This window comes from Numida meleagris, chromosome 21 (genome assembly GCF_002078875.1).
Source record: "Numida meleagris isolate 19003 breed g44 Domestic line chromosome 21, NumMel1.0, whole genome shotgun sequence".
In the NCBI taxonomy this organism is placed as follows: domain Eukaryota; kingdom Metazoa; phylum Chordata; class Aves; order Galliformes; family Numididae; genus Numida; species Numida meleagris.
The window spans coordinates 2,962-130,190 of NC_034429.1; the positions used below are offsets into that span (position 1 = coordinate 2,962).

The 127,229-nt window shown below is 46.4% G+C and overlaps 4 protein-coding genes and 1 long non-coding RNA gene across 24 annotated transcripts in view; 3 read left to right on the plus strand and 2 right to left on the minus strand.

Moving 5' to 3' along the window:
- On the minus strand, positions 2,047-5,715 carry LOC110387190. The gene is made up of 2 exons (XR_002432428.1): positions 5,282-5,715; positions 2,047-2,956 (listed from the first exon to the last, which is right to left on the minus strand). It is a non-coding gene; the product is annotated as an uncharacterized LOC110387190 (long non-coding RNA).
- Positions 5,850-73,266, plus strand: AAK1 (AP2 associated kinase 1). 15 transcript variants are annotated; one of them, XM_021374730.1, is made up of 22 exons: positions 5,851-6,158; positions 6,249-6,540; positions 26,075-26,193; positions 27,550-27,658; positions 29,797-29,939; positions 32,040-32,161; positions 33,594-33,675; positions 35,435-35,567; positions 36,420-36,523; positions 37,354-37,433; positions 38,893-39,047; positions 39,136-39,404; positions 40,201-40,431; positions 42,904-43,133; positions 43,694-43,851; positions 44,231-44,350; positions 45,759-45,854; positions 55,132-55,233; positions 56,708-56,809; positions 57,331-57,441; positions 60,498-60,602; positions 68,661-73,266. In XM_021374730.1, the coding sequence occupies exons 2-22, from the start codon at positions 6,378-6,380 to the stop codon at positions 69,767-69,769; spliced, it is 3,843 nt and encodes a 1,280-aa protein (XP_021230405.1). In that variant the 5' UTR covers positions 5,851-6,158; positions 6,249-6,377; the 3' UTR covers positions 69,770-73,266. The 15 variants fall into 15 exon arrangements, with proteins under 15 accessions (XP_021230406.1, XP_021230405.1, XP_021230404.1 ...); XM_021374731.1 differs by having other exon boundaries at positions 5,850-6,540; positions 42,910-43,133; XM_021374729.1 differs by having other exon boundaries at positions 5,851-6,540.
- On the plus strand, positions 74,137-85,521 carry NFU1 (NFU1 iron-sulfur cluster scaffold). Of its 3 annotated transcripts, XM_021374813.1 has the most exons (8): positions 74,137-74,243; positions 75,969-76,075; positions 78,148-78,283; positions 80,303-80,369; positions 81,477-81,591; positions 82,595-82,658; positions 84,605-84,779; positions 85,291-85,521. In XM_021374813.1, exons 1-8 carry the CDS (start codon positions 74,197-74,199, stop codon positions 85,336-85,338), a joined length of 759 nt encoding a protein of 252 aa, XP_021230488.1. In that variant the 5' UTR covers positions 74,137-74,196; the 3' UTR covers positions 85,339-85,521. The 3 variants fall into 3 exon arrangements, with proteins under 3 accessions (XP_021230488.1, XP_021230490.1, XP_021230489.1); XM_021374815.1 differs by lacking the exons at positions 74,137-74,243; positions 75,969-76,075 and adding an exon at positions 77,649-77,783; XM_021374814.1 differs by lacking the exons at positions 74,137-74,243; positions 75,969-76,075 and adding an exon at positions 77,716-77,837.
- GFPT1 (glutamine--fructose-6-phosphate transaminase 1) lies at positions 87,785-117,350 on the plus strand. Of its 4 annotated transcripts, none has more exons than XM_021374810.1 (20): positions 87,785-87,977; positions 96,598-96,705; positions 97,165-97,272; positions 98,008-98,133; positions 98,830-98,888; positions 99,554-99,688; positions 100,307-100,368; positions 101,056-101,135; positions 101,601-101,654; positions 103,464-103,569; positions 104,570-104,733; positions 105,392-105,487; positions 105,611-105,708; positions 106,297-106,417; positions 107,777-107,934; positions 109,688-109,802; positions 110,087-110,214; positions 110,758-110,925; positions 111,652-111,813; positions 117,091-117,350. In XM_021374810.1, exons 1-20 carry the CDS (start codon positions 87,800-87,802, stop codon positions 117,118-117,120), a joined length of 2,256 nt encoding a protein of 751 aa, XP_021230485.1. In that variant the 5' UTR covers positions 87,785-87,799; the 3' UTR covers positions 117,121-117,350. The 4 variants fall into 4 exon arrangements, with proteins under 4 accessions (XP_021230485.1, XP_021230484.1, XP_021230486.1 ...); XM_021374809.1 differs by lacking the exon at positions 117,091-117,350 and adding an exon at positions 112,435-116,251; XM_021374812.1 differs by lacking the exons at positions 87,785-87,977; positions 117,091-117,350 and adding exons at positions 88,929-89,066; positions 112,435-116,251.
- ANTXR1 (anthrax toxin receptor 1) overlaps positions 123,598-127,229 on the minus strand; it is a 97,077-nt gene continuing 93,445 nt past the window's right edge. The window contains exon 19 of the mRNA XM_021375010.1: positions 123,598-127,229. This exon is cut by the window's right edge and continues 110 nt beyond it. Within this exon, the coding sequence (XP_021230685.1) occupies positions 127,148-127,229 (82 nt within the window). The 3' untranslated portion in view covers positions 123,598-127,147.

Genomic DNA, 127,229 nt, shown 5'->3' on the forward strand with positions numbered 1-127,229 from the left:
TCCCCTTCTTCGGCGCCATTTTGTTTCCCCGCCTCCCCCCGCTTTGGCGCCCTTTTGTTCCCCCATCCTCTCTCCCCGGCGCCATTTTGCCTCCCCCACTCCCACTCGATACCCTTCGCCATTTTACCCCTCCCAACGTCTCCCCGGCGCAGCATTCCCACCTCCCACCTCCCACCCCCCCCTCCTATCTCCCCAGCGCCGTTTCTTTCAGCCCCCGCCTCCCGCTTCCTCTCCGGCGCCACAGCGTCTCCCCAGTCCCCGCACTTACCAGCACCACCTCCGGTGCCACACGGGCCGGGGATTCCTCACAGAGCGCGGCGGGGCCGGGCACACCCAGAGCCGCGGGGCCGAGCGGCGATGCCATGACGAAGGCAGCGAGGATGAGGCCGCTCCCCCCCGCTCGGTCCCGACGAGCAGAGAGAGCCGCGAGCACCGCGCGCTGACGCGTCCCGCTCCACGGCACCGCAGCAGCGCAGAACACGCGCGGGAAAAGCGACCGCTCCTGGCCCGGCTGCCGCGGCGCTCGGAGGCGGCTCCGCCCCGACTCGGGCCGCGCCGCTGCGATTCGCAGCCGCGTCCGCAGGCGGTGTGGCCGCGTCAGAGGCGGGATGGCCGGGAACCGCAGCGGAACGCCTTCCTCGCTCTCCCTCCTTCGCTGCTGCGTCGAAGCGCGGGCCCCTCCTCTCTGCGTTTACCGACCGCCAAGGGGTCGAGCAGAAACCTCTCTCAGATCGGCCCGGCGCCTTCCAGAGCAGCGTCCCTTATTTTCGGCGCCGGTGCGCGGGGGATGAGCTCCTCCTGTCGCGCATACCCGGTACCAAAGAGCTTCAGCTCCCATCCCTTTCTTGCCCGACACACGCAGAGGTTTCCCAGTCGGTACACACACATTCAATGCTTCCCCTTATACAGGCTGGATTAGTACTACGGATCAATGATGGAAAAATGAGGAAATAAGTGGTCTATGACCAACGGAGGCCCTTACCATACATGCCCAGGGGGACATTAGCATATATTAATGAGGTCTTGGAAAAGAACAAGTATATATGTTTAGGACTGGGACAGACACTCAGTGGAACCTGTAAATCCAGAGCAGGATTTTCTAGTCCATATCTCGTTCCCAAGATGTGCTCTATCATGCACTTCTAGGAAATGCACATCTGGCGTTGCACAATGCCCCTGAAAATAAAGGCATCTGGTAGGCTCAGACTGTTCTTGCTGTTCCCAGCACTGTCTCTGGAACGTCACATAATGCAGACTCTCTCACACTCCGACTACCGCTGGATTGCAGAGACAGCATGCCATGCCCTGCTTTATATTGTGTAAGAGGATATACCTGAGCAGGGCATGAAGGGGACAACTGCGTGGGAGTGCAAAAACAGGTTGCAGCAGCCTAGAGCAAAAAGTGCCATTCTGCCCCTCCACGTTGTATGTGAGCAGTTCTTATCTGCATCGCAGCTTGTTTGTTCCCACAGCACCTGCCGAGGGTCTTCAGCATCCCCTCGACTCAGAACTGTGCATCGCTGCTAAGACAGCCAGGACTTCTGAAGGAAGGATTACTTTCATAAGGATGATTACTTCTGCCCCTTATAAACCAGCCTAAAACCGAGGAAGGGCTGGGGATTTAGGGCAATGGTTGCCTGCGCTCTATTGCACCTTGCTACAGGAGCTGCTTCCTTCAGGAAGGAGGAGGAGCCACAGGAGCTGTTCTTGCTCTCGGAGAAATTTCCTAGAGAATGTGCAAGAAATTGAAAGAAATCTTTGTCTCTCCTTTGCGCTTCAAGAGCCTCCACCCAGGGCCTGCTCAGCTAGGAAAGGCTGCAGCTACCCCTAAATATTGCAAGCCCATAGCACTGTCTAGCACAGCTTCACTCTCCTGACCGCCCTGAATGAAACTTCTATTGCTGGCACACCTGAAGAGGGTCAAGAATGCACAGCTCCCCCCCGCCCATCACAGTGTTGGAAGCAACACTCACAGTACGCTGTTTTTCTCTTGACAGATATTGTCTGTTTGTCCCATCCATTAATTTAAATCCCCACATTACCAAGGTCTCAAAATATCCAGAGTTTACTCTCACAAATCCTTAAGGCTGCTCTTGGCCATGATCACAGCCTACTGCGACTATTAAAACTGATTACCTTCTGTAAACTGCTAATTGTTGGCTTTTTGCCATATGCTACTGCTGTAAAGTCAAATAACAAAGATTTCAGCGAGGTTTACAACTGCACTGAGGGCTGCTGTATGCAACCAACCATAAAAGGCTGAGCATGCTCTCCTGCCTTTTCTAGAATCACCCAGAAGAGGTCAGTGTTCCCTAACTTTCAGCTCATTCCCATGAAACACTCCCAACCGTGTGTTTTCAGTCAGAAAATGCTGAGCTGTCCGGAAAGTTTGATCAAGAAGGATGCGGCAGTATTAATGTGCTTCTTCCTGGGGATTTGAATGCATTTTGTTAGCAGTAAAGGGAAACTGGGGATCAGAGAGACAGTATGCAGACAAACAGCGCTGCTGACCACATCAGCACAGCTCAAATATTTTTAAACAAACATAATGGGGTTTTAGGAACTAAATTTGGATTTTAGGATTGACAGTATTAGTCAGACTGTTTTTTTTTTTTGTTTGTTTGTTCAGTAGAGCAAATCTACAAGCACACTGGAGTTGCTCCAAGCTTACACAAGGAAAAGTGCTAGACCACGTCTCTGCTGGCAATCAGCGATCAGCTTTTTTACTTAAAGCTTTCAAGCACAGTTCTCTCTGTAGAGAGATGAAGGTCGCTGGGATTGCAGCAGTGCAGCTGAGCCTCGTGATGTCTGGAGTTAAGAATGTCACCAGCTTCTGAGGATTGTCTTCTGCTGTGCTTCTGCTTCCAAAATGGTCACAAAGAGTTTGCGTGCCAGTGGGGAGAACATCAGGGCCCCACAGCTGCATGTGGCTCTGACTCCATTATACCTCAGTGTTCTCAGGTGCATTTAAAAAAAAAAAAAAAAAAAGAAGAAAAAAGTTGTTCTTAGTACCTAGTTAAGGTGTGCAGCACTGCATCTGCAGGCTTTCTGCGTGGCAGGAGGTTTTATCTTGGAATGACTCATTTCCCACTGCTGTACAGAAATGCCCTGTTTTTGGGGGGGAGGGGAATTGTTCCCAGAATTCCCAGAAATCACGGATCATAGCACTCCTTTTGCATTGGGTTTTTTACCTCAATCTTTATAGGTGTCTTGGGATGTTTCACAGATAAGAGTAACTAAAAGGAGAAGAGAAGAGAAGAGAAGAGAAGAGAAGAGAAGAGAAGAGAAGAGAAGAGAGAAAAGAGGAAAGAGAAAAATCCCTACCCAGTAATATTTCAACTGAAGGGCAAGTGACTGTTTTGCAACTAGAAACATATCTGCCTCAGTTTCAGCTGAGATGGAATTGTTTTCATCAGAGTGTCTGGTATGACGCTAAGTTTTTGGTTTCAGGAGAAAAACAACATTGATAATGCACCAATGTTTATAGCTGCTGCCAAGCAGTGCTGTACAAACCCAAGGCCATTTGCAGCGAAGGGCCCAAGGAGATGGGAGGGAGCAGAATTAGGACAGCTGAGTGGAACTGGCCAAAGGGATATCCCATACCACATGACATCATGCAGAAGGAGTTTCGAAGTGGGTGGGAGTTCATCTTTCTCTCTTTTGCTGCTCAGGGGACTAGCAGGGCATTGCTTAGGGGGCAGTGAGCAATTGCTTGTGCATCACTTGTTAAATACATTCATATATATATGTAGTCATAAGTATTCTCCTTTTCCTTTTCTCTATCTTAATAAATAGTTCTATCTCAAACCATGAGTTCTATTTTGTTGGGTTTTTTTTATCCTCCTCTCCATCCCACTGGGAAAGGGGGGAGGGGGCAAGCGAGCAAATGATTGTGGGGTGCTCCGTCAAGCGCGAGGTGAAACCACAACTATATCATATAGACCCAAACCCCAGCTGAACAAGGTTTAATAAAGATTAAAGGCTGTTAAATAAAAAAGGACCACTTTCATATTTCTCTCATGCTTGTGGTAGCTGAATGCAATTCCAATCAGATGAACTTATTAGCATTTTGCAAATGACACTTGAGAATCAGGTACAGCTAGGAGGCACTTCACAGCACCCTACAAACTCTGGGTTAATGACAGCAGTCAGGGAGGCCCTTGGGGCCTGCAGGATCAGGATGCAGAGCATTACATAGAAGAACAGCCGAGATTAAAGATGATGGAAGGGGCATAGATCTAACCATAATAAAGAAGCACAGCTGCTCAGCAGGAAAGCAGCTGTATAGTGATGCACTCTTGCATCACGCCTGCATATTGTATTCTCCCAGTGTATTCTTCAAGGTCTTTCAGTTCAACTGTTTTCATTAAAGTTCTCTTTTTTAAAGCAAAGTCCAGGGTAAACCTTTTTGCAATCCTACAGGGGATGTGTGGCCTATCCCCTTGGGACAGGAGCATGTCAGCAGGATGGCTGTGGTTATTACCTTAATACAGGAAATAAGAGTCATCAGGAAATGCAACTGTAAATGAAAACTGTAAATGAAACTGTAAATGCATTCTGCTTTCCTCTTCTGTCCCACACCTGCCACAGTCAGAAGACAGAATGGCTTGGGTTGGAGGGACCTTAAAGATCATCTAGTTCCAACCCCTGCCATGGTCAGGGTTGCCAACCACTAGATCGGACTGGCCAGGATCCCATCCAACCTGGCCTTGAACGCCTCCAGGGATGGGGCATCCACAACCTCGCTAGGCAACCAGTTCCAGCACCTCAGCACCCTCTAAGTAAAACATTTCTTCCTAACACCTAACCTAAATCTCCCTTCTTTTAGCTTAAAGCCATTTCCCCTTGTCTTATCACTATTAGATTGTGTCCCTTTCCTGCTTGTAAACTCCCTTCAAGTACTGGAAGGCCACAATGAGGGTTCCCTGGGGTGTTCTCTTCTCCAGGCTGAACAAGCCCAACTCCTTCAACCTTTCTTCACAGGAGAGGTGCTCCTGTCTCTGAGCATCTTTGTGGTCCTCCTCTGGACCCCCTAAGGAATGAGAGCCTTGTTTCCGCAGACATTCTTCTTGCAGCCCCAGGTTTTTGTATTCCAGGCTGTAGGATGGGAAAACCAGTTCTTGTCATTTTAATATGTCCCTTGGCTGTTTGAACTCCCAGCTCTGGCCTTTCTGGTTAACACGTGGAAATGCTTTGGCTGGAAAACCTTTATTTCTCTTCATCTCTGAGAAAAGGAACCCAAAGAACACTGCAAGTTTTACAAGATTGAAGCTGAACTCACCGTTCTCTGAAGGTTTGGGGGTCTTTGGATGAGGTGCAGTGCTTCTTATGGACACCCAGCTGCAGGCCTGCACATGGGGGGGAGGAGAAAGGTGGAATTCTGTCCAATAGCCGCCGCTGGGCTGCCAAGCTTAGAGATTTTTGGGTAGAGATGCAGCCCCTCCTCACCCTTTTTTCCCCCCCATTTTAATGGAATATTTTTTTCCCAGACTGGTTGAGGCCTGTCGCTTATCTCTCATGCTGTACTTGGGCTTCTCCAGGGAGGTGCCAGCAGGACCAGCGCACAGACCAACCCTGCGCTTCAGGAGCAGCGCGAGATGTGGAGCTGTTGCTATTATGACATTAAGAAACCAAACTTAAGCGCAGCATTTCGAAAATAAATGTCACCAGCCGCCGGCAGGCTCCAGCGCTGGCACGGCCCCTCGCTGACAGGATCCCGGCCACCTCCGACGGTGCCGCGCTGCCTGCTGGGAGTTGTAGTCCGCGCTGCTGCGGGGAGAGGCGCGGCTGCGGCGGCGGGAACTACAACTCCCAGGATGCAGCGCGGCGCTGTCAGCCCTGCGGGCCGCCATTACTGCCCGCCCTCCTCACTCACAGGGCCGCTCTGCCGCGCTGCGGGGGTGAAGCTGCGGTCTCGGCGGGCCGTGCGTGGACGTCGTAGGGCCGGGGGAGCAGCCGGGCCTTCCTGTGACGGCCATTTCTTGCTCGCCCCGGGGCTGGCGGGGGGCGGTGGCGGGCTCGTTCCCTGACGGGCTCGGTGGGCAGCGATGCGGGCCCCGGGCCCTGGCGGCAGGCGGCCCCCGCCGTGAAGAGCCGGGGGGCTGCGGCAGGCCGGGCCCTGGGCGGGGCGCATGGAGGCGCCCCCCGCCCGCAGAGAGGTACCGCCCGGGGGGGGCAAACCCTGAGGGGGCTGCGGGGCCGCGGGGATAACCGGCTGTCCCCCCCCTCCCCCCTCCGCGGTTTTGCAGGTGTGACCCCCGCTCCTCGCGCGGCCCTCGGAGCCCCCCACCCCCACCCCCCCGGCCTGAAGAAGAATTGGGGCGCGGGGCCTTCGGCAGAGCATCGCCCCCGGAGCTTTCTCAGCTGACTGCTGAGAGATGAAGAAGTTCTTCGACTCGCGCCGGGAGCAGGGCGGCTCTGGGCCCGGGTCGGGCACCAGCGGCGGCGGCGGAGGCAGCGGAGGGCCCGGCAGCGGGTACATCGGCAGAGTGTTCGGCATCGGCCGCCGCCAGGTGACGGTGGACGAGGTGCTGGCGGAAGGTGAGAGTCCGCGGAGCTCCATCGCTCCCCCTTGGCAGGGCTGGGAGGCTTTGGCCTTGACCCCGTGCTCCCGTCTGTCCCTGCTCCCCGTGCATCTCGTTGTCCTTGGCGGTGGCATCTGCAGCTGGTGGCATTTCTGCTTTTCCCGAGCGTGGATTCGGTTTAGGTCTTGTTTTTTAAATGCTTTAGGATCTGCAGGGCTTTCAGGAGCTTCTTACCTTTCCCTTCAGTCATCTGTTCGTTTGGAGGAGATGGTCCTTTATTTAAAGACAGTGGTGGTCTTTCCTTGAACTTTCTTCAGCCCAAGTCCTGTGGAATTTACTTAGGAGTAAATTTCTTGTATGCATTTGTCAGGCACAAAGGTTGGGTAGAGCTGGCTGCAGTCTGGAGTGGGGGTTTGCTGTTTGTGTGCTTTTTCAGAGGGGAGATGGAGATCCCAACTGCATTTTCTTCAAAATAAAACAATGACAGAGCCGAGAATGAGCAGTAGGGATTATAAAACTCTCAGTGTGTGCAGTCCTTGCAGTGCAGCAAGCTGCTGCTGGTGGTTTTGTTTGTTTGTGACCGATGCTGCAGATTTTACTGTCGTTTTACATTCTGCTTGTTTGGACCATAGGGGATCTCATTAATGTCTTTGACTGCCGACCTTAGCCCCGACCTTCAGAAAGATGTTGGCCTCCTTAGACCTGCTCAGCATCCTTTGCAATTTCAATCCAAAGCAGTGTTTTGTTTTGATCTTGTAACTGTGGAGGTGAGGTGGCTGCTCGATGGGAACCGAGTGGGAGGACCTGCGTTGGCTTGTACAAAAAGAGCCCTAAAATGGAAAAGGAACTCTGTGTGCGCTGTAGGTGTTCATGTTTGTGTAGAAGAAAATAGATTTGTGACCATCTTTCAGGTAGGTTCTGGTGCGTGCTGAGCTGAGAGGAGCACCAAACCCAATCCTTAAACTACAACGAGTTCTTTTCCTAACTTGAAATTTGCAATATGGGTTTGCCTTGGCTGATACTTCTAAGGCATCGTTGGCCCTGGAAGCTTTGGAGCTAAATGGGTTAAATCTGAGACGCTGTCATAATGTTGGTGGTTGTGGTGTTGTGGTTTTTCTTTTTTTTTTTTTTTAATGCAGATTGGCCTCATCCTGGTTACGTGGGGAAGCAGAGGCTTTTTTTGCTGATGAATAATCTGTTGGCAGGTTCTTCCCCGGTGCTGGCAGCACGGGGAAGTGAGACTGCTTGTCCCTGGGCTCTCTGCTGCTTGGCATGCCCAAGCTGCAGCCACCAGAGGCGTAGGGTGGTAGCAGAGATTGTGTGGGCGAAGACAATCGTGGAGACATCCTGAAGGAACTGCTGCTTGTGGGGGATTTCCCTGTGACTCCTGGGTCCTTGCTTGGCCTTTGGGGCTGCAAAATCTGCTTGCACAGGTCAAGCAAGGTGTGGCAGGCCTGGGAAATAGGTGCTGTATTCTCCTTTCCTGACCATGCTCAAAGTCAAAGCACTCTTTAGGGGGCTGCTGAAATAAAAATTAAAAGAAAATGCGCTAAGCAGTTATTTTCTACGCAGTGTGGCTGTAGAAAGGTAGGTCATCTCAGGAGACGACATGGGTCATAAGTGCTGCAGCTTTGCATACCTCTGGCCTTTTGGATAGCTGTTTGTGCTCCCTAAGTGCTTGTAAAATACATTTTTTCACTGACTCAGCTGGGGAGTCAAGCCCTGGACTACTGAGGTCTGAGTCCTTGGCTGAAAAACTTATTTTGTGCATACAGTGGATTTTGGCAGTTCAGCAGTACTGAAAAGGCAACTTGTAAAGTCTTGGTTATTGCTGCTAAAAGGAAATTTCCCCTGGGAAGCACTTCTGAGGATGAGCAGAAATATTCTTTCTGGGAAGGGCAGCCTGGTCTAGTGTTAGATATAGAGGTTGGCAGCCCTGCCTGCGGCAGGAGGGTTAGAACTTAATGATCCTTGAGGTACCTTCCAACCCAAGCCATTCTCCCATCTCCATTGCTTTAGAAGGGAGAGGAGGGGCCCGTGTTTTGGTGCAGCAGTGAAGCACAGAGAGCAAATGAGCTGTAAAAGCAGCTGAAAAGAGGGAGTCTCTGAAATAAGGATGGATGATGTAGGGGAGAGTAAGTCGCGAGCCTGAGGAACTGGTTGAACTAGAACTTTTAGCATTAAGGTGTTGGGGTTTACCCCTGTCAAAGATGTGACTGGTGTCACATTCAAGTGTGCTGAGCAATTGTGCTGGAAAGTAATGCTCTGGGCCAGGCTGGGGGTCCTTAATGTGGCACTGAGGCATGCTGGAAGGCAAACGTCTGCATGTGTGCTTCGTCTCTTGGCACAGATCCCCAAAATATCCAGTGCAGTTAGGGGCACCCCACCCCCTAAAAAATGACTGTCTGGATCCTTGCTTTCCTGGGTAGCAAGGAACAAGTCAAGAGCCTTCTTTCTGGAAGGAACCAGATAGAAATAATAGACACTGAGCAGTTGTTTGTCTGTGGTGGGGTAGCGCACATGAATAGTTGTTTTTTTCAATTTTTTTTCTTTTTACATTGTATTCCAGTAGATGATTCTTGGTTAAGTCTTTGTAGCCACTTCCCTCTATTCCACATAAAAAGAAAGATTCCTCTCCAAGTTTTCCAGAGGATTAATAACTGTGGGAGGTCGGTGCTGGTGGCCTTGGAGTTCTGCAAGGCCATGCAGCATCACTGGGGCTCCAGGAGGGCTGAAGGGGTTGTTACTGATATCAGTGTGATTTGTTTCACCCAGCTGTGAGGTGAACGGCCAGGAGGCATCTGAATTGGGGGGGGGGGGGAAGTCAGGCTTCTATCTAGCTGTATCCCTTCTGGAAGGAAACCTGGATGCTGCCTCTTAGTATTTTTTAGGAAAAATCCACCAAAAAATCATCAAACCAGAGCTTGGAGGTGGATGCCTGTGTTGAGCAAGGACCAGGGCAGTGGGAGCATTGAGAAGGTTGTTTTCAGAAATTCGAAATTCATGAAGGAATTGGTGGGGTGTGTGTATGGTGGAAGTAATATAAGCCACCTGTACAGCTCTGAGCTACAGCAAACCAGGTGGGCACTGACAGAGCACCCTGTTCTGGGGGCTGTGTTTTGCATTACTCTACATAACAGCAGGATAGTGGCAGAGTGCTGAGTTGATCCAGGGTATGTAAGTACTGATGGGTGCACGTTCCAGCTGGGCTTGTGTTTGTCTGGTCCTTCTTGAAGCAGAATGTACAGGCTGTATTTCTGGAGGTCTGTGAGAAGTCTCTTCTCCAATTAGTATTATTTTCTGAAGGTGCTACTTGTAGTCTCTTCCCTTTAGGATGGGGGATTGAGGTTTAATAATTACCAGATATTTCTCTGAATTGTTTTCAGGTACTGCTGCTGGCTAGTGTATGTTTCAAAGCATTCAGTGGCAGGTATTAGAAACTAGTGTAAAATAAACTTAAATTTGTCAGCTGTGTCATTACACAGGTTTTAAAGAGATGGCAAAGGCTCCATCGTGGCTTTCTTTAGCAGATCTTAGTGCTCGTGAAGAGCTTGTTGAGTCTGAATGCACAAATTATGTCTGATGGGGAAGGTGACCCCCTGAGCTGCCTGTACGTGTGCTTGGGCTGATTGCAGAGGACTTGTGCTGGCTGCTGCCTGCCTTACCCCCAGTGCTCCCTGTCCCTGGACTTCCTGTGATATGCAGCATCACAATGTGAAGTCACTATCATTCTTCTTCTGCAATAACTTTGACTTTCAGCAAACTCCATCCTAGATAAGTCTTGCAGATTTGCATGATCCTCAACCAATTCCAGAGAGTGGCTGGATTCAAGGCGTCACTTGTGATGTTTGCTTTGTCAGTTATTGCCTTCTGTTTTCTGTCATGGGCCAGCTACCAGTCAGCTGACCACTGACACCTGGATTAGGAATTAACTGTTTCTCCTCTTGGAATGGGACACGTGGTTTTCCTTTTTATACTTTTGCCCTTGCTCTTTTTGTGTACCATGTGCAGCAGGGCTGAGCTCTGCATTGGTGGGTAGGGTGCTGGCTCCTCTGTCTCTTAGCAGTCTGTGGTTTTTTGAGCGTACAAGCCAGGCAAACTGATGAAGAATCCCAAGTGAGTTACTGAGTAAATGTCGAGGCATCCCAAGTGCTTCAGGGCTTTTATCAGCGCAGGTTTTGCTGGAGCAGGGTGTGTGCCATGTCCTTAGCTCTAATCAGAAGAGTGTGAGCGGATTTCAGTGTGTAAGAAGTTGTACAGCCGTGCATTATCTGTGCTCACTTGTGGGTTTCCTGCCATACGTCTGTGAAAGGGTCTGGGGTTGCATATGGGGCAGAGTGGTGTCTTAGGTAGCAGCTCTGTTAGCTAAAAGCACAGAAATTGTCTGTGTTAGCCCAGCAGAGCTATGGGAGAGCAAGTTTCCTGCTGTTGCCTTCCCAGCAGAGTCTTGTGTAGAAAGATGCAAGGTTTGTGATTGAAAGAGTCCTGCCACATCCTTACGAGGTTGTGTACTAAACATTTATGTGGGGTCTTATCAGCGGCAAATACAGGCTTAAAGCATCCAACTCAGATCTTCCAAAAGAGTTCCAGTAGCTGAATATGAACAGGCTGCTAACCTCTGGTTGCAGCCCCGGCAGCGATATTTTGGATCTCAGAACACCAGGTATTCCCACAGTGTTTTTGTTGTGCTGTGGGCCTTATCTCCTTTGCTTAGGAGCTGCCAGCAGTTGAAGAGAGCAGGTGCTGGGTTATAAATGTGCTGAAGACAAGCTGGAATCCGCTGTGGGGTTAGCACTTGCTGCCTTCCAAGCTCCCACACCTGCATTAATCATGGCTAACAGGGGTCAGAACTGATTAGGTGCTGTACATTTGCATTGAGACTGGAAGCTGCTTCCTTTGAAGTTGATTTTTTTTTTTTTTTTTTCAGTGAAAGTGGGGATTTGGACAAACTGTACCCACTGGGATAGCAGCTTGCCAACTGCAGGACTTGCTGCTGCTCTGGAAAATCACACATGATTTGATTTGGTTTGTACTAAGCAAGTGTTTATTCATGTTTCCCGTGTGGAAGGAGACGGGAAGTCTCTGAGCAGAAACATGCTGTAAGCAAGCTGAGCTTCTCATTTGATAACAAGAGGTGACTGAATAGATAACCTTCCCAGGAAAGTATGCCTTCGTTCTTGGGTGAGGATAAGAGCGAGATATCCTTGTGAGAATAACAAGTTAAATCAGATCCCACTGCTGTGCTTCTTTGACAATAGGAATAACACTGCCAGCTGTTTACAAGCATGAGGAAAAGGCTCTGAAAGGCTTAAGTGAAACACAGCTATAAGGTAATTCTCTCTTTGGTGAATTTTTCTCATTGTGGCAACTTTCCCTTTTCTCCTCTTGTGGGAGATACAGGAGTTGCTGTGAAGTGAAGGTTATCATTAGCTGTCTATAGCATGATGCAGTAGAATGGAAGCAGAGGAGAGCTGCAGCAGCTCCTCTAATGTTAGGATCTCTTGGTGAACTGTAGCCAGAGTATCTGAGCCCTGGAACGGTCTCCAGAATTGTCCTTCCGTTCCTTTCGAGGCTGCTGGGAGGTATACCAAGATACGATGGTGAAACAACACAGAATATGTGTGGTCAGGTCCAGAATTATCTCTGGCCTCCCAGCTTGAGTGCCTTAATTGCAGTCTATGTTTTCTTTCAGATGCTCTGTCTGTGTGCATTAAATGGTGTGTTCCTGGCACACGTGTGTGATTTGGGCATGAATTTATGCTTGCTCTGTGGCAGAACCCATGCTGACATCAGGACCCCAGGCCACGTGTCACAGGATTGGATTAAAAGTGAAATGCGTGGTCTTGGGAAGCTATGTAAATGCACAGCTGTCATTCAGACCCTGACCTTTTAGCTTGTCTCCTTCTGTAAGGTAAACAATGCTTGCAAGGTTGACGTGTGCTTTTGCTGCACAGCTCAAATGATGGCAGTGAAATAATCCCAGAGCTTCACTATTGAAGTGCAGTGTGTTCCATGAGAGGGATAATGTGGTGTGGTTCATGCAAGCTTTCCCTGGATGCCAGCTGCTGTTCACTCAGTGTCATGGTAAGCATGATGATATATACCTGTTGTCACAAAAACAGGTGATCTTGTTATTTTCCTGATGCTTTGGCTTGCATGTGGAAGCTGTTCCAACATGGGAATGAGAGCGATATAAAGCTCAGGCTCGAAAGAGCTTTGAAATACTTAAAAATGAACAGAAATAATGAGCGCTCTTGAGAAAAACATTGATGCACAAACCTATTGGTCTCTGTGGCTTCTCCGTGTGGCCTGCCTGAAAAATCAGCGATGCTTTGGTTACCTGCCCTGAGCCTCTGAAGGATTCATTCCTCCTGGCTTCTCAAGTGCTTCAGAAATGAAGAGCTGATCCAGTGCTCAGTCGCTGCTTTGGGGGTGCAGGGTGGGTCCATAGGAAATCCCAGCCTTCTGCCTGCACTGTGTTCGTGTGGAGGTGTTTCTGGCTGCTGCTGTCCCTTGGGCTGTGATCTGCAGAGTCTTTGTGACCTTTCAGAGCATATGTAATTCATCGCATCTTTCACACAGCCAACTTCTTAAACAGGAAAGATCCTTTTAAGTAAAGGAGTGAGAAAAAGCCTCGCGGAGCACTGGTGGGTGGACAGAGTGTGGCCTAGCATAGGGTGCGGCAGAGAGAAAGGGAAGGGATTCTACAAGCTTGGGTCAGGCTTGGTAGCACTGGGTGTGTTCTGCTGGAAGTTAGAGCCTCTCTTTTGGCCTTTACCTGCTGCTTTTAGTGTAGGAGGTGTCCTTACAGGTGGGTAACAAATAAATGAGTTCCCCTTTCTGTTTCTCCACCTGATGACCAATTGTAGTTTGAGCTGTTGCGCTGTCTTTCCTCTTCAGAGAAGTGAAGGCCTCGTGCAACTTGTGGTTCTGTGCATGGTGGTCGTCCTCCTCCTGTGCAAAGCAGGCAGGTGGCTGCTGGAAGGAAAGGTGCAGGAAACAGTTTTACAAATGAGAAACTGAAGCCCATGAAGACTCATTGACTTGATAAGGGCTACGCAGGCAATCAGTGATGAAGCTTTCTACTAAATGTAAATGGAACTCCTTGTCTGGTGCTTTAATCACCGCGTCGTTAATATTCTTGTCACTGAGGAGCTTTCATCGTGGGCTGGGGCCTGGTGTAACGTACAGCAAACCCAGAACAAAGTCTGCCCGTGCTCTGGGAGGTGCCTGGCTGCCCTTTGCCTGTGCTCAGCATCTGCGTGTAGTGCTGAAAGGCAGTCAGTGCCTTGTTTTAGGAGTCAGACATGATAATGAATGCGTGGTGTCTTCTGATGATCTGCTGTTACTCAGAGACCACATGAAATGCACAAGCTCAACCTTGCTCACATAGCGTTCAACAGAACATGTGACAGGATTAAACATGCATTGGATTTCTTTAAAATTAAAAGTGTGCTATTTTTGGAGCGGGCAGATGGTGGGTTTGTACCTTTTGCTTTTGTTTTTAAACTTAACAATGTGTGAAGGGCTTGCTTTGTACCTTTTGTCACCGAGCAGGCTGGAAATGTATACAGCAACGTATTACAGGCGAGTTGGGTTTCTCATGCAGTTACATAATTTCATTTGAGCTGGTGAATTAAATCCCTCATATTATGAGATTTATGAGTAACAGTCACAAGACTGCAATTTTGGACCCCTGCAACCCCTTCCTGTGCTGGGCATCTGACGCACAAACCTATTCACATCTTCCCCTCCTCACCAACGTGTATGTGGAAAAACTCTCAGCTGTGTAGGGCTGATTTTTTAATTCTTTTTTTCCCTTCTGCTGCTGCTGAATGATGACTGCTGCGTGCTCCTGAGTGTAACTGGTGGTTTGAAGTCCCTGAGAGCTCCTGGTGTGTAAATACCACTCCCCATCCTTGGCATGTGCTGAGGAGTTGAGAAGTTCACTGCTGTCTTGAGGGCTTGATCAGCATAACCTACAGGAATATTATGTAATCCTCAACTGGTGTTCTGGGGTTGTTCATTGAGATGGCACTGCTGTGGCTTGAGAGCATACCTGTGGTCAGACTGGAGACGTCGAAGTCTGGCTTCCCAGAAGAAACTTGTTTAAAGCAAACCTGTGTATGCTGTTGTGGAGCCCTTACAGTATGACATAGGTTGTAAGCTAGAGTACGTGTTAGTTTCCTCTTGTCCTCCATGCTGCTTTGCTTAGTAGAGATGTCTGGGTGCTACCATAGTAATCAAAATTCCAAAGTGCCTCGTCTGTTGCCATGAGCCCTTTGTGGATCCTTGCAAAATTCCTTCTCACTTGCAGTTTGCTGTTACCGTGGCACATAAGGGCTCCAGAAAGTCCAGTGTGGCTGGCCCTGACAAACAAGTCCAGTTAAACAGTCCTTGCTTTCTCCTTCCTCTCCAGCTCCATACAGTGTCTGCTCAGCCAAGCCTGTTGCTCTTTCCCATCCTGTCAGTGGGATTCTCCACTTCCTTGCCTCTCTGGTGAAGCTTTTCAACTGCATGCAATTGCAGCAGCCCCGTACTGGCTATGCAGTTCTGGTCACATTCACCCAAAAGTCATGCTCTGCAGCATGTTTATGCCATTGCTAATTTCTCATGGAGGTGAACAAGGTCTCAGATGCTATTAGCAGCTGCTTGCAATAATAGCAGCTGAAATGTGCTTTTTGAGGGCTGACTGATAACAAGTGATTTTTTTTTTAAGCTGTGAGTTATTCATGACCCATTAATTTTTATTTATTCTAAGTCTTGCAGTGGAGGTTCACCCACTAAAATTGTCACAGCAGAGAGGAACTGAATCTGCTTTGCCAAGTAATCTACTTCAGGCACTGTGTCTTGCTGCGCAGTAATACAACACTGCTCCACCAGTTTTGAGTTTCCAAGTCTGCCTGTCAAAGGAGGAATCAAGTGGATGCACAAGGCTGCCTAGCAAACCTACCCCCATGAATCCCCAAACATGCTTTCTGCTTTGCAGCCTAGTGCAGTTCTGTAGCCTTTGAGAACTATTTCTCGTGGAACTGCTACTGCAAATACCTAAATAAAAGATGTAATAACCCCAAGTGTAAGCTGCCCAGGCTGTGAACTGACAGCGTTCTGGGTGGGTGCGTAGTGTGAGAAACTATTGCTGCCCTTGGATTAGAGCTTTGCAATAGGGAATGCTGTTAATGCACAGGAAGAATCTTGCCATTTGATTACTTCAGCCATGGTGGCAGGGATGAATTTACTTTTGTTTTTCTTTCTTATTATTCCCCCTCTTTCTCTGTTCCCTTGTGACTTACAGGTTCCTTTTTTGACCTTCTGCAGGGAGTTGGCTGGAGATGAGGGATTATCACCTTGGGGAGAGCGATGGACCTTGACGGCCTGTTGTGTGATAACGGTGCTGGGAAAAAAAATTGTGGAGAAACGAAGTTAAACGGTTTTAAATCTGGACTATCAAAACACAGGGAAGTGAGGGAGAGGCAGCTCAGCTTTTCCCAGTGCTGTCAGTGCAGTGAAAATGCTTCTGATACGTTTTGAGGCTGTCTTCATTTGTGAGTGTTGTAGCTAATAAATGTGCATCCCCCAAATCCCAAAGAGCCCTAGTGAACTAGTCTTACTGAAAATGAGGGGAGGTAATGACCACGTTTCTATTCTGCATTGGGTGACTCTTCTGGTTGCATTGTGCTGCACAGTTCATTGTAGGCACTCCTGGCCACGACTGCCACGCTGACATTAACTATGACACTCTGTGTATTTAAAAAGCATGCAGGAGAGGGTGGAGCCTGTACATCTAAATCTGGCTTGTCATGGCCTAGTTATTGCAGCACTGACACTGAGAGCCCTGTCATGGTGCTGTAATATTGGATAATCACGTTAAGATTCTCAGCTATGATAAGTGTGTGTAAGACTAACCAAGTCCCTGCTTTACTCTTGCTGAGAATCTGGCCCATCAGCTCGGTGAGTTTAAGCCTTTGTTTTACCTTGGGAGAAGTCCTATGTTAAATATGTTAGATGCTCTATTAAGGGTTGTCTGGTGGTATTTAAAGACCAGAGCTGAAGTAATGCTGTGGCTGGAGCTGTGAGAGCTGCTGCTTTCCTGAGTTGGCAGTGAGAGGAGTCCCTGGAAAGTGGGGCTTGTGCTGTGCACCTTGTGTTCTTTGCTTTGGTGGAGAGCGTTGTCTAATGGATGTGTGACACTGGAGATACTGCTGCAGCTTTTTTCTTCCCCCTCACCCCCCACCTCTCACTGAACCAGTTGTGCAGTGGTTAGGGTTTGCACCCTGCACGAAGCTCCATCTTATTTTCAAGCCAATAAAAGATGCAGACCGCACTGCTCAATTATGGAGTCCAAATTGTTTCTAGTTGGGACGTGAACTGTATGGAGTATTTTTTGCTGCTTAAAATGCTTATCAGTGATGGAAGAGCGTGGAGCCTGAGCCTTGAGACCTGGAGCTCAGGGCTGCCTGTGCCGTTCCCATCTCTGCCACTCACTGCCCCTGGGAAGAACAAGGGTGAACGTCGCTTTAAAATCTGCACTGCTCAGAACTGGAGTTGATATCAGTATGAACCCAGTGAACTCAGAAGCTACATTGCTTTCCCAACACTGATTTCCTCTGAGTAGAAGCAAACCTTGAAGGCCTGGCCTTCTCCAGGAGGAAAAGGGTTGTGCACAATCCTTGTGCTCTGCAAGGAGAGAAGGGAGACTGGTGTCTCTAGGGGCTGAGTTTAACTCAGAGCTGTCTTGACTTCTTACAGTTTGCATCACTGTTAAAACCTTCAAGCATGGTCACTATTAAATTCCCAACCTTGTTGCAAGTGTACCCGCTTAGCTAATTTTCTATCTGCTTAAAATCTTGTCTGGGGAGATGTAGGGTTCAGCTCATTCTCCTGCTATCTGTTCCTGCTTTAGGTTTCCTGCCTTGAAGTACTTTATGCTTCATCTAGGTGCTATTTTCTTTGCATTCCTAAAGCTCTGACTTGCTCCTGCAGTCGCTTAAATGGCCAGAACTTGGATGGAATTTGAATGACTGTGACCACCCCTGCTAACAGGGATGGAGCTACTGCAGCTGGAGTTAGTGTGGCTTTTTTTATCCTTTGCCCTCCAGATAACACTTCAATGTACAGACTGTTTAATTGGCAGTTGTTTCAAGATCTGATGTGATAACTTTCCCAGAGCAGTTCTGTCGTCAGGCTCGAGCCTTTTAAAGTGTTGTTCAGGGCCAATGGAAGCAACTCAAAAGCGGCAAGCTAATCTACGGCTTAAAGTTCAGTAAACCGACCACATTCTTCTGTAATAATAATTATTATTATTTTATGATGGTCAATCTCTTGCGTGGATGAATATCCTAAGGTAAGACATTAAGAGCTGTATCTTTCCTTTTGGAGATGAGCATGGGGACCTTCACAGGGTCGCCTCTGTGTGTGAAAGGAACCGCATTACTTTGTTTTCCACCCTTTATTCACTTCCCAGCTGTCAGACAGGCACAGACTGTGGGACTTGAGCTCTCTGCATTTCGGAGACCTTGAGATTTAGGAGAACCTGTGCAGCATTGTGCAGAGACCAGTGGTTCATATTCCCAGTGCACGGAAATAATAGCTCATTCCAAATGCTGTTCTCAGCAGCCTGAAGCAACTAGGAGATGCAGGGACAGGCCTTTAAGTTGAAGTTGTCCCATAAACTTGGCACTGTTACGCTTTCACCCAAGTCAGGTGACTTTAAAGAAGTGTGAGGCTTGTTATTTCCTTTGGGGTAGAAAACTTCTACTGAAAGTAGAGCTGTTTAGTTTAGCATTATCTGCTTTTCTCAGCTGGGGACTGCTGGCGGTGGATTAGGGGGTTTCCTTTGTTTTTGTTCAGAACTGGACTCTGGTGTTTAAAACACGGCCACACGATTCCTGCCCAGAGCTAAGGGAGCCTGGGTGTTGCTGGATCAGGAGATGTCTTCTGGCCTTCCTGGCTGCAGAGGCTGCTGCTTGCTCTGCTGTCTGTGCAGCGTGTTCTGTGTCACCGCCCTGTTCTCGCTGCCACCTTAAGAAAACCAAGGCACACCTAGAGATGAGGGTTTTGCTGTTTGGTTTCAGCTGGTGGCTGAGCACACCCTGTCACTGCCCTGTGCTTGCAATCGGTTGACGCAGAGAATCTGAATTCTGTAGCCTGGATTGTGGGACAAACAGCAGTTATTTATTTCCCTGTACTCCTGGGACATGAAGCAAGCCTGTGTCTCTAGGACAGTCTGTGTGTTTTCCACGCGTGCACCTTGAGGATGCAATATCCAGACATCCTGGAGGAAAGACTGGCAATGGATTGTTGCTGTCTGTGGCACGTCGGGTAAGAAGCTGGGGTTGAAACCAAGTCAGGGGTGAGATTTCCTAATGAGAAGGTAACTGCAGCCCTGGGGAAATGGCTCAAGAGCACGTGGAGAATGTTAGAAACAGGTTAGCTGGACAAGATGGGAGTGGCTGTGGGTATGGGCAGTCCTGCCTCTGAGCAAGGTGCTGGGGCAAATGCAATCCCATGCCCGAGTGTGATGTGGAGACTTTGAGCTGTGCTGTTCTACTGTGTTGCCTGGCAGTGTCCTATTGCAACGTGGAGAGGGTGAAATGAAGCTGGTGAAAGCCTACCACGTCCAGTAATCTTGTCATCCTCAACCTACCTGCATTTGACTTCTTTAGTTCTCACTGATGCAGGAATGAAATCTTCCTTTTTCAGTGCATTTTTTTTTTTTTTTTTGCATAGAGCTGTGAAACTTCTAGAAAGAAGCTTGAAGGCTTCAGGTTTTGGTTTTTTTTTTTTTTTGGATACTGCTTAGGTGGAGATGACCATAAGAAAGGAAGAGAATACTTGGGGCCATGCTGGTGATCCTGCTTTACTGCAGTGAGACCAGGGAAGACTGAAGTGCCCATTGCCTGCAGACTTCATAGCAGCAAACTAACTCCTCCTGTCTCCTGAAAAAGCAGAGGGCATAGGAAATGCTCTCTAAATGGATCCTTAATTAATCCTTCACCAGACTGAAGAGAGCTTGGGAGTAGCAGACCTAATGTTCTCTTTCAAATCTGAATTCTTGGCTACGGTCGGGGCCCTTTATGCAATGCGGCAGTACCAGGAAACCTCTGCAAATGTTTCTTCCTTTTGATAATACATTGTGCCGTACCCAGAATGTTTTGTGAGGGCTTTCTGGGTGAAATCAGTTCCCGGATGACTGTTATAAACCCCCTGGTGTTATTCTAGGACCTGTCACATCCAAATGACTCGAGCTCTGTGTGTGGGGGAGGCTGTTCTTTCTTGTAGCTGGTGTGACACTACAACACAAAAGTTTTTATATTGACCCACGTGCGTTTTTGCTCAGGTTGTAAACTTTTTTTGCCCTTTTGTTCATCCTAGGGACTGTGACTTAAAGAAGACTTCTTTGCCAATTGCTTGTGCTTCTGATGCTCCGAGGAAAGTGGGAGCAGAGGGAACGTTCGAAGTTGAACTCAGTAAATCAGGGGTTGTGTGAGTGTCGTCTTGACTTTGCCCCGTGATAGAACTGTGAGCATGAACGTTACAGCCCTGCCACAAAGCCTGTCTAACTACCATGGCTTCTTAACTAAACCTTGAACCACTTCAAAGGAAAAACAAAAAAAAAACTGACCCCATGAGGACTTGTTTTTGGCATCTCTGTATCTCTAAGGGCATTGGAGATGGTTGATAAAGCAGAAGGACAATGTGGCATGAATCCTGACTGTTCCAGTTCCTTGTTCTGTATCAAGGGCAGAACACTTCACAATATTGATCCCGGTTTGTGGGCGGGCTTGGTAATAAAAAGGGATAATGCTGTAAAAGGAAACTTATTTTAAGATGAAATATCCTGCCCTGGAAACAAAGGGCTTGAAAATGATAGAGAGCTTGCCTTGCAAGGGCAGCAGTGGGACTTGAGATCGCCCACGTTTCAGCAGGTGTGCTGCGTGAACATACCCTCCTTAGGCGATGAGAGAGCGGAATAAAAGACAGCAGAAGAATATTAGTGCAGATTAATACCGACAGAAATAGCACTACAATCCTAATGCCTCTCACGGTTGAGTAGTGGAACGACAATTAAAATAAAAAGCCTGTGTAACAACAAACCAGCAGATAACACATGATCATCGTGCAAGACGTGGTCAGCAAGGGGCTGTTGCCCTTGGCCCCGTTATTGCAGTGTTCTTTGCCTTCTGTAGGTGCTGCCTCTTGGTGTGACAGCCAGACTCCTGGTGTCGTGTCCATCTGACGCTCCCTGGAAGTCATGGGAAGTTTCTCTTGAGGTCTCTGCAGCTCAGCAGCCCTAGCGTGGCCTGAGAAGAGCATCCCAGAGGAACTTGCTTTTCCTTTTCTCCCATCCTACAGCTGAATCACTTGTCCATCTTCATCTGTAGTTTGTGGGCGGGGAGGACTGAGCCCGGTTATTCCTTCACCTTTGGAAAGTAGCACTGAGAGCTGTAGGAGAGCCATGCTGGTATGTTGGAGTGCTTTTCCCTGATGTGCTTGCAGAGCTTGATGCTAACTTTGGCTGAACTTGGCTGTTGTCTAAAACAATTACAGATGTTTGGACAAAGTTAAGCAATACTGTCTTTTTTTTTTTTCCCCTTGGCCTTTTTGTTTGTAGTGAAGGGTAAGTGATTCCTAAGTAGAGATTTGCTGAAGCCATCTTTGTCCATGGAAAAGATGCCCCTGATGCCCAGTGATGGGTGATGTGCTGCGTGTTTGCTGCTTGTGGCCGCAGCCGTGGAAAATAGAACTGTTTTAGTAATGCTTTGGGAATGGTGAGGCTGGAAACACCCTGAGCAAAGGGACTTGCTATGGTTTTCCTGTAACTGGATCACAGCATCCTGACTTGGGGGTGGGGGGGAAACACGAGCCTGCCCCCCTTGTACTTAGGAAAGCTAAGGAAGTTCCTCTGGCTTGCTAGATAAGGCAAGATATGACATAATTCTTGGTGGGTAGGAGTCGATAAGTATTTAGATTGTGCAAATAAAGAGTGGCTTTGTGCCTGGTTCAGCAAAGCACTTAAAATGAAGTGTCTGTGAGCGTAACCCGGGCTTTAAGTGCCTTGCTGCCTGTCCCTGGAGGCTGTCTTCCTGAGGTGGTTGCTGGGGACCTCTGCAAAGCTCTTGGTTGTCCTTTTATCTTCTGTGCTAAAGCACTGTGTGCTGTCCTGCATGCACAGCTTCGAGGTGGATGAGACAGAGCTAGAACACAGGAAGCTGGAAGCAATTCGATGCAAAACCACATGCGTTTTTCCTGCTCAGAAAAGAATTTCACCCCTGAAAAATAAAGTTTTGAGTGGCATCCAGTGCATTTATCAGGAACTGTGGTAATGCCAGATACCCTTAATTTGTTGATAGAAGGGCGATGGAGAAAATTCAAACTGAAGCAGTGCGTGGGTTTGGGTTTGCTTGTGTTTTTTTTTTTTTTTTTTAGAGCAGGAATTTATGATTTGGCAGTTGACTCCTTCAAGCCCAATGTTTTGCTTCTACTTAACTGGAAAGAGGGGTGACTTCTCCTCAGACCTCACTGCTTTGGGGCTCTCCAGTGTAGCACTGGGAAGAAGCGAAGGGTGTGATCTAAGGCAGCTGGACAGTGTTTGCAGAGGGAAGATCTGTGCCCTGGAGATGCTTTGTGGCTATTATTGCAGAGCTCAACCATGCAGCTGGGAGATCCTGCTGCATGTAATGTCTTCGGGAGGCTCCCTCGACGTGGATTTTAAAAGGAGGTGTTCTGAAAAGTGTATTTGGATGAAGCTGTTCCTGTTTTGTCAGCTCCTCCGCTGTCTCTTGGCGGATCAGCACAGCAGGGTAACGCGGCAAGTGCACCATAGCATTAATTTTGCAGCTTGCTTGGGAGTAACATCATGTGCCTGTTTTCAGCTGGACGTTGCTGGCTGCCTATGACTTGCTGCTTGCAGGAGTATTTCAGGCTTCAATCACTTAAATGCACCAGGGCTGTCTTCTTACTTCTTAGCTCTTGCGAGGAGCTAAGAGAGGGATCACATACAGCCTCGTGCAGCTGGTTTTACCTAGGATAGAAGTGGCTACGAAGGGCTGTGCATCCTGCTGAAATTACAGAAGGGCTGAAAATACAACTGCCAGTGCTGGAAACTGGCCAGTAGACTGACACAAGCTGCATGGAAACATGCTCTGTGTAGCCAGGAGATCACTGGAACTTCGCATTTTTTCCAGCTTATCCTAAAACCAGCGTGCTGGAAACGAAGGCTCTGCCTGCCAAGACGCGAGGACGTTCCCAGTGTCTGCATTGCTTTGCCTCTGTGCTGTAGCCCACCCTCTCTGGCCACGTGTGCACAGCTCTCTGCCTTCACTTGGGGCAGCCGAGGCTCTTGGGCTGACCTTGGCTGCTGTGGAGTTGCACCATTCCTGACGTGGCTGCGGGTTGTATCGGAGCTGCCGTATCGCATTAGGGCTGGCAATTTCTGCCCATTGTCTTGGTTGCTGAGAATAGAAGTAAATGGTCCTCCTGTAATGCGTATCTGGTGCTTCATGATCATGGCTTGTCCATTTGCCCAGGACCTATTTCCTTTTAACTCTGTCCAGATTTAGGAAGACTCGGGGTTGGACTGGAATAACCAGGAGGAAGTTGGCTGTGGTCAGAGGCTCTGGGAGCTGAAAGTCCTTGGGGCAGTGGGGCTGTAGATGTGCAGCATGCAAGGAGGAAGGGATAAAGGCAATCAATGGCTAAAGCATACTGATTTTAATGGGATGCTGTTGTTTGAACTTTCTCCCTTTCTGCTTCCCTCATCCCCCTTCTGCTTCACAGTGCGGTGTGGTCCTGTTCTCTGCATGCAAAGCTGGGAGCACTGAAGCCAATTAGCAGAGGAAGGTGTAATTAGTGCAGAGAAATTCAAATTGAAGTGGCATTTATGGCACCTCTTCTGATTTTAAACGTGCAGTGACTGAGGGAAGTTTGTTCATGATTTTTGTCGTGCCTTTCTGGACCACATCCTGGGGACAGCCAAAAACTGGGCTCACTTAGCAGCTATTGGTGAGGAATATTATTATGACCTGTCCTGAGGCCATCTGAGCAGAGGATGCAGTAATTCCTTAGAACCTATGCATCTTCTATTGAATGTGTATGGATCACATCCTGCTTCTTGAATGGCACAGTATAAAAAAAAAAAATGCAATATCGTATAAAAATTACAATATGTACCCTGGTTAAATCCATACTTCTTTTCTCTGGAGAGGAGCACGCTGCTTTGACTAGGTGCAAAACCGTCACGCTTTCATCAGCCTTCAGTGGGAGCTTAACAATAAGGCAACCAGATTGGTAGCAGTGTTTGCAGGCAGTGGAAGCAGAATGATTTTGCACAGCTTCCGTTTGCGATGCTGTCAGCTGAAGTTTGCAAGAGTTGAAGATAAGAGAGAGAAGGATGCAGGATGTAACCCTCCCATGGCTGTAAGTACTGTTGCGTCAGATGCAGGGCAGCTCCTCAGCAAACTTTGCCATCCTCTTCCTTGGTGCAGTTCCACCCGGGGTGGGTGGCTCTCTGCTCTGTTGGGAGGGTGCTGCAGGCTGTGCTTGTCAGCTCCAGTGTGTTCATGTTGCAGACGTGCATTGGAAAACTCTTGTTTCCAAATTTCTGTTTGCTTGGAGCGCTTGGGATGGTTTCTCCACGTTCTGTAGTTTATTTGCCAGTTGGCCCTGGTTGCTGGTAAGGAAACCAGCACTGGGTCTGGGCTAGAGGAAAGGTACCTTGCACAACACTTTGCTAACGAGATATTAGCAGGCAGTGCGAGGACGTACCAACTCCACTTCAGCCAAAGCAGAGATTGAGAAGAAGGTAGTTCTTGAATTTAGTGGATATTCTTATTTTTCTTTTAAAATGAAGGTTAATTGCTCTGTATTTGCTGCTCGGCTCGTGTTTCTGCTGAGCGTGGACTGTAAACAGAGATAGGATATCCTGGTGCCCTCCGGGCTGTGAGAAATGAACTCCTGCTGGAGCTTCTCATTTAAAAAAAAACAGAAACATTGTGATGATGGCAGACTGGAGTAAAAAATAATAGTTGTTGTCGTTGTTTTTTCAGTGTAGTGTTTTCTCTTGCATTTCTGTGGTTCATAGAAGCACTGTAGGGAAATTAAGAAGTCCAAACCTGGTCACTCCAATGACTTGAAGTGGAATATTTTCGGAAGGAATTGGGAAAGTAGTGCTGATTATGGGTCCCTTATTTCTTATAGCTCCGCTGCAGGTGATAAGAGGGGAACTCAGAGCTGTCTTGCTTTCAGTACAGATGACTGGTGGGGTATGGGCAGCACAGAGTGATGGTGCACGTCTCTTACCCAGTAATGAGACAAATGTGGCCAGGGTTTAGGAGTTCTTAAAAATGACGTGTAATTTGAGGTGCTCAACTTGAAGCGGCGTAAGGGGGGAAGTCGGGTTATTTTTGCATCTGGATTTGAGTACTGTGAACAAATGAGGCTCTCCCGAGCTACAGGACTTTTAAAACTCTAGCAGGAGTGAGCAGCATCTCTGTGGCTCTCTTTATCCCAGGGCCATGCTTGATTTTTATTTTTATTTCTATTTTTTTTCAGAATTTGAGACTGGTGCATTTGGCAGCCTGGTTGCAGCTTTTTGAATGAAATCTTCCCATCCCTTGCATCCTTTCATAGTTTCTCTGGGGCAGCTCTGCATTAGCTCTGCTCCTGAAGTCATGGGGCTTCCTTGGAGAACCCAGCAGGCTGGGTTCCTAGGATAAGTTGTGATGATAAAATGAAGTGTTCTGCATGCCGAGAGATTTTTGTTTCACAGCCCTGGTGCTGACACCAACGTTCATCTGCGTGTGGAACTCCTCTGTTTTGGAAGACGGGCTGCAGGGCATGCAAGACAAGCAGTGTGACAGCAAACAGGGAGGGCTGTACTTTTTAGCAGCGTTGTCTGGTCACTTGCTCTATTTCAGTCTTTTCATAGCAAAGAAAAAACTGATTTCAGTAAAAGTTTCAGTGGGCCTTCTGGCTGCGCTTGGTTTGTGAACAGCTTGCAAGCACCAGTTGTTGCAAGACTGGTGTTGTCAAATGCAATCTATTTTAACACAGAGTCTTACCCGAGTGTGGCTGTTTTGCTTGTTGAATTTTACACGATAGGAAGGAACTCACTGAAATGCCAACTAACCATTAGTGGTAATGATGGATTTCTTCTGCTTCTTACATTACAGAGCAACTTAGATGCTTGGAAAGTTGGGAAACCTTTTCAAGTTGAGGCCCCTGAAAGTTCATTGATGCTCCAGAGCTCTGATTTCTGTCCAAGGCATCGTTGCTGTTTATACTTCAGCATTGCTCATTGTTATGGAAATTAATGGGGCAATGAAGAACTGTCTGGCAGGGCAAGCAGCGGGTTTAATAGCTTGTTATCACTGAGATACTGCACGTCTAAGACAGCTTGAAGCTCAGGAGATGAGGAGATGTGAGGGGCCCCCATCATGGCGCTGCTGAGTGCCCTCTGTCCTCTGGTTGTATCTGGAGGCTGGGATGAGGGTCAGGAGCAAGGGCAGAGTTTTGTGTCTTACTAAACGGGATGACTGTGTTTTCTGCAGGTGGATTTGCCATAGTGTTTCTTGTGAGGACAAACAATGGGATGAAATGTGCCCTGAAGCGGATGTACGTCAATAACGAGTACGACTTGCAAGTGTGCAAAAGAGAAATCCAGATCATGGTAAGTCACCGCTTCCTACTGGGGACCATGACTGAGAGCCTCATCACCTTCTGCATGTGAGCTGTGCAGAGTCACGTCACAAACTGTGGGTTTCCTTAGCAAAATGAGCATTCTTCTGGAAGGTCCAGGCTCCTGGAGTTACACAGCAGTATGAAAAACCTTGGGTTGAATTATTTATTTGTAACTGAAATTGTTTTAGTAGTCAAGAAAACACGGCAACTGAAACAGCAGAGGGAATGTCAGGAGAAAGAGAGGGGACAAAAGAAACTCCTCAGTCGACCCCAGGCTTGATGGGAAAGGGAAGAGCTGAAGAGGTGTGTGTGTTTGAGGGGTGTTTATCTTGTAGATTTCACCCAGATGCAAGGCACCGCGTGGTAGGATAGCTATTTTTAGTAGTGGTTTTAAACTTAGCATCTCTAAACAAAGAAACGGAGGTGATGTAACTGGATTTGGTTAGTTTTGCTTGGAGCCTAGCAAGTGTGGGAAGTGACACTTGGAATTGTATTCCCAAGGTACTGATGAACAGTTAAAGTTACTGTGAGGTGAGGAATGAAAGGGAACATCCTTATTGTACTAATTTATAACGTGAGGTGTTGGTTTGGGATAGATGATCGTATCAGAAACTTTGACCTGTAATGTTTTTTCAACTAGCTTTTAATTAGGTTAATACCTTCAAAGGTAATTCTGGATTTTGTGTGGTAGTGCAGTGCAGCTTTTGGGCATGCTTTGTCATTGCCACAGCTAATGCTACACGGGAAAAGTTAAGATTAGATCTTATATCAAAGGCTTTAACTGCACTCACAAAGCTTGCTTCCTTGGATTTTACTTGCCAGTGCTTTCCATTGTCTCTGTCTCTTTGGAACCCCTTTGAAAAGTCTGGCTAACCTGGAAAGCAAGAGCAGGAAATGTCTTTCTGACATTTTGCTGCTGAATCTTTATCATAAAGATTGGAGCTGCTGTGTGCTAGTGGAAGATAGAGAGGAAGAAAGGAAGCACGGTGCACACCGTGCATAGCCACTGCAAACCATCTGCTTGCTCCTCCCCTACACAAGGAAGGAGCAACTCCAGCAAGCTTAACCTGGGCCATTGAAGGGAACATCCAAACATCTGGACTGACCCCAAGGGAGTTAGTTCTGTAGGCTGTTTGTTTCACTGCTGCTTGTCTCAAATCATTCTGGAAGGAAAGCAGGTGGAGACAGACCTCAGATTTGATCAGGTTGTGCGTGATGGTTAAGCCAAAGTGACAGAAGCTTGTGCTTAGGCAGGGGAAGAGCTAAGAAAGCTGAGTGTTGTAGAGGAACCAGATTTGCTCGTTCTATGCAGCTGTATAATGCTGTGAATGTGTTTATTTTGCAGCGAGATCTATCTGGCCACAAGAACATTGTAGGATACATTGATTCCAGTATAAACTCAGTGAGCAGCGGTGATGTGTGGGAAGTGCTGATATTAATGGACTTCTGCCGAGGTGAGTGTGGGCTCAACGTGTTGCTCATCTGTAGATTTGCCCCTTTTCAGTGCTTAAAGGAAACTTGCACAACATTTTCCTTTCATTTCAAAGGGGAAAAAAACACAAACCGCAGACTATTCCTAAGCCTGGCCCTTCCTCAAATACTAAGGAACTGTTGTGAACGAAACAAAGCAGAAACTGAATGTAGAGAAACAGCTGATGAGTGAGGTTATGCTGGCTCTGTTGATAGGGCTCTTACTGCCTTTGGGATGGTCCTGGATTCTTTTTGTTGTGAAGGGGAACCCTGGAGTACGTGTATATATATTTATAGCTGTTTTCCATAGGCTGGTCCACACTAGAAGTGCTCTTGTACAGGTGCAAGGCTGTGGAATGAAGTTATTCTGCACTGCATGTCATGCAGCAGGCTTTCTCTCTTTCAGCCTGACTTAGGATTATTCTGGAAGAAGCTTGAATTGGACAATGTGAAGCCAAAAAGGATTCCTTTTACCTCTGACCTTTTTCGTTGTCCGTCTCTAGCCAGACAGGCTCTCCCACTTCTTTCCAGCTCTCCCAGAGCTTTGATCTTCTGTGGCTAGGATGTGGTGTTTGGAAAATGACGCATGCGCTGTGCTCAAGTGCCTCTTGCAGGAAAAGAGTGAGCAAAAAGACTATTTTGGCCAGGTGACTTCAGAAGTCTGGCAGCTCTGGGTGGTGGCAGCTGATGGAAGCAGGTATTCTTGGGACTGTTCAGCTTTTAACCTAAGTCAGGTGTGCTATAGCAAGAACAGTTAGATTCTTAAATGCCTTTAAACATGCATGGTACGTGTTCCTGGCCTGCCATGCCATCTTTGTTTCTTTTTGATGCAGGAATTTTTACTAACCTGTATTGTTTGCTTATAAAAGGAAGAACATTGTGTAGTTTTGTTTTTTTTTACAAAGAGCTTCTGTAGTGATTCCTTTGTAACTTTAATCCTAAGTATCACAAGGAGTGTTTCAAGAAGGAGACCTGGCAATGCTGGTAAGTTTGTATTCGGTTCTACACTGCAGATCCCACTTTGAATAGCAGTGTAAATGCTGACAATTCAGAATCCTCTCTTGCCAGCTTCATCAGCCTCCCCTCTGTGCTGGATACTGGGCTCATGAAGTATGTTCTGTCTTTCTAAGGTGTCTCCCATGTGAAAGAAGGGCTGCAAAGTGTATTTCTCTTGTGGCTTGCAGATACCCTCCTTGGCACGTGCTTCTCCTGGTCTTCAACATTGAGGCTGAAGCACAGGAATTGCTATTATGCACTGAATTTCTCTTTGGTACTCTCCATTTGTGACAAACAGCTGTTTAAACTCAATTAGTGCATCTTTGTGCTGAACTGCACTCACTGAGTGCAAAATACAGCTGTACTACTTACTGAGCTCAGCTTTTCTTTAGAGCTTTAGTGCTGTGGATATGAAGTTTGAAGCAGCTTTACCAAAGGTTCAAATACTTTTTTTTTTTTCCTCTGTGTGCCTCAGATGTTTTAGGGGGAAGGAGTTGTGTGTGGATTTTCTGTGAAGGCCTTGACAGCAAAGAGTAGAGGAAAATTTAGGACTCATTGAAAGTATGAAAACTGCTGGAGGTTCTCTTTGTACAGATGGATTTTGCCAGCCTGTGATTTTGGCCAAGCCATTTAATATATGGTTTTTTTTTCTGAGTCTTTCTCTCTTCCCTTGCTTCCATGTGTCAGACTGCTTTGTGGTCTGTGGGTGCCTCAAATTTAGCCTTCGATTCCTCTAGTCTGACAAACATTGTATTCTGAGGAGGAAAAACATGGCTTAGAATTGCATCTGAGTGTTAACACGGTGAGGTGAATGAGAAGCAAGCTTGCTGCTGTTGAAGCATTGTCCAAAGACAAGGTCAGATGTAGTGCCTGCTGGCAGATATGAAAAATCCTTTGGGCTGTAGGCAAGGAGAAGAGGAAACGAGATGACTGAGCTGGTTGCAAAGAGCCTCTGAGGGAAGCTGTGTGCCAACTTTGAATTTCATCTCATGAACTTGTGTGCTGGTGTCCAGCCTCACTCTAGGGAATGGTCTAAGGCAGGGTATGTCTGGTAGGAAGGGGCTTGGACTGGGGCAGGTCTAACTTGGCACTCTTGCTCTCATTCTTGGTGGTTTTTTTTCCCCAGGAGGACAGGTGGTGAACCTCATGAACCAGCGCCTTCAGACGGGGTTCACAGAGAATGAGGTCCTGCAGATCTTCTGTGACACCTGTGAAGCTGTAGCGAGGCTGCATCAGTGTAAAACACCAATCATCCACAGGGATCTGAAGGTGAGCTGTGGACTCCAGTGAAGCAGGAGGGGGATGTGTGTGATCCTGAGCGTGTGTGTTGTCTGCCTACACTGTGGCAGACGGGCTCTGAAAGCTGGTGCTGTGTTTTTTGTCGTTAGTACTAAGGAAAAGTGGGTATAAATACCTCTCTTTATTGAAAGATTAAAAAAAAAAAAAGCCTCTCATAGCTGCTTACCATATGTTTATTGTCTGTAGATCTACTTTAAAAACACACGTTTCAAAAACTCTGTTTTTCACAGGAGATATGCCAGAATGCATCTGATGAATTATTCACAGTGACTTTCTACCACCTGAAACACTATTGATATTATAGCAGTTCAGAGAAAGCGTGCTGCATGTTTGTCTCCTGGACCCACATGAAAAGGATCGCTCCAGAGACGTTGGCTTTGTGGCAGGAGTTGTTAGAAGCTTTTGAAATTGGCCTCTAATTGTTGACCATGAAACCATGTGGATTGTGAGGCTCTGTGTGCCTAGATGGGAACAGAGCGAGGCCAGCAGGGAAAGCTTTTGAAAAATCCCACGCCTGCAATCAAACAAACTCAGAAAGACGTTTCCTTTTTCTTTCAGCTAGCTCATAAGATGACTGAAAAATAACTCCTGTCCAGAAGGAGGCTTGTGTGTACATTTGAAATTCAGATGTGTTTCGTGGGTCAGGCTCTGTTCTCCCAGCCCTCAGCAGCTGTTTGTTTTGTGCTGCTGGCCCTTGTTTTCTGGGAGCATGAGAACCAGGTAGCACAGGGGAGAAAAGCATGCAGGGTTTGGTATGCTGTTGTGTTTCAAGGGATTGTGACCCTGCTGCTCAGTCAGTTGTCAGACTCGTGTTTAGTTTAGCGAGTGGAAGGAGGGAATACATTTATCTGGTGCTGATAACGATGACTTACACAAGCACCCTATATTTGTGATGGGGTTTGTTTCTGGAGTTGCTGATGAAGCCTGCCCGCTGGATTGAATAAAACTTCCAGGTTGTTTCAGTGAGAAGTCCCATCCAACTTCTCAGCCAGATAAAGTGGAAGGGTACTTCTGGAAACGTTTAGAGAGCACTGGAAGGGAGCAGGGGATAGCACTATCAGTGCTGGTCTCTTAGGGAGAAGCTCTGTGTGCGAGGCTTTATTCAAAGCAGATGAATGGCAGAGGTGGGGAAGAGGGGTCGTTCCAGCCTTGCTTTCATGCCAGCATTTCCCTCTCAGCTGCTTTAATTTGGTGGGATTTTTCAATGCTCAAAATGCTGACTCCTTTACTTTCTTCCCTTTTTTGTAAAGATTATCCTTGATGGGGGGTCTATTTCCAAAATATTTTTGTCAGTGACTACATGTGTGCTGTGTTTTGGTTTTTTTTGTTTGCTTGTTTTTGAAATCTACAAGCAGGGTGTTTTCTTATGGTTGTATCTGAGCGCTTTGAAGGTAAATAAATGAAAAGCATGTCTGTATTCCCTTGAGAGAACGTGCTGTTAATGCTACCATCCAGATGAGGAACTGGAATGCATGGATGGATCCTCTGCCAAGGCAAAGCACCGAACACAATTTTTCCATGCCTTGTGTCTGATCGTTCCATTTAGACAGCTTTCCTAAGGTGGATACATGGTAGATTTTTGTTAATGCATGGATTTTAAGTGTGAATATTTAGGAGAGAGCTGATTTTTTTTTCAGCTACCACAGATGCCTGCTTTGGTGTACAGTCATCTGATTCAAGCTAACAAATAGTACCTGAAAGCAGGGGGTAATCCCAAGTTCAGATTACAGAGTATGGCTGAGGGAACTTGAGCACTGAAGACACTGAAGCTCTGAATTTTTGTCCTGAAGCACACAGTCTTAATAGAGGCAGAGGGACGTGCTTGCAGAGAAGGAAGGCAAGGGAAAGAGAAAGGACACTTGGTGGAGTGGAAGGCAGTTTTACAGCTGTGTCTCTATGATCTGACTTCTGTTTTAGGAGGTGTGACAGTTTTAATGCGTATTTTCTTTCGCTGCCATGTCTGATATGTCTTCAGGCATTAAAACCCTGAATCACCTGAAGAAAACAAGTTCTTTTAATCTGTTTGTCTAATAGAATGATTTCTTTTTGTTTCGGCTGCGACGTTCATAGGTTGAAAATATCCTGCTACACGATCGTGGCCACTACGTCCTCTGTGACTTTGGAAGCGCTACCAACAAATTCCAGAACCCTCAAACAGAAGGGGTGAACGCGGTGGAGGAGGAGATCAAGAAGTAAGTGTGCTTTTTCCTTCTGCCTCGGACACAGCTTGGATTCGAGGGGTAACTTTCCTTGTACTGCAGCTAGACTTTTTTTTTACTCATGTCTATGGCAGCAAGTTGATGTTGCTATGTAGAAGTACCTGCTAGAGGTAGATAAGGGCCTGGGGGAAGGTGAAACAATCAAAAGCTGAGCTTGATGTAATTACTTTGGACCTGAAAGACTGAGTGTGCTAATGCAGAGAGGTTGCCTGCCTTGACGAGGCAGTGGCATGCTTTGGTTTGGAATCAGTCTGTCTCTTCTTTGGCTTGTTTGAACTGCAAATATAGCGAATGATAAAATCCCTTTCTTCCGTGAGCCTCTCATCTTCAATCCTAGCAGTGAGTAAGGAAATACATGGCTCATCTCCCCGTGAAAACCGAAGGACCTCAAGGTGTTTCATTTGGTTCCTTTTGCCCCATGTGTGACCAGTGCTGGGCACCCTGATACGCTTTTAGAAAGGGAAATCAACTGACAGCCCAGGAGGGCATGGATCAGGGATGGAGCAATTGCCAGGTCCCGCTCTTGCTTTAGTTTTCACATCAACGCTGCACAAACCTTCCTGCTCCATTAATGCAGTACTTTGGCTGGAAAACGGTGTGTTAGAAATGTGTGTGAATGTTCCCTTTCTGTGAGGACTCCTCATAGCTGCATGGACTTCCTAGACTTGCTTCACTGAAGTTCTCTGAGCTCTCCCAGTCTTTCTGTGCAATCCCTTTGGAATGCTTTATTTGTACACTTATTAACGAGCCTACACAAACCTTGCCCTTAGCAACCTCTTCTTGTGATCAAGCCAAATGGCACGGAAGGTGATACAGCAAAAATTATAAATGTACTGGTAGAAAACCTTAAGGATCTCAAACTGTGGCTCAATTTCCATCTTTTTTATTTACTTTCTAAAATGAGGCAGATTCTAGTTTGAGTTGGAGCTGCAAAATAATCTTTCCTTTGTCTACAATGGCTCTGAGCAGGAATCCCAGCATGGAAGCCTGTTTATTAGGAGCCATGTATCCAGTTACAATCTTTGTAGGTTGGCCAAAGGCTCAGCAGTAAGGACACTGCAGAGGACGCTTGACTTCTGACCTTGTTAATATTCTGAATTCTTGAATGTTTGTGTTCTGGCTCTTAAAAATACGATCCTGTTTTGTGAGTAAACTTCTTGTTGTAGAAGAAACCTTTGCTTTTGCTTTGGCTTCCCAGGGTGGTTTGCAGTGTCAGTATTTTCTTGTTAGAGGCATGCCCCAGATACTGTTGTTGATAATCTATTGAGAAATATCTGATTTTTTTCTTTAGTGTTTGCCCCAAAACAAGTAGGAAAAGTATTAATTTTGAACTGTATTAAATGTGGCGTAGTGAAAATGCATCTGATATCCACGTTGAACTCACCAATAGGTCTTTTTGCTACAGGTACACTACGCTGTCATACAGAGCACCGGAAATGGTCAACCTGTATAGTGGCAAACTTATTACTACAAAAGCAGACATATGGGTATGTATAAAGCCTACGTAACATCACACAACCAGACTGCAGTTTGCTTGTGTTGCCCTAATGACAGGGTAACTTTCTGGCTGGGGCCAGCCTGGTTTCCATAAGGCTGGATAGTCTCTGAGTAGAGGGTTCCTCTGCTTGACGTTTCTGAGTTACTGCTAAGCAGGCTGCCTTGTGGGCAAGACATGATTGGTGCTTTGCAGGCTGCTTTCCACGTGGTTTTAATGTAGAGATGTATGAAATTTGAGCATTGAACAGAACAAACATGGTTTTGTATCATAAAACAATTAAAGAAAGAAAATTCACGGTGTTGTGACTTGTGCTTCTGTTGAGCGAGGGTGTGAAATCAAAGTTACTGGGCAGAGGAAGATGGAAAATAGAGAAAATAGACCTTCCCCCAGGAATAATAGTATGCTTCTGGGCAATGTCATGCAGCTCAGAGTCATCAAACCCGGCCAAGGACCAAGCTTTTGTACTGCTGTTTCTAATGAGGAGTGAATCTTGCTATGTTTTCTCTGTTGAAAGCAAAATGCAGCTGTGGTGTAATCCATTACTCGATAACCTAACAACGAAAGGATGATAGGCTTCCTGTGAATTGGGAGGAAAAGCCTTTGTTGATTGTGGAGAAGTGGCAATTCAGCAAATGAGATGTGTTTAAAATGCTAATTTGGGGTGTGTTTGTAGGAAGCCCTGCACTAGGAAGCAACAAGGAGGCAGAAGTGTAAGGAGAGTGTTTATGGATCCTTGGTAGTTATGTTTGCATATACAAGAGGGAGAACTGCTGGCATGGCATCAGCTGGGAAGAGTCCTCTCTCTTATCTGTGAGCTCAGCCAAGGGTCAGGAACGCAGCAGCTCCTATGGGGCTCTTGCAGTGCTGAGTTCAGTGGGAGGTTTGTAAACCCGGGCCCCAGAGCAGCATTGGGTCGCTTGCCTTGCTGAGCCCCAGAGAAGCAAGAGCACAGCTGTAACAGCGTGAAAAGATGGGCAGGGCCTCAAAGGCAGCTAGAGGAGAGCCCTGGGTTTGTACCCTTTCTGACCACGTGGAGAGGTGGAAACAGGCTCAGCCTGCCCTCTTGTTCCTGGCCTTGAAGGAGTTCTGTTCTGGTCATCTGCTGTGTTCCCAAACAAATGCGCAGTGTTGTGCAGAACACAGCCTCAGCTTAAGGCCTCTTGCAGTGACTGTCCTGCTTGGCACCTTCCTTTCTCCAAAACTCACTGAGGTTCTTTTGAACCAGAGTACAATTTAATTATCAAATCCTGTGACAAAAGCCACAAGCTGATGGTGAGTTGCTCTGCATTAGGAAATGTGTTCCCCTGTTCCCTCTGGGACGGCAGCAGTGTTTCATAATTAGCCCTTTGTGCAAAACTTATATTTTGTTTTGAAAGAGGTGGTTCTCCTTGCTGTCAAAGGCAGCACAGAAAAAGATGAGCCCGTGATACAACCTAGCAGCCTGCTGCCGAATCTGTATATATAATCACAGATAAGTAATGTAAGGGTTGGAAGGTTGTGCAAACTGGTACAGTTTAAGCTTGGTAACTAGTGGGTATTTTTTTTTGTCAGAATAAATGTATTCAGGATGATGGCTGCCATTTGCTTTTCCTTTGTTAACTTTGCTTTCCCAGTATGCGAGGAGCAGGAAAAGGTTTTGTGCACCTACATGCGGTAGCACATACTGACGTAAGGTCTGTGTAGGTCTGGGGATCTTGTTGCATCTTTGCTTCAGTGAGTTAACTCACTGCTCTGTTCCCTCCCTTCAGGCCCTCGGCTGTTTGCTGTACAAGCTGTGTTACTTCACTTTGCCATTCGGGGAGAGTCAGGTGGCGATCTGTGATGGCAACTTCACCATTCCAGATAATTCTCGGCATTCACAGGACATGCACTGCCTCATCCGTGAGTGTCTCTGCCAGTGCCCTGAGCAACTTCCACTGAACTTAAGGGGGGAAAAAAGTCTTTACATTCTATGCTCCTGCAGCAGAACAGTTGGCGTTACCTATTGTGAGAGGCTCGCTTTGCACACAGGGATGGATGAAATGATTTTTCTCCTTGCTTGGGAGCTCGTTCTTCAAAACACAATTGCAACAGGGATTTCTGTTGCACTGGGCTCTGTGGAAAGGCAGGAAAAGAGACAACCACTTGGTTTAAGTGTCCTACGTGAACCTGCACAATGAGCCTATTTATGCAGAAACGTATTTCTCCAGTGACAAATCTATTTGGATAAGGAGCTGAAAAGAACCACAGTGACTTAGACTAGTGATAAGAACTTGTCTTTTGTGAATTGAGAAACAGAAATGAAATGATTTATAAATAACCTACTGCCTAGAGTGAGTGCGTAATTAAGAGTACAGTGCGTTACTCTTGGCAGAGCTGGGGAAGCTTTCTTTTCAGTACAGCGTATTTTTAAAATCTTTTCCTAGCCATAGCCCTGAGTAACAGAGTTGGATTTATTTTTGAAGCAGCCTGGTATGTTCTTTGCTTATGCAAAGGCAGCGGTCTGCGTGTCTTCCTGCCCTACAGACTCACTAGGGCTGGGTCAAGCTCTTTTTCCTGTGGGTTCACTTGGAAATGCAGAAGTCAAACCCTGCACCATTCCCTGACCAAGCAGTCTGTGTTTCCCCTCCTTGCTCTAGAGCCTGCAACAGCTGCTGTGAATTACTCATAGGAGTGTTTAAAAAAAATACGTATTTCCTAGTCCATCCTTGTATTGAATCTTTATCTTGATGTTGGTATCTTTATCTTTTAAAGGGTATATGCTTGAGCCAGACCCTGATAAGAGGCCTGATATTTATCAAGTCTCCTACTTTGCATTCAAATTGGCAAAGAAGGAATGCCCAGTCCAGAATGTCCAGGTGAGTGGCGAAGGAGTGGGCTTCATGTAGGGCTTTGTGTGAGGAACTGGGGGTGGCAGTTGCTAAATATTGAGGATGCTGCTGCGCTACATTGATGACTTCTACAGCTCTCTAATCAGGAGGGTCTATTTCATTTCTTGTCATTAGCAGCGCTGTATTTTTTTCTTTAAGGCAGTGTGGAAATCAGGGTTTTGTTTCATATGTTGATTATTTCTGTTTCTGACTTGCATCCTTGCCCAGTTCCCAGCATGAGGCCAACCAGGAGACCTTCTGCATGTGAACATGAAAAATTAGGCCATGCTTGTGAAACCCATTTGATTTCCAGGCAAACTCATCATAGCGTGTGTAATTTGCACTGCAGTTGGTTTTAAATGCAGTGGTTTTGTCTGCTGTCTGGCTGAGAGCAGCCAACTTGTGTTTGAACTGCATCAGACCTTACACAACCACCTGCCCCTCCTTAGTGTCCTTATAGAATTTGTCTGAAAAATGGCTGACAAGTATTTTTTTTTAACAGTATTATGGATATCTGTGACGTGAGATCTTATGCTGTTGTTTCCAGATTAAAAAAAAAACATAATTTCTTTCCATGTTTAGGTAGCTATTTATGATCTTTACGAGCAAGACATTACAGTTATGCTTGTAATTTTTTATAGACTCGCTCAAACTCCTCGTATGCCATTAACAATGAAGGGTTTGTCCTTTGCCCAGCATGAGGAATAATTACTTCGGGGATCCTGCAACCTCCACATTTCATTGGTGTGCTTTTGCAAATAATTTCTGACTATTTTCTGCCTTCCAAGTACTAAACTCGGTGTTCTTGGGACCTGCAGAACTCTCCAATCCCTGCTAAACTCCCAGACCCAGTCAAAGCAAGTGAAGCTGCAGCAAAGAAGAGTCAACCGAAGGCCAGGTAACCACACCTTCATTACAACCAGTGTTGTAATGAACCAACAATGTTGGCTGTTCATTACAGCCCTCTCTTTGACTGTGTATTGTCTCTGCTTTCTATTAGAAAAGATACTTGGCGTATTTAGCTGCTTCTTTGTGGGCTTACATTTATACATCAAGACAAACACTGCAGTCCTGAGGCTTTCCTTCAATGACATAAATATCCATTGATCTGAAAGAAGATGCAGATGCTGGAAATTTTTGTTTGAGAGGAGGGAGGGATTTGGGCGATACTCAGCATGACTCAACAGCTAGGCTTTGTCCTGGAGACATTGCTTGACAGCAGCGCTTGAAGTTCGTGCACTTAAATGAATCTACTGTGTCATCCATCCTAAGGCAGTACCCAGAGTACCTAAGATAAGAGAAGGACTGCAGTGGGCCTGGAATTGGCCCAGAGAACACAAGGCGGCTGAAAAATTGCATCAGGAGCTATTGCTGTTTGAGTTTGGCCCTCAGCAGTTGATAACCTGACCCAGTAATTGCTGTGTGCAACTGCTGCGATTTCTGCAAGAGCTGTGTAATTTTTTTGGCCCACGCCATCTCCATCCAAATAGCCTAATGAGTGGGGTAACTGCTGTACTGTTGTGGTTCTTCTCCTCTCCTGCTGCTGCTGGCTCCTGTTTATAATACTGTAATAAAATGTATAAATTCTGCTGGACAAAACTTCTGCCTTATTTTACTGCAACGTGAGTGTTATAGCAGTGGGCAGTCCAGAAACACCAGTTTTCTTACTCTGATATAGGGCATCTCTGCTCCTGCCTCAGTCCCAGGAGTCTGCTTTGTTTGTTTTCAGAATTGAGCACAGCTACTCTCACGTTAGCAGAACAACTTTGTCTCACAAGGAGACGCATCCGCAGAAGGACAGGGTGATACCTGGCTGCTTGGCTCTGCTGCTGTGCCTTGGTGGAGGATGAGTAACACTGAACAAGGATCAGAGGATGTGCAGTGATCTTAGTCTGGGGTAGATGTACTAAAGTTAAGGTGTTTCTAAAGACACCAATTCAGACAACTCTGCCCAAAGGCACCAGCTGCTCTTAAGCTTGCTTATCCTTCATCTGCTCATCTGCAAATCTAAGTGGCCTTAAGCAGTATGTTGTAGCAAATATTTGAATTTGACAAGTTCCAGCTGTCTGATAGGAAAAGATACCACAACTGGCAGTCATCAAAATAATGTTGGACTGACTGTTGTGAAGGCATCTACTAAGCTCTACTGTGCTTGCAGCTTTCGGGAAGAGGTTGTCCTGTGTTATCTGGAAGCATCTAAATGTTTCACCTTTATCAGTTGATCACCTTTAAGGCTGATTTATGGAAGTGTGTTTAAGCCTATGCTGTGTGCTGCTTGTAACAACTCTCAGGCTAACGAGCTGTTCTTACTGCTTCTGCTGGTGATTCTTCTTTTTAATTGTTGTGTTATTTTGTAGGTTGACAGATCCCATTCCTACAACAGAAACTTCCATAGCACCCCGCCAGAGACCTAAAGCAGGACAGACACAACCCAACCCTGGAATCTTACCCATTCAGCCGGCCCTGACACCTAGAAAGAGACCCACAGCCCAAGCAGCAATTCAGCCTCAAGGTGAGACTCCTGGCTGTGCCATGTCGTGCTGCTGGGCTTTGGTGCATGCTGATCACTTAACAGATCCATTTTCTTCTACCAATTGCAGGGCCTGCTGCTCTGGGCAGTGGTCAGCCTTCGCTCCCTGCAAGTGTCCCCCAGCAAAAAGCAGCTCCGCAAACAACTTCAGCGCAGCCACAAGCCAAGCAGGTGCCAGCACCCCAGCAGGCATCGCAGGCACAGCCCCAGGTCCCTTCTGCTCAGCCACAAGCCACACCTCAGCACCAACAGCAGCTTTTCTTGAAGCAGCAGTTACTGCAGCAGCAGCAGCAGCAGGCTGCATATTACCAGCAGCAGCAGGTGATGCAAGCTCAGCAGGTGAGCAAATGTGGCAGTGTTTGTTATGTACTTCCTTTGCCAGATATGAATGTACATCACTGCATTTAGAGCAAGCTCTGTTTTCCTTTCCTAAAGGATAGGTACAGTCCTTATGCATTTTTCCAATGTGTTTCCAGTTGTCTAGCAATATTTTTTTGCAACACAAGACTATCATTTTTAACTGTCAATGTGGAAGGCCTTGAGACGTTTTTGTCCTGAACAAACATAAAAGGAGCAGTGCTGGTTAGGGTTTTATAGCTCAAAGTGTTTCAAAGACTTGAGGTCAGTGCTTACCTGATGAGCAGAGGGATAAAATTTCTCCTGCTCTTTGTAATGCAAGAAAGCTGTCGTGCCTTTTTAGCAGTCAGATCTGTTAGTGTGGTAGACTGTCATGGTAGAGAGGCCTGTGAAAAGCTTGTGTGTTAGATGGATTTGTCTAGATAAGACATGCTTAACTGAAGTGTTTATAGCAGCACAGATAAGTGCAGAAGCGTGTTTAACAGTGGAAGAAGCAAGGGGATAATGAAGCTTCCTGTCCTGGGGAAAGATTTAAAATAAATAAAAATGGAAAAAGGAGTTTAGGACTGCAGGGAGCCTGCTGCAGGCAGGTGTAACACAGAAGGGAGCTAACATCAGGCCAGAATGCCATTTTGTGCAGGTGGCTTCCAAGCCATCCCACCTGTTGCTGCTTTGCCACTTGCAGTGGCTATGACCAGTCTCGTGGTTGGTTCCCTGAGTTCTACTAGCCCAGTTCCCAGCTGTACAGCAGGTGTCTCAACTACTGGTTGTTTCCCAGTTCCCAGTGATGCAGCAGGGAGCACCAGCGCAGCAGCAGCTGATGCAAAACTACTACCAGCAGCAGCAACAACAGCAGCAGCAGATGATGGCCCAGCAGGCAGCGATGCAGCAGAAGACAGCAGCAGCAGCAGCAGCAGCAGCAGTTCAGCAAAAGCAACAGGCTCCAGCAGCACCACAGCCCCAGGCCCAGCAAAGTGCAGCCCAGCCAACGCCGCAGCAGGAACAAGCGGTAAGAGCCTGGCAGAGTAGATGTAAGTGGCTGTTTCTATCTGTCCCTCCCCTGTCGTATGTTAAACTTCCTTAAATATTTGTGCTTCATCAGAATGGGCATCTGGAACTACACTATAGCGCTGCTGATTTGTGACTCCTTGAGTATTGAGGGCTGACACAGAGGAATGTGCAAGCGGCCTTTCTGGTTGTTTCTGGAGTCGGGTAACTTGGGATACTGAATGCTATGGGAAGGAGGACTTTTCAAGGCATCATGTTTTAAAAATAAATACCTCATCCACTTTTCTAATCATCTGACTGCATCCAAAATAAAAGCTCTTTACTTAATGGAAAATGTAGCTGTTAGCTGGCTACTTTCCTGCTGCAGTCCGCAGTGTTAAAGGCAGGGGAGCTGTGCCAGAGGGCAGGATCTATGCTGCCAGAGCACCTCTGCAGTGCATATAGCAAGAAGCTGTGCCTTTTGCGCTCATTCCTGCTCAGTCACATCCACTCTTTGTTTTTGGGAGTGCAAAGGGATGCCCCAAACTCCAGCTGCGTGTTGGAACAAAAGTGTGTGCGGGCACCAGGCAAAAGGAAGCCATCCATTATTTTGCTATACCAGGTTGCACGTGTGCAAAGCAGAACAGTATCTGATAATAAACCTCTTCAACTCTGCAGTGTCTTAGCCCAAACTAAGGGTCAATTCTTGCTTGCTGGTTCGTGAGTTACCATTCAGGGCCTAAGTAATCTCCTAGGCATTCTTCTTTTAAAGTAACATCAGGTGTTAATTTGACTAACAAAACTGGGTAGGTAAGTGACTTGAGTGATGCTGAGGCATCACAGCCTCCTTTTCTTGCTTTCTCTGTGTCTTAAGGCTCTGTTGTATTCACTCCTTCACTTTCATATTAATTCCCATCACTGAGCTGCTTGCTAGGGTGAGGTTGGAGCTCTTGTGCTGCTGGTTTTGTTGTGTTGGATGACCTGGAGCAAGTCAGCCTGAAATCTGAGCAAGTTTTCACTATGTGGGTGAAGTCCATAATTACCCTGCTCCTTTAAGGAAGAAATGCCTGGTGCACAGTACTGAAGTGCATCTCTAAAGAGCTTTGCTGTGATTGACTAGCACGAAAATATTCTTAATACTATTGAATCAGCTGGACTGAAAATTAGCATCATCCCCCTGCCCCTACAAGACTCATCAGAATGGATGCATCTGGAGACTTTTCAGCTCCTGTAGCAGTGAGGAGGGGAAAAACAGTGACTGAGTCACTTAAAAAATGAATAGGGAGACATCGTCTCTGAAGAACAGGCTCTCTGAGCAGAAGATACCATGCCAGGACCTGTCAAAACCTTTTCAAGTTGCAGAACTTCAGCTTAATAAACTCTGCATTCATTTCTGTGGGCGCTTTGGCACTGCCCATTTATTTCTTAGCACCAAATGTACCATTCTGCAATGACCTATATAGCAAGATTTAAGTTGGGTGCATCAGCAGCAATCAGGTCAGCTTGCTTCTCAGCCCTGCTGACTTAGTCTGCCTGAAAATGCCAGATAAAAAGCAAGGCAGCTAACCACTTGTTTTCTTTGCACCACTTGTAGTTAAGCACAGCACTGGGAATGTGACTCTTTCCTCATTGCCCTCTTAGGTTTTCCCAAGTCTTTCATCTGTCTTGCCTGGTTGAAAATGTCCTGGTGCTGATTGGGGAGCAGAGAGCTCTAGTGCCCAGGTAGTGGAGATGACATGCACAACTTTCTGCTCTTTGCATCCTGGCTTCCCCTCTTTAAAACCAGTCAGTGGCTGGATCATGCTATCACTGAAAGATTTTTTTGAAAAACAACATCTGAATTGATGTTGCCTATAACCACAAAACAATACTGAAAGCTTGTATGGCTTTGTGAGCTTAACACGAGGCTGAAGTAATCAAAAAATAACATCAGTTTGAGGAAACCCTTGAAATTTCCAAAGGGTTTGTAGTTGAGTATTTGTGTTTCTTTCCCTGCAGATTTTAATGGCATATTATGTTCTTGAGGTCCTTGTTTCTGTTTGTGTGGGGAGAAAACTAAGAAAGCTTGCACAAGACTTCTGCAGAAGTCTTCTGCTTCTTTAGAAATTTGAACCTAACCACACACTGTCTATTCTTTGCCTTGCACAACGCTGTCCAAACAGCAAGATTTCTGCACCCTGTGATCTGATTTCTATGATCTACCCTGAACCTAAGCCTCTTTACCCTTGAGCAAGCTTTTGAGTACAGGTAACCTTTTCTAACCATAGACAGGGGAGAAAGTACCTTCTTGTGCAGCTGTAGTAATGCAGAAATGCAATGGACCACCAATTTCCAGCCCCCTGCTTCCTCAGATGCATTTGTTTAGCGTGTTGTTTTTCTCCAGACTATCTCTGATCCATGTCTAGGAGATGAGATCCTCCAAAACGTAGCATTTTTCTACATCGTGGCTATTGTTCACGAAAGGAGAACATCATCATTTTACTCTCTTTCCAAGATGCAGGCACAAATAAGGCAACAGCAAAAACCTCAAACCACGCCACCTACAGCGGTTCAGGGGCAGAAGCTGGGTTCTCTCACCCCTCCGTCCTCCCCCAAGACGCAGCGTGCAGGACACAGGAGGATTCTGAGTGATGTGACCCACAGTGCTGTTTTTGGGGTTCCAGCCAGCAAGTCTACCCAGCTCCTGCAGGCAGCTGCTGCTGAAGCCAGTCTCAACAAGTCCAAGTAGGTGGCTGCTCGTTTGGTGTCAAAGGATATGGAAGGGGTGGAGTGTAGATGGGACTTCTCAGGATCTTCCTGGGCTCAGCTCTGAGGTGAAGATAGGCTGGTATAAATTAGTCATTGCGTCCTCAAGACCACAGTGTAGGGGTTGGCAGAAAGTCACTGAAAAACCTTCCAAGGGCAGAAGTCCTTTCGAGTGTTTCCTCACTCCCAAAAGGCTGAGCAAATGGGGTCTTCAAATGGATTACTAAATCTGCTCAGCTGCCTCACTGGTAGCTCTGGTGCATGCTTCATGCCTGTGGTGTAGCAGCAGATCTTCTGCAGGAGCACTTGCTGATGACTTTTACAGTTTTCATTCCTGACATCAGGATGCTCAGACAGATTACAAATATGTAAGCCCACCTGGTCCTAGCATTCTGGGTGTGCAAGTAAAATACCTTGCAGAGTGTTTGAAGTAAGAATTGTAATTGTAATGCAGTAGTGTGAACCAGCTCATGGTGCTGGCCAGAGAATTTCAGATGGATTGTTAATGACTGTTGTTTGCTTGGGATGATTGCATCCAGGTCAGCTTCCACTACGCCCTCGGGTTCCCCACGGACCTCACAGCAGAACGTCTACAATCCGCCCGATGTCTCCACGTGGAATCCATTTGATGATGATAACTTCTCCAAACTCACAGCTGAGGAGCTGCTGAACAAGGACTTTGCAAAGCTGAGTGATGGTAGGTTCATGGAGGTAGTTTAGTAGCAGCCTGCTCTCGAAATGAGAAGTGGCGTGGAATGATGCTTTGTCAGGTGCTACTGGGGCATTCCCATGTAGTAACGACCTGCTGTGCTGTAAGAGCTGAATTCTTCCAGTCTCTCTTCCCAGTCCCTGTTGTCTTTGAGCATGATCCTCCAAGGGATAGGCACTAACTGCTCTTAATGTGACCTTAGTCAGTTGATTGTAGAAGCTACACTACAAACTCAGCTTTATCTGCAAGTTGTGGTTTGCAGGAAAGTCCTTAAGTCACTCCCTGAAGTAGTATCCTAGAAGTATAGGTGAGTAAACAACCTTCAGAATGGAAGTTTTTTCCCCTCAATTTGTTTCTGGTATTCCAGGGAAAGTTCCAGAAAAGATGGGCAGTTCCACAGAGAACTTAATTCCAGGTTTCCAGCCGGCTTCATCTGCAGCCCAGGCAGATGCATTTGGTGGCTCCTCTTCCTTCGCTGCTGGATCGGGTGAGTCTGAATGTGTCCTACAGGGCAGTGTCCTGCACAGTGCTGCAAGAAAGCAGCAGCTCTTTGTCACAGCTTCTTTAATAGGAAGGTAAAACATATTAATTACCACAGTTTAGTAGAACTGGGCTGCAACATCTGTAGGCAGATGTGAAGCTTTTGGTGAGGTAAGAAGCTTAGCCAACCTGTGAAGTTCACAAGGAAGCTGCTTATATGTTGAGGCTCCACATAGCTTCATTGTTAGGAGTAAAATATGCAGTATGCAATCACAAACTTGGACTCTAGCATTAACTACACATGGTGGAGGATTTCTCTTGCCAACTGTTGTTAGACCGTGTGGAGCAGGACTGATAGTGTCTCTGCCACAGCATGAAAGAGAATAACAGAGACTGGAGTGAGCAGGAAAAATCTTTAAAGGGAGAGCATGGTTCGTTGCATGTTTCTAGTTCTTCAGCTTCAGGAGTTCTCACTGAATGGAGTAATGACCTGAAAAACACAGTATTGGCAAACTGCTTGCAGCAGCAACGCAAGTTATCCTCTGCTCTGTCATACACAGCCATGCAGGGGAAAATGAAACTGATGCTTCCTCACTGAAGCAGACCAGCTGTTGGCATAAGGAGACCTGGGAAGAGACTGGAGAATCCTTGAAGGATTCTTTAAGGGGCAAGATCAGGCAAATAGAAATAAGTGTCAGTGGATTTATGATGAGAGGTTTAGAGGAGCTTATGACAGAGCTTGGTAGCATGGACTCTTACCTGGGGGTTAAGGAGTTGAATTCCATGACATAAGAGAGCATTCCAGCTGCTTGTGTCCTGTGAACAATTTATTCCATCGGCTTTTGTGGAGGGATGTTAAGCAGCAGCAGCTCTGGATTCAGCTGTAAAATACTTTCTGCAAAGCCTGAGAAGCACCTGCACGTTCTGGGCTTTTTGGACCCTGAAGCATGTTCATTTCTTGAAGAAGTTGTCTTTAAAGTGTGGAAATTGTCTGAGCGCAGGCACTGGGATGGTTGCTTCTAGCCCTTTTATTTTTCTTTCCTCTTAAACATGAGCCTGTCTGATGCAAGATGCAGTATCTCTTAGACAAAGAGGCCTTCCATGGGGGCTGGCCTGCTGTGTGTCCTTGGCCAAGGCATTTCACTTTCTGTGCTGCTGTAAAGTGAGATAATGGTACTTCCCTTTCCAGGACTATTTTGAGATCTGTGGGTTAAACTGTATTGGAGATCTCTGGTAATATTTCTGTTTTGTTCTGTAGCAGCATAAACTAGTTCTTGGTGTGCATGTGTGTGTTGCCAGGCCATAGCTTGGACACTGTAATATTGAGCTGTGTTGTAGGATGTGAACATTGCTTGATGCTTTCCACTTTTCTCTCTTCCCTGTCTCACTCTGCCTTTTCTCTTCATGGCTACCAGCTGAAAAAATGAAAGATATTCTGAGTCTGGACACTAGCCCTCCTCTTCTGACTGTGCCTGATCCTTTCATTCCTCTCCCATTATCCGACACGCCAGGTAACCAGAACTGGGTTTATGGAGGGTGGGGACTATTGTCATTAGTTGTGTATTCTTAACCTTAGAGTTCTATTTTCAGGCACACCTGAAATCCTGGCCCTTTGTCAGTAGTGCTGGGCAACCAACAAGTTCTGCTGAGCTCGGTGGTAGTGGTGATGCATGGCACGTTCTGACAGTGAACATCCACGTGGAGGTGTGAGCAGTGCTCAGCACGAGAGCCCCCAGGGTTATCAGGTGGTTTCTAAAGTCAGCAACATTGGTGTCTTTTAAAGGTTCAGTATTTCCAGCCAAAAAAGAAACAAACCATTGGGTAATTACCTGTGCTCACTGAAGCCGTTTTCAGATCAGCTTCTAACACTGAAATTTTAGTTTTCATTACTAATAATTATTTTCTGTAAGAACTGGTGTTTCTTTGGCTTCCCAGGTCTTACTGCAATTGCTTGCTTCATGTGAAGCACAAGTTCACATGTGACCTTTTCAGATTTGGCAAAATGTGCTAGCACAGTTGGTAGCTATTTCCATTTACTTTGCAGTACTACTTGAAAGTCTTTCCTGCGTGCGTATTTCTGACTGTAGGAGCCAACACTTTTTAGCACAAGATTATGTAAGTGCTTAGGAGCTTATTTGCAAATCAGCGAGGTTTGGAATATGACGTTGTTCTTATCATGGAGATTCTCTAAGCCCTCTGGTGAATGTGTGTGACAGGTCCCTTCTTGTCAGCTAGCTCCAGAGGACGAGTGATTGTTCCAGCTCTCACCCTTGTCCTCAGCTCAAGCTCTGAATGGCTGGGACTTTGAGGACCAATGGCTTTGTAAAGATGACATCTTTCCATGGAAAGTTAAGCAATTTGGGGACGAAAGTCTCTTTTGTAGAATGTGCTCTCTTCTGGTTGGTGCTCAAAGAGCATGAGAAGTGCATCCTAGCTGAAGAGAAACAGGAGTTATTGGCAGTCTTTTTCCCCTATGTGAGCACGTGTGAGGATCTGACCTGCCCAGCATTAATTCGAATAGAACCTACAGAAGGTTCAGTGCAGGTTCTACTCTTAAAATGTTTCTTTTTCCCCAAAATGCTGATAGAAATGTTGGTTTTCCTAGCGTGAAGCTTGTCAGCCCAGGCTGCTATTTACTTCTCTGCCTGTGCGCTCAACAGCTACATACCAAGCTGGTTGCTTTCCTTTATTGTCAATTGCATCTTGATAGAGCACAGCCATACAAAGCAGCAGGCACAGCCTTATCTGCAGGAGCTCTGAAATTATTTGTAGTGCAGAAACTGCTGCAAAGAAAACTGCCTCTCACCCTTGCCCTTGGGTGCAGATAAAGGGAGCAGCGTTGTCGCAGTTTATGGGGCCAGGTTGCTCATCCCATAAATCTGGCCCAGACTGGTTGCATTTCTTTACAGGCAGGTGCTAAACCTTCTGTGGTTGAGTTCTGTGCATCTGCTTCCGAGGGTGCAAAGTATGGGCCAAGGGCAGGCAGGAGATCTGCTTTTGTTGGCTCCCTGCACGTTGCTACAAAAATAAATAAAAATCAGATGTCCTTGTTTTTTGTGTTTTTGAACATAACATTTGATGAGGCTACAAGCTCCTGAATGCTCTCAGGAGCCAGAGCTATGGATTTATCCTTAGCTTTCAAAACTGATAGGTGTTGTCTGTGCTTGTAGATGTAGCAGAAAGGATTAAAAATAAATAGAAGTCCTTGTTTTGGACTCCAGTTTTCAATCTGTGACCTTTGTTAGACCGTGCCTGTGTTACCTGCACTGAGTGCCTTGTGCAGAATAGCTCCATAGCAAGGAGAGAGGACTGGGATGTGAGGGAGGAGTGTGCTGCTGTGCTCGTGGAAGGCTTTCCTCTAGGTGTGCCCCTTGGATCATAGAGCTGGGGCTGACCTGCATCTCTGAGTATGGCAGTGTCTCCAATTGCACATTGCTAAGCTGCCTTCATTTTGTGGAGAAGCAACTGAGTTGTGTTTAAACGCTTGCTAAATGTTTGTGTCTGAGAAAACAAATCGCTTTGAAAACATTTCACGTGTTTGTTTGTTTTCTTAAGGCTGAGGATGGATGGCCTTCCCAGAAGCAGAAGTGTGAGCCTGTCCCCTTTGGTTACAGGAGCAGTGTTATTCAGGAAGGCTTTCAGCCCAAGCATAAGTGAGGCTTTGATTTGGTATTTCCTCTGTTTGCCTTGCAGAGCCTCTTAGGTCAGCTCTGTGCTCTGAGCCCACGCCAGCTGAGGTCTGGCTGAGAGCTCAGCTCCTCTTTTTCTGCTCAAGCCACAGACATGCTCCTCTTGCACCTGAGCGTGCAGGTGGCATTGCCTGGATGTTGGCTGGTGCTTTCTCACCTTTCATCAGTATGCTCAGAGGCAAAGCCAAGCCTCTGTATCACAGATTCCTGAGAAATTAATCAATGGTGTTTAAATAGCTGTAGGATCCATCCCCAGACAGCCCAAAGTCATTCGAATCCCAGAGTTATCAGCTCTGGGCAATAATCAAATGAATGTAGAAGGGTCATCAGTATATTCCTATTTCTCCGTTGTGTAAAGGCTGCAGTTCCTAATGGAACTGTAACTAGTAGGAGGAGATAGCGAGAGGAGTGTAAAAATATGGAAGAAAAAATCTGTTAAATTAAGGGGAAAAATTAAATATTCACGCTGGAAACGTTTTCCTGTGTGCATGTGTAGGGAAGCGAGCCAAGTTCTTAACAGGCTTATTGCAGGCTTCACTTGGTGATCAATCACTAAGGAGTATTTGATCAGAACAGTAATTTTTATGCTACGTGTGTCTACTTAACATCCATCAGTATACATTTAGCTGAATGAGCAGGAAAAGGCAGAGTTTTGTGCCAGGTATCCTGGAAATGTGAGATTGAACAGAGTTGGGAAGCTTCTAGGTAGGTTATTCTCCTCATTGTTGAGGCTGGAGTGGATAGTCCCAAGTCCAAATTTCTGTACCTTTGATATAGTGATATACCCAGTGAGAAATGCCTTTGGATGTGTTGCCAAAAATATTCCTTTCCAATGATTTGAGGGTTTTTTGGGGGATGTGGGGGGATGTCTTCCACTCTAGTCCCAGCTGAGCGTTCTCTGGTACCCTGTGCTGCAGCCCTGGCTGATTCTCTTTGCAGCAGCAGAGCTGGGTGTGGGTCCTTGGCAGAGCGAGCAAGGAGCAGCTGCTGAGCAGCAGCACTGAGGTGAGAGCTGAGAAAGAGCCCTGGATGGAGCACAAACCCTCCCACACTGCTGGCTGTGCCACACTGCTTCGTGCATTATGAGATAGTGGGGCTTTCAGTGGCCTCATCCACCAAAACACTGCCTTTGCACAATACATTTCTTCCCTCCCACCCCTTTTCTCTTTCAAACATGTCATTCTTTGCATATTTACACAACCATTTACTCCCTGCAGTAATTCATCTTAATTACAGTGAGGAAACAGTCGTGGCTTTAGTGCAGTCATTTGGAGAGTAGCGACACGAAGCAGCGCTGTCTTGGCCATAAAAGAAATTGAGATTAGAGAAATTCCCTGTCCAGCACTGCAGAATAAAGATGCAGACATAGCTGGCTAGGGAAGCACGGCGTGCCTGTGCCATCTGGGCACAGGCTGGGGATTCTCACTTTGAATGAAAAGGCAAATAGCATCCCTTATTGAAGAGCTGTTGTCATGTCGGAGCTCTCTGAGGCTTCGAAATGGCACTTGGAGAATGGGGTTTTGTTGTTTTCATTTCTTTCAAATCCCCACGGGTTTGTGTGTGTTTTACAGGGGGGTGCTTCTCTGGGCTGAGGAAGGTAACACAGATTGCAGTGTAGCTTCAAATCTAAGTATTTAGGTGTGCACCCTTGGCCTGTTTCCTAACCCTAGCTGTCAAAAAGTGTGGACCTGGTGTCTGTTCCTAAATATACAATTGGCTGCAGAAGTACAAGTTCTGCTTAAAACTGGGTATTTTTTCTCATAGCCTTCTAACACAAATCTTCAGGAACATGTTTTGCAGGCTTTCCAAGCAGCATGATAGTGCAGTGTGTGAGCTGGGGGTGAGTTTCAGGCTATTGCAATGTTTAAATAACTGAGTATGGGTAAAAAGGCATGAAATATTGAGCTCAGACTGCTAGAAACTGCCAGTTTCTGCTTCTGGAAGCATGAGTTAGGACTCAAACATCAACATCCTTGTCAAAACACACAAGTTGACCTGCTTTAATGGGGCTGCTGTTAGTAGGGTAGTAGGGCTGTTACTGTTTTCAACCAACATAACTCCCTCTGCCCTAGGCCCATAAAGAAGATAACTGCATATCCATCTATTTGAGGTTGTTTATAGTGACTGTACATTGCTTAATGAGAAATTTTCATCCAAAATGATGCATTGACTGGGCTTCAAGTGACTGTGGGCGTGTGTTGAGTACAAACAACTTGGCTTTATATCTTGAGTTGGGAAGATGCAGAGTGGACGCTCTTCATCTGATTACCGAAGGAATTAGTGCTATGTTACTGACAGTGCAGCAGGGTGTCTTGATGATGTGGAGCCACAAAGCCAATGTACCACTAGAACCTCAAATAAATAAGCATAAACAGGCTCTGTGTTGTTTTTATCAGAGTTTCAGCTTGATCTGAAGGAGCGTTGTTGGACAAGTATTGAAGAACTTCATCATAGAATGATTAGGGTTGGAAAAGACCTCTGAGACAATCAGGTCCAGCCCAAACCCATCTCACTGTGCCTGCTCCCCACGTCCCTTGGTGTCACCTCCCCATGGTTCTTGGGCACCTCCAGGAGCGGTGACTCCACGCTTCCCTGGGCAAACTTGAATATTCAACTAAAATGTTATGCATTTGGTCTCTTCTGTTCTCTGGTGTTTACAGAGAATGTGTGTATACATCACTAGCAAGTGACCTGCTTTAAATAGATATATTTTTCTCTTCTCCTTCTATTTGCACTATACAAGGAACAATTCATTCTGGCAGAAACTCTATTAGGATAATTAGTCCAGTGCCTTCCCTTGATTAGCCAAAGTCCTCTGTGACTGCATAGTGTGCAAGGCTTCCTTGAACACTTGATCAATCACTGGGCACAAAACTTCCTGAGCCTAATCCATCCTTTCCCTGGTAGTTCTCCCTCCCACTCACAGCACGTTGGCTTGGTGGGATTTTTACAACCTTGTCTTTTCTTTCTCAGTTGACATCCGAAGAAAAGAACTCTGCTGTGTGCTCTATTGAGTTGTCTTTCTTTTTGCTATTCCTCTGCAGTACACGAGTGAGTAACGCCCGCGCTGTGTGCGATGCCTGGCTGGTGGGCACCTTGGCTTTGAGATGTTGCATCTGGATTGTTTGGTGGTTCAGCAAAGCGTGCCAGGCTTTGGCCCTCTCTTGCCATTCTAACTTGCAAGTCTCTCAGGAATCTTTACCCTTCCTAATAGCCTGCTCTAACTAAAACCTCGTTTCCCTCCCCTATCTTTTGATAATTTTTGACATCACTCTTCTTAATCTTCGAGTGCTTTCTGCGTAGACTTTGTTGCTTTACAAGTGCATCGCCAAGTAGAAATGCAGCATGCCAACTTTGGCAGTGGTGACGTTGCAGATGCAAAGTGCACATTGACTGATTGTGAACTTCCAAAAATTAGAATTGTGCATGTTTTGGAAAAGAAGCAATCTGAGGAGAAAGGTCAACGTGTTCTTACAGGATTGTCCAAAGCTGTGCTCCTTAATTTACGCATGGAATCTGATCTCTTGCTTTCTTGCCCCATGATATAAATCCAGAATTAATTCTACTGATTCTAAATGGCATTGCATCCTTCCAATATCGACGTAAATTGGAGGAAAAGCTCTTGTGTTCATCCCCTAAGGAGAAGCTATTTTGGGGGGGAATACCCCTGAGAGTACCCAGTTGTAGGTTCTACTCTTGCTTTGCTTTTTCTGCGGTGTGCTTTGTTTACTTTAACTATAATAGGAAAAAAGAGGCCAAATGATAGAAAACACTGAATTTAACTGCATGGTGAATGGTGCAGAATGTGCTTTGTCCCCATACATGCACAAAATTAACTGCAATGGATCCTGAAACTGCGGCATAGAAGAGATTCATCCCGAGAGCCACAAGAAACTGGCACCTCTTGTTCATACTCCAATGGAAGATCTTTGCTGTGGGGATGGCAGTTAAAAGATTTTCTGAAGAAGTCCATGCCCAAGCCTGTAGCATTCGTCCTTTCCATGAAACGTTGTGTGCTGTTTTCTTGCTGTAAACTGTTCTGCAGTTGGTAATAGCTTTGTGCTTGCATGAGTTGGAGCTGGTGTGTTTGTATGGGAGACCACTAATCCCCATTTTTCCTTCTTGCACAGCTGTATTTCTTACCCATCCATATTAGTTCTCGCTTCTCTCCATCTCAACCACGACTTCACTTGGAGGTGAAGCAGCTTTTCTCTTTTGAAATGAGAAATTAAACTTGTGCTGGATAAATCCTTTGGTTGCAGGAGACTACATGCTGTTCTGTATCATGAGAGAGCCTAGTTCTTCTCTCAAGGGCTTCATACAGTTAAACAGAATCTGCCTAATGTTCACGTGGAAGGAAACAGCCTCCTTGGGTTCCTGCTGTCATCACTGGGGCTGTGGTGGAACAGGGGCTTAAGAATTGCCTTTATCTGTCACTGCAAAAGCACGGAGCGTTCTTGGGCTTAGGAATGTCTGCTGTGGATTCTGAGAACCTTAGTACACGTGTGCTTTTTAAGAAGCTTGTTGTGTTAAAGAGACCAGACTTTGCTGTAATGAAGGTATTCCTGCTAGCTAATGTGGAACTGTTTGTTCTTGTTATTTTCCCATCACTTAGTGACTTTTCTATTCTTTGGCTTTAGCACAGGGCGCTAGGCAATGTGGAACCTGGGGAAGTGAACTGCTAAACCTCGAAACAGAGAGACAACCTGATTTTTATTGTTACTTTTGGTATCTCCTTTCCCATTCTTCCTGATGCCTTCTTGTTTTCGTGAGCTTCTCAGCCTCACACAAGAGGGATAAAATTCCTTTTAATGACGCACTAAGAGTTGCAGCGACTGCATGCAACAACAGTGACAGGTTAGAGTCTGTAACAAAGGATGCAAGCGTGAAACAAGTAACAAAATAAAATAAAGAACCACTGTCAGCTTAAAGCTTTTCATAAGGTCGGCTGAGCCCGGGGGATGGGTGGGAGTAGAATAAAAGGTTTCTCCTTGTAAATTCTACGTGTTTAAAAGATATGGCTTCCAAGTACCTGGCTGAGAGAGCTTCACTGTGTTAAGTGGGAGATCTGCAGTATTGGAAAAGGACAAAGCTGTTTGGAAAGGTAAGGGGGGAAAGAGGGAGACTTGAAGGAGCAAGACATCTGGAAACGGGCTCATAGGAGGAATGATTCCAGGTACAGTATATGTGGTTTGCAAGATGCGTGTTGATGCCAGTCCTTGAAGAGCTGGGCATTTGCAGGCAGGCCTGGTGTAAGAGTCTGCTTTGAAAGGAGTTCCTAGAGAATCTCTAAAGTGTAAATGAGCTCCCTACAAACGTATGTGTCACTTCATAGCTTACAAACTTCATCTCAAAGGAGCTAAACCCTGTCTGGAATTGCCCAACTCTGAGACAATCCCTAACTTCTTTCCACAGTTTTCCTGTGCCTTGCTGTTTGGGTTGCTTTAAAGCATTACTGAAGTCAGCTGTGCTCTGGATGGACACTTATCTCAACAAACTTCCCATTTGGAAAAAGGAGTTGAGCATGTTCCCTGTCCTCTTGTCCCCACGTTTCTCTCCTGTGCTGTCTTTTCCCAGCGTGCTGCAGTCAGTTCCTGAGAGCCATCCCTCTTCCCTCAACTCTTTTTGTTGCCAAACCCTTGCTCCAGCCTCCGTGCTCACCCATAGGAAGCCCCTTAGTGTGTAGTTGAGAAGCCATCGATGATGCCTCTGTGGCTGTTCCTTCTGCAAATCCACTTCTTAAAGAAAAAATAAGTATTCCTCACAGAGATGGAAGGCTTCAAGTACAAGAACACTGCTCCCACTGGGCTTTGCCTTTCAGTTGCCCTTCTCCAGGCCTTTGCTGATAGAGCAGCTGCCTCTTGGGTCCCTTTTTGGAGCTTCTTCCTCCTCCTCCAGTTGCTTTGATGCATTGACTTGTCAAGTTTTTTATGGGGAGCAGAATTTGTCCTGCCTTGAATAAGTAGTTCCAAAGCCACTAGGCTATTTTATTATTTATGTAGGGCAGTAAAAAAGATTGATACTATTACTATGCATGTAACAGTGCAACTTAAGCTTTTCTTTGGCTTTCTAAGTGTGGTAAGTCTTTTATGTAGCAGTATCCCAGAGCCTATTCTTCTGTGCAATTATAAGCACGTTTTCTTTGGATAATAAATGGTGCTAGCCTCTGACCTCGGAACATAAACTACAGATGTAAAAATGCTGTGTAGGCATAGCTGTGACATGCCATAGCTTGTTCTGATGCTAGGTTATAAATGCATTGGAATGACCAGATTTGTCCATGTGCAGCAAGTTCTATGAGTGCTGTTCTACTGAAGGAGATTACTTCTAATGAATACTAAAAAAAAAAAACAACAAAAACTGAAAGTGAAATAACGAAGCTCAATATTGAAAGCCTGGTTAGTTTGACTGAAAAACCACTCAACCCCCCAGGTTAATAATTCAGGTTAATTTTTTACACAGGCAGTTGAAATTTCCCTGTGCCAAGGATAATGGAAACCACAGGAGTCACACAGTGGAGAGGAAAACACGTGGTTTTGAAGCCTGATACCTCAAATAATTGGCAGCCAGGCAGCTGTTTACCCCAGGGGCAGGTTCTGATGCCTGGCACTGTAGTGTCTGTCTTCTAGTTTTGCATGAGCCCTGGAGGACTTAAAGTATTCTATTCTTTAGCAAATGAATAAAAGCCATAAACCGAGCTCTAACTTCTGATCATCCCTTCTGTTTCTTCCCATTATATAAATCATAAAACAAAACAGAGCTCCTTAGCATGTGAGGGTGAGAGTAGGTTTTGCATTCAGTTTTCAGTGGCTCCTATAAGCCGTATTACAGTGGGCTTTTCAGGAGAGCCCATGGTGGGTGAGGATGTCCTCAGCTTTCTGGGTTTCTCTGTCAAAGAAAAGAAAACCATTTTGCTTTGAGGTCCTTAATGGAAAGATGTTCTCTGCGCAGCAGTGTTACTCGCACACAAAATCCTCCAGTTGCTTTTCTGAGGCTGATGTGATGAGCGACTGAATTGAGCTCCTGATTAACGTTGTCTTTTTTTTTTTCCTTTTGCTTTTTTCTCTGCCTTCCTTCTTCCTTTTCCTGCTTAACCCAGAAAAACTGATTGAGGGACTCAAATCTCCTGAGACTGCGCTTCTGCTCCCTGATATCCTGCCTCTCGCTGACCCTTTCGGTAGCACATCAGATGCTGTGAATGGTAAAAACAAACAAAAGAAACCAGCTCAGGGTACCTCCTCCTCCCCTCTGTCTGCCACAGCATGACTTGTCCTGCATGATAACTCTGCGCGTTTACCCTCCTGGGCTCTGAAAACAGCTGCTGATGTTGGTGAAATGCAATGGTTGGAAGCTGTAGAGCTTGGGTAGAGGAGCTGTCGTCATCAGCTGAAGAAAATGCAAAAACCCTTCAATTTCTGCAGAGGGCTGAGTGTGTGCCTGTTCCTGGGCACCCAGCTTGCCCTGCATCAGCCCTTGGCCAGGAGGGCTGTGTTGCCTTTGTTCTGGGGCATATGATGAGAGTAAACGTCCTGGGCTGCCACGAGCCTGGATGCGACAGGTTGCAAGGCAGCTTGAAGATCTGAGTGTTGCAGAGTCAGATTTTGACCGACTTGCCAAATGTATTACAGAGTAATAATTGCTGGCTGCAGTTGCTTGCAGTCAGCTGCTCACGGTTTTGGGTCCAAGCCAGCGTTCCTTGGCGCTGGTTGCAGCCTTGTAGCTTTGAATGGAAAGGTAGGAAATGAGTTGCCTGACTATAAGACTTCTTTTCTTCCTCTAGCAGTTCCTGGCAGTTGTCTGAATGCTTTTAGATCATGATCCTACAGATCACAGAGACTCACTACACGTGAACGTTGGTGTTCATGGATCAATCTTAGGTTGCTAAACCATTTCTGGTCCTGGCACTATGTGCATCCTTGTTCTGCAGTTTCACTTTTTAGCTCATGACCTCGATTTTGGTCCTTGAGGAAGAGAAGCATTATACCTGGTGGGTGTGACTGTGGTGACGGTCATCCTCTGTCTCTTCCCCTTGGCTTTAAGGATTAAATAAACCCAAATTTTCCTGTCCACCCTATGTAAGCATCTCCCTTTGTATCCACGTAATGGATATCAGTGTTAGGCAATGCTGGTGTTTTCAGTAACATGCTGAGTTCCAAAACTTGTCACCTCTCACTTGGGGCAGCTAACTTTGCTCCACTGAGCACTTCAAAATGAAAAAAGATCCCACACTGTGGCTGTGCACAACCTTACCTGGAAACGTGCTGGGGGCTCACCAGTGACTTTTTAATGTTGCAGGGAGACTCCTTAAAGGTCAGTGTTATCTGTTCCTGGAAAAGATCCTTGCAAAAGCTTGTGATTGCTTATCTTGGCTGCAGGACAGCCACTGTTAGCCTCCAGTTTCAGCCTTTGGATAGCTCAGGTTGGGCTTTTTGCACACACGCATCCCAAAACAAAATAGAAAAAACTCAAATGCCCCAAACATGAGTGTGTGAATCTTCCCCTGTAATTAAGTTAACATCAGACTGACAGCATCTTGTCGCTCCCTTTATAGCTGCCATGTATTAAAGGATCACGAAAGGATTCAGACAACTGTCTGCTTTGTTCTTACTTACGTGGTGCCTTGTGAACTAACCTCTGGCTTCTTCTCTGCTCTGGTATTTTGCACGTTTGGAAAGGAAAACCTGACGTAGCTGTTGAGAGCCTCATACCGGGCCTTGAGGCTCCGTTGCCCCAATGCCTCGTGTCCCAGACTGAGTCGGTTGCTTCCAACAGGACAGGTGGGTGAGGCAGGAGGGGCTGTGGGTGCACTGCCCTGGGGTGGGCTGTGGAACAGTGCTATAGTGAATCAGAAACACTGGCTGTGTGGGCTGGAGGATCTCTTCTCACTGCTTTTCCCACCAGCGTAAACTGTGCTTGCTTGTATGTTTTGTAAGTGAATGCTGCTCGGTTCCTTAAGGTTTGAGTGGTACAGTATTGCTTCAGCCCACCATCTCAAAGCATTGCTCTGATGTACTCTGAAACCTGGAGCATCACTTGTGTGGGATTTCATTATCAAACACTCTGCTTCAGAGAGCTGTTAGCACCGGAGAATCTATTGTATGTTGCTAAAGGTGTGGGGAATCCTTCTGCCCTGAGCACAGAGCAGTAAGATGTTTTCCATTACAACAAATGGTTTGTGCTGGCTTTGCTTCAGTGTGTTGTACTCTAAATGGATGGGAATAGGGCTGTGCCAACATGAGCTTAACGCTGTCTGTGTCTTGTTCTACCTGGCTGCCTTGGGATGCTAACCTGGATTCAGACTCTCTCACTGGGGAAGACTCTCTACTTGACTGTTCTCTGCTTTCTAACCCTGCTGCTGACCTCTTGGACGAGTTTGCTCCTGTGGCTTTCACGGCTCAGCCCCATAAAGGTAAACTGTTCCTTTTGCCTCTCATCCTCACCAGCCCTGGGACTGGGTCTTTACCTGACACGAAGCGAGAAGCTGATTGTAGTTCGTGCTATGACCCATGTTCTGGTGGTGGCTTTTTTTTTTCCAGGCCATTGTTTTATTTTCTTCCCAAGCCAGTGAAACTTGTAATGCTCACTGAAGTACTAAAGGGAAAGTACAGATCGAAGTGTCCAGCCTGATTGTAAATGTGGAGGGGTGGTATTTTCCCCAAGACCAAGTGACTCGGTTGAGTTTGTAGGCTTTTGTGTGCAGCCCTTCTTCAGGTTTGTGAGCGAGTTCGCTTTCATTTTGCCTTTTGCACATGTGATCTAATGCCTTGCTACTGGAAGTGAGCCTGATAAGGATCCGTGCTGGTGTCAGAGGTTTCTGAAACCAATGGAACGTGTTTTGTTTGTCAGTGTTCGTGTCTGTAGCACGTGACTGAGCCCCTTCAGATCTGGAGGCTGTTTGTATTTTTAGAGGTTAGCAGGCGGAGTGTCTCCAGTCAGCTGCAGTGTCACAGCAAACATGAATGAGAGTCTAAAGTACAATATCCAGCTGAGAAACGCTAGAGTTGTACACTAACACAAGACAGCAGAGCTGTGGAGGAGGAGGAGACGGCGTGTGATGATTCCTAAGAGTTGCAGCTCAGCCCTTACGGGACTGATTACTTGGGCTTATAGGGGAACTATCGAAATACCGTGCTGTGCTCTGAGTTCTGTTCCCTGTCCCAACCCTGGGAAGTCACCTTCAATCAGATGACTTTTTTTCCAGGCTGCAGAGCATCCAGCTGAAATCTGGGCCTTCTCTATGGTGTAGTTGGAATAGTTCGAAGAGCTCTCGGCTGATGTGACTTGCATGGTCAGTTCTTCCTGCTCCGTTCTGGCACGCTCGTGGGTTAAAGCAGTTGTGAACTGTGTGCGTGTGTCCCTTGAGGACAATGACAAACATTTGCAGACTCACAAGCCATGCTTGTAGTGAATACTGGGAGCAGGACCAGAACTTCTGTGCTATCTTTTGCCTTGAAAAGACAGGCCCAGAGCTTGAATGCTAACCATGGGTGCCCCTTAGCAGTGGGTTTTACTTTGCTCGTTTGGTAAGTATCCCTGTAGCAACAGAAAATGATCCCTCCTCAGAGGAATTGCTGTAAAAACAGTCTGTAATCCATTTTTACACTTGATGACACTTCAAAATTAGGTTGTGTTTTTTTTCATAGAGCTTTTGGGATTAAACAAGCAGTTGTTCTAATTGCTCATTGCTATAATGCTCTTCCATGCCGCTTTATTCTGAGTAAATGGCTTCAAATGTATGTTGAGCAGTTATTGCTCCGTGTCTGGAACGCAGCAAAGCCAAAACATTGTTGGTGTGACTTGATGAGAAAACGAATTAACAGGCTTCTGCGTGACTCCCAGGCTGCCCTGCTGAGCCCTCTGGGGTGAGAGGCTCACGCTTGCCTGGGAAAGTGAGACTTCACCCGTGTGGTGTAGGGAGGAAGAGAGGGGGAAAGGGGGGCAAAGCATAAACTCATCCCAAGCTACTTCATGGCTTCTCCTCACGCACTGCTTTCATAGCTTTGGTGCTTCCATTATGTATATTTCTCCCTGCTTTTTTTTTTTCTGTTTTAATTATCCAATCTTGGCTTTGATGTAAAGCACTGGTGGTACAGCCAGCCTTTGGAATTGCGGTGCTGCAAGTTATCAGTGGGACCGTGAGCACTTGAGAAAGCAGCCACATTTTGGGCATGGACTGATGCTCCAGCCAAAGCTGAGCACCTTTTCCTTTATGCTTCCCTGGGCTGTTGTGTTCTAGGGGTGCTGAGGTTTTTCTCAGCTTTCAGGATCCCTTAACTTGCGTTTCCTTCTATAGCTTCTTGTGCACCGAACCCCAGGGGTATGAGCAAATGTAATTACAAGTGAAGTGAGATGGAAATAGGTTGCTTGCAGAGGTTCCCAGGTGTGTCGTAAAGAGCCACATGTAACTCCAGAGACACTGATGACAAGACTTTCTGATAAGATGAAATGTCTTTGACGCTTCACACCCTAACCTTCTATAAAATCTGTATTCTTTTCCTGAATCTGATCCTCTGGAGGACAGAATGCTTGCACAGATGGCTCCTTGCATCACCCAAAACTCGAATTTGTCAGCTTTTGGTAGAGGACTTTTGTTCGTGGTCTTGTAGGAATGTTCCTGTTCCTTGGAAACCGTTGACTTGTACATGGCCTTGCTATGCTTTCAGTAGTACTTCGGGTAGTACCTGAGAAGCAGACCTTGGAAGGTATTTTAGATGTCTGAAGAAACTAGTAGCGGTGCAGTCAGAGTGTGGAAGTCCCTGAAGGTCTGTGAATGCTTGGTAAGGCAGATCAGTGTCTGACCTGCAGTGGAGGTGGCTGAAAGCCTCTCACCGAGGGTCTAATTCCTGTTGGCATGGTTTAAAATCTATGGAATGACGTGCCAGAACTGCTCGAGCTGCCTTTAAAGTCTCTCTAGGTGTCTAGTTACATCTCAGGCTCCTTGGACTCTATATTGAACTTGTTTTTATCCCTGTGGGTGAAAGTTCAGGGGTTTTGCCTCGTGTAGATGACTGGAATTCCTTCTGTGTCTTTTCCCAGCCCTTGCCTTCTCCCTGTGCATGAGAGCTGGTAACTGGAGAGCCACATCGCTCTACCAAAGTGCACTATATCTGATGGCCACGAGATGATGACATAACGTACCCTAAGTCCTTTCACCACAGCACTGAGCTATGCCAGCTGTTGAGCCTTTGAACTGGCTAAACTTTGTTTTGGTTCTCATGACTTGCCTTGCCTTTTGGTTCAAGTTTTGGGTTTTTTTTTTCCCCCTCGACTTTAATATTTAATTGGCTCTTTTACTTCTTACCTTCTTTACCGAAGACTTACCGACTTTATTTCACGTTTTAAATGAAACTCCTGCTTCTAAACCCTGTCTCTGAAAACGTTAAGATATTCTAACACTTCTTGGCAATTCTAACCAGCTTTCTCTGCTATCTGCTTCTATACCTCTGTTTCTCCTTTACGCTGCAGAAGATACTAACCTGATAGCAGGCTTTGATGCTCCTGAGGGCTCTGAAAAAGTGACAGAAGATGAGTTTGACCCAATTCCAGTGTTGATATCCAAAAATTCACAAGGTAAGCCAGGATTTGGGTGTGAAAAAGGGAAAGAAAAAACAAAGAAACAATGAACATAAATTAATGCTGGGGCAGTGGTACTACAGCACAAAGTAATGCAAATCACAAATGATAAGGTATTACCACTGCAGTATTTAGGGAGCTCAGTCTTCCTCTGATTTGTATTGGCCCTGAAGTGTCTCTAGATCCTTTATTTGTGAAAAGGTTGCACGGCCAGAAAGAGATTGTAGACTTACAAGCACCTTCAGGTCCCATGAATTAATTCCTGCCAGTCTGCCAGGCAGGGCACACCAATACCTCTATGGCTAAAGTACAGTGCCAAACTCTTATCCTCCAAGCTTCTTATTTACTGTTCAGGCCAGTGGAAGGAGATCCTTTAACTTTAAAGTGAACTTGGCATGATGCACAAGAGAGGGAAGTGATAAGAACCATTTATAACCCCGAGACTCCTGCTGGAAGAGAGTTAGTTTTTCATTTCTGATTGGTGGTTTTCAAAGGTGCTTGTGGGAACTGAGCGTGAAAAGCCTGGTAGATGGTACCCACCTCCTTTGAAGAGCTTTGAATGTTCTTAGTCCTTAGGACACAGACTGCAAAGGTTGTCCTTTCACAGCATTCCTGTCACCTACATCATATTAATGTGATCTCTGCAAACAATTGTAGCATTAAGCAAGGTTGAAACCAAGGAACAGCACTGGTTCCCTAAAACACATGATTCTGCTGAGTAGGCAGGTGGTTTGCAGTATGGCCAGTCAGATGGATCTTCTCTGTGCAGTCAAGCCATCAAAAGGCTTTACCAGCTTTTGGTATGCTAGCATAGGCTTGAAAACACACTACAGAGCTCCTTTTGTCTGATTATGTTTTTCAGTTTGGTAGAACCTTTTTTGACTTCCCTAACTGCCGTTTTCGTTTACAGCATGAGTGTGCTGTACACCTGCTCTGCATCTAATGCTAGCTTCCAAAGACTGATGCCCATTAGAAAATGTTCTCAGACATTAGAAACTCTGCTCCGGCTGAAAGTCAGAGAAGATTTCTACCAAAGTTGGGCCAAGATAGGCTACCTTGAATAAAGAAGAGCATCTTCCCTTCAGTGTCAAAGCACCAATTATAGAAAGCTCAACTCTCCCTGAAGTGGTTGGAAGCTCAAAAGATGCTCTTAAAACAGCAACTAATTTTCAAGATGTCTAACTTTGAACAATCCTTTCCACTCAGAGTGCTTGTGGTTATGTTATAGATCCTATAGTAAGGACAGAATTCTGCAGCTTAGATGTAAACTGGGGAAAAAGAAATGGTTTGTAGAGATTCCCCTTGGCAGAGAAGCTGCTGTGATGTTTTTCTATGCAAATCTAGCAAGCTAGGTCTGGAGGGGAGGGAGAGGGTGGAAGAGCAAGCAAAGGGAATGTTGTTGCTATCGTGATGCAAGTAATGAGAAGAGCTTGAGCAAGTTTTATGTTTTGCTTTGACTTTTTTTTTTGTCTTGCTTGCTCTTGAACATCTGAAACTGTCGTGTGTGTGTCCTGTTCAATACTGAATTCCTATCTCTCACACTTTCAGGTGGGCATTCTAGAAACAACAGTGGAAGCTCTGAGTCCAGTCTTCCCAACATAGCCAGGTCTTTACTGCTGGTGGATCAGCTCATAGACCTGTAGCAGTGACACAGTAGCAGACGCAGTTTCTGTAACGTACCTAACCTTCCGTTTTCATTTCCAGAAGAGTTACCTTCAGTTGTGATTCTTTTTGTTGTGGTTTTTCTTTTTTTTTTTCCCCTTCATTCAAAGAAAAAAAACAAATCTTGCCAACAGGAGACAGTCACCCACCTTTCTCCCTGTCTTCCCATGCCCCGGGAAAGATTCTGTCTCGGTTCTCCAGGTAGCCCTCTCTAAAGCTGGTAAAAACCTGCTGTGGTTCCTTTGCACCTCTCTGCTAGCCTGTGTCTAAAGGGAGCACCGTCATTAGCCGCCCTGCTGAGATGTACACATAGCACCATGGAAAGCCTGACTATAACTGATGTAGATAACTGTAGCCGATGTATGATCCCTGTTGTACAACAGACTCCTTTCTCCTTAGAGTAGTGCGTAAAAACTGTGTTCCGATCTTTGCGTTTGTGTTTCTGGGTTTGGTTTTTCTTCGGTTCCTGTTTCTTTTTCTGAGGAACGGGCAGGAGGAAGGGGACAGGTGAAATCAGTAGGGACGCCCCTCTCCTGCACAGAGCAGGTTAGGAGAGCTGGTGTTTCTCCATTGCCAGCATATGCTTCAGAGGAGGAAAAAGCACTGAATTCTCCTGCAGTAGTCTTGCCTAGTACCTCTGGTGATGGTGCATATGAAGAGAGTTTTCTGGACTGCCCCCAGCTCATGGTTTGCTGTTTAACAATCCTGCTTGTGAATGGACTGTGCTTCTTGGGGCGGGGGGGGGGGGGGGAGGGAAAAAAAAAAAAAGCAAAAAAAAAAAAAAAAAAATTAAAAAAAAAAGCCACCAGATTGTTAAAGCTGCAAAAATGATCCGAAGTGAAATATAACAAGATTTCGAACCAAATATATGTGAGTATGGCTGTGATTAGCTTTTTGTTGACTTTTTTTCGAGGCTGAAAAGGGCATTGTGGCAGCAGCAGGTGTATTTTCTGTGACTATTTCTGTGTTTGACTCGGAAACAAAAAAAAAAAAAAAAAATCCCCCCCGACCTGCTGTAAATGGTGTATGGAACAAATTGTCCTACGGTTGTTTGTCTATTTTTACTCCTGGTTTTAGTCAAGCATCTGGTATCTGTCCTGGGTTCCCCGTTTTCTCTTGTAACTGCATATAGTGCAAACCAGTTCAGTATGGAACCTTTCCTCTTTCTGTAGACAAAGATTACTGTGGGCTTTATTCCACTCTTTGGTCTTTGTGGATCAAGCATGTACTTGGTTCAGGTGGTTTGAAATAAGTGCTGCTCCAACTCGATGGGTTTTACCTTTTCTTTTTCCCTTTACACGCTTGGTTTGTCTACTAGCTGGGTACGCTGAACTTGTTTTCATGGGCTTACGGTCATGAAGTCCGGAATTTCTATCTTGTATTTGAAAGCTCTTTCTGAACAGGAGGACTCTTCCTCTGTAGTGGAATTATTACTAGCTTACTGCTAACCTTGTGTATGTGTATGTAGCTGTATTAGTAAAAAGTGCAGTTTCCCATGTGTGAAAGTATGAACGACTGAAACATGTATGACCTCTCGCTAAGAAGGAAAGAAATCCAAGTTTGTGACTCCTCCTTTCCTATCTCCAGTATCTCCGCTGTTCCCCCCCCCCCAACACTTAGTTTAACAAATTCTGTAAATAGAACGACCATCAATCGTGTCTGCTCTACATTACTCTTCTTTTAAAACCTACACTTAATAATAAAAGTATTGCTTAAGTGTGTTGTATCATTACATGTGTATACTGCACTTTCCAAGAGAAGCTTTACATGAGAACTATGGAAATGACCTTAGTAAAATTGTGGATAGAACTTTATTATTTTTTTGTTTTATATTCCTAAAGCACAGGCAAGCTGGACTGGAAAACATGAAGATGTTATAGATAGAAAGTTATTGTATAGTCAGATACTGAGAATATATGAAAAGAGAATGGATTTTAAAAAGTAACCATCTACTGTATATTAGAAACAAAGATTTCTGTGAATTAAAGTACTTTTAAAGAATGTTTAAGATTTTAAATCTAATGGCACTTGTTCAAGGGTTCTGGAAAAATATAAATGCACTGGGTTGTTAATAATGCTATTAAATAAGCAGATGTGAATGTTCATTTTATTGCTTTTTCAAGTAGCCGTTCATGGAGCTGGGTGGGAAATACAACACAACGGAAGCACGTGTGTTTAGAGATGTTGTCTAAACCTGCTTCAGCAGAGAAGACTCGCCACATGCTTGCTAAATGAATGAAAAATGCGAGAAATATGAAGGGGGGGATGGATATATGGGGTTAATTTTAAGCTCTCCTAGAGGCAACAGGTCAGTGTTGGTGTGCTGCTCACAAGCTAAGGAATTTGTGTGCAAGCTGCTGCTGTGAAGGAGCAAATTGAGCTTTCAGCCAGGGTCCACGTGGAAGAAATTTGGCACCATTATTCCTGACCCAGTGTAAAAAATGGTTCTCTTACGGCTGCAGCCTTGTTTGGAGCTGTGGGAAATGTTTCCTGCCTCCTTTTGAAGGGTTGTAAGGTTCGGTGTTACGTCATACAAACCTGCAGCCTGCAAAGAGCAGCAGGGTGATTCTCTCCTGTACCTTTTATTCACATCAGGGTCAGGGAGGAGCCTTTCACTCCCACTGGGCTTGAGCTTGTAGTGCCTTCGTGTCCCTTTTGGCATTGGTTGTTCTGATGGATCCTCCTGCTGGTACACAACTGCAGTACACAAAGCAATTTCCCTTCAGCTCAGGGCTATGCTCGAGATGCAAGAATAAACTCTGCTTTTGGGGTGGTTAATTTTTATATGGGAGTGGGGCAGGTGGGCCTCCCACAACTCGGAGATGGGCAGATCTTGTCTCTGACTACCCAGTGTCAGCTGCAGCTGCCTCCAAACCAGGCCCTTGTGGTCCTCAGTTCTGCCTGCCCCCATCTTCACTGGGCTCCTGGAACTTGCTGGAACAGGAGGTGAATGAAGGACTGGCCCATGCTGCAGGAGCTGTGCAGCCTGACCACATGGGCGTGCTGCAAAGTCTGAGAGCTGGCTCTGGGAGTCTTGGCACTGGTGGCTTTGTGGCAGACCACCTGCACTTAAACGTTGTTTTTAGAGAGGAACTTCTAAGTGCATGGTAGTGGCCATATTCCTACTTGGAGGAGCTCAAGAGGTCCTGTCCCCACTGTGTTCTTCAGCCTGAAGCCTCCCAGGTTATCTTCTCAAGTTGCTTTCCTAAGCCACCTCATTAAAAAACCTGATATATTAAAAATAATCATGTTACTGAAATGGATGCCGTTCAGACCAACGGCAGCTGAGCAAGTTTTGGAGCTACCCAAGCAAATGCACAAAGTGGAACATGTGGGCTCCAGCAGTTGAATGGCTGCACGAGTGTCTTGAGTGTGCGCATGTCTGTATAAAGTAAGTTATTTTCTTGTTAGCCAATACAGTTCCTGGTTCAGAACTCTCATAGGTGGTACCAGCTGGTAGGACCTGGCCTGGGTGTTGGGGAAGAGAAAATGTAACATAGGGGAGTGCTCAGTGGGTGAGGCTTACTGGTCTGCTCTGCATCATCCCTATGACTTCTTTGAGGTGTGGACGCTGCATGTTAACTCTGCTCCAGCACAAAATGCAGAAGGGAGGGAGCTAATTTTTTTCCCTGCATTTTTCTTGCAGTTAGTGCATGCAAGTGGTGCCTTCAGTTCCTGCCCTGCCTCACTTTGCACAGTTGTTTGCGCCATGCAAAGTGTGCCAAAACCAGAGCGTGAAATCCCTTATTTCTGGAAATGAAGGACACCGGAGCTGCTCCCTCTGTGCTGTGCAGCAACTTTGGGTAAAACTACTTCATTTTGCTGCCTGAATTGTCCTGTGATGTGGAAAGGGTGCTACAGAGCCTCAGCATTTTGGTTGTTCGCTCTTTCAGGAATGAAGGAATGAGAAATCTATTCACCCTTCTAAAAAGCCGAGCTAGTGATCTTGCTCAGGAGTAACTGTACAGGTTTTTTTAGCTGCCTGTTACCGTGTGCTGTTGAGACCTTCCTGACTTCAGCCAGATGGAATCAGTTGTTTGGTCGAGAAGCAGCATTAGGCTCCAGGAATGTCTCTGCCTTCCCCTGGTGGTTCAGGCTCAGGTCCAGAAGTGAGATCATCTCAGTGACTGCTCTGCCTCCTTGCAGCCCCTGTAAAAGGGAGAGGAAATGTTTTACAGCTCACCCATCAGCTCTTTCAGTACCTTGCCACTTCTGGGTGGTGCTTTCCATGAAAGATGGGAGCCCTGTGTGTCGGTGCTATAGCTCAGGCTGTAAGTGATGCCTTCAGGTTGCTGTCTGCATGTAGAATTGTGACCTATTCTGTTGGGCTTTGCAGGTAATCTGGAAGCAGAAGCTCTTCTACGCACACCTTTCCTAGGGCAGGGTGTGCTCAGGTGTGCAGAGGTGGGTTCGTCACTGAGGTTCTCCCTTAGTAATAAAACTGCCTGCATATAATTGGGGAATTGCTCCTCTCTTCAGATAATTGCCTGGTATCTAACCGCAGAATAAAAACAAATGTACTCCAGCATCCGAACGTAGGAGGTTATTGGTGGTGAGAGGAAAGGTCGAAGCCACTGTCTGATGGGATGTGTGCCCAGCTGAAGTGAAATGCTGGCACTGTAGCAAGGGAGAAAACTGTTTACAAGTATTCCAAGCTCTTCTCACTTATGATGGGCAGGAAAGCAAGAAAACAATGGGATTTTTTTTTCTCAAAATAAGGCATTCTGCCTGTCCTACAGTGCCTCCAAATTTGGAGAGGCTGCTGCTGTCCAAAACCAACCTAAAACCTGTCAACCCTTCTCTTACTTTGTCCCAGCTGTCGTTGCTTGTGTGAATATAGGCACAACCGATGCAAGCAACTCTTTAAAAGGAAAATTCTATTTAAATGACTTGGTTGCCCGGTTCTTGTGAGAACTGGGTCGTTGGTTTGCAACATTCTCTGTGATAAACACATTTTTCCTTTTCTTGTTTTTGTGAATGCTGCGTTTCAGTGAGGGCTGGGTTAATTCAGAGGCATTTGCATGGTGTGGCAATGGGTCTTGCTCTGTTTCTCCCTGTAAGCTCAGAATCCCTTGATAATACCTGGTGACATATAACCTGGAAGAAGAAAACACTGTAGACCTATCAGTCCTGTAATCAAACTGAGCTTAGTATCTGAGGTTAAGCCATTGCTGGCAACATGGGCTTCAGGAAAGATAGATAGTATTTTTGTAGAGTAACTTACCAAATGTTCACATATCTACACTGTCTTTATTTAGCAGTGTAATGTATCAAAGTGAATAGTTTCCCAATAAATAACGATTTTGATGCCTAATGAATGAGTGCTGTGTCTTTAATTGAGAAGCGGCTGAAGATGGGTTAACTTTGTCCAAAAAAAAAAAAAAAAAAAAGATGCGTAAATCCAAACCATTTAATGGGGCAGATTAATTAGTGTTATTATGGGGGCGTGACAGTGCTGTTTTGTCACAGCAGGGGCGGTTGGGTAGAGCCTTGCTGGCCAGTGAGCACCAAGCCACCTCCCCTGCTCTTCCTGCAATTCGTACTGCTTAGTTCTCACGTGCTTTTTCCTATCCTCTTGCTAACATGAGTCCAATGACATACTCCTAACCTGCCAATAGTTCTTTGAAGGTAAGATATCTTCTGTTCTGTCTGTCGTGAGTCCAAAACCAACCCCATCTTGGGCTCCTGTAGCTGGAGAAGAGAGTACAGCAAGCACTGTCCTATTAAACCGGCAAGAAGCAAGCCAGATTGCTATAGTGATGTTAGCTACTTCATTTGCAGTCATGGTATGGATTGTTTAAAATCACTTGTCTTGCAGCGGTTTAAAATAGTGCTGCTATAGTTACCAGAATTCATTAAAAGCTGCAGGCTGACATTTAGCAGATTGGAAGGCATCTCTGCCTGTTCTCTGTGCCCGGGTGCGATTCCACGTAGCTGTGGGCTGGCTTGCACCAAGAGGCAGTGCCAAGCTGTGCATCTGCTTGTAGGGTGCTCCCGAGTTGATAAGCAGAATAAAATGACAAGAACTGGGGCCTCCCTCCAGGCAGCAGCGTGGCAAAGTGCAGACCTCTCTGGTTGTGGTTGTGCGAGGCACAGAACCCCCGTGCAGCGGTGCTGAGTGTGCCCATTTGTCTGTCAGACATCTTCCATCTCCTGAAAACGTGTCCCCGAGCTGTGAAGCAGTGCTGAGCTGCGTCCCTTTGCGTGCAGTAAATACCCTCCCTGGCATTTTGGTTTGATTTCATTTACCCTCTCCTTCCCATTTTTTCCATGTGTGGTGGTGGTTTAAATCCGAATATCATGACATTTCTTGTGTGCTAAGTACTTTTCATCTTTCTTTACGACTAAGGAGATGGCAGCTTGCTGAGTAACACTCTTCTTTTGCGTTTTTAGGTCTGCAGAGGGATCCTGCCTTGTTTCCAGCTGTTCCTCTCGATCTCTGCAAAGGCCCCGCTGGCAGCGATGGACTTGCCTTGTACAAGACTCAGCCGGAGGTGAAAACACAGCCCAATGCTGAGCCCGACTATGCCGCACGCGACGGCCCTTCGAGCAACAGCTCCTTCTACAGCAGCGAAGGTGAGGGGACAGACCACGAAGGGGACATTTTGGATTGCAGTGGCTCCAGGCCTTTGCTGCTGGATTCAGAAGAGGAGGAGGAAAGCTGCAGGCCGGGCGCAGGTTTCCTGCAGGCCGGACCCAGGGAGAGGAGGGAGGCTTCCAGGGAGCAGCATCCCCACACGCAGGCCGCAGAGACGCCGTTCCCCGCCTTCCAGTTGCACTCTGGGGAGGTTTTTAACGAACCCGATGTCTTTGCCACGGCTCCTTTCCGCAGCTCGAGGAAAGCGCCCGATGAGGCGGATGTTTTCACCAAAGCTCCTTTCATCTCCAAGGGCAGTGCGGCTCTCCAACACCCGGAGGAAGCGGATGTGTTCCTCAGAGCCCCATTCACCAAAAAGAAGAGCATGGAGGAGCTGTTGTCTCACAGCGCGCCCAAGGAACCGCTCGCGTTCCTCGGCCAAGCAGCCGACGTCCAGCACAGAACCACCCCTGCGTTCCAAAGCCTGGATGCGGTGGTCTCTGGGCCCTCGGTGAGGCCGCAGTATCCTTCAGCGGGCTTTTCTCTGCTGACCAACCTTCCTCCTTCTGCGAGAGCAGCGGAGGCCCAGGAGCACAGCCCTCCTCAAGGCATGCAGCCAGAGCCCGGCGAGCGCAGCCCAGCCCAGGCCGGCCCTCAGGAATGCACGCTGGGCCCGGTGGCCAACAGCCGGCCTTTCCGTCCGCAGGCCTTGTCCAAGTACTCCCGTCACTACAGCCCGGAAGATGGGCCTGGTCTCGATGTCCAACCCATCGCTGCTTACAAAGTGGTTTCTCAGACCAACAGGCAGGCGATAGCGGGCTCTGTCTCCGTTGCCCCGCTGGCTGCCAGGACTACGGAGCTGCCCGCCGCCGATCCTTTTGCTTCAGCGCCATTTCCTTCCAAAGCAGCAAAGCAAAAGCCTTAATGTGCTGTGAGCTGGGGGTGTTCCCAGCAGAACGCCTCCCACAGGACCTTGAACCTCTTTGTTGAATCGGATGACATAGCAATATATATGTATATTATTATTTTTCAGTCAGAACTCTATTTGCAGTGATATAGTTGAACCATTTTTAAGTTATGTTAGCTAGTCGGAACGCCTGGCTCTCAGGATCCTCATATCCTCTTCAGTTACTTCTTCCCTTCCTCCTCTCACTGCCTTCCCCAAGTTATTTTGTCAGCAGTATCCCATACCTTCTGGCTCTGGCTAGGGAAAGGCACTACAAGGTAAATTAGCTGGCGTATTAATTACAGAGCAAGTCAAGCGGGACTGGCTGGTGCTATGGCAAAGAAGTGATTTCACAGGTTCAGGGCTTTTTGAGATTTTTCCCATTAGCTGGGGCTTCTGGAGGACAGCAAGGTGACATTTCCTGCTGCTGATGGTGACTGGGAGCCTGGCAGCTCCGGGGTATGTGCATCACACATGTGGTCGCTGGTTTTGTGCACACCATGCAGGCAGCACCAGGTTCATGCAGCGCAGATGTGTGTGATGCATGAAGTATGTCAGTGCCTTCCATTGCTGATCGTGCAGACACTCCAGGTGAGGAATTAAAGCTGCAGGAAGGCGATCTGTCGGGCCGTTACCATTGCTGTTATGTGGAAAATTGAAAGATCAAAACTGGGGGATTTCCCAAAGTGCAGGAGCCAGAGATCTGCTTTTAGTGTTGTAAAGGACAGAGCTGTGCATTGTGACGTTAAAAATACGTCCTGTGGAAAAGTGTATTGTGAAGACAACTGGATGGCTGTCCTGATCTGCATACCTCCTTTGGTGTCATTTGGCCTTGGCTGCAATCCGGTTCAGCTGGTGTATGCCAGCAGAGAGCTTGGCTCTTGGTTTATCAGTTCTACCTTTTCTCGGCTAAGATGACCCCAAACAAAATCTGTTCGCTCTCCTCTGCTGATATTTGGTGTATTTCAGCTACTTTGTGCTTCCTGCCATGTTCCCAAAGAGAAAGGCAGCTTGTTGCTGTTTGTTCTGCCTTTGGTGTAGTGAATCCTTATGCAGTGTTTGGTGGAAAAATAGTGCTATTTCAGGCCAGCAAAGGCTGTAAGTGTGGGCTGCTTTCCAATTACCCAGATGTTGGGGCTCACAGTCACTGTGTGGTGGTCCTGTCCAACAGGTGTTGGTGCTGCAGGATATCTCCCAAGAAAAGCGTTTGGTTTTCACTTTCAAGGGCTTGACATCTGTGGAAGAATCTCTGTTGACTCTGGTAGTTTCTACTGAATCCCTTGGAAGCTTTGCAGTGTCTGTTTACCGAGGGAATTTGATCCTCATCCTGAAAGCTGGAGCTTTGCACTGAGGCTTCAGGGCGGAATTCCCTTTCGCTGCACACACTTTTGCTGGGTTATTGCTGATTTGGAGCCCAGCAGGAAGGGGAGGGTGGAAAAGCCCCAGCCAGCAGGAAGGACAAATAGAGCCCCAATCTCAGCTCCCCTCCAGCATCTCTGGTTGCAAGAGGTGAGCCAAGTGCCACTGCTGGGCGTGCTCAGCCTTGGGATTGCTGGAGGGCAGGGAGAAGCTGGGACGCCTGAGAGCAGGGAGGCTGTCAGGGTGTTGTTTTCCTGTGCTCCTTCACTGCTGTTAGTAGCAGTAAGTACTGTAGGGAGATTTCTGGGTTCCCTGGAGATGTGTCTTCAGCAAAGCTGAGGCTGTTGTTGATGCTGTTTCATTCTCATTGGGTTTTCCATTCAGGTATATCCCCAAAAGTGCAGGGTATTGCTAGGTGTGAGTTCAAGGTATTACCTCTGCTAACTGGATTTAGGTTCTCCACTTTCCTTCGGTTTTTACTTGAAAAGTTGCCTTTGGAATAAATCTGTGAAACTTCTTACAATGCCACATCCGAGTCGCACTTAGGAAAAGAAAAAATAAAATGAAATCTAACATAGCTGGAGATGCATTCACCCACTGCCCAGCTCTTGCCCTTCAGACCTCACCGCCCTGCACTGCCACAGGATGAAGGGACAAAGCGCATTCAGGTCGAGTTGGGCTGGATTTCCAGCTGGGATTTTGGTATTCCGCAAGCACTTTACGCAGAGCCCCAGAAGCTAACGATCCTGCCAGCTTCAATGGTTTTACGTGTATTTCTGGGGGTAGGGGCAGCAGCTTGTTTGCATCTCTGCCTGTGACTTATGAAGGAATGGGACTTCTGGTTGTGGTCAGAAAATTGAATTTCAATACCAATTAGTCTGTATAACGGTCTAGTTTCCGACTTCCTAATTCTGCATGGCCAGTACAGCAGCTTCAGCATGATAAATTATAAGCCGAAATTTCACTTCTGTATGATGTGAAGCTGTTTCTAGTGAACGTGGAATGATAGTGCTTATAGTTTTCTTTGCCACCTTGCTGGTGCTGTTAATGAAATGAGCCTGGTATGGCCTAAACGCAGCATTTTGGAGTCAGTTCTCTGAGCAGAACCAGTGGTTTCACCTGCCTAAAGCTGTAGCACATCCTGCCCTGGGTCCCCAGAACACGCCTCGGTCCTGTGACAATCACAGACACGGTCCTTACCCATTGCCAACTGAACGTCAGTGATGCGCTTAGAGACATCAATCACAGCATCTGCATGCAAAAAGGAAAAGGAAGAAGCATCGTGCTGGGCTCCCCGTGCCTCACTGCCACATCTGCACGAGGGCACGGACCGGGACTGCTCCTGACCTCCCCTATGGGAACGGTGTGCGCGGAGCTCGCCCATCGCGTCAGCAATCATCCATGCTCAGTCAGGCACGGCCGAGCGAGATCCGTTTAATTGCTGAACTCTCAATCACTCCAAAGTGAGAATCGGTTACTTTAACTCAGCTTCCACCAAAGACTCTTGTGTTGGGGAGTTGAATTTTTGTTTCTTTTTTTTTTCTTTGTGTGTGTGTGTGTGTGTGTGTGAGTGTGTGTTCACGGTGTTAATTTAAGGCCTTTCCGTGCACCGAAAGACTCCAAAGCGTTCTTACAGCAGGTATCTTGACGGTGAAATCTCGTTCCGCTTCTGAAACACATTCCTGAAACCCAATCCCTTGTGTCAGTATTCCTAAAAATATGCCACGGCTCGAAGTTTCCACTGACCGCCGTGATGTTTTCCTCTGGGGGCTGGCGATGTCCTGGGGTCCCCTGTCCCCATTCCAGGGCTTGGAGGTGTCCTGGGGTCCCCTGGTCCCATCCTGGGACTGGTGATGGGCAGGGGATCCCCTGTCCTCATCCTGGGGCTTGGTGATGGGTGGGGGTCCCCTGTCCCCATCCTGGGGGTCTCCTGCTCTCCTCCTGGCCCTGGTGGTGCCCGGGGTCTCCGATCTGTAGGGCCGTGGCAATACCTCTGGCTGCAAATGGACGGAGTTGTGTCGCGCTCCGGGCGTGATGTCTGTGTTCCCGGTAATCACTATGAAGAAACGTTCGAGCTGTAAACTCGTGTACATTTATTAAAGCTGTACCTGATTACAGCGCCTTGTCCCCGTGCCGTCCTTCTCCCCTCTGTGCGCGGAATTGGGGATATAAAAGTTAAAAAGGGAAATACTAAGGGGGGGAAAAGGAAATATTCAGGTGGGAATATTAAAGGGGAAAGGAAATATTGGGGGAGGGGGAAGAAAGAAAATACTGAGGGGAAAAAAAAGAAATAGCGAGGAAAAAAATGAAATTTTCTTAGAATTGTTTGAGTTGAAAGGGACCCTCAAAGGTTCATGTAGTCCAACTCCCAAATGTCTAAAAAAGTGAAAAAAAAACCTTGAAATATTGAAGGGAAAAGAAAAAGGATAAATTGAGGAAATGACGAAATGGGGGGGGGAAGGAAATATTGAGGGGAAAAAGAAGTATTGATGAAAAAAGGAAATAGGGAAAGGGAAAAAGTACAAATTTTTGAAAAAGGAAATATTGAGGGGAAAGAGGAAAAAATGGGAAGAGGAATACTGGGGGGAAGATTGGAAATAGGAGGAAAAGAAAGGGAATACTGAGAAAAAAAAGGAAATAATAGAGGAAAATTAAAAGAAAGGGGAAAATAAAGGATTATTTTTGAGGGAAAATAAAAGGAAGTATCGAGGGAAAAAGTATTGGGGGAAAAGGGGGAAATATTGAGGGCAGAAAGAGAATACTGAGGAAAAAAAGGGAAATACTGAGGAAAAAAAATAAAAATATAAAAAAGGAAATATTGAGGGCAAAAAAGGAAATAGAAAAAAATGAAATATTGGGGGGGAAAAAAAGAAATGGTGAGGGAAAAAAAAGCAATATTGATGGGAAAAGGCAATACTGAGGCGGAAGGAAGGTGGGGTGGGGGGGCGCACTGCGCAGGCGCATTCCCGCTGCTGCTGCCGCCGCCCTTGGCCGCCAGGGGGCGCCGCAGTGCGCGGGGCGGGGCGGCGGCCCTGAGGAGCGCCAAGATGGCGGCTGCGCGGTGGCTCGGCGCGGCTGCGGGGTTGGGCGGCCGGTAGGTGACTGCGGGCCCCGCGCTGCCCCGGGCCGGTGCACGGAGCCCGGTGTGCGACCCTCACTCTCCTTCGCTTCTTCGCTGAGCGGTGCTGAGGTTTCCTGGAGCGCTCCGGGCTTTTTTGGCCTTCCCCTTCCCTGATATAGCAGGGCGGATGTGGGTGAAGTTTTGTCTTCCCCTTCCTCCTCCTCGTTACACAGGGGCAGTGAGGGTTGGTCCCTCCCCCCCCACCCACCAAGTGCCCTCAGCGGTGTGCAGTGAGAGCTGATCCCCCCAAAAACGCCCTCAGAAGCTGCAATAGGGGCTGTTCCCCCCCAAAATGCCCTCAGGGGTGTGCAGTGAGGGCTGATTTCCCCCAGATGATCTCAGGAAGGGGTGATTATTTCTTCCAGGGTGTCCTTAGGGTCGTGCAGTATGGGGAAGTTTCCCCCCACGGGTGCTAAGGGCTGTGAAGTGAGGGGAAATTCACTGCTCAGATGCACAAAGGACAACGCAGTGAGGGGCAGAACCCCTTCCCTGTGCAGGGGCTGTGAAATGAAAGGCATTCTGCAGCCCAAAATGTGGGAACTGGGGACCGTAACTAAGCCTTCAGTAATGGGAGGGTTAATTCTTTCCCTACACAGATAAAAGCCCTTTTACGTACATATATTTGTATGTTTGTGCTCACCTAGAACATTAAATACCTGGTCTTGTGTGCATACCCTCGTGTTTCTGGTGGACCTTTCTCTTTTGTTTCTCTTAAAGCAGAAGCAAACTGGAGAGAGGATCAGTGTGTGTAGTTTTCCTGCACACAGTAGGGATACAGATGGTAAAAATCCCTTTTCTTTCATCTGCTTTGTTTAACATCTGAAGCATGGGTTCTCTGCTTTGGAAGAATCCATCTCCTTTCATTCCCCATAGCTAACGGAGGGAGAACTGTTGGGGACACATCCCTTTGTGATCTCTGTTACCAAGACCACTGAAGTAGGGGAATCGCAGAATCATTTCAATTGGGAAGGGCCTTTTGGACCTTTTCTGGGTTTTGTCTCCACTGTTAAAGAAGTCAGAGAAGTCATTACCCCTTTTGCCACCATGTACAGTCACGCAGGCTGCAGAATTTGGCTGTCCCTTTGCTCAGATCTCCGTATCTCTGACTATTACGTGCTGAGTTCGCATGTGAAAATCCATATTTGCATGCTGCTGGCTGTGCAGCAAGCATTTACATGTCTGAAAGCCAGCCCTGCTACTCCATCATTCTCCTTGCTTGCTTCTCTGACTGGTTTTTCCCTCTGCTCTCCCCACTTTGCTAATGGCCTCTTGTAGCTGGTTGATGATGGCAGTGAATTCTGCCTTTACTTAGCAGTGGGTGGTTGGGGTTCATCCCAGCTGTCTGATTTTCTTAAAATGAGGTGTTTAGTTCAAGACATCTAGGCTCATGGTAGCATCAAAGCGCTCTGCTGGGGCGACTTTTCTTCTGTTACAGGTATGTGAAGGAGCCTAGATTAATTTTTATGTGGCTGAAATTGAAGAATTAGGTCTGTTGTGCTGTGAAATGAAAGGGAGCATTGAAAAAGGGAAAAAGTATGGGGTGTGCCACAGCCTGACCTGCTAACTCGCTATTTTACTGGGTAGGGTTGTGGTAGAAGGGGGCTGTGCTGAGTTCTGGGCACTGAGGAATGCTCTGGGGTATTGGGGAAGGGCAGCCTTGTGATTTGGAGATGTACTGACATTATGATTTCTCTCTAGGATTTGTCGCACGATGTTAAAAGATCATCATCTGACAACTCAACAGCCCTTCCACCAACTTGCACTGAGGAAGCAGCTTCTTCCATCTGCAGTGTTGCATAATACAGGTAAATACCAGCTAAAAATAAGTAGATGAGCGCATTGTGGGAATTCATGTCTTGTGGCAATAACAAAAGCCCACTCTTCTTTAGAAATCTGAGCGTAATAAAATTTCCTGAGTTGTTTCCTGGGTGTTTTTTAATGAAGTACTGTCACACTTGGACATTTGAAGCCTGGGAGAAGACATGCATGGCTCATTCTGTGCTTGACTGTACATGTGTTCTCTGTGCTGTTCAGCTGCCAAGACCTACGAGGGTCTTTGGTGTAAAACCTTATTCAAGCTTTGCTGCAGCTCTTAATTTAAATCCTGTCTTAGTGTAAATGCATCCCTTGTGAACACCCCCCGTAAGCCTCTGTCCCACTTCAGCTGCTGAGCTCAGCAAGACCAAGTCTCCAGAAAGAGCCTAGCAAGGCAAAAAGCACACTGTTCCTTTTCAGAGCTGTGGTGCTTTCTTTAATTTCCCTCCCCTTGAATGTGGGCCCACGTGCAGTGCGTTAATGACATTTTGCATTAATGACACCTGCAACGGTAACTTAGCGTTACCCTGAAAAAGCAGTGGTTAAGGTGGAGCTTGTAGTGCCTAACAGGTTCTTGGAAGGCTCAACAGAAAGAAAAACAAAATCTGTGAAATTTGAGCAGAGGTCAGAACAGTGGGCAGGCACACAGTGCTCCTTTCTGAAGGAGAGGATACAGACTTCAGCTGTGAACACAGCCAGTTCCCAGCAGTACATTCTGATGGGGTTATTTACAGCTGTGCAGAGAACTCCAGGTGGATTAATGATTGAAAAACCTGGCTGTGGGAAGGCAGATCTGCAGCTGCTAATAAAATAAAGTGGCTGCTCTCCTGGAGACACCTTTCCTGGGAGCTGACACAGCCAGCTGTGTTTCAGGGTGCTCGAGATGCTCCAGCAAACTGGCAGTGTACTGAATTACCCCCATCCAAATCATAGAATGGCCTGGGTTGAAAAGGACCTCAAAGATCGTTGAGTTTCAACCCCCCTGCTGCGTGCAGGGTCACCAACCACTAGACCAGGCTGCCCAGAGCCACATCCAGCCTGGCCTTGAATGCCTCCAGGGATGGGGCATCCACAACCTCCTTGGGCAACCTGTTCCAAATCCCCTGCTGCAGGTTACCTGCAAGCTGTGCTGGCAGCTGGATGAGATTTTGGATACCAAAGGGATCTGGAAGCAGAGCAGCTCTCCCATCCCTGCAGAATCATGGAATCACTAAGGTCGGAAAAGACCACTAAGATCATCCAGTCCTGTCATCAAAAGAAGCCATCGTGCAAATGTTGTGACATGTCTACAGGAAAAAACACTATTAAACATACACTGTTAGATGAAGAATGCTAATTTTTATTCAAAATCAGTTTTACAGTCTTGTACATGAGGAATACCCATAGAGAACTGCAGCAGAAATGCATCCTTTAAACATCTTTAGTAGAGTCCAGCCATTGGATTTTCAATTGTTGAGTTGGTTCAGTAGCTTACAGTAATTCCCCCAGTGTAAGCATTACAAGCAGGGTGTGGTGTGCTATAAATACAATGCTGAGAGAGTGGAAAAAAACCAAGAAGTCATACGTCATAGAATGGGAGAATCATGTAGGCTGGAAAAAAACCTTCAGGTTCAACAGGTCCATGACACAATGCTACCAAGTCCACCTCGAAACCGTGGCCCCGAGTGCCACGTGTGCGTGGCTCTTCAATACCTGCAGGTATCCCTGAACACAGCAAGGAGTGAGCGTGGCACCTCTTGGTCTCCATACAAAGTGAGGATGGCACTGAACTCGTGCAGCTTTATACTGCTGCAGTCAGGTGCCTTTCAGTAGATAAGAGTTAGCACAAGAGGCAAAGATAAGGTTGCATTTATCTTGTTTCCTGTAAGATAATGTGACTGTGTTCATTGGTCTGAATGCTTTTGTGGTTTTTAAAAGCATCATTGTTGCACAAACTGCTCTGGTTGTAGCACAGTGATCACTTCAGTCTTTGCTTGCTAGATAATCAGGATCCTCGACTTTCATTTAAGCTACTTATGTTTGATTACATTAACTTTCTTCTTTTTTTTCTCTTAATTTCCAGTAAGATGCATGTTTATTCAAACTCAGGACACGCCAAACCCAAACAGCTTGAAGTTTATACCAGGCAAAGAAGTGCTGGAGTCCAGGACTATGGAGTTTTCCAGCCCAGCTGCAGCATTTTGCTCACCTCTAGCAAGGTATTATTAAACACATCATAATTTAGATGGGGGACCATGTGGGCTGTGCATCTACAACTAATGTTTTAAATGCATCCTGCACTCAGGAGCGGATTGATTGGGTTTTGTTTTTTGATGTTGCTTTGCTTGCACATAAAATTCAAGGTAGTCGTTAGCAAAGTGGTCTGTCTGTGCTCCCCGTGGCTCTGTCGTGTGCATCATGCAGCTGGATTGATTGCTGTTGTAAGTCCAGGATTCCTGAACAGCTGCTGCATCATCAGTGAGACCTCTGGCCCTGATTTTGCAAAACTGTTCCCATCAGAAGACTCCTCATTCCAGTATTTGCTTGGAAATTGTGTAACTTTTCAGGGTTGGGAAATAGTGTAAGGAAGTAAGTAGTCCCCCGATGCTCCACGTAAATGTAGTTGCAGGTTTCGGCACTAGCATGCATAACCTGGAGTAGGAATCACCAAGCAGATAACCCCTTCATACCACTTTGGTGTAGAAGGGGTTTGGAGCATTATCACAAGTCCCTCAGTATTTGGAGGCATCTATTTTTGCAGGTTTGCCATTGCTTTCACATTAGCCTCCACAAAGAGACTTTCCTTTATCTACTATGTGGGTGGAGAGGCCTCGTTGGCAGAGTGAGATCCTGAAGAGCTGCAGTAAATTACATCGGGAGGTCCTCAATGAAGTCATCACTGTGTATACTGGAGGAACAGAAGCTGCTTTGCATGATCTCCTGTGCAGGAAGTGTGGGGTTATCAGATGTACAGCTCAGACTTCCAAAGGTCTCTGGTGTTGCTCGAGAGCAAACAGGATCTTTACAAGCAAAGCTCCGTGACTTAGGAGCAACAAATCCAATGTGAAAGCTTTTTCCAGGACATCAGAACGTGTCACTACGACACTGAAGCACTGGGATCTGATTGTGCCAAAGGACATCAGCTTGCAGAATGCAGGCTGCTCTCAGAAGCTGCCTTGCTGTTGGCACACACCTGCAAATAGATGTTTTCATCAAAGAAAAGATGGATGTGGACCACGGCAACGGTTTTATTATGTGGATTGTGCAGGTTAATGGGAAACAATTGTCCTTGAATGCAAATTCAAGGAAACTGTTCTCCTTGAATTGTCCTTGTTCTTGGCTGGGTGGTGTGACAGCACCGTGCGTGTCTAACTGGTTCATGTGTGGAAATCCTTTCACCTGGGTATTGTGAAATCCCTTTTCTTTTTTTCCCCTATCACACATACCTCTGTGATAAGATTTCTTTTTCCTGCATTGACTGCATTTTTTGGACGTTTTTCAGTCTTTCAAGAGAAGATCTTTTTTCTTTTTTCTTCTCTCAGTTACCAAAAAAACTACTGTCTTTTGGCAGATTTAACTCTTGCTTCATTATTCTGCAGATGAATTTGTTAGGTTTGAATTAAAGCATCTGTAGGAACGTGTCTCTAGAATCATTCTGCTTTTTTACACTTAAAATACTGTCAGCACTGTGCTCTTCCTGTCACCTAGCACTTTATGTTGGCACTAATCCCCTGATTGAATGGCAGTGGTTTGCACTGAAACTGAGGGTAGTTTTGATTGAGCTCATTTAGATTAAAGCAAATTATTTAAAGTAAGAAATTTCCCTTGCACTAATTCCACCTGAACCCATCACAGAACCATAGAATGGCCTGGGTTGAAAAGGACCATAAAGATCATCTAGTTTGAACCCCCCTGCTGTGGCCAGGTAGCCCCTGGTTTGGTGAAGCTTACACAAAATATATAGAATATCACTTGTATATACAAGAATATCATTGTGCCTCCAAAAAAAAAAAGGTGTGGAGGGAGAGTAACTCCACAGAACTTGTGGAAAAGTGCTGTGAGATGTGTTCAGTTTCAGTGCATGTTCTGCTTCACAGCAGGAGCTCCTGGCTCTTCCTGTGCTGTAGGTGGATTCGCTGCCAGTTTCTCTGAATGGCTTCCTTTTTATGGGTTTATTTTTGTCTGGAAATGTATTCTTGGCTGAAACGTGTGTATCTTTTTGTTTGTTTTCTTAACAGGCAGTTATTCAGAATTGAAGGAGTTAAAAGTGTTTTCTTTGGGCCAGACTTCATCACCATCACCAAGGTAAGAAGGAAAGAGGTTCACATGTGCTGAAACTTCAACTGAGGGTCAGCTGCTGAGTAGATGGTTGTGGGGAAGATCCAGCCACATTGATTTTGAACTGCATAGTGGAAGGACTGGAGGCAGTGGTCACAAGTAGGAATGCCAGGAATATTAAAAGAAATAAATATCAGAATGACAGCATCATAAAAATAGCCTGAGTTGGAAGGGACCCACAAGGATCACCGAACCCAACCCCTGGCTCCACACAGGACCATCCAAAATCATAGAATCACAGAATCATAAAGCTTGGAAAAGACCAGTGAGATCAAATCCAAGCCCACCGTGCCCACTGACCACGTCCCTCAGTGCCACATCCCCATGGTTCTCGAGCACCTCCAGGTACAGTGAACCCACCACCTCCCTGGGCAGCTATGCCAATAAATCCAAACCCTATGGCTGAGAGCAGCCATATGGCTGCTGCATATCCAAACCTTATGGCTGGGACACCCCAGGGCCCGCTGCCCTGGGGATTCTCAGATGCAGCACCTCTCCCTAACACCCAGAGTGTGGCTAAGCACTGGAGCAGGCCGCCCAGAGCAGCTGTGGGTTCCTTGCTTCTTGGAGGAAGCTGTGTGCGGCCTGCTCTGGTTCCAAGCAGGCCCTTGGGCTGGCTGAGCTCCCCGTGCTGTGGGTGGTGCTGTGTTTACTGAAGGTGCAGAGCTCATGGCACAGAGATAAGGCGTTGTGCGGTGACGCTCCCGCTGTGTGACAAGCTCAGGGCAGTTCAGTGAATTATGCTTTGGCTCCGAATCAAATGGAGCCATGACAAACTTGAGTCTCAGATACGGCTCGGTTACAAAAAGGTGCCAAGTAATGTGTTTAGGAAACTTTACTTTTCACTTGTTATCCAATGTTTAAGAGCTTCTGGCTTGCAAGTGAGGAAACCTGTCTGTTGACTGCTTCATATTGAGTTTTCTCAAACATTTTTGGCAAAACTACAAAAGAAATTCATGCCTGAAACCTGAGAATCTTTGTGATACTATTAACATAAGAGGAATCCCTTTGTAATTTACCATTTTTAGGAGGCAGATGCTCTGTTTTTATTCACTTCTCCTCTGAATCTTGTAGGAGAGCGAAGACCTGGATTGGAACTTGCTGAAACCAGATATTTATGCAACTATAATGGATTTCTTTGCCTCGGGTTTACCTGTAGTTACTGAAGAGGCACCTAGGACAGATACAGGTAAGTTAAACTCTGCAGGAAGAGTATCTGCATTCAGATCCTTGTGATACCCAGAAGAGCCTCCATTTGCCTCCCTGCAAAGCACACAACAGAACTTAAAGCTGCTCAGACTGACACGGGTAGGAATGTGCAGAACGTGTGTTCTCCTGGAAGAAGTGCTGAACTGTCTGAAAGAGTTGCTTAACCCCAGTGACAAAGCCTGAGTCTCATCTGCAGGAGGATGAGGAGCGTTCCTTTGCAGGAGCTGTGCTGAGCTGCACGCTTTGGCAGCGTGGACCATTGTTCCTTTGCACTTTGTGTGCATGAAGTATTTCTGCTGTGCTTAGAAAGCTGCTGGGTGTTGCTGCGCATCCTTGTTGTGTGGGCACATAGCAAAGTGTTACTCCCCTTCTCAAATGAACAGGAAGTGTCCAGGCTTAACATTTTGTTGGTGATAGGTTTATGCCCTTACGTGAACAAGAAGTGGTTAGAAGTCGTTTCCGAGCTGTAATAGAAAATAATTGAGACTAACTTCCAAATCTAAGCCAAGAATAGTATTGTGCTTTGTATTTTTACATTTGCAGCTTACCAATTCGTGCAGTTTTTCCTCCCCCGGTGTCTTAAGGCAGATGATGACTAATTCCTCTCTGCTCTATTGTGTCTAGCTTTCCTTCTGAGCACCCTGCCTTAACCCATGCATCTAACCTATGCATGGTTGCTGTTGTTCCCTTCCCCTTTCCCTTTTTCTGTATGCTCTTTTCTCTGTTACATTGCTGTTGTCTGCTAAGGCCTTTCCCTTGTACTTGAGGAAAAGTGTGAACCAATGTTTTATGCGAGAGAACATTGCTGAGCATGTGGGGAATGCAGGAAGGGTCCATACTCTGCATCAAACCTTCACCTTTTGGTTTCAGGCATCTCAGCAGTGTTTGTGTGCTATTTCACTCTGCCATTAGGGTTATATAGTGACAGTCATCCTAGCAGGATTCTCTCCACGTTCTGATTTGCACGTTTCCCTTTTCCAAAGCTCAGTCAGAAGAAGATGATGAAGTCGTATTAATGATTAAAGAACTGCTGGATACAAGAATAAGGTAAGCCAGGCACATTGCTGCTAGTTGTGTATGCTGTTTTCTCTAATTGAAAATTTTCTATCTCTTTAAGCAACTTATGTGCTGAACAAGGTCCATGTTACAGGGTGATACTAGAATAGTGCAGTCTTACCCTCTGGAGAGCACTTAAGCAGGTGGGCCATTGGGTTTAACCTGATTACTTCTAAATAATGAAAACAACACAAATAGTCATTGCTCTTCTAGTGACAGCTTTATTTTTCCCTCTGTTATATTGACCTCTGTCTTTATTATATTTGTTTTTCCTTGGCACATGCTCCAAAGTATTTCTGTGTCATGCTCTGAAACACAATTTACCAGCAGATCTCCCTCACTGCCTGGGCTTCAGTGGATTTTGCCCTTACATCTGCTGCAATTTTATTGGTATTTTAACACAATTTGACTTTAGAGCCTGGCTGTAACTAATGAAGTCTCCAGAGTGTCTGTGGAGCGTGTTGTTTACCTGAAGTATATTTTTATGTTCATTAATTGCCTTCCAAAATGAACCGAGGGGAATAAGCAAGTTGACATTAAGCAACACCTGGCATGTTTTTGAACCTGTCTCATATCTGATGGTCCTGTCTTGCCCAGCTCAAATTGCAGTGACAGAAGTCTTGGATAGGTGAGAATTACGGAATTTAGTTTAATTTTTCCAGAAGTTACAACGAAATAGGGGCCTTTTTAAAATTATTTTACTCTTTTAGATGCTGCATTTTAAATGTCTTTGGTGATCTCAAAGCTGACCCCATGCACTGGTAAATTTTCCTGGAAGGAAAGCAGGAGAAAAGCAGAAATAAGCTGAAACTTTTTTTTTTCCCAAGCATATCGATGTACATACTAAGTGCTAAAATGTGCCACAGATAGAAAGCAGCTTTGGGCAACCTGGCTGGGCTGTGATCATTCAGAATCCCTCTGGTTTGTTAGTCCTGGGGTTCTCAGTGGCCCTTCTTCACATCCCCACATTGTCAGACAAAATCACTGCTTCTCCTCACCTTTTCCTTTTCTTTCTTTCCTCTGTTGGTGAGGATATTAGCAGCAGTGCATCTTACTTCATTACATAGCAGGATGGCTTACAGAAGCTGTATATAAACCAGTGGCACACACAGAGCATTACTGTCTGATCCATCAAAAATTATTGTAGGACGGTGCAGGATGGAGGGAGTGGGGATCTGAAAGGCGCTGCAGAGCAGTCCATGAAGTTAATTGAAAATGGAATTTTTGGTCACGTTCTGTGGCTTTCTGGAATGGAGATAATTAGCTGTGAGGAGTTGTTAATAAATGTGTCTGATTCATAGATGATTCTGTTAGGAGCGTAGTTCTCAAAAGAGTTATTTTGGAAATCAGTATAAAGAGCTTCTGTTGGAGTTGAGGGGATGGTTTCAGCTCGGTCTGGAAGAATGTTGCTATGGGGATGCAGTAACAGGGCTGGGCATTTGGTGCTTGCACAGGGAGAGCAGGCTGCAGAAATGCCACTGGTACTGGGCTGTCATCTTTCCAGGTGCTTTCTTCACCCATTTACAGATGTACGTGTATCCTGGGGTAGACATGCATCTGTCATATAACGGGAGACACCTGGGTTTCGGTGCATAAATTGGGATGAGGATGTTTACGTGCCTCAAGGCAAACCAGTATTTCTTTGCTGGCTTGATCAAGCTCTGCTCTGAGCTGTTTACCTTTGCCCTTAGAATTCCAATGATTTCTTTGTATGTGACCACATTCACTGCAAGTATATTTGCTCCAAAAAGGCAGCAGTCGTGAATGTGAGAGTCCAAGAAAACGTGAATTATTGGAAATTTGAACCAGAAAGAGAAGGAGGGCTTTAATTAATATAGCTGGCCAGTTCTTTGTCTACATGAAATTGAGCTCTTCTAAAGCTTTCTAGAATGGAATGCGTTTCAGCTGTGCTCACTTTGAGTATCATGTTCTATCAGGCCAACAGTGCAAGAAGATGGTGGTGATGTTATTTATAAAGGCTTCGAGGATGGCATTGTGCAGCTGAAGTTGCAGGGTTCGTGCACCAGCTGTCCCAGTTCCATCATCACCCTGAAGAACGGGATACAGAACATGCTCCAGTTCTACATCCCTGAAGTGGAAGGCGTGGAACAGGTGGGTTGGTGTGAGATAATAGTGATTTTCATTTAAATAGGGGGGGAAAAAAAAGGTCTTTCTGCCTTCCCTGCCTGCCCAGCTTGGCATTTTAAGCCAAAGTATAAGATAAAGAGATGCTTTTAGTGGTAATGTGGGACCAAATTTGTCCCTTACATGCAGATTATTTTGCTTTCTCATTAAAAATCTCGTACAGAATGATATGGGTTGGAAGGGATCTTTGGAGCTCTTCTCATCCAACCTCCCTGCTAAAGCAGGTTTCTTACAGTAGGTACACGGTAGTGATTGTTCTAGGCCAAATGACCAGCTCCTATTATTTCAGCCACATTTTCTCCTGGCACTTTTGATGGAAAGCTTTTCTCATGCTTTTCATGTGACCATCATCATCAGTGCCATACAATATTTGTTCTCCTTGGGTGTAGCAAGAATGTAATGCAATAAATTCTCCAGGCAGTGCTATGGGACTGAGAGTTTCATCTGTTTACCTAAACTACTCCTGGATTTGTTTCAGGTTGTTGATGATGATGATGACGTGGAGAAAGAAGCAAATTCTACGTGAGCTTACATCACCCATGGCCAAATCAGTATTTAGTTCTTGTACGTAAATCAGCCTTGTTCCGAGGAACAACCACATTTGCCTTTCTCATCAGAAAAATAGTTGCACTTCCTCCTGTGAAAGTGTCTCCTCAGTGTAAGCAGCGTGTTCACTAATTTATTAAATGCTCTCTATTGAAAAAAAGAATCCTTTTTGTTCTCTTTGCATCTGCTTTGTCCCGTGTCTTAAGGAGATGGTGGGCTTCTAAAAATGGTGGTGTGTGTGACTCTCCAGTGTTCTTTCGTGCAAAAAAAAAAGGAAAAAAAAGGAAAAAAAACGGGGGGTGGGGACACAGAAATAGTGTTTTTTTGACTTTTTATGCAATAGAAAGATTATTTTGTTGTATTTTTAATCAAGTCTTCTTCCAGAGGTTGAAGGACCGTGCCATTGCTGTCTGAGTGGGGGATTCAGGAATGTGAATTCGATCGAGTTGTGTTGAAAAAGCTTTGGATTCTTGCCAGGTTGCTGCCAAAAGGAAACCCATAACTTCAGCTGTTTATTTTAGAAGATGTAATATTGCCATCATTCGTGAGCAGAAGCAAAAAAAAAAAAAAAATAAGTTGTCTGGTTTAAAAAAAACCATGCATTTTTAAATGAATATTAGAAGGTGATCCTTATCAGCTTCAGTAAGTAGAGAGACTAATTAGCTTATTTAGAAGTGAAATTGCTCAGCCACCACTAGTGGTCTGTTTCAACTTGCAGAGGATGATTTCTCAACACAGTACTCCGAGACGAATGCGTGGTGCTTGAGGGCACGAATTACGTTTGTAGGATAGGAAGAAGAAAATGAATGTGTTTACCTATGGCACATCCTGTTTGCTCCCTCTGTGCTGCCAAGGAGCGCAGCGTGTGTGTGTGTGTGTGTGTGTGTGTGGAACTTGGTGGAGCGAGGGGAAGACGTGGCAGGGCAGAACGTGTGCCCGTTGTGGAGGCTATGGGAAGAGAAATATTTATTGTTCTGGAACTGAAATACGTAAAGCTGGCTTTGCAAGTCGTTCTGTTTGTTCCTTGTGCACGTAGGGCTTAATTCCTTCCTGGTGCCTGGCTTCAGCAGATGGCTTGGCTAATGGAGATGGTATTTCTTCTCCGTGCTGCCACAGTTTGTGGTCATGACGTGGCTTATGGTTGTAGTATTCGCTATGTGCGAGGATCTGACAGCCTCCAGTTTGCTCTTTCCTCCCCTCTTTGCCACTACAAATCCACCGAGCGAGTCCCTAAGTGGGGGATCCATTAAAGTCTGTGGAGCACGCAGATCAGCGCGTGGTAGCCGGGACCTTCATCTTACCCGCTGGAAATGTGAAACACAAATAGCTGAGCCAACTATTCCTGTAGCTTTCACGTCGAGTAATAACCCGCTGTCATTTAAATTACCCACTCAGCATTTGGAAGTTGGCTTGAAATGATCGTGTTTTCTTCCCCCCCCCCCCTCATTACAAAGCACGCAGCGGTGAGTAATGTTGCTCCTTTCTCAACACCAGGGCTTTTTTTGGGGCCTGATCTGTCAATCCCGTGCACAGCATGCACCAAAACACACGTAGGTAATTGTTTCATGTGTTAAATAAGACGCAGCTCTTCAGATTTGATCTTTGTTTTTCAGTGAAGCGGCACTGGAAGGCCACGGTGAGGCCTCCCCAGAGCCCAGCTCAGCCCTTCTTCATAGGAAAAGAGATGATGGCAGTGAGTGCTCAGCGCTTGGCCTGGGAGCAGTGTGATGTTCTCCGTGCTTTTTTTGCAAGAGGCATCAACGAGGTGGTTTTGAACCAGACTGCAGCCGGCCATTACACTGAAAATAGCAAGGACTGCACGTTCTGGTGTACTTATGAAAAAGCACGCTGGTGTCTTTGCTGTGCAAAATTGCAGCGTGCCAGTCTGCCACTATCATCACTTTATCCCACGGCGGGGAAAGCACACCCAATCCATTCGTGTTTCCTAAGCTGTCCCAGTGCTCTGCTGCAGGACAGGCTGACTCCAGCAATCCAAACTCTGCTCACCTTGGAGCAGGTTTGCAGGTGGAGATGCTCTCAGTCAGGAGGTGACTCACTGCAGGCTTCCAGGAGGAAGCAGCCTCCTGACAGAGCAGCATGTTGTGCATTTAGGGAGCAGGAGGAAACAGCTGACACGACCTGATGGCAACATTCAATGAGCTGAGTATCACAAAACACGCTGCTTTTTTTCTTCCAGGAGGTGATACTTTGCAGTCTGTCTAGAATCCAGGAGTGCAGCCACAACTTCTATTTCAAGTGAGGTATGCTGAGGCCTGGGGAGGGGTGGGCATTGCTGTGTGGGTGAAGTTGGGAGCAGTTTGCACCAGGAGCATTTGTGTAGCCTCAGTGTGAGGTATGGCAGAGGTTTACGTTGTGAAGTTGAGGGTTTGCTGTGCTGCTGACAGGAGCTGTGTGGTTTAGGAGTGTTTGCAGGGCTGCCCATGCTCCTTCAGGCCTGGTGCATCACAGGTAGGGTCACGTCCTTTGGTTTGCCTCCGGATAATGCTGCGTGTCGACAGAGAACGCCGGGAGGAATTCCACTAGTGAATGGAGCAGAACCTACAGCGGGACAGCATGGAACCCACAGCACAGAATGGGAGCAGCAGGGGAGCAGAGCAGGTCAGTAACGAAGGGAGCTGGAGGCTGATGGGAGCAGGAGTCCTGTGTTCCTGGGGGCCAGTTTCTGATCTGTAGGTCGCTGGGTTAGCTGCTCCCTTCTCCTTTGGGAAATGGACTTCCATTGTTGCAAGGCGCCCGGCTCCCAGCAACACGCGGGCTCCTGCGTGAGAACAACTGGGGGGGAACCAGAATTTGAAGCCAGCTCTCCTCCACCTTCACAAAGGGAAAAGAAAGCGGTGAGCAGCTCGACTCCCAATTAACAGCTCGATTCCCAATTAACAGCTCGATTCCCTATTAACAGCTCGATTCCCAGTCACTGCCCTCCACAGCCACGTCCTGGGGGCTGTGTCACCGCGTGGGTTACGGCAGCCAGGGCCCAGCGCACACACAGGGCTCTGCACCGCACACTTTGGAGCCTCGTGCCGTGCCCTCCTTGCTCTGTTTGGGTCCAGGCAGGCTGTGAGAGCAGGAAGGTCAGCATCCATCGCTGTCCTGTTCTTACACACGGATTTTAGGTTTCTTTGTGGGCTGCGTATCGCAATGTCAAGCTGAAGATAATCGAACCCTTTTCTTTACCAAGGGCCTTTGCCCTTTCCGTCGCCTCAGGCTTTCACTGCTTAGTTACTACTTTCAAACAGCGTTTGGCTGGGGCAGCTGGGGATGGCGGAACCCAACGCCCTGCGATACGAACGAGCCCATCCGCTCCGTCACGCCCCAAATTCATCCTCATTTATTCCCTTCTCAGTGAGCGCCGTGATGGAGCCGGGCCACGTGGCGGTGGCTGTGCCGAGTCACGCGGTTCCCGTTCCGCTGCCGGCTCCTCTCATCGCCTCCAGGAGCTCGGGAGGGGCTCCGCGTGCCGTACCCCCGCGTTCCGGCTCGGTTCGCCCGTGACCCGACCCCCGCAGCGCGGCTCCGTGTGCCACGTCCCAGGACCGGGCGGGGCGGGGCGGAGCGAACGGCGCAGTCCAATGGCGGCGCCGGCTGCGCGCATGCGCTCTGCGCCGGCGGCGGGGGGCGGGCGGGGCGGCCCCGGCTGAGGGGAGAGCGGCAGCGCGGAGCGGAGCGGAGCAACGCGCAGCATGTGCGGTGAGAGCCGGGGCCTGGGGCCGGGCTCTGCCTCTGCCCACCGCGGGGAGATGAGCTGGGCGGGCCGGGGGTGAGGCTGCATCCCCCGACGTGGGGTTGGACAGGGGCCCTGCGTCCTTCTGGGGGGAGTGTCAGCGCCTCTCGGCGCGGTGTGCGGCCGAAAACGCGGAGCGCGGAAAGGCCTCGGTGCGGGGGGAGCCCCGGGAGCCGCCGGGCAGCGCGGAAGGATGCGGTGTCACCAGGCGGGACGCGGCGCTGCCCGGCGGACCCAGCGCGGGCTGCGGGCGGACAGGTCAACCCGCGGGGCTGTGCGTGCTCCCGGCACCGCGTGCCCCCCTTGGCTGCCGGGGTTGTCCCACCTCGTGTCTCGGCCCCAGAGCTGCAGCTCATCCTTCTTTCTCTCTTTCCCACGTTGCCTTCGCGTGGTTCCACGCTCTGTTCGTTATTTTCGCTTATTCCCACGTTTTTGTTTTTTTTTTTTTTTCCCTCCGCTTTTACTCCCAGAATTAAGGCTGGTGCTGTAAGTGAGGTAGGGATCGGCCTCTGCTCCCAGGTGCCAGCGATGGGTCGAGGGGCAGCGACCTCAAGTGACACCACCAGAGGTTCAGGTTGGATATTAGGAACGATTTCTGCTCCCAGAGAGCAGCGAGGCACTGGCACAGGCTGCCTGGGGCGGTGGTGGGGTCAGCATCCCTGGATCTGCTCCAGAGATGTGGCACTGAGAGGCATGGTTATGGGCATGGTGCGATGAGCTGGGGTTGGACCTGGAGACCTTACCGCTCTCTTCCACGTCTCTTCCAGCATTAACGATTCTGTGATTTCATTCTGTGTATCCAGTTTGCCACAGCCGTTTGGCTCTGTGGCATTGAAGCAGGGTGAAGCCTTCAAGCTGTCAAGTTGTGGAGCTCTATGAAGGTGCGCTCAGGAATTCGTCCTTCACCCTCTGTTTAATCATAACCATCGTAGGATGGCTTGGGTTGGAGGGAACCTCAAAGATGATCTAGTTCCAGCTCCCCGCCGTGCTCACGCTATGCGAATTTCTGTTAACAAAGTGGAACAAAACTAAGAATAGAAGGGATAGTTACTACTCTAAACAGCTGGCTGCAGGAATAGGGCTGTGGTTCTGGTGCCTCATTCTTTGAGGTCCAGCCTTTGAGATGAGCACTGTTAACATTCTGGTCTTCATCATCTTAACTGCGATAAGCGCTGGGCATTCTGTGGGTGGTTATATAGTTGCATTCAAGATGTTAAACATTTCTTTCCTTTTTCGTGTGAGCAAGGTTGTTCTTGGATGTTGGAAGTGTTTTATGAAACAGGATGGAGAAACATCAAGGTTTAGTGGGTGTGTTGTTCTGTTCAGATACATCCTGCAGTGAAAAATGAGGAGAGTGTGTTTCTCTAAAGACTTACGGATTAATAAAAGCGTATCTTATAAACTGAGCAGCTTCTGGATGCAGGAGGTGTATGAAGACAGCAAAACATTGCAGGAAACGGGAGAGGAGCTGCTTGGAGCCAGCAGGTGCTGCCCCATATGCTGTGATCTCCCTGGCTGCTGTCATTCACAGCCCAGCTGCTGGGCACGAGACCTGGATGACCGTGGTCTGGGCTTCTACATTTCATTGCAGTGAAGGTTTGAGCTTTCCTTAGTGACAAAATCCATGTCTCAAGCCCTGGTTCCTCCTGCTTCATCCTCTGCAGGGTCCTGATGGGATGGCTCTTGGGATGATCTTCACATTTATGCCTAAGAGACCTCCCGAAGTCCTGTGATCTGATGCACTTGTACCCCTTGACAGGTGAAGCAACCTCAAAATTCACTTCATTGATACCTGATGCAAGTGTGGGGTCTGGTGTGTAGATAAGCTGTTGCTTTTGATCGTCTTGCAAAAGGGTAGATTTTGTTCTTGGTGTGTTTTACAAACTTGCTGTTTAAATACTTAACCAGATATTTGAGTGTGCTTTGGTCCGAATGCACCAAACCAGTTCAATGGCATCCGTGATACGGTTTGGAAAACGGGTCTTTCAAGGTAGCCAGGCCTGATAGATTGTTCTGTAAATAAGTAAACCCAACGTCTGCTTTAGAACAGCAAAAAAAGGGCTTTTAGAATTCAGATCCTGTGGTATTGGTGATCACTGGAGATGAAAATGGGCTTAAGAAAGAGATTTTTTTTCCTGCTTTTTCCCAGTCTATCGTGCACAATATTTATGTGATCTTTAGTAACCTCCATCTAATTTCTTGAAAACCAGGGGTCTGGTAATCCTCGACCACCACAACAAAAGATTGTTCAGAATTGCCTGGTGGATGTGTGATAACATCACCAATGGGAGTGATTTTAACAGTGTAGAGCATGGTATAAAGTTATTTGTTAACCTGGCAGTAAACCTAGCCTGAAGGCTTTTTGGCTTTTGTGAGAAAAGGATCAGGAGAAGCTCTTCCTGCGTAACTTCGTGTATTCGAGACACTGGGGAAGATAAAATGCTCTTACGTGGAAGTAGTGATTCATTTCATTTTCCTGTGAGCTTACTGTGAAATAAGGGAGCATGGGAAGCCAAAAGGTCACAGGAAAAGAACAGTCTCAGAAAAGGTATTTTCGTGGCTGTCAGTAGAAATAATGAGTGTCCGCGTGGCAAAATCTCTATTCTGTCAACTGTTCATAGGGGGATCTTTATATAGCTGCCATTGAAATGCTTGCTTTTAGTGCCTGGTTATTAAAAATTGGTTCTAAGAGAGCTGAGTTCCACAAGCACCTGGATTTCCCCTCTGCTGGGGTGAGGATTTTAAGCAAATCTGTAAGAAGCAACATTTTATGTTCAAAACTCTCTTGTTCAACATATTTCACTCAAGAGGGATGTACCAGGCTTCTCAGTAGGGCAGGTCTTAGTGTGATGCGTGGTCTGTTCAGTCCGTGTGTGCAAAGTCCTGCGTCAAGCCACTATTTGAAATGCTTTTTTATTTTTCTATTGTAAAGCGTGACTGCTCCTCTAATCCTAAAGTATATTAGCGTCAAGTCCTGAAGTTATATTAGTGTATTCCAGACGGGGGTATTGTATTTTCAGAGCCTATCCGAAATAAATTTCTGTAGCAGGCTCGCTGCTGTCTCCTGGATGAGAATCCACTGTTAAAATATAGTTCTGGGCTAGAATAAAGTTCATGGGTGTTTTATTTTTTTTTGTTTCGCATGGCATGTATTCCACCTTGAGTAACGGCAACTCAAGGCTCGTCGAAGCCGTGCAATTAAATGCCGTTCATGATGCCTGGTTTCCTCACTTGTTCCAGAGCCCATGTTAGAGTGCAGGTGTGACATTATTACTGAAAAGGAGTAGTGTTGATTCGAGGCTAAATGTGTACGTTGAGCTGGAAGTGAAACTCTCGTTTTTGGGTCTGTTGGGGCCTGAAATGATGGCAGGCTGCTTCCAGGAACCGTCTGCTTCAAACCCCGGATTTCTCCATCTTCAGCACTTGGGACGAGGCTGGGAAGGGAGCTGGGCTGGTGGTGGGATGCTGATGGAAATGTACCAGTTTTACACTGGAACTTAGAACCAGAGAATTGTTAAGGTTGGAAGAGACCACTGAGATCCCCAAGTCCAGCTCATCCCACCATGCCCACTGACCACATCCCTCAGTGCCACATCTCCATGGTTCTGGAGCACCTCCAGGGGCAGTGACCACACCCCCCCCGCCAGGCAGCCTATGCCTGTGCCCAACCACTCTTTCCAAAAAGAGATTTTTCCTAATATCCAACCCAGTGTGTTTCTCTTGACTGTTGTGATTTAAATGAGTTGTCGCTTTGATGGCAAAATTGGCACTTTGTGACGGAGCGCTCTGTGCGGAGCCTTCAAGCAGCTGTAAAGATTTGTGCAGTTCCTCTCATCTTTTGAGTCATTTACATTGATTTGTGTATAAGCACTGAGAGGGAGAGAGCAAGGATTTAATAAGACATTGTGCTCTGGAGAAGAACATCTCTCCGTTGTGCGGAAAGAATGTCTTTTACAGTCTATAAAACACAAGGTGGGGATAGCTGTGTGCCATCCTGCATTGCCACATCCCACCTCGGAGAAGGATAAAGTGATCTTTGTTCAGCTGGGGAATAAAAAGAGGTTCTTTGCTGTGCTTTGCATCATGCTGGGACGTCAGCATCACCTGAGCACCCTTTGGCTTGCACGGCTGCCATTCCCTTCTGTAGGGTTGCCCATCTTGGCCAATATCTTGGGGTGCAGCTCAGGAGCTAAGTGCTATCTGCAGAACTCCTCTTGCTGGCTGCTGAGAGAAATAAACATTTTTTTCCAAGAACACACTAAAATCAGTGAAGCATGACAAGCAATTAATGCCTTGGGTCTTTTTTGTCGTCTGTTGAGGGCAGCAGAATTGTATTTAAAAATGGAAGGTGATTATAAGATGTGATTGCTCATCTGTTCCGGAATAATCCAGTGTTGAGGGTAGAGGCAGTAAAAATGCTGTTCTGTACGTGTGGGTTGAAGCTTTCTCCAGCTCTGAAGAATTACCTCATTATGGGATGTTTGAGAAAGAGAAAACGAAAATATTTCCTGTAAATGGAACTGTTATTTACACGTAGTTCATCGTGATCAGATGTTATGAATGGATGAGAAGCCTTCAAATATTTGGTTTTAACTTGCTGCCAGACTTGCATTCATTTTCACCTGCCTTGCTGCCCATATTGATATTACTCTGTTTATTTTTAATCCTTTTTTTTAATACATATTCTTCCTGTTTTCTGTGTGCTTTAAACCTGCTCGTCTTTCTTCCCTTCTCAGTTGTAAAAATGTGCAAGGCTCACAGGTGAGTTTGTAGAGTTCTGTTTTCATAGTGGCCTCTCCGTTGTCACTCCATCCAGACCTGCACCTCCCAATGTTTAAAAGTATTTTTTTTTAATTTGTTGCATATTCTACAGCGTTAATATTACATTTACATGCTTATAGTTGGCTTTTTTTCCACAGTCTGTGTTTTCTGATAAACATCACTTTATTATGTGGCTTTCTCAGTCTTAGATTCCAACTTTTCCCCAGTCCTTATGAATAATCTGAGTCTAGTTGCGCTGTAATTAATACATTTTCAATGCCTGAGGCACACGCTTCCCTTCTGGATGGATGTTTTTTAGTTGTTTACAATACGAGCACAAATAAATGCTACTTCAGTGTCATTCCAGTTGAGCCATCCCTGCCTGGAAGGCGTTTCTTCTCTTTTTGTCTGGTCAGGTGTGACTGAACTTTATTAAAGCGGGCTGTAGGGCCGCCGCGAGGCCTCCCCTCGGCCTCCTCTTCTTTGGGCCAAGCCAACCAAGGGCCCTCAACTGCTGTTCATACATCCTGCCCACCAGACCCTTTCCCACCCTTTGGGCTCTCCTTTTGGACCTTCTCTAACAATTTTATGTCCTTCTGATGTTGTGGCACACGGAGAGGGGCACTCTGCCCTCAGCAGCTCCTTGTTGGGGAGCCTCAGAGCTGCTGATGGCTGCCACGTTGGGTTATGAGGTGGCAGGGCAGCTGCTGAGACCACCTCAGTTGTCCCCTTTGCCACCCCTTTCCCTGTCCTCTTTTCTTCTCTCTTTGGCACGGTTTCTTCTCTCGATTCACAGCAGTTCTGGTTCACTCTTTGCTCGCCAGCCTGTCCTGTGTTTGTTTGCCTGTGAGTCACTCGGGCTGGTGAAGAAGGCCTCTTCTGTGCTCCATCAATGAGGCTCTTGTGTGTCTGATTCTGTGCGGGGAAGGGCTTCAGGAGTGGCCTTGCTCTGCCTTCAAACCCCGGAGCACCTCAGCACTCATGATCAGTTTCCATTTGCTAAAAAAGAGCCTATCCCACAGGGATGGTGATGTGCCCTGATAGTGGAAGAACTCATGGATGCTTGCGTGGGTCTGGTGGTGCTCACAGCAAGATGGCCAACGTGCTTTTGAGGGGAAAGAAAGCTGGGATTGTGGGGCCTTATGGAGAGCTGCTTGGACATGAGGAGCTGCCCAGAGCTTGGACCGCAGGGCTATAGGGAGAGCTGGGCATGAGGAGCTGCCCAGAGCCGCTGGGAATAGGACCGTATGTAAAACAAGGGGTGAGGTTTCTGCCCCCAAATTGTCTAGCTAAATGTAAGCAGCTTTCATGTTTCTGTAATTACACGTGCTGGTTGTAATTATGGCTTCTCAGCCTGGTTGGCTTTGGGTTGGTGTGTAGATGGAAAGGGATATCTCAGGAGTTGCTGGAAGTAGCTTTTTAAATGCTATCTTGGATACCTATTTGGGACGTTTCAGGCAAATAAGAGAGCGGCTTTTCCAGCTGCCTGCTAATAAAGCAGTTTGCTCTGTACTCCTGGATGAGACCTGGCAGCCACTTAGAGTATTTCAGGCATCCAGGATATAGCTGAAATATGCAGCCTGTCAGCCTGGGTGACAGCTCTTTGGAGTCAGCTCACTTGTGAACAGGGGCTGCTGTTTGTCTGAAGAACGTGGTTTTTAGAATTGGAGCGAACTAAGCATCTCAAATGGGCAAACTTTTTGTTTTGCTAAAAGAGTGAGGGTTTGGAGGGTGAGAGCAGAGGGAGCTTTTGAAACACGGCCGAGATTGTTGACTGCTGTCACTGTTTTATTGTCTGCTGAGATTTCAGCTGTGCATTGCAAGGGTTGTGGAGGAGGGACTCCTTCTGTCCACGTAGGTCCAAGAACCAGTGTTCAGGTGGAACAGATGCCATCAAGAGGTGGCAGCAGCTGGCTGGTGTGGGATGTTGGGAGTAAAGGAAGGGGAAATGTAGTTTTTTATAACTCTGGCCCTGTTATCTCACAGGTGGTTGTGGGAATGGGCTTTGGGTTTAGGGGAAATGAAGGCAGGAGCAAAAGGCATCGAGTAGGGAGTCGTCATGGAAGTAAAATCTTCCAGGCAGAAGTCTGGGAACTGAGGAATGTTACATGGCAGCACCGTCCAGAAAAAAAAACAAAGATTTGGGATGCCGTTAAGAAGGACTCTGTGTGGGTGGGTGACTGAACTCCGTTCTCCTCAAGACTGATTTATAAAGTTTCCCTGATTACAAACCTTGCGTTACCAGGCACTCGCATACGTGGATGTTTGCGTGGATCTGCTGTGCTTTTATTCTGTGCAGATGTTTTTCTCCTTTGAAAAGGGGGAAATGATAATTTTCCAGTACAGGTATTTCTAGCAACCAGTAAATGTCTTTACACGCTCCCGTTCCGTGATGGCACCAAAGGGAATCTTTTTGAAATAGCACCATAGCTGGTGCTGTAGATCCAGGAATTTGCATGTTCCCATCACCGTGATGTGTTTGCATCCCAATTCGTTAAAAATAGAAGCAGTGATTTATCAGCCCTTGCAGCCCCCTGGAAAAATAGCTTCATTAGTTCAAAAGTGTTGATTTGGAGGAGCTGAATTAATTTTTCCCAATTTTTTCTGCCGGAGGAGCTTAGTGAAAGGAAAGCTATTTGAGGCAAAATTCATCTTGAAAATGGTTCTTAAGCACCAGAAGCCCAATTTTCCTCAGTTGTGACTTTATGGTAATGTTATGCTCTTCTCCCCACGCAGGCATCTTCGCTTACCTGAACTACCATGTTCCCCGGACAAGACGGGAGATCCTGGAGACCCTTATCAAAGGGCTCCAGCGGTTGGAGTACCGTGGCTATGACTCTGCAGGTAATGGTGGCTCTTCCTTGGGTTTTGGCTTAACGATTTTCGTGGTGTTCATGAATGTTTTCTGCTGGCTTTTGCTTTTGAAGCAAGCTGAAACACAAATCGGGTATGTCTGTGGTTGGAGGTTTGAGTTATCTTTCAGCGTATGGGTTTCTGTAAGTGTTCTTGATACCTGGTATCTAAGGACATGAGTTGTAGAATCACAGAATGCATCGGGTTGGAAGGGACCTTAAAGATAATCTAGTTCCAACTCCCCTACCATGGTATTGAAAATACCTCCAAGGTGACAAAGGGAGGATTGACTTTAAGTCTTGAGGGTTTCTTGCCTTTCTTTTGGAGGGTCAGCTGAGGAGAGAAAAGGCATTGTAAAGGGAAAAAGTCAACAGTACTGCTTTACGTAAAATGCTGTAACACACGTTTTGCATTTCACACTATTTCTTTATATTCCATGGTGATGCTTAGGTGTGGGAATCGATGGTGGCAATGACAAAGACTGGGAAGCTAATGCTTGCAAAATCCAGCTTATCAAACAGAAGGGGAAAGTGAAGGCTCTGGATGAAGAGGTGCACAGTATGTATTGTTCTTTCAGTCTTCGCTCTCTTCCCTTGAAACGTTTTCTCATGTCTTTATGTTTTGAGTATCATCTATTTTACGCAGAAAAACTCTTATTTGGGAATAAGTTTTGTGTAAAGTCCCAGAGGTGTAAACACATATGTGTGCTGCAAAGGACCTGAGGACATGACCCTGAGGACATAATGTTACAGAGAAACCCTGTTTTCTCAAGAAAGTGCAATCACATGCTATTAATGTTAAATGGATTTGAAATACAGTTAAAAACCTGACAAAACAAACAAGCCTTCCTCAAACTGGGGAAATGGGAAATCCTGGGAGATAGTTATCAGACATCTAGAGCTTGGCCATGAGGAAAGGAAAACGTACTAAAAAATTAAATAGTTGAATTTTATATTTCCACATGAAAACCTGTCAACCTGTGTAGCAATGAGGTAGGTGAATGGCTCCAAGTAGGCACTGATGTATGTAATTGCCAAATTAATGAGAGCACAAAACGAGGTCTTGTCCATCTGCTTCTGTTCATATTCCCTTGATTTTAAAGCTAGACTCATTAAATCTGTGCAGAACACGAAGAGTCACCAAGTTGTTGGGTCAGAACTTGGCGTTGCGTTGGGTTTGCCCATTGGTTTGGCTGCTCAGCGTTGCTGTCTCTGTGGATGTGGGAGGCAGGATGAGATTCTCCCAGTGGCTTTGGGTCAGGGTAATAAAACCTTCTCCCACTTCTGCCTGCAGAGCAGCAGGACATGGATCTCGACATCGAGTTTGACGTACACCTTGGAATCGCACACACCCGTTGGGCTACCCATGGAGAGCCCAGTCCTATCAACAGCCACCCGCAGCGCTCGGATAAAAACAACGGTGAGAACGTTTGCTTGAGGGGATGTGTGCTCCTCAACAAATTGTGGCAATGTGTCCGGCTTTCTGGGACACCTGACATGTCACAGGGAAGGGCGGCTGGACCCAGAATGGCTGGTTTGATGCAGACTGTGGTGCTGAGCACAGTCATTGGGAAGATGGAGGAGTCTGGGACTGATTTTCACCATGGGGAAGTTCTCATGAGCTGCGTGCAGCACTGACTGATCTCATGGAGGGCTGGAGTGAGCGTCCCAGGGGTTCAGTGGGTGCATGGCCATAGTGCAAGAAGAGTTAACAACACAGAATGAAATTGGATGGTAAGAATCTACCCAGATGTTCTCGGGATTTTTTTTTCCCTTTTTTCCCCCTTTTTTGTTTTCTGTTCCCCACCACTGTACAGAAGTGGCTTGGTTGGTGTTTTTTGGTGTAGCAGCCCCGGGGACAGCACCAACAATCTGACAGGAGCAGTGAAGTGTTCAGTTGTTTCCAGCAAGGTCGTTATTTTCTTCTGCCATTCCCACCCAAGCAGAATGGGGAACAGCAAGGAAATCACACCAGGAAGTGAAACTCTTCTCTGTATTCTGGTGGCTGTACACACTGTAAAGTCCTGTGGTCCCAGCTGTTTGTTGGGTGTTGTGCTGCTGTGGGCATGGGCGGGTGTCAGCTCCCATGGTGAACTGTGTCTTCCTCTGTCTCCAGAGTTCATCGTCATCCACAATGGCATCATCACCAACTACAAGGACCTACGGAAATTCCTGGTGAGCAGGACCCCAGCGTTGCTGGGAGGGGTCAGGAACCCCCCCACCCACTCCCAAGCTGCATTAGCACGCACTCATTCTGCATTCATTCCTTCTTTCACTCTTCCACTTGCACTCTCACTCTCCCACTCCCACGCACTCGACCACTTACCTGCTCACAGTCACCCTTGAACTCATGCACACTCACACGAACACCCACTCTTGCTCTTCTCCTTGCACTGTTGCACATTTGCACTCACGGACACACACGCTCTACCTCACACTTTCTCTTCTACTCCGCCTCTTGCACTCATGCCCCCATTTGCACTTCCACTCTCTCACTTGTATTAATGGAGTGGAAGGAAGAGTGCGGAGGAAAGAAGACAGGAAGGGAAAGGAAGGGTGGATGGATGGAAGGGAGAAAATGAAAGATGGAAGGGGAAGGGGAAAGGAGGGCGGGTGATGAAAAAGGAAGGCAGGAAAAGGGGCTGAAAGGCAGGAAATAAGCAAGAAAGAGGAAAGGGCACAAAAAGAAGGAAAGGAAAGAAGAAGTAAGGAAAAGAGAATGCAGGAACAAAGGAAGCAAAGGAGGAGGCAGGATGGGAGAAAAAGGAGAAGTGAAAGAAAGGGAGGGAATAAAGGGGAGGGGACAGAAGGCCGGTTACCAATGTGTGCTGTTGCTGCAGGAGAGCAAGGGCTATGATTTCGAGTCAGAGACGGACACAGAGAGCATCGCCAAACTGGTGAAATACATGTATGACAACCGGGACAGCGACGACATCAGCTTCACCACCCTGGTGGAGAGGGTCATCCAGCAGCTGGTAATGCATGGGGCACAGTGTGGGATGGGGGCATGGGGATGGATGGGGGCAGATATAAGGATCCTGGGAGCGTTACCCAGGGGAGTGCTGTTAGAGACAGGGTCAGGTCCATGCAGTGTGTGCTTGGAGTCTGCCTGCAGTCTCCATCTGGAAGAGATGCTGACCCCTGGTGGGAACTGCACTGCACAGCCTGGCTTCCACGTGTCAGCTCTGGCTGAACTGCGCAGGACCAGGATCCATCACGGTGCACATCTCTTCCCAGAGGTTGTTCAGGAGGTGTCTGTTTGTTTTTTTTCCTCAGTGATTTCCCTGGCAGAAGCTGCAGTAACTGCAGACAGGAACAAATGTTGCTTTTTATCAGGCTTTTTTTCCCCTTGTAAGTTCCCTGTGAGCTAACACAGGAGTGCTTGCAGGGACTGCCAGGCAGTTCAGAACTCAGTGGCTGAGGAGAAGCCCAGGGCACCTGGAGCATCTGGTGGTTCCAAGGGATCAGTGAAATCTGCTCAGCATCTCCAACATATTTGCAGAAACATAAGTGCAGCTTACATGCTGGGATTCCTAAAATCCTGCCCTGGCCTCAAATGAAGGGATAAACCATTTGTATTTCTCTCATTCTAGGAAGGTGCTTTTGCCCTCGTGTTCAAAAGCGTTCATTATCCTGGTCAAGCAGTTGGTACCAGGTAAGTATTGTGTAGAAGAAAAGACAGTCTTGGTGCACCCGACCTTTAGGTGTCTTCCCTCTCCAGCTAAAACAGAAGGCAACAGAGGTTGTTCCCATGGTATATGGTGGGGTGAGGTTGGCTGTTGTTTTTCACTTCCCCAATTATTATAACAAAATTCCAGAGAGCAGAATGGTTCTGTTGGAAGGATGCACCAAATACTTGAAGGGTTTCTTTGCGACCTGTGTTGCAGTTGGAACAGGGCAGCTCAGAGCTTTGGGAGGGGCAGCTTCTTCTGTAGACTTTTGGTTGCAAGAGCTTTGAAAGGAGATGGTTTTCTCTCTTCTGTGTTTGCAGCATGTAGGCAGGGGCTCCATTTGACTTGCAGGCGAGCCAGCCTGGTGTCCCAAGTTTCCTACTCCACTTTTAAACATGAAGATCAGTCCAGTTGATTTTAACCACATGCATTAACCTAATAACCAGTTTCAAATTTCCATGCCAGTAACTGTAGGTGCCCACAGTGCGCAGCAGTCCGTGCGTCCCTGGCTCAGCTGCCTGGGATTTGGGTTACTCTCGCAGAGCTGACGCTGAATTTGGGACAGATTTTAGCTCAGTCGGGTGCTGTGCTGGGGGACAGCAGTCCCTCCAGGTTGGATCTCAGGGGGATGAACCTTTGGGTGCTGAGGATTGTCACTCGGTGTCTTGCAGGCGAGGCAGCCCTCTGCTGATAGGAGTGCGCAGCGAGCACAAGCTCTCCACCGACCACATCCCCATCCTGTACCGGACGGGTAAGCATGAGCTTACTTAGCTTTAATGGCCTGTGATTGCAATCAAAACACATCTTAATGCAGTACATTTCAACATAGGTACTTACATTCACATTACATTCATATTACGTGCGTGGCATGTTGGCATTCAGGAACTTATTTGCTTTTAAAAATGTGCTTTGTAAGCACTGTCACGAACCTTACTTTATTCCCCCATAATGTAAATTTTTAAAGCCACTCAGTTACTGAGCACTGAGTAGTTCTCTGAGCACTGCAGTGATCACAAGGACTCGCTGTCCCAGTATGTCTTCCTCCTTCCTAATGGTGCTGCTAATGATACCTTGCTGCAATATGAAGAACTGGTCCCAGTGAGCTGTCTGTTTCAGCCCAGTTGATGCTGGATAATTAGCAGTAATTCTTAATGTATGTATGTAACACGCTTTTTTTGCCACTGATCTGAATTTTGTTTTCCGATTGCACTTTCAGCTGTACAGTCTATGGATCATTCTTTTGATGGAATATCCATAAATATGGAGGAAGGTGCCTGCCAGAGAAAATCTCCTAGTTGTCATTTCAGACAAATCCTCCAGTTCGTTAGGAAAGGAATCAGAAATGAAGCAAATATGCATTGTCTCTTTACTGTGTGGTTATTGCTTTCCGTGTGATGTAGTGAAGCGGATGGGATAACTGGAATTCCTTCTGGATCAGGAACACCATGAGCAACACACTGAACCTGCTTCAAGTGTTGTGCCCTAATGCTTGGCAGTCAGGTTTACCTGTGACTGCAGCTCACTTCCCTTTGCTCTGTCAACGTGGCTGTGTTTGTTCAGCTTGAAATACATGGGGCACTTATTAGGGGAAACCATTTTTAATCTCGTATTAAGTACTTAATTTAATCATGCCTTCGTGTGTGATCTGATGAACTGAGTTCATATCTGAAGCTGGAGAGAGCAGCTGTGTTAATCTGTGCTGCAGTGCCTTTGCAGAACTGTATTGTGCCTGGAACTGTGGTAAGGGAGGGAGAATGCTATTAAAATATACTCAAAACGTATCCCCCCTCCCCAGTTGTCATTATAGCTGTGTTAACTCTCAGTGACACTTCAATTCTTTGATTTAGAAGGGAAAAGATTAAAAGATTCTGTGTTGCTCATAGATTCTAGTCAATGGGAAGTGGGTGCTGTGCAGCAGCCATCCAGGTTACCCGTAGATGATTGGATCATCTGTGGACAAACAGATAACATACGAGCTGTAATTAGTTGGTAACTCTCATTTTAACTTTTCAACCATTCCCTGGTTAAGATGCAGATATTGTCCCTGTGTGCCAGCGCATTCCAGTTCCAGCTCAGAGGAAAGCAGTGCAACATAGTAAAGTCAATGCGGGGAAATGCATTTTGAGGAACAAAATTTGCATGTTGTGATCAAGTATGGGTACTTCTGTTGGAGAGTGGCTACTAACACCTTTGCTATGTCCTTTCCCTCATTTACTGACCTGATGAAGTGGAGGGCCCTAAACTGTTGGCTGAGTGAAACCTTCTTGTGAAGTATCAACATGAAAGCAGTATTTTTCCTTTACATTTACAGCACTACAAATGTCAGCATTACGTTACCAAATCAAGTTGGTTCTTAGTCCTGTGTCCTTCAGTCCACCTAAATACTTCCCTCCCGGACAGAGTCAGGCAGCTGTACAAATTTTGAATCCGAATGAGAAGCTTGTATTTGGTATCTCAGGAGCAATGCCAAGTGCTTAGTCATGAATCCCTCATCTGTGTCTGAGCGCATTAGCTCAGCCAGACAGAAGCAGGTTTGGATTACTGCTGGTGGTGCTCAGGTGGCGTGAAAGAATGTCATCCAGCGATGAGAATCACTGACAAAGAAAGAGCAATCCTGCTTGTTTTCTCAAAGCTTCAGGAAAGTTGGTGAAACACGAGCGCAGGAGGCGTTCGTAATGATAAACAGGACAGATTCAACTGGGAAGATATTGGTAAATGTGACTGCTCGTAAAGCAGCATGAGTTCTCTTTTCCTAGTGGAGTCATGCATAAACTTCTTTTTTTTTTTTTTAACTGCTGTTTTTCTATAAACTTAAAACTCTGCGTGCAGCATTACGCTGGCAGATTTAACTCGAAAGCCCATAAAAAGCATGTAAGCAAAGTGAGAAAGGGCACCACGATATAATTTCTGGTGTGCTGCCCTCTATTCCTTGTCCCTGTTAAATTTACTGTGGCCGCTCACAGTGATGAAAATAGTGCTTCATGTTGGTACTGTGCCTTGGGACCTTTGGCTGAGCCTGACCCTGCAGCTCTATCTGGATTTGTCAGTGTGTGCAGCACCTGATCCTTGTGTCTCTTAGGTAAGGACAAGAAGGGAAGCTGCAACCTGTCTCGTGTGGACAGCACCACTTGCCTCTTCCCTGTTGAGGAGAAAGCTGTGGAGTACTACTTTGCTTCTGATGCTAGGTAATGTGCTACAGCATTGTTCAGTGTAGACACAGGTTTGTTCTCTAAAGGCAGATCTTAGATATTGATAAGATTCTAGAGGTGTGAGATGGGAAACCTGGGAGAGCACAGACCTAAAGTAACAGGACGGGTGTTGCTTCTGCAGTGATCTCTGTACATGGGCAATTCCTTTGGTGTCAAAAGTGGTTTATTTTAGTGGGTGGCTCCACTAAGGATTGACTTGACAGCAGCCTTACCAGAACTGGTGGTTTTCTATGTATTAAGGTAATGGATACTTGTTGCAGAGATGTAAAAACACTGCAGTGCTCAACTCAGCAGGTCATTTTGTCATAGCATTTTGGAGAGTCTTGGGGTACCCCAGTATGCTCTGATCTCACAGAGCTCACCCAGGGTCAGAACAAAAACTTCTAAAACAGTGAACTGATGTCTTTCAGTACAGCTTCTTCTCTTCGAGTAAGAGAGCTGAGACTGAAATCTGATGGTAATTCCAATATTGGCATTCCTCAAGTAACCTGCAGGCAGGGAAGGTGTTCGGTAGTACCCAGTGCTTGGAGTATGTCTAAGCAGATCTTAAGTCACTTCAAGAGCTGACCAGGTTGCCCAAAGTTGGGGGAAAATGAGATGCAAGGAGGAAAAATTGCTCATCACTGGGAAAGGAAAGGAACTCTGCACCTCCAGTTGAGCATCCTGTGTGTTACCTTCTTCCTGACTTCCACTCTCCATCTCCTAATGCCTACATCACATTGCTTTGTCTGAGGAGTTAGCAGTTTCTTCTTCAAGCAGCCACTGAGCTCAATAATGAGGTAGATGGAAAAAATCCAGTTATATTGGCAGTGTGGAAATGTTCTCCACAATGTTCTTCTCATTTAAAAAAAAATATATATATATCCATCGACACGAGTAACTTTTAAAAGCTGTATGTTCGGTTATAAATAGGGCTGTAGCCCTCATCCTTCTGTGACAAATAATGTCTGATGGCAAATGCTGTATGCTTTTGTAGTGCTGTCATTGAGCATACCAACAGAGTGATTTTCCTTGAAGATGATGATGTAGCAGCTGTGGTCGATGGGCGTCTTTCCATCCACCGGATCAAACGTACAGCGGGCGACCACCCCGGACGCGCCGTGCAAACCTTGCAGATGGAACTTCAACAGATTATGAAAGGTAACTCTTCTGAATGTCACCTGGGTTGGATGCACATACGCACAGTCACAGAGTAATTCAGGTAGTGAAGGGATGATCTGGTCCTGCACAACCTGGATCAAGTTGTCTTCTTCAAGTAAGAGAGCAGAGACTGAAATCTGATGGTAATTCTAATACTGACAAGCTGGATCAGGTTGTTCAGGGCATTATTTAGTTGAGTTTGGAGTATGTCAAAGGGTGGAAGTCCCACAGCCTCTTTTAGCACCTGTTCCAGTGCTTGACCTCACCCTCATGGTGCAAGAAATCGATCTTGCATCTAATGAGCCTCCCTCAAGCTAACACCTTAATGAGAATTATGGGGCTGAGGATTTTGCCTCCTGCTTGGAGGCATCAGTATTTTCTGAGATTGAGCCCTAACCAGCTTGCCATTCTGGATCTAGCCATCACTTGACACGTTCTGGTACTTTGAATCCAGTTCTCATGATGAGCTGATGCTTTGGTAAGAAATGAAATACCGGCTTAATGAACCTTACTATTAGATACTTACATACAGGCATGAAAAGTCATCTCTGACTGGTAACTGGCATCTCAGTGACTCTGATCCGAGCTTTTCCCCATATGAATGTAAATTACCAGGAGGTAAATCAAAGTATTCACTTGTCTTTTATTTTTTTAATAGGTAACTTCAGCTCGTTCATGCAAAAGGAGATTTTTGAGCAGCCAGAATCCGTCGTTAATACCATGAGAGGAAGGGTCAACTTTGATGACTACACTGGTAATTGAGATGAATCCTTCTTTATTTTTGGCAGTGCAATGTCCAGTAGTTATTCACACCAGTAATCTTGAGAAGTTCTGCTACTTGGCCACCCTAATTTTTCTCTCTGAATCTTGCTTGCAGTGAATCTCGGTGGCTTGAAGGATCACATCAAGGAGATTCAGAGGTGTCGTCGTTTAATCCTGATTGCCTGTGGGACAAGTTACCATGCTGGAGTTGCAGTAAGTGGTCAGTCTCAATCTGTTTGTGAGCTGCAGGTAGAGCTGAACGCTGCTGCATCCGTCAGCAGGATGAGGACGAGATGATAATGCTGAGCAAATGTGCACTGCTTGGTGAAGACCTTTTGGAAGCTGTATTCACCAGGTTTTCAAATTGCCAGCAACAAATGGAGGAACTAAAAGTTTGAACGCTTGAGTGCTCTATGGAAATGTTGATAGTATCCAGTTGAGCAGCCACAGCAAGCTTCTGGCTTGGCCTGGATACTGATGGTGGCTCTTGAATTCGTTGGTAACACAAGTTGTAGTCTGATGGAATGAAAGTGTTTAAGAAGGAAGAATTTTTCAGAACAATTGGAAGCACTTGGCCCTGTAGGCTTTTTATGGGGCCAGAAGCAGGGTAGCTTTTCACGGGCATAGTTGTATGTGACTCAAGCATACTGAGTAATTAAAATATAATCCACTGCTAATTTTTTTTAATGTATTTTGATAGTAATATTTTCCAGTGTATGGCAACCAGAAAGCTTTTTTGCAGTTTGAACACTTAGTTTTCTAACCACGATACGTCATCTTTCTGACATCACCTTTTGCCAGACCCGTCAAGTTCTGGAAGAGCTGACTGAATTACCTGTGATGGTTGAATTAGCCAGTGATTTCCTGGACAGAAACACTCCTGTCTTCAGAGATGATGTTTGCTTTTTCATCAGCCAGTCAGGTACGGTCTCCCTTTACCACCCAAATTGCTCACGTCTTTCCTGTAAGCTTGGGAGGCCAAAAGCAGCGGGGCTGAATTCTTGTGCCTGCCTGTAGGACTGCAAATCCTACGTGCAGAGGGAAGAAATTGGCACAGACATGCTGGAGATGGGGAGAAAACAGAGTGGTTCTCCCTCTGTCCGTCTGCATGATTTCATTTAGCTGAGCCTTACATATGGTGATGGTGGTTTTGTTTCCTTTCTCTGTGAGGAAATATTCCATCAACCAGCAGACTGAAAAAGCATTCTTCTGAGGTCTGGGACAAGACAACACAGTAGTTTCTTTTGAATAGTTTTAATGCTTTAGTTAAAGCATTACCAGATACTGAGCTGCACGGTGGATTTGCTCCGTAAAAGACCTGAAACTATTACAGAAAAAATACAGCAGCCTTGGAATGGAATGAGAGAGAAAACACACAGTTAAGCTTAAAAAAAAAAAAAAATTATAGTGATATATCCTATTTAAAATATTTCCAAGGACAGTGGCAATGATGTATTTATTTTCATTTTAGTTGCAGATTGTCACCGCCGGTCTTCAGCTTTGTTATTAAAACTAGTGATTAGTTTTTCCTCAATGCAATCAAATGTTTTCGGTAGCAAGATCAGTGTCAGGTAACTTAGAGGGTCCCTTCTTTGTAGGGGACACATGTAAGTGTTGTGGTTTTTTCCCAGGTTTTGAAACGTTTTGCTTTTTCCCCTTAAAAGCTGCGCTGCCCCAAACTTAGCAGGGACTGACTGAGGGCACCCTAGAGGATACATCTTTCCCCTGAAGTGTTGGATGTGGCAAACAAGCAAGGGTTTTCCTGGAACCTAAGCTTGGTCATCAGGCATTACAAAACCAAACCAAATACTCAAGTAACCCCTGTTTCCCCCCCACCCATAAATCTGTTTTTCTAGCCTTAGATTTCCACCCTGTTGCCTGGTAGTGCGTAATGCAGCGTGCAGCCAGCGTTGTTTTTGTATTGGAGTATTGAAGTAGGAGTGAACCTAACTGGCTTTGTGTTCCTATCGTCATATGGGTAGGAGCACCTCAAAAGAGGTGTTCTTTTAGGAGAAAGGCAAACTGATGGGATATATGGCAGCTTCTAGTCCCATCTGCGGAGCTCAGCTCACAAACATCACTGCTGCCATCACCAGTGTGAGGTTTCTATTTTCCCACCTGTTGAGTTCGTTTAAGCCAACCTTTTTAATTGCTGACTCCTTTGACTTGCAGACAAACACAAACCTATAAGATTCTATTTGGAAAAGCACTGCAGCTCTACATCTGCAGTGGCAGGAGTAACCCATACCAAATGGCAGCATTGGAAAATGTGTCTTTTCAGGTGAGACAGCAGATACTTTGATGGGTCTTCGGTACTGCAAAGAGAGAGGAGCCTTAACCGTAGGCATAACCAACACAGTTGGCAGCTCTATATCACGGGAGACCGATTGTGGAGTCCATATCAATGCAGGACCAGAGATAGGGGTTGCCAGTACCAAGGTAATACCGAGTTCATAGACCTTACTGAATCTCTTGTGAAGAGGCTGGTTATTATATGGGTCCTCGGAATGCTTTCCATTCCTTTTTTAACAGTTGCAGTTGATGACTGTGTAATCAATGACCATGTGCACCGTGATGCTGTTGATTTTCTTGTATCTTGCAAAGAACTTTTTTTCTTTTTTGTAAAGGAACTATTGGCAAGGAAGCAGTGTTAAATGTTGAAAACAAAAGGGGCTCAGAGAGAAGAATGCCCTAGGAGGCAAAAATTCTCTTCTCTGTCGTTTGTCCTGAGTTGCAGTCTTGGTTTAAACTAAGGTCTTAAGATGGAAAAGGAAATTGTAAGCATTTTAGAAACTTAGTACATAACTGCCCTGAATCACATTGCTTTACTAAAGAATGCTGATGTTAAAGCTTTACTTTTAGCAAATGGGAGAACAGTCTATAAAATAAAGCCATTTTTTGTGTCCACCTAAGAGTTTTTCTTTGGTTGATGCATCTGGCTGTGTGTGATACAGTTTAAAATACCGTGCTTTGCTGCATTTCATTTCAATGAAGTGCTTCTGCACGGTGAAATCTGCTTTGATTTAGTTATATTTAGAGGCGAGATGATGTCAATCTGTTACATAAATTCGGCCAAAAACCACATTGGAGTTTAATAGTTCAGTGGGGAATTTGATCATGGAAAATTCATGAGTCCGTTACAAGAAAACTTTGAACGAGTTGTTTGTCACTGGGTTGTTTTCACATAACCAATGTTCAGAGATAAGTGAAAATGGTGTTTTCTCCCTGGAAATGTGGGGAGTTACCAAAGTTGTGTGTGTATAAAATATGAACTGGAAGAGGTTCTCCCCTTAGGCTGTACATTCAGGTTCATTTTGAGAACACATGATAGACAATCTAAACATTGCTAACACGTCTTCAACTGCATGCTACCCAAAAGCAGGAGATCCCATGCTGTATCACACTCTCCTAGTCGGCATCACCGAAGCTTTTCTAAATTCCTTCAGAGCTGTTGAATTCTTCTCCAGCATATCAACGTGGGAGTTGTTTGATCGTGGTTGAGAAAGGGGCAGAACTACTACAAACCTTCATCTTATTTCTAAGCGACGTCAATCCCAGGCTGGCTCTGCAGAGCATTTCATCAATACATTTGTCTTTTCAGGACTTCAAAGCCTAGCCTTCATAATGGCTGTTGGATTCTATGCCTCAAATGTTTTTGCAGATAGAGTTGCCTTGGGCACTGTGTCGATTATTTTTCCCCAGAGTTGGTGATACCGGTCACTGAGATCTTTAAGAGAGCCTAGGCGAGGTGAAGTGTTCAGAAACTGTTCCTGAAGAGCTGGGGGGAGGAAGGGTGGGAAGTCACCTTTCCAGTAGACTTTGCTTTTTTTGAATGGGGTCCAAAAACCCTACAGACAGCTGTACAGTGTCACAGTGTCCAGATGTAGCAGTGGGCTCCCGCTGTGCATCTCCATCACTGGGTCTGCTGATCGTCAGTGCTGTCATCATTTGCTCCCTCAAATACAGAAAGCTATAGTCACAAAATAGGATTTTATAGTTGCCAGGATTCCTAGGAGTGCTCTTTGCTCGTGTTCCTCTTTCCTGCTTGATTGGAAGGAAAGCCACCATTTAGTAATGCATTAAGAATAAAATCAGCAGCTACTTGAAGGACGTTGTAGTAGGTGACAACTGTTTGCTTTCTGTCTTAATAACATGCTTCTCTCTCTCCTCCTTTCTCCCATCTCCTCACTAGGCCTATACCAGCCAGTTTGTCTCTTTGGTGATGTTTGCTTTGATGATGTGCGATGACAGAATTTCTATGCAAGAAAGACGCAAGGAAATCATGCGTGGCCTCAAAGGACTGCCAGGTAGGAAAAACAGCATTGATTCCATCTTGCCAAGTAATAATTAATAGCACAAGTGAACCTGACAGTGCCTAAGCTTTGCTTTTGAAAGATGGAAGGGATGAGATTTGTGCGAAGTGACTGCTAGTGATAACTTTGCAACTACATTCTCTCTGATGGCTTCAGAGCACTAAGTTGGACTATTAAACACTGGGTCCACTCTGCAAGTCACTGCTATCTGTATGTATGAAGTATGGGCAGTTTGAGAGATGCAGGGCTATAAGCAGACACAACTCTGATTCCTCCAGACTTGATTAAAGAAGTGCTGAGTATGGACGACGAGATCCAGAAGCTAGCCACGGAGCTGTACCATCAGAAGTCTGTTCTCATCATGGGACGCGGCTACCACTATGCTACGTGCCTCGAGGGAGCTTTGGTAAGAGATTTCTTTATCTGAAACCTCTTCAAGTGCACTTAGCTGTGGGCTTAGATTAGACACCTGGCTACAAGTTGATTTATAAACAGCGAACAGCTGTGGTCTGCTGGCCAACACAAGCTGAAATAGTTGGAACCCGCCCTACCACTGCTGTTACTTCCATGTAAAGATACCCAATTCACATCACAGCTGCTGGCTGCAGTGGACTGAAATGTATTTTCAGCTTCAGCGTTCACATTGGGAATGTTTTATGTCTATTTGGATTGCTGTGACAGACAGGACACCCTAATAAAACCAATTATTTGAACTGCTGGGGTGATGTTTCCAGAATTGCTTCCCAAACTGAGCACGTACCTTCTCCAGAACCTGTGTACTGCAATTTTTACCTCTGGAAAGATTCCTCTTGGCCTTGTGCTGTCACCTGTGAACATGCACACACGTCCTCTTTCCATTTACCTGCCCAGTTCAAGGCTGTGATGATGTATGTGTTGACTGGTGGCAAATCATAAGACCTTATGAAGTATTATTTTTTTCCCCATCTAGAAAATTAAAGAAATTACCTATATGCACTCTGAAGGGATATTGGCAGGTGAGCTGAAGCACGGCCCTCTTGCATTGGTGGACAAACTCATGCCTGTTATCATGATCATCATGAGAGACCATACGTATGCTAAGTGCCAGAACGCTCTCCAGCAGGTGATTGCACGACAAGTAAGTACCTGGAAAAGCTTCTAGTGCATCAGAGTTTTGCAGGTTTTAGTGTAGAAGCAGCTTTATAGGGCACCCTACCTATCTGCTTCACTGTCACTGTCTAAAATGTGAGTTCAGTAAGTAGTCCTTGTAGGCTTTTTACATGCAATTTTTTATAATATTTAAAAAAAAGAGCAGGAGAGAGACTGATTAGTATCTTCATTCTTAAATTTATGACGGTTTCTGCTGCAGGTCTTACAGGGCAATAGAAGCTGGAGGCTGAGAGCTTTGTGGCAATGTGGGTTGGGTCCAAGGTGTTTGTAGATAATTCCTCCAGAACCCATAGAACTGGGCTAGTTTTCAGTTCTAACACTTGTTCACTAGCTAAGAACACATTCCACTAGCAACTTCTATGACTTGTGTGGGGTTTGCTTTTAAGCCTCTGGGATTTGCCAGCTCTGTCAGGTCACAGAAGAGGGAACACTTCAGACTGTGCGGTCATGTACGCGTGCAGAATGCATTGGTGTTGTGTTTTAATGAGAGGAGTGCACTGACATAAGGCAGCAGAGGCAGAAGCCTGGTGGGTTTTGTTTATCCTTTAAAATGTGCTACAGGGATGCCCATGTGATGTTAAGCTGGTTTGTTGTGAAGTAAGAGCAAAGTTCTTGCCACCATCAATCTGTGAATAGTGAAAAAGAGAATGTTCCAGACCTGTTTTAATTCAAAATTTGCCTTTCCTGCTTCCAGGGGCGACCTGTCATCATTTGTGACAAGGAAGACATCGAGACAATTAAGAACAATAAGAGAACAATCAAAGTTCCTCATTCTGTGGACTGTCTGCAGGGGATCCTGAGCGTTATCCCCCTTCAGCTTCTGGCTTTTCACCTTGCAGTTCTCAGAGGATACGATGTAAGTACGCTATTCCCTTCCTAATTCCCTTCCTCGCCTCTTGCATTTGTGTTTGCTACCTGCATGCCTGGAAAAGATGTGTTGGGTGAGGCTGGAAGTCTGTGGGGGTTGTCAGTGTGTCTGCTTGAGTTATTGGAACCAGGGTAAATAGTGGACCTAGCGACTGCAGAAGCTTTTTGTGAGCAAAATGTGAGGGTGGTCTGTGACACGTGGCTGAGAACTGTGCAGTTTGAGCTTGGACGTGTCTGTTTTCTGGTGCTGGAGGGCTGGCAGGGAACTTGAAGGAAGCTAGAAAACCCACAGAAGGATGTTCGAGATGCAGAGTCTGTTTGTGTTGGTTATTTGATCTTAACACAGACACTGGCCTCTACCTCTTACTGCAGTGACTTGTATTTGAGATCTGTAACAACATAGACCAAAGGGACCGAGTCTTTTGTTCTTAACAGTCATAACAGCTGAGGTCGATGGGCTTCTTCTGCACTGATTATCCTAATTAGCAGGGAAATGTGTTCAGTTGATCTCAGTTTAAATGCAGAACAAACACTCCGCACGTTACAGAGTTGTGCACTAAGGAAGTGTGTCAATACTCACGAGCATCTTCTTTCTCCTCCCTCTCTGCAGGTTGATTTTCCAAGAAATCTGGCCAAGTCCGTAACTGTAGAGTGAAAGATCATCTGAATCATAGGGGCAAAGGGGAATTAAGTGAAAGACTCTTTTTGGTACCAAAATAACTTGATTTTAAAGTCCCCTAGGTAAATCTTATTTTGGTAAATGATTGTTTGTGTACAAGATCACCGTAATTCCATTACATCAGTGATTGTCAAATTGATTCCACACATGCTATGCCAATAGCTTTGGGTTTTTTTGAAGAATAGATTTCCATGAAAGCTATTAAATGGTTTTCTTTAAAGATTACTGAGTCTTCTAGGTAAAGGGCCCTCCACTTTACTTTCAGATACTGTCATTGTTTCTTATCCAGCGTGGCTCATTCCAATTGTTGGTGAGAAACCATTCGATGCATTACCTGTCATGCTCTCAGGCAGTGATACCAGAGTGTACAACTGGAACAAGAGCTGCTACTGGTCACGGTCGTGCTTGTGCAGGTATTTTAACAGTGGGAGAAACTGTAAGTGAGCGTTTGGGTCAACTTCTGCCTCATTGATGAAAGGGGATTCAACTGCCCTGTCGCAGCCTCTGAAGTTTTAGGCACGTGGTAAATGTGCTGAGGAAGTAACGTTGCTTCAGAAAGATTTTATCCGTGCCAAACACCTAGCAGCTGACAATCTCCTAGAGCTGGGCCACTCACGCCGTGTGACACCAGCAGCTCTCTGTAGTTGTACCCACGAAGATGGTGGAACTCGCGCCTTCAAGTGCAAGTGGAAGCAGTGTCTGGCTCAGCACGATGGATGCCTACCAAAAAAAAAAGAGGAGGGGGAACAGTGCTCAGTTGTTGGTGGTGTTTATTTGGTTGGTTTTAATTGGCTTTTAAACAAGCAGCACTCTTCCAGTGTTGAAGGATGGAGATTTTTCCCTCTTCAGCTGAGAGCTGTGGCACCACAAAGAGGTCCTAAGGAATGGGCTCTGTTTTGCTGCAGGTCACTTACTGGTTTCTGCCTTCTGTCTCTCAGGCAGAGGCAGCACTGAATCTCTCCCTGAGGCTTGCTATGTTAGACAAAGTCCCTTAAGTGCATGGGTTCTGGTTTATTTCAGAGCAGCTCATACGGTTGTAGCGTCATACGTGATTGTGTCAAATTCAGCTGGTTTGAAATTGGAGGGGATAAAACTTGATAGACTCGATGGAAATGTAAACTTTGGTAACGATTTTTTTTTAATGAGATTGTAGAGAATCAGAAGTTACACAGAAAACATGCCTTCAAGACTTCGCACAAGTCATTAAAGGGCCGTTAATTGGGTGTTTCCTAATGCAAAAAGGTGAATTGCTACCAGCTTGATGGGTTTTGAATTAGCTTTATACATGCAAAAGCATGGTACAAGGTGTAAAGCAATGCTTGCCGAGTCCTGGTGAATATTCCAAACTGCAGCCCCTTCGAAAACTGCTTTCACAAATGCAGTCTTTGGGGACCATCTGTTACCATTTAAAACTGGTGGATGATTTGCAGTAGAAGAGGACTGCACGGAGCACAGCGTTTCCAAAGACAGTGGCAATTCTGCTTTTTATCAATCTGCAGTAACCTATTTGACTTCAGTTCATCATCAGCTGGAGGCTGTTTCGTTACATTAATGAGTAAAATGCTGCGTGCCTGGAAACGGTTTCTCGAAGCCAACATTTGTATGTTTATTAATATTGTATTCAGACTATTAATTTATGAATGCATTGTGCTGCCAGTGTCTAAGAACCAAGTAGGAAATGTCGCATTGTATTTGTACAGCAGTTGCTCACGAGGCGCTGACTCCTCCCAGTGACCAGGAGGCTGCCCTCCTTGTGAAGGGGGTAATTCCCCCAAAGGAGCCAGCAAACAGTGTGTGTTCAGTGCTAACACTTTGGGGGCAGTTCCTCTTCCTGCTGCCACTCTCCTTGTTAATGGAAGCTGTGAACCTTGAGCGTGGGGGCTGGGAGCCAAGGAAGGTCCCCCCCAGTGCCCAGCGTAAGGGCTTGCAGTTCCACACCCTGTGTTCTTGTTAGCGTGAGGTCTGACGGGAAGGAAGCTGCAAGAGAATGGTTTGAAGATCTGTTTCTCCTATCCTGTTGAGAAGAAAAGCACCAAGCATTGCTCTTATCTTGCCTTGTGCAGGTAATGGTCTGCCGGCTGACCCCAGTCTCCTGGCAAACAGGGTGGTCGACGTGGCAGGCAGGGTGGTTGGTAGACCCCTCCAAATGCAGATTGCTGTTCAGTGAGAAGCTGGTAACGCAGGCTGTTAAATATTCATGGTACAAAGAGGACCAAAGAACAGGATTCGAAATCAGAAACGTAGTAAGTCTTGGCACTCTCCTGTCGGATGTAACTGCGCAGATATTGCTGAGCTCCTTGGTTCTAATGCTGTGATAGACAAATCCTTATTCTCTGTAATTCTCCGCGACAGATTCTTCATTTGTCTGAAGTAAGGTAGTGTTCACCCCCTGCGTTCTGCAGGTTGCCAGCAAACTGCCTGCAGTGTACAAACTGCCCAAAGAGAGGTGCAGTGCTTGCAGCTAGGACGTTGTCATGCTTCAGTGGAGCACGCTTGCAATGAAGAATTTCTCTGATGAGCATGGTAGGGAACCTGTAAAGCATCTCATTGTTAATTGCCATGCCGGTGTGAAGTGAGACTGTATAAAGGACTCTTCTTAGCTTTCCTTACCTCATTTTGTGTAGACGTGTTGTGTTTCGATGAACAGACGATGTTTCTCTTTTTTCCCTAGCCGACTTTTAGGAGGTCTCGTGATATTTATTGACGGCAGTCAGCCTTCTGCTCTCCAGGATGAATGTTTTGCTTACTGAGCCAGCCCGACTCCCTCCTCCTGACGGAGGTGTGCAGGCATCCAGCAGCCCCTTGCTAAAATCCAGCCACGGGTAAACACCAATAAAGCCCCTTCTCATCTTGCATAGCAGCTGCCCGTTGCTGCATACGTTTGACAGAAAGGTTTTTCCTCCTACCTGCACTGAGGAAAGGCTGCGTGCAGCTCTGAATTTGTCAGAGGAGTGAGTACTGTCTGCACATACGTCATTGCAGAGAGCCCAAAGCAGTGCTGGGGTAGCCTGGTGTCTGTGGGGTGCAGTGATGGCTTGGGGATGCCCTTCTAGCTGCATCCTTCTTCATAAAGTCTCTTTGGATGTAAAGAGCTGCACTAGTGAAAGCTTTGAGACAAGTGGGAGAATCTCATGCTTACGACAACGTGATGCAGTCTTGCTTAATCAGCATCCCTAACGATAGCCTGGACAAACTGGGTTGGGTTAAGCTGTAGAGTGAGACATCTGAAGGCCAAAGGAGGAGCAACATTAGTGCTTTGTGTGAGGGTTTTCTCCCCTCTGGTAGCAGTCCTTGGCACCATGAGCAGCAGCGTGCAGGATGGATGGGGGAGCTGCAATTTGGCATGTTGGTGTTGGGCTGTGGCTGATTTTAGATCCTGCCAGGCGGTACCAAATTTGCCTCAAAGCACAGAGTCCCTCCACTGGATCAGGAGGAAGAAATCAGGAAGCATTTGGTTCGAATCAAAGGATAAAACTATTTGCCTTCAATTCAGTGCGTGTAAATAGACATTTGAAATGGCAGATACCACCATTTCTTCCCTTTGGGTCTGTTTGCCTCTGCTTGTACATATCCAGCTGGCTTGGTTTGTGGGGACCAGTCTGTACCTTGTTTCCTGTTGTGTGCTGTATGCAGAAGATGTCTTACTTTTGTCTGTAGTGTTTTATAATTTGGGTTCTGTCTTTTTGCTTACTTTTTTTGTATCTCACCCTTTGAATAAAATCAAGTGCCCTACATTAAACAAATGGAATTACTGGTCTTTAGTTAAATTCATGTAAAAGTATCAAAGTTTTTATTTTCTTAGATAAAGTGAGCAGCTTGGACATGCTCTTCTTAAAAAATACTTTTCCTGTACAAGTAGTAAAGCCAGGACAGGACACCTACCCCCTCCCCCCCCCAACTCCCCAGCTCCTCAGACCCATTCTTTCCTGTTTAAAGTCCACTAAAATATGTTCCCATGGTCCTCACAAATTCCTATGGCAACAACCTTACACAAACAAGCTGCTTGCCTGCATCTGGATCCTGAAAATGGCAGGGAGCCCAGGCAGCTGGGAGGGCACTGGGGCACCCACATCCTCATCCCTGGAAGCGCCCAAGGCTGTGGATGGGGCCCTGGGCAGGCTGAGCTGGTGGGTGGCACCCAGCCCACGGCAGGGGGTGGGGCTGGGTGGGCTGTAAGGTCCCTTCCACCCCAACCATGCTTTGATCCTATGGTTCTCTGCGCTTAGAAGTTGGTTTCAGAGCAGGCAGGACAGCCCCAAATTGCTCTGCAGAAGGACTCCTCCCAAAAAGCAAAGGGCTGGGACAGCAGCATCTCCTCTAGGCACAGAAAACATCCTTTGCCCTTCTGGTTTGGCTCCTGCAGCAGCTTAAAATCTGTCACATCTGTCCAAGAAGAGCCCAGCATCTCCTCCCTGCACCCATCCCTATTTGGGTTACCCAAAGGCCAACAGGTATCAGAGCAGGCACTGCATGGAAAAGCAATGAAGCAAGGGATTCATGGGTGGCTGCCTTCAGTTTGATGCCCCAGATAGATAGTGGTTATGGATAATACCCTGGTCACATCTCCAGACTTCCCTGTTTCCACAGGTGGATCGCATCACTGCCCCCAAGGACTGAGAGCTGCTGGAGCAGTGGGTGAGCTGCAGGCGGCCAACGCCACGGCCCTGGGCTCTGCCCACCCCCCAGGGTATCGCCCTGGTCCTGTCTGCTTGGAGTGGTTTGCAGTGAGGCATAGAGAACCCACTGGAGAAGTGACACAAGGCACAGGTTATTCTGGTTGCGCTTCGCATTGCAGTTCTCGACCTTGGTTTTAGGTTTGAAGCAATAAAATCTCCACAGATGCTTTATTTATTTATTTATTTATTTATTTATTTAAAAGCAAATGCCCAAAGAGGAATATTCTACTTTGGTGGTACCAGTGTTTGTCTTCTTTTCATGAAGGGTTCTATCCCTTCTTGGCTTCTGCAGCCCAAGAAACAAAGAGTTCCTAGAATCATAGAAACATGAAGGTTGGAAAAGGCCTCTAGGATCACAAAGTCCAACCCTAGCCCTTCCCCACCATGCCCACAAAGCCCATAGCAGCACTCGGTCCTTCAGCCACCGCTGTGTGATCAGCCTTCATCTCCACTCAATCAATGTGAGCCAGGCTCGGGAGCAAAATAATTGAGTTTTCTGCTTGCTCCTAACCCAGGGCACTGCGCCGCTGCTTGGGCATGGTTCCATTTGTCTGCAGCCCAACCAGCACATTCATTCCTGCTGCAAACTCATGCAGCCGTGCAAGAAATTGCTCCTGGAGATAACGTCCCCAACCCTTTCCTTGGCTGAAGGTCCTTCTCCAGCAGCGTGAGTGCGTTCCTGCCTAACCTGGAGCGTGGGAAGCAGCGCAGCAGCAAACCGCAGCGCTGTGGGGTTGCCAGCCCATGGAGCGTTGTATTCCAGCAACAGTAGAAAGGGAGGAAAAAAAGATGAAGTCAGGCTTTTTTGGACAGGAACCACATGGGAAGGGGAGGGGGTTCAATGGAGTGGTGTAGCCAGGGCGAAGGATGCAACCTATTAACTGCTCTTTGTCCCTCTGTAGGAGCATCCTTGCACTGGTTTTCCCATCTCCCAGAGCTGTTCTGCTGCTGCTGCACAGAGAAGTCAGCAGTGGCAATGTTTGCACCTAAAGCTGGATTATTATGGGAAAGCCTCACGAATTTTGCCTCCTGACATTCAGTAGTAAATGATCCCATGAGCTGATGCAATCCCTTCCTATGGCTCCACTCAGGCTCTGCATTTAACCTGCAGAACTAAGTGGGTTCCCTGGCAGCTTTCCAGCATTTCTTTCTCTCTTTTTTTTTTTTTTTTTTTTTTGGGGGGGGGGGGTGGTTTCTCACACTTTGCTCCTTATTTATTTAGTTTTATGCTGTGGGAATGTAGAAGTGGGCCGCAGTAGATGATGGGTGGTCCAGCTCTCGGCTTTGGTTGGCAGCTGCACAGCCGAATTGTTTCAGCAAGAAATCATCATCCCTAAGAGGCGTAAAGGAAAGGCCACGTCTCCTCCAGGCTGTATTTAGGCAAAATTCCCTGCAGGCAGCGAGGGGCGGGGGCCCAGCACCTGGAGCATCAACAGCATCTCCAGACATGAGTCCATTGTGATGGGGACAAGTGGCTCTGTCCATGGTAGAGGTGGGGACGCACAGATGGGAGCAAACTGGAAAATGTGAACGGAGGTCAATGTGGCCATGCAACAAGGTGCTGCGCTTGGGTTGGGGCAATCCCAGCCCTTGGTACTGGGGGTGATGGATGAGGCTTTGGGCACATGGGCTATGAGAGGTGCCCCAGCCCATGGCCAGGTTGGATCTGGGTTGGTTTTAGGTCCCTTCCAACCCAACCACAAGCGTACAGTGGAGCCAGGGAAGAGCACAGCACAGGTTGGGTGCACCCAACCTGTAGAGCAGGAGAGAAACACTGGGAACAACTCCCCCCTGTTGCTGCTTACGCCCTGCATGCAGCAGCTTCGTTGTGATGGATGGCACAAAGTGAACATGGCATTTCTTTGGCTCTCACTTGCACGCTTCTCTCCCCTGTCTGGTGTACATGACACATGAGCTGCTTCTGTTTTATGGGGAAGTTTGTTAAAGGGCAGGCTTGGAAGGCTGGAAGCATGGCTGTGCAGACCCAGCTGGAGCAGACATGAGATCAATATATCTGGAGACAAAGAGAAGCTCTTGCCAAGAGAAAAATCAAAAAATCAAAAGTTGTTTCGCACGGGGAGCCAGATTCCCTTCTAAGGCATCCTATACATCAAGGCTTAATCCTGCAGTGCTTGGCTTGGCAGCAGTCCTGCTGTACTGGTGCTGCACAAAGGGCAAACAGCACTGCCACGGGGAGCTGTGTCCCACATCCTGCAATGGTGCAACGATGACATGAGCCTCACTTAGGGCCATGCGTGCACCATCACTTTGTTGCACCGTGCGTTATGCTAAGAAGAAATCTGGGGATTTTCCACCGTTTTCAGACCAGGGGATACAATTTCTGAAGCTCCTTCCATATCCATGGTGCTTCTCAGGAATGTATGCAAAGCTTTTGGCTTTGGCCCTCTCTCCCTGTTAACATTTGCATTTGTTCCCACGTGCCTTTGTCTGCCTGGAAACACGCTGGGGTGAGGTCTGATAGCATCCAGTCCCGAAAAGCAGCCAGGGCAGCGCTTTCTTCGTCACTATCTCTCATGTCTCTCATTTCTATTGGGCACTCTTTCAAACTGTGCCAATTTGGCCTCGGGTAAGTAGATAGAGTTACCTCCATATTTGCAGCATGACCTCAGCTTTCTTCCGCCTACTGCAGACTCTCTGGTTATTTAAAGAACCCACAGGAACTAACCCTGTGGGATTTTTATTATTTTTAATTCCAAAAATCCCCAGCAGCTATGCAGCCCATGAGACAGAGCTACGTGAGCTCGGCACCAGCCAAGATCCTGCCCACCAACAGCACTGCTCCAGGAGTTGTATCCTCCCAGTGTAGCTTTCTCTGGACCCAAGTGATGCTTGCAGAGCTGCCCTATGGGGTCCAGAGCTTTGCTGCTGTTCTGGGGATGGACAGCATCATCAGGTGCTGGGCATGTATGGTTTCTCTTGCTGCAGGCTCACCTTTGAGCTGGTTTACAGAGAAGGAAACCAAATGGGAGCCCAACTTCATAGCATCACCAGCCTTCAAAGCCCTATTGCAGGGAACGTAAGGGCCCCAGGTACCCTTAGGGTTCCTCAGTGCCACATTCCCGTGGTTCTTGAGCAGCTCCTGGGACTGTGACTCCAGGGACTGCCCACCTCCCTGGGCAGCCTGTGCCAATGCATCACTGCTCTTTCAGAGAAGAAATTTTTCCTGAGATCCAACCTGAATCCTGCCCATTTGGGTCAATTTTGGGTCAAAAAATAAAAAAATTTAAAAAGCCACTTGTAAGATCTCCTGCAATGGAAAAGAAGAGAACAGTTGTCTGGTTTGCTGTTGTGTTTGGAGGACAAGCTGTTGTCTGAGCACCCAGGATCATAGCTCTGCCAACATCTGCCTCTTTCATCTTTGATGGGTTATTGTCCCCGTTCATTGCAGGGGAGCTGGAACAGATGACCTTTAAGGGTCCCTTCAAGCTCAAATGATTGCATGATTCTATGATTTACCTCCGCATCCTTCTCTAAAAACAACCAAAAAAAAAAACCAACAAAACAAAACAAAAAAAACCAACAAACAAAAATCCAACAACAACAAAAAAAAAACCACAATAAAATAATAATTTTGCAAGCCTAGGGGAGAAGTCTGGACCAAACCATCCACATCCCTACCCAGACAGGATCAGACAAGAGAGGATGACGTCAGTTTAACCTTCTGAGCTGGACGGCAAAGAAAACAAACAGAAACCCGTCTGATGCTCCTAAAGTTATTGGAGTGCATTTTTAGCAAGAGCACAGCTCCCCTGCTTCCATGGCAGCCTGTGAAATAGGCTTCTGTCATTGTCAACGATTACAATCAACACATAGAAAGGCACGAGGCATAGCCCCCAAAAATGTTAACGACCGTCAAGTTCACGTCATATCCCAACAAAACAGAGATTCCCAAGCTCCATTCAATGGAAACATCGCCCATATATCTCTTGCTGGCTTCTGTGCTGCATTGGAGGCAGCTAAAAATACTCTCGACCCGTTCCTGATTATTTTTTCCACTTTGGCTGTCGCTGTGGTTACGGGGATCCTGCTCTGTTGTTCCCGATAGCGCAGGGTCACGGTGCCTCCGTCCCTCACATCCCACCAGCACAGGGTTTGCTCTGGTTTACTGGGAGCAGAGCCAAAGCCGACCCGTGGCCTGGAGAATTTTTCCCATTTTTTTTTTCTTAAAAACAGTGCAGGGATTGCCTAGGTAGGATGGGATGTTGCGCGGCAGAGGGCCAGTGGGCAGATAAACCTTTCTAAGGCTATGGACGCTCAGATTTCACATTACTCACCCAAAAATGGCTTAGAGGTGCGTAGATACACTCTGTTCCTTCTCAGCTTTTAGTTTCCTAGAGATTTTTCCATTGAGGAAAACCATATAGGAAAAGGATGCCGATGTCCCATTGCCCAGTGGGGAGACTGAGGGGGCTCCAATGCAGGGAAGGATCGAGGACAACTGAGCCATGCACACCCGGAGGGATGTGCCAGGAAGGATTTGAAATGGGAATGGAAAGTGGAACACAGAAATCCCCTTGCAATAGAAGTGACCTCATAGGCTAAGCTCAGTTTTCCACTCGCTGTGGTATTTTTTGCATGCTCTTCTCCATCCCTATTAATTCCTCCAGCTCTGAAAAAGGCCTCACGAGTTAATGGCCGTGAAGAAGCAGAAAAATCCCTGCTTGGGCTGAAGATGGGTCAGCCCATGGCATTCCTTCAGGCCACATCTGCACGCCCTGTGACATGAAAATACACCTTTGTGAAATGATATTTTGCCTTCCTCTGCTAGCAAGAGGGAGCTCTGAAAGCATTTAAATATTAAAAGATATTTAAATTATCTCAAGAGACATCAGCGGTTTATTCTGGCAGTGTGCTACAGGCTTTCAGCCACCGTCTGCGTGCAACATGATTTATTCTGTTGTTCTTACAAGTGATTTTATGTCTGTTTCTTGAAAAAGAGTGCTACATTCTTCAGCAACACGAACAGCAAAAAGAGCAAAAAGATGCCATGGCTGCTTCCATCAACCCCCCCTTTCAAGAGCCATATCTATGAGATGGAAGTGGCTTTCTTTGCCAAAAATAGAAAAGAAAAAAGAAAAAAAGAAGAAGAAAAAAAGAATAATTTGCTTTCCTGCTAAACAAGGAACTCTGCAGCTGCCCAAAGCCAGCCACGTGCTCAGCAGCACTGCACGCACAGCTCGTTGCTTTGCACACACTGTTCTAAAAATGGCATTTCTTGGGGAAATTTCGGAGGAAATTCATCACAGTGAGGGCAGTGAGGCCCTGGCATTGCTGCTCAGAGAATTGCGAGTGCCCCATCCCTGGGGGTGCCCAAGCGTAGTGATCAGAAGGATCAACACCATGGAAAAGATGCTACAAAAGAGGTGGAAGGACCGTCACGATAGCAAGGTGCTACAGAGGAAGGGAAGTAGATTGCTCACCCGTATCAGAAGATTCTGGGTTCACAGGGAAACGCTTCCACCAAGGAGAGATCTCCAGAAAGAGATCCCTCCTCAGTGGCAGCCAGCCCTTCAATGAGGCCTAAGAGAGGTGGAGTCAGGCTCCAGCCCTTCTTGTCACACAGTGAATTGCCTCCACCTGTGCTCCCAGGGCTGACTGGGTCTTTCCTCCAGGTGCACAATCAGTGGTTCAGGCTGTAACTCAGCAGTTCTCATACACCAAGGCTATGGATGGGACTCTGGGCAGCCTGAGATGGTTGGGGACATTCAGCCCACAGCAAGGGATGGTGCTGGGGGCTGTGAGGTCCCTTCTAAACTGCTAGCTCATGTTTTCAGGAGCTAAAAAGCATGAGTCATTTGCTGAAACAGGGCTGGGTGTGTTGAGGCTGAACTTGCCTGTGTTCTATTAATCTTTGTGGAATAAAATATTCCAACAACAGCAAAATCCAAATGGGTGTTGGATCGTTAAGCAGAGAGGAAGAATGAAGGGCTATCAGCAAATGTGAGCGGAAGAATACTTAGGTACTTCTCGCAGTTGTGCTTCATTTACACTTGCCTTTGTTAGAAGTTGCTCAGTGAACTGCATAAAACATTATCCTGTGGTTGGGATGTGAGGCTCTGGGCATCACAGAATCACAGAATTGTAGAGGTTGGAAGGGAGCTCTGGACATGGTGCTGGCTCATGGTTAAGCTGTGATCAACTGTTGGTCAACTGTTGGTCAACCATCGGTCAACTGCTGGTCAACCACTGGCCAACCAAGACACCTGTAGTGATGCAGACAGCACAGACTGTGTCACCTCCAGATGAAAACAGCTTTTGTGTCAGGCAGAAATGCACAAATTCCCAAGTTTGAATTCTCCAGGCTGGTGGAAAGTTGGTTTTACAGGATAACTTGTGGACCAGGATTCTCTCCTGGTTGCTCCCTCTACCTAGCCAATGAATCTGATGGAGCCCAGCGTAAATTTGTGTAGTTCTTTAATAATAACATCAAGGTCAGCAAGAATAATGACTGAATTTAACAAATGACACATGCAACAAACAGAGGGAATAAAACATCATTGCACAGCACTGGCTGAGGTGACAGAACATAATCCAACATCAGAGCAGAAGGCTTGTTTCTTTTCCTTTGCTGCATCAGCACCACATATAGGGCAATGTCACTGTGCACAGATTGGTCCAAAGCCAGACATTCCCCAAAATTAACGGCGACAGAAGCTGCCTCCATGCACCAAGGAGCAGAGGAAGAATTCTGATGGCCACCAAAGCTCACCTTGGTGAATGCCTCAAAATGCAGCCAGCAATAATGTGTGATGTTAGCAATCATACAAAAATGGGAATCTTTGTCGAATGCAGCTGCTCAGTCCCCTGGTACACTGATAGAAAGCTTCGCTTGAATTAAACACAAAGGGATAATCAAAGTGATCTATTTTGAGCAAAGAAAACTGTTTATTAACGCCATCAGACATCTGTTTATTGCCATTTAGACTGACCCTATATATGAGCATGTGCAAGTAGTAAACAGAGAGATCCGCTGAAGTCCTTTGAAATCGTGGAGCAGATGTAGTGCCACTCAGCTCCTTTTGATCTATAATGAGCCTTTACTTAACAACTGGCTAGTGTGGATTGATAGCCTGTGTAATGTGTTTCTAGGAAAGTTTTATACAGAGAGAATACATAGGGTGCCATATATCATGGCACACCAGCTAATTCGACCTCATTTACATAGCATTAATTGTCTGTGAGTTCATTTCAATTTGGGCCCAAATTTTCATTCTTAATACCTTAAATTGGGTTCTGTTGCTCAGGGTGGATGTGCAAAACTCTTCCCAATGCATCGAGGGTGGGCAGCCCGGCGTCCCCGTGCCTCAATTAGTGCTACGTAAAGCAGGTGTTCGTCACTACAGGAAATATTTGTACATTTATAAAAAAAAGCCATACAACCATAAAGAAAAAAAAATACAACAAGCACAGCTTGATACAATAACATGCCATGAAATGTCATTGGCTTTATAATAATTTACTACAACTTGAAAAATGTTCTTTTATCCACACGGGATAGGAAATGCTTCCATCTAACATATGGTAAGCATGCAGTAATAATATGTACAACAAAAAAAAAATTTGGAGTTTATTTTTTATTCGTAAACGGGATGATTACATGGGGGCATTTTGCAATGATTGTTTTTCTAGCCCGATGTACGTTTCATTTTGCTTCTTTCCTACTGTGGATTTTTTTCCCCCTCTGTTTGGGGAGAAGGAAAATTCCTATATACATCTGCAAGAAGTTAGCTTCAGTCATGGAGCATACACTGATATTATTTTTTTCCTTTAGATTTATGGGTTTATGTTTATTGCTTAATTGACCCTAAAAAAACCCTCAATGCCGTAATGCTGAAAATCAATCTCTTTTCCAACCTGTTTTGGAACATTGAGGATCTGTTGAGAGAAATATTTATCAGTCCTGTATTACACCGTACTCTTTCAACATCTCACCAAATCCCATTCATCACCAGAGGGAGTCCAACCAACTTGTGTCGGGGTGTTAAAGGCTTCCCACTCCAACGCGACCATCATCACAAAGTCATCTCATGGAACCAACCATGCCCTGTACCTGATAGAACTTGAGACAGTGAGGGGCAAAACCGGGTTTTGCTCCAAATTGGGGACTGCTCTGTGCCGCCTGCAGACAAAACAGTGTTGGGGTGAATGGTCACCCTTCAAATGAGACTTCGGATCCATTGTAGTTGCTGTGTTTATGGCACCTAAAAGTGGCACATTGACCGAACGTGGGTTAGCTTGACCCTGGGTCTTGTGGTCAGGCTTCATTCACAAATGTCCTTACCAAGAGGTCCCAAGCCAGGTCTCCACTGAGTCTTTTTCATCTGTTCTTTTTCTTTTTTTTTTTCTTTTTTTTTTCTTTTTTTTTAACTGCAAGAAAAGCTAGAATTAATATTTCCAACAGCACTGAAGTAAGCACTTGGCAATGTATTTCTTTACCTGGTAAAAAATGATACGAGCATGAGAACCCTTAGATATTCATAGAACAAGACAGTTTTACCCTTTATGACTTGGCAATTTCCAGTCCTTTAGTGAGAACCGATCCTGACCGTAAACCAGTGACTGGAGCGCGGCGATCTCCCCTATTGCTAGCGCTAGGCATGTGCTCAGAGAGTTTGCTGTGATGTGTGCATAGGCTGTGGTGTGGAATACAGTGGGAGTCCCACAAGGAGGAAAGCACGGAGAAATGCATCCAGTGCATTTCTTGGAAGACTGATGCCCATCTTGCATCTGGTGTGGGATTTCTGCTGTAGTCAACAACTGCGTAGAGAAGTGATGCTGCTGAGAGTTGACAAGAGTGAGTAAGCACACTGGCTCTTTGAGTTTGGAAGACATCTGCTACTTATTCAGGAAAGGAAAACAAAAAATAAAAATCCATGTGGAAATATTTTCGGGGCAAAAGAACGTAATTTACAGAAAAAACAGGAACGCATCAGTGGTAACCATTTCAAACTGACAATAACAAGGAGCCCAAGCAGACTGGATTTAGAGAAACTGATACGCCTAACCACCTGTTTGTATTCAGAAACTTTCCTTTAGGAATGGAAAACAGCATTAAATTACAGCGCTGAACTGCAGAGGTGCTAATTAGATGGACGTGATTAGTCTAAACCATATGCAAAGACTCTTTTGTCAACCAGACCTTTCCCAGATTGCTGTGAGCCCCTGTGAGCTCCCGCTGGGAGCACCGACCCGCTGTGTCTCACTCCTGTCCTCATGGGAGGAGGCTGAAGCCTGGTGACACGCTGATTGATTTCCCACATGATCCATTTTCCTGGTGGCACTTCGTTTTCATTCACCTGCACTTCCACATCCCGACATACCCAAAACCAGACACCAGAGACCTACTCCTTCTCCTTTCTGGACCTTCCAAGGTGACCTTCCCTTCTCCAACTCACAGGCTGTGGAAACAACTGCCCACCATCAATTCTGCTCAGATTTATGGGGTTTCTGTGCTTGCAGACCCGCTGTTGTCTTTATTCACCTGGCAGCTGGCACGCAAGCTGGCTTTCCATCATCCCTCGAGTCTCATACCGTGAATTTGTGCAGATGATCTCAGGTTGCTCCAAGGCTCTGCACCTGGAGGAGCCTTTTGCAGCCCTTCCCCGGGGAGAACCTTCAACCATTTTCACAATTTATCCTGGAATCACCGCCGTGAAGCGCGGGGAAACGGTGGGGAGAGCCTTGCTGAAACAGAGCTGGAGTCACTTGCCTTGTTCCTGCAGTCTCTTGGCTTTTCTTGCTTCGATAGTTTGGTGGCACTGATGCTCAAGGGGTTTTAAAGACGACGGAAAATGAAAGGAGAAAGGCAACGACAAAGTCGTTCGTTCTGTCCCATTCCAAAACTGGCATGGCTTCCTCTGTCCCCCCCCACCCCCCACCCCAAAGATGGACATGATACAGTACTGCTGAAAAAAAACCCTCAAATGCTTCTAGAAGAAACGAGCCCCCTAGACTGTAGGGCGAGGAGGGGGCCGGGATGGAGGGGGGGCCCTGTTGGGTGGTGGGGCTTGGGGCAATGGGGGGAGAGGG

Bases quoted from the DNA above. Each gene is read 5' to 3' on its own strand.
- AAK1 (XM_021374729.1), top strand. From the start codon at position 6,378: ATGAAGAAGTTCTTCGACTCGCGCCGGGAGCAGGGCGGCTCTGGGCCC. The intron at 39,405-40,200 runs GTGAGCAAATGT...GTTGTTTCCCAG, and splicing joins AGGTGATGCAAGCTCAGCAG to TTCCCAGTGATGCAGCAGGG. The intron at 60,603-68,660 runs GTAAGCCAGGAT...TTGCGTTTTTAG, and splicing joins GATATCCAAAAATTCACAAG to GTCTGCAGAGGGATCCTGCC.
- NFU1 (XM_021374813.1), top strand. From the start codon at position 74,197: ATGGCGGCTGCGCGGTGGCTCGGCGCGGCTGCGGGGTTGGGCGGCCG. The intron at 74,244-75,968 runs GTAGGTGACTGC...ATTTCTCTCTAG, and splicing joins GCTGCGGGGTTGGGCGGCCG to GATTTGTCGCACGATGTTAA. The intron at 78,284-80,302 runs GTATTATTAAAC...TTTTCTTAACAG, and splicing joins TTTTGCTCACCTCTAGCAAG to GCAGTTATTCAGAATTGAAG.
- GFPT1 (XM_021374809.1), top strand. From the start codon at position 87,800: ATGCTCCTTCAGGCCTGGTGCATCACAGGTAGGGTCACGTCCTTTGGT. The intron at 98,889-99,553 runs GTGAGCAGGACC...CTGTTGCTGCAG, and splicing joins AGGACCTACGGAAATTCCTG to GAGAGCAAGGGCTATGATTT. The intron at 106,418-107,776 runs GTACGGTCTCCC...GTGTCTTTTCAG, and splicing joins CTTTTTCATCAGCCAGTCAG to GTGAGACAGCAGATACTTTG.